The sequence below is a fragment of the Erpetoichthys calabaricus genome, chromosome 12 (assembly GCF_900747795.2).
Source record: "Erpetoichthys calabaricus chromosome 12, fErpCal1.3, whole genome shotgun sequence".
Taxonomy (NCBI): domain Eukaryota; kingdom Metazoa; phylum Chordata; class Cladistia; order Polypteriformes; family Polypteridae; genus Erpetoichthys; species Erpetoichthys calabaricus.
This window is the reverse complement of record NC_041405.2, coordinates 144,784,779-144,908,924: the sequence shown is the minus strand read 5'-3', so window position 1 is coordinate 144,908,924 and position 124,146 is coordinate 144,784,779. Positions and strand designations below refer to the sequence as shown.

Genomic DNA, 124,146 nt, shown 5'->3' with positions numbered 1-124,146 from the left:
GATTGAAACAGGTGTGGCAGTAATCAGGCCTGGGGGTGGCTACGGAAATTGAACTCAGGTGTGATACACCACAGTTAGGTTATTTTTTAACAAGGGGGCAATTACTTTTTCACACATTTTCACACATTTCACACATTTCTTATGTTTATTATTTCTCCCTAAATAATAAACACCATCATTGAAAAACTGCATTTTGTGTTTACTTGTGTTATATTTGACTAATGGTTAAATGTGTTTGATGATCAGACACATTTTGTGTGACAAACATGCAAAAGAATAAGAAATCAGGAAGGGGGCAAATAGTTTTTCACATCACTGTATACAGTATATATATATATATATATATATATATATATATATATATATATATATATATATATATATATATATAAATATATATATATATATATATATATATATTTTACCAGACTTAGTTTTCTAAATTCTATAGTGTTCCCAAAACACAGAACTTGGGAAATAACACATCACTTAATTAGCCCAGGAGTCCAATTAAAAACAGAAGCTGCTTGGAATAAAAACCTCCAGCCACAGGGGGTCCCCAGGACCGAGGCTGGGAATTACTGGTTTAAAGCAGGGGTGTCAAACTCCAGGCCTGGAGGGCCGCAGTGGCTACACGTTTTCATTCTAACCCTTTTCCTAATCAGTGATCGGTTTTCACTGCTAATTAACTCATTTTCCCTTCATTTTAGTAGTCTTGCTTTTAAGGTTTCAGTCCTCTGAATGTATTCCTTTCTTCATTAAATGACAGCCAAACAGAAATGAGATGTGAAACGAGCCGACAGATGACCAGCTAAACTGGGATTTCAAACTCCGATCACTTTCTTAATGAGAAGCTGATTCTTGCTGTTAATTAAACCCGTTATTTAATTCCATGGCTTGTTGCTGCTCTCATTCTGCCACAGGAGACATTTCCAAAATTGTTGATTTTTCTGTTTTTTTTCTAAGAACACCGTCACAATGTTTTCGTGACCTGAGAGATCAACCTTACTGAGACCTTCACCTTTCTTTATTTTCAGATACTGTGTGATGGGCACAGGGGAGCTGGTCATGTGGCGCCTCGTTTTGTGTCTCATTATTGTTTGGCTGCTAATTAAGGAAAAAGAGACGACTAAGGGACCTGAGTCAAGTTAATTAAAACTAAGGCAAAAGAAGTTAATTAGCAGAAAAAACAAATGAAGAAGAAAGTTAGAATGAAAACCTGCAGCCACTGTGGCCCTCCAGGACTGGAGTTCGACACCTGTGGTTTAAAGGATACATTTGGTATTTTTCAAGTTGAAGTTATTTTGTCAAGATTGTTCAAATACCAGTGGATTCCTGAGGCTACATACAATAACACAGACTGGGTTCAGGTCTTCTTCATCATTTCATATCATGCTAGATAGACTCCTTGGCATTTTGTTTTGTCCACATCTTAGGACCCTTTTCAGAGCCCACAGAACCAGTGTCATATGCAGAGAATTCTAACCCCAACTCCCAGAATGATGTGGTTCTTTGCTAAGCTATGGTTTAACAAGGAACCACACAACCCCATACAGTACCATTAAAGATCCATCATTAAGAGTGTAAGCCAAATAAGTGGAAATTGAAGCCGAATAAAAATAGGCAGCTGAATGGTGGATAATCAGAGGATGATGGTGTATTTTCCAGTTTGTATACTGATTTTTGTTATATTTCAATTCATTAATTCTGTTCAAGGTGACAGTTCCCCGAGGCTATGCCAACAGCACTGATGCAAAGCAGAAACCTACGCCAGATGTAGAATCAGTCCATCAAAGAGCACTCTCAAGCACATAAACAGACTGCCAATTTACAGTCACAAAACACTCAAAGCACAAGGAAATGGAAGGAAACATGAAGTAATTAAGAGAACAAAGGGAGAATTGCAAACTTCATCCTGCTGTATTCCTGCCATACAGCAAAGATGGCAAAAACCACAGATGACCACCTTACACTCCACCTCCAGCCACGCCTTATATTAAAATGAGCCTATGAATTATGAATTTATGAATTTCCCCTTGGGATTAATAAAGTATCTATCTATCTATCTATCTATCTATCTATCTATCTATCTATCTATCTATCTATCTATCTATCTATCTATCTATCTATCTATGAGTCCTACACAAATTTTCCAGTAGCCATTTGTCCATTTATAGTGAGTACACCATAATTTCACTTGTTTGGTCATTTCCAGATTTTTAAATAGCTAGAAATTCTGGTGTGGTGCCAAAGGCTAAAGGCCAAGTCATATTACACAGCTTTTCCAGTGATTCTTAGTTGCAGCACGCTCCTGTGACCACCATTCATTTTGTCTGACTCATTCCAATAAATCTACAACTCATCCCAGTAAAATTAAACAGGTTTGACAAGAGATGTGCTCTCAGCTAGAAGCAAAAACCATATAATGCAGCTACTTTGGACTTAGAAAACCGAAGAGAAGCTCATTTGTCTGATGCTGAATGGAAAAAAGGGGGCTGAGATTGCAGCCAAACCTACCTATGGAATGGCCACTGGCTTCATCAGGCAGCATGGTATTGGCCATTAGGAAAAGGGGTGAGTTTAGATGACTTTCTAGCAAAGTTTCACATTTCCAATGTATCTCAATTTGGCATACCCTGCTATTTCTAGTTGTGTAATCTAACATCATGAAGAGACAAGATCAGCAATTACACTCATCAAGTTTCACGTCACCTCTGACTAGCAGTCAAGTAATGTGACATCAACTTAAGTTACATGGACAATGACCAAACATGCTACAACTGGCAACGTTCCACATCTGGCCAAACATTGATGAAAGAAGGAAGTAGTCTGGGTGTCATCATAATCCTAGTGTGCTTCCATGTTGCAGCTTTTTAGAGTGAGGATGATGGTGGCCATCACTATTGTGACACTGCAGTTCTCATTATTCAGCTTACCTTTTATTTACTAAGAATTAGAAAAATGAGTTGTTTGGTTTGGCAGTGGACTTTTTGACAAAAAGTGTTCAAGTGAAAACAACAGCTGGTAAACCATTGGGCACTAAGGTGGACATCAGAGCCCAGCATGTCACACACGCTGAAGAAAAGACAACTTTAAGTTTTCTGGTATGTGAAGATTTTCTGAGCGGACATGGGAGGGTGGGAAATAAGGGAAAGTCACTGGGAAGGTGTGCTTCACATCCATCAGAAGGTGCTGCCGGGACTCCCCTTCTGAACGATTCTTCAACAAACTCTGAAATAGACAGGAGAGGGCAACCTCATTAATTAAGCTGAACCAGACCAGCTGTATACAGACTTTGACCTGCTGCAAGTGTAAAACAAGTCCACACATAGGCAGGCCAAAGAGATGCTTGCAGAGCAAGAGATCTGCGCTTAGGGTAGAGAACAGCTGTCAGAGTAAGAAATCTGCAGAATGATCAAACAGATGCTTCAAGATCAAGAGATCAACACACAGATCTTCTGCACAATCAAGAGGCCCACATAGGCCAGAGAGTTGCTGCCAGACCCATAGATCTGCAAACAAAAATACTAAGGAACTGCCTCATGAGTTAAAAGTTAACATATAAAAAACAGAGAGATCTACCAAAGTGTTTTATTTACAATTATTTCAAAATAAGAGATCAATCATAAGGTTATAGAAAAGTCACAGACCATATTGGCAAGGAGTCTAAGCAATCCTTTAGGAAAAATGATGAACAGAAAGCAAATATGGAAACCATTTGGTACTGGAGTTAATGGACAAGCCAGTCTTTTCACAAATAGTTAAGAATAGCTTCAGGCTTGAGGCTTGATATCAAAGTTATCTGATTAGTCAAAAGCTGGCTGGAGACCTGCACATAGAGATTCTTCATGATTTAGAGATTATTGTGCAACAACCACCAGGATGTTCCGGAGTATAAAACCTAGACTAAGACCAAAGAGTTGCAGTAAAAAGAAGTCTATTGCCAGAGCTAAAATCATGGAATTGCAAAGTAGTAGAAGAAGTAATAAGGGCTGTTCGGTCCTGTACAACCGGTGTCAGAGCTTGGTCCGCATTGCCGGCAGTAAGTCGAACCCGTTTCCGGTGAGAGTTGGACTTCACCAGGGCTGCCCTTTGTCACCGATTCTGTTCATAACTTTTATGGATAGAATTTCTAGGCGCAGCCAGGGTGTTGAGGGGGTCCGGTTTGGTGGACTCAGGATTGGGTCACTGCTTTTTGCAGATGATGTTGTCCTGTTTGCTTCATCAGGCCGTGATCTTCAGCTCTCTCTGGATCGGTTCGCAGCCGAGTGTGAAGCGGCTGGGATGGAAATCAGCACCTCCAAATCCGAGACCATGGTCCTCAGCCGGAAAAGGGTGGAGTGCCCTCTCAGGGTTGGGAGCGAAATCCTGTCCCAAGTGGAGGAGTTCAAGTATCTCGGGGTCTTGTTCACGAGTGAGGGAAGAATGGAGCGTGAGATCGACAGGCGGATCGGTGCGGCGTCCGCAGTGATGCAGGCTCTGCATCGGTCTGTCGTGGTGAAAAGGAGCTGAGCCGTAAGGCAAAGCTCTCAATTTACCGGTCGATCTATGTTTATACCCTCACCTATGGTCATGAGATATGGGTAGTGACCGAAAGAACGAGATCGCAAATACAAGCGGCTGAAATGAGTTTCCTCCGCAGGGTGTCTGGGCTTTCCCTTAAAGATAGGGTGAGAAGCTCAGTCATCCGGGAGGGGCTCAGAGTAGAGCCGCTGCTCCTCCGCATCGAGAGGAGTCAGATGAGGTGGCTCGGGCATCTGATCAGGATAATAATAATTCTTTGCATTTATATAGCACTTTTCTCACTACTCAAAGCGCTCAGCAATTGCAGGTTACGGGCCTTGCTCTAGGGCCCAACAGAGAAGAGTCCCTATTGGCATTTACGGGATTCAAACCGGCAACCTTCCGATTGCCAGTGCAGATCCCTAGCCTCAGTGCCACCACTCCGCCTCCTGGACGCCTCCCTGGTGTGGTGTTCTGGGCACGTCTAACCGGAGAAGACCCAGGACACGCTGGAGGGACTATGTTTCTCGGCTGGCCTGGGAACGCTTCGGAATTCCCCCTGAAGAGCTAGTAGAAGTGGCCAGGGAGAGGGAAGTCTGGGCATCTCTGCTCAAGCTGCTGCCCCTGCGACCCGATCTTGGATAAGCAGAAGAGGATGGATGGATGGATAGAAGAAGTAGCAGTAGTGGTAGTAGCAGTAAGAGTATTGTCAGATGTACAGAGAGACTTTTACTTGCAGGTCTGACTTTCATGCAGCAGACTGCCACTCACTGGTGACATGATAAGCACAGAATAGAGCTGTTTCATGAGATGAAGATTTAGTGACCTGAAACAGCTGTTTCCAGAGTAAGAGATCTGCAAGCAGGCCATTGAATTGCTGCCAATGTCAGAAATTCCAGACGAAAAAAGGAAAATGTTCTGAGATATTTCAGGTAAGGAAGACAGACGTTTTGAGGTAAGGTCATTATACTCAGTAAAACAACGCACAAAATGATTCAAACGAAGCTGAGTGCATAGCAAAACTGTCCTGGAGAATAAAATAATCATTTTTTGAACCTGCAGACTGCTTATATTAGTTTTGAAATGAACCATGATGAATATAAAGGAACTAATTTACAGAACCATTAAGGCAGTTTAACTAAATAATGTATAGAAGCAATTTACGTTGAAAGCATCCTCTGTTTTGGACAAATAATATATGACCCACATACATTTGTACATTTTTTCTGTATTGTACCGGTAATTTATAACTTTAATGCATCTGTTTTATTATCCAATGAATTGAATGTGCTTTTAATTTAAAATGGTCAGGCAAGTTTCTAACTTAATGGTAAAAAGAACAGAGGCAATAAGTGATTATACAGATAAGCTTTTGGGCAGAGCCATCCATCACTAGTACATTTAATCAATTATATATATGTAAGGTGACATGTTCAGGAGTCATCCATTGTTAATGTCATGGATAGTGAGTCACAATGTGGAGTACTAGGGAGTGATTGGCAGTGTAGCAAATCACTCACATGGTACTTATGTAGATGGGATCATATGTGGAGAGCATTGAAGTAAAGAAGTGCAGAGAAGCAGTGTAGAAATAACTCGTACTCTGCTTATGTGAATAGGATCTGTTTGTGTGTGTGTTAGACCAGGTTTATACTTCACGCGACACAAGGTATGCTCCAGCGGACGCTCCTGCTATCAGACAGCCTTGGTGTCACAATCCCTCCTAATCCACTAACAGCTGTGTTTGGTGGGCTTACAGAGGGGCTTAAAGTGGAGAAGGACAAACTGTAATTGCCTTTACTTCACTATTGGCACATAGACTTATCTTGCTCAATTGGAAGAATCCTAACTCTCCTCTTCTAAGTCAGTGGGTACCTCATGTGATATACTATTTGAAATTGGAAAAAATCAAACTCGCACTTAGAGGATCTGTGCAAAACGTTTTCAAAACCTGGCAGGATCTTATCTATAACATTTTAGAATAAGCATTTAAATTGAGGAAGCAGGTTCTCTCCCCTCTTTTACTCCATTCATCTTTATTCATTTATTAATTTATCTATTTACTTATTTTTACTACTCTGCTGGCCTAGCTCTCTTTCTCAGGGGTGAGGGTTGATTTGTTTCAAACCTTTTTTTATTAAACTTGAGTCATTTGTATGGAATGCTATTTGTTTTAAATAAAATAAAATAAAAAAAATAGATTCAGTGTTGGGCGGCATGGTGGCGCAGTGGGTAGCGCGGCTGCCTTGCAGTTGGGAGATCTGGGGACCTGGGTTCACTTCCCGGGTCCCCCCTGCGAGGAATTTGCATATTCTCCCCGTGTCTGCGTGGGTTTCCTCCGGGCGCTCCGGTTTCCTCCCACAGTCCAAAGACATGCAGGTTAGGTGGATTGGCGATTCTAAATTGGGCCTGGTGGGTTGACACCCTGCCCAGGATTGGTTTCTGCCCTGTGTTGGCTGGGATTGGCTCCAGCAGACCCCTGTGTTCGGATTCAGTGGGTTGGAAAATGGATGGATTCAGTGTTTGCCCTTTTTACTAGCCAGGCTTGAAGGTTCCCCCTCTACAGGGCACTTTTGGAACTCTTTAGCACTGGTACTCTCAGTTCATAACAAAATCTTTCCAAATTAATTCACTGCTTTTCCCTTAAATTGACATCAGGTAAGCCGATTTGGCTTTCTGTTTTATTAAGCTATAAACTTTAATACATCCTCATTCATTCTCTTGACACCAGACAGTGAAAATGGCCTGCATTTTGGTTGAACATGCAAGTAAGAATATCACTGTACTCTATACACATGACAATATGACAGACGCTCTCCCTTCATCTTTGTTTCTTTGAGTTTCCTGATTTGATTTGCGAATCTTGTGTTTCTTTGGTTTTACTGGTTTGTATTCCTGCCACATCTTAAGGTACTGTTAATTGGATCCTGTATTTGGACTTGTTTGCTTAAGGTTTTTGTCTATTTTTCTGGCCTTCACTTTGTGAACTTTCAAAGCCTTAGGCCAGGTTTATACTTCACGCGGCGCAACGTATGCTCCAGTGGACATTCCTGCTACGCAAACATTTTACTGCTTATACTTGCGCACATACTTTACGTAAATCTGGAAGAATCCACCAGGTGACAGTGCGAGATATTATCACGGTACGAACAGGTTCGGCTTCTCTGTGTTGTGAATTGCCTGGAACACCAATTAAATTCCGATGACACCTTACCACAATATATCTGAAAAGAATGTTTAATGATTAAATCCATCAATCCAGGGATGTGCCCATTCCAGCAAGCATTGGGCACGAGGCTGAAACAATCCCTGGACGGGGCAACAGCTCATTGCAAGGTGAGTACAAGCAGAAACATACACTGGCGTCATTTTAGTGTCACCAAATCTGCATATCATTGGAAGTAAACCAGAGCACAGTGTGGAAACCCAGCAGGAAAACGTAAACTCCAAGCAGAGAATACCAGCGACGTGACTCCCTGTGAGACAACAGTGCTACCGCTCTGCCACCGTGTCACCCCCATATTAACAGTATTTCTTTATTTAAACGAAATTAATGATTTATCTGTAAAATGTAACATACATACTTTAATGCATTTCATCATGAAAGTGATATCAAGTACAGTGGAACCTCGGTTTGCGAGTAACTTGGTTTACGAGTGTTTTGCAAGACGAGCAAAAATTTTTAATAAATTTTCACTTGATAAACGAGTGAGGTCTTGCAGTACGAGTAGTTTGTCTGCTGAGCGTCATGTGATCACAACTGAGCCAATAGTTCTTCTCTCTCTCTCACTGCGGGATTGTGGGCAATTGTCTCCTATTCTCCGTCTGAGTCGGCGTGCCTCACTCATATAGTCAACATCCGTACGAGCGTATAGTGTTTACTACAGCATTTGCATTGTGACTGTGTGCGCGCGTGTGTGTGTGCACGCGCAAGCTCGCGTGTGTGCTGTGAGATGCGAGTCCCCGTCTTGCAACCTAAAATGCGCGAGCACACACACACACACACGAGCGCGCGCGTGTGTGCTGTGACATGCGAGTCCCCGTCTTGCAACCTAAAACACGAAGCTGAGTCTCAGTACTTTAGCAACACAAGCTTAATTCAGCTTGAAACAGCAACAGCGCGGTTATTTATACACAGACACAGCAGTCAGGCAAGGCCCTGCACATTTATAATGATCCTTGTTCCTTATATCACCCATCGATGGCAGGCGCTTATAGCATGTCCGCGATATTTTCAGATTTGCTACAGTGCTGGGAGACTGTGATTGCTTTGGGACGCTCTTCCGCGTGTCGTCCCATTGGGTGGAATCCCACAAGAGTTTAGAAACTCACTCACACCAGCCATGATTCTTTTCAAAGGTAAAGTGCAAGTTAATTTGTTTTATGTATTTTTACTTTATATTTTGTATTAATCATTTTTATATGAATAGTTTTGGGTTGTGGAACAAATCATCTGAGTTTCCATTATTTCTTATGGGGAAATTCACTTTGATATACGAGTGCTTTGGACTACGAGCACGTTTCCGGAATGAATTATGCTCGCAAACCGAGGTTCCACTGTATATATCTAAGGATTCTAAATGTGCAGAGAGCTGGAATATCATACATGTAATGTGTTCTGTGTGGTGATCTATTGCTGTTTGCTGTCAGGTCAGGGGGAAGCCACAGAAAAAAAAAAGACGGCACAGAAGACGGTATGTGAGACTTGTATCATGTCATTACGATCAGGAATATGCAACGCTTGAATATAAAAGCACCACGAATGCATGTGTATGTCGGCATTTTGTTTCACCACATCGAACCATATATCAGACACTGAAGTGCACACATCGATCTCGTAGGATCCTCAAAGCGGCTTTCTGTCACATGTAGATAGTAACCAGAGACTCTGACGTCACATTCCGACTTTTAGCACACTGCGCCCCCCAACTTTTTGCTGGTACTGCAACTTGCGCACACATCGTTTTAATTTCTGAGGACCTGCTCAGAGGACACGTCAAATGAACACTGGGAATGCGCGGCAGGCATGATGCGTGCGCGTATGCGTTCTGAGCGGGAAGTATAAACGAGCCCTTAGGCAGCAGTGGGCAAAAACTCACCAAAACTGGACAGCTGAAAACTGAAAAAATGTAGCTTACTATGAAGAATCTCGATTTCTGCTGAGGCACACAGATGATAGGCTCAGAATTTGGTGCCAATGGCATGAATCCATACACCCAACCTGGCATGTGTCAATGGTCCAAGCTAGTGGTGCTGGTGGTGTACTTGTGTGAAGAATGCTTTCTTAAATCTTAAGGGGTAGAGCAGACCAATCTAGTAATGAACGTGGTAAGTCTGACTCATCCCCCAATAATACAGAAACTCTGTATTTCGCTTTGACAAAAAAAAATAATAAAAAATATATTTCAATTTGCTTAAGGCACAATTTGTGCCATTCACAACAAGAAGAAAGGCGTCTGGATTCTGTCTGGGAGAATTTTAATGAATTAATTCTCCTTAACTCTTTTTCTGACTTAGACTTTGACTACTAGTTACCATTTCTATTTCGATGAAACATAAAAATGTCCATCACCAACTAGTCTCTTGGCTTGGTTTATTGTCCTTTCGTCTCCCAGTCATCTCTGCTATGAAACGTTTGCCTTCCTCTTGGTAAGCATAACACATGATCAGGACAGAGAGCTGCTGTCAGAGCAAGAGATGAGCGCTGATAGTAAAATGCAAAGGTAAATCAGACTTGCCTGAACATTGTGGATGAATTTCAGGGTGACTCGCTCCTCGTAGTCATTGAGTGGAGAGTATAGACTTAGGATCTTAACAATCTGAAAAATGGAAAAGTGGCAAAGCAAGACATCACATCACTATGGCAGCTGTCATCTGTAAGAATGTAGTACCTAGATGATCCACCACACAAAACTTAAAAGAGGACTCACACAGTCAGCATAAATTTAGTAACTCATCCGCCATGGAAAAGGGTCAAAATGAACACGGGAAACCATTAGGCACTGGTTAAGACAATAAAAGCAGCATTTAGGAGCAGCTGTGAGTCAGACAGGACAGGTTAGGTGGTACATACCTGGTGAGCAGACAAGGCCGTGCAGGTCTGCACGATAGACTCAGCATCACTCTCTGACCGCTTGCTGACCTGCAGGAGCTGTGCCGCCTGGATCAAAGGCTCAAGAGTCTCTAAAGTTCCCCCTAGATGAAGTGACCGGCCTCGAAGCCAATCCTCGAGTTGACTAATGTTGTACCTGGCAGATACACAGACAGTATGTGAAAACCGGAATGAAGGCAACGTCAGGGAAAGCCTGGAAAAATATTTAATTTTAGGAATACTACACTAATACTAGTAAAGCCTCCCTTTGCTCTCAAAACAGCCTCAATTCTTTGTGGCACAGATTCCACAAGATATTGGAAAACATTCCTTTGAGATTGTGGTCCATGTTGACATGTTTACATCATGCAATATCTGCAGAGTTGTCAGCTGTACATCCATCCATCCATTTTCCAACCCGCTGAATCCAAACACAGGGTCACGGGGGTCTGCTGGAGCCAATCCCAGCCAACACAGGGCACAAGGCAGGAACCAATCCCGGGCAGGGTGCCAGCCCACCGCAGGACACACACAAACACACCCTCACACCAAGCACACACTAGGGCCAATTTAGAATCGCCAATCCACCTAACCTGCATGTCTTTGGACTGTGGGAGGAAACCGGAGCGCCCGGAGGAAACCCACGCGGACACGGGGAGAACATGCAAACTCCACGCAGGGAGGACCCGGGAAGCGAATCCAGGTCCCCAGGTCTCCCAACTGCGAGGCAGCAGCGCTACCCACTGCGCCACCATGCCACCCCAGCTGTACATTCATGTTGCAAATCTTCTGTTCTCCCACATCCCAGAGGGGTTCTAATGGATTCAGATCCAGTGACCAGGAAGGCCACTGAAGAACACTGGACTCATTGACATGTTCATCTGGTTTAGGATGACTTTTGCTTTGTGAAATGGTGCATTATCATGCAAAAAGTAGCAATCAGAAGATGGGTAAATTGTGGTCATGAATTAATACAGCAACTCAATAGGCACTGATATTCAAGCAGTGATTGATTGGTATTAATGAGTCCAAAGTGTACCAAGAGAGGTGCCAAATGAGAGAATGGGCATCAAATTAAAAGAAGTCGGAGTTCAGGGTGATGGTTTTAGATGGGTGCAGAATTGGCTCAGGCACAGGAAACAGAGGGTGATGTTGTGAGGAACCAAATCAGAATCGGCCGAAGTTAAGAGTGGTGACCAGCAGGAGTCAGTGCTGGGGCTGCTGCTATTTTTAATAAATAGAAATGATTTAGATACGAATATAAGTAACACGCTGGTTAAGTTTACAGATGATGCTACAATAGGTGGATTAGCAGATAATTTGGAATCTGTTATATCATTACAGAAGGACTTGGATAGCATAGAGGCTTGGGCAGATTTGTGGTAGATGAAATTAAATGTCAGTAAATGTAAAGAATTACACATAGGAAGTAAAAATGTTAGGTTTGAATACACAATGGGGGGTCTGAAAATCGAGAGTACACATTATGAGAAGGATTTAGGAGTCATAGTGGACTCTAAGCTATCGACTTCTTGACAGTGTTCAGATGCCATTAAGAAGGCTAACAGAATGTCAGGTTATATAGCGCCTTGATGTGTGGAGTTCAAGTCACAGGAGGTTCTGCTGAAGCTTTATAACACACTGGTGAGGCCTCATCTGGAGTCCTGTGTGCAGTTTGGGTCTCCAGGCTACAAAAAGGACATAGCAGCACTAGACAAGGTCCAGAGAAGAGCAACAGGGCTGAGTCCAGGGCTACAGGGGATGAGTTATGAGGAAAGATTAAAAGAGCTGAGCCTTTACAGTTTAAGAAAAAGAAGATTAAGAGGTGACATGATTGAAGTGTTTAGAATTATGAAGGGAATTAGTACAGTAGATCGAGACTGTTATTTTAAAATGAGTTCATCAAGAACACGGGGATACAGTTGGAAACTGGTTAAGGGTAAATTTCGCACAAACATTAGGAAGTTTTTCTTACACAAAGAATGATAGACACTTGGAATAAGCGACCAAGTAGTGTGGTAGACAGTAAGACGTCGTGGACTTTCAAAACTCGACTTGATGTTTTTTTGGAAGAAATAAGTGGATAGGACTGGCGAGCTTCATTGGGCTGAATGGCCAGTTCTCATCTGTTCTAATGTTCTAAGAAGCATTCTTCACACAAGTACACCACCAGCACCACTAGCTTGGACCATTGACACATGCCAGGTTGGGTGTATGGATTCATGCCATTGGCACCAAATTCTGAGCCTATCATCTGTGTGCCTCAGCAGAAATCGAGACTCTTCACAGTAAGCTACATTTTTTCAGTTTTCAGCTGTCCAGTTTTGGTGAGTTTTTGCCCACTGCTGCCTAAGGGCTCGTTTATACTTCACGCTCAGAATGCATACGCACACGCATCATGTCTGCTGCGCGTTCCCAGTGTTCATTTGACACGTCCTCTAAGCAGGTCCTTAGAAATTAACGCGACGCGTACACGAGCTGCAGTACCAGCAAAAAGTCGAGGGGCGCAGGGTGTTAAAAAAGTTGGAATGTGACGTCAGAGTCTCTGTTTACTATCCACATGTGACACAAAGCCGCTTTGAGGATCCTACGAGATCGATGTGTGCACTTCAATGTTTGATGAATGGTTCTATGTGGTGAAGCAAAATGCCGACATACAGATGCATTTGTGGTGCTTTTATATTCAAGCGTCGCATATTCCCAATCGTAAGGACACAATACAAGTCTCACATACCATCTTCTGTGCCATCTTTTTTTTTTCTGGGGCTTTCTCTGGACCTGACAGCAGCGGCAAACAGCAATAGATCACAGAACACATCACATTTCTGATTTTCCAACTCTCTGCACATTTAGAATTCTTAGATTTATACTTGATATCACTTTCATGAAGTAATAAAGTATGTATGTTACATTTTACAGATAAATTGTTAATTTTGTTTAAATAATGAATGCTGTTAATAATTACACACATGGGGGTGACATGGTGGCGGAGTGGTAGCACTGCTGTCCCGTGGGGAGTCACATTGCTGGTATTCTCTGCCTGGAGTTTACGTTTTCCTGCTGGGTTTGCACAGTGTGTGGAACGCCAGGGTGTTAGTGCTTGTATTCACCTTGCAGTGAGCTGATGCCCCGTCCAGGCATTGTTTCAGCCTCGTGCCCAATGGGCACATCCATGGATTAATGGATTTAATCATTAAACATCCTTTTCAGAGATATTGCGGTAAGGTGTCATCGGAATTTAATGGGTGTTCCAGGCAATTCACAACACAGCGAAGCTGAACCTGTTCTCATCGAGATGACATCTCACAATGCCACCTGGTGGATTCTTCCAGATTTACATAAAGTACGCGCACAAGTATGAACAGGAAAATGCTTGCGTAGTAGGAGCGTCCACTGCAGCATGCGTCGCGTGAAGTATAAACCTGGCCGAAGAGTTTTGTTCTTAGCTGGCAGAAGTGGAACCTGACATGGTCTTCTGCTGTTCTCGCCCATTTGCCTCAAGGTTCAAAGTGTTGTGCATTCTGAGAAGTTTTTCTGCTCACCTCAGTTGTACAGAGTGTTTATCTGAGTTACCGTACAGTTTTCCCCATTCTGGTGTTTGATGTATTTGACATGAACATGAAGTGAATCCCCTGACCTGACTTGATGCATTGCACTACTGCCACATGATTGGTGGATTAGATAACTGCATGTATAAGAAGGTGTACAGGTATGCCTAATAATTTTCTCAGTGACTATATACAGTATAGTGCCTTTCAATAGTGAAAACCATCCCAAGGTGCTTTACAACTACAGAGATAATGTATAATTACCTACATCTGCTCTTATAACTACAATGTAAGAGGGGTAAGTGACTTGCTCAAGAGAGATGGAAGTGGAGATTGAACCTGCAGCTTTGAAGTTTAAAGTCCAGTGCCTCGGCCAACTGGGCCACAACAGGCAATAAACAGACAGAAATAAGAAAAGAAAGAAAAAAGTACCTTTAAAAATGGCAGAGGTTCCTTTGCTAAGTAATGGAGGACAGATGAGCAAACAAAGGGCAAAGAAGCTGGACTGTCAAAGTGTGGTTACACTCACCGGATCTGAAGTCCCTTGCTCCAACTGCACATGTCCCGCCGGAGCAGCATGTTGTTAAGTGTCAAAGTTGCAATCATGTAGCTGAATTGCCGGAAGGCTTGGCGACAAATCTCTAAAGGTAGTGCCCAGGCACTCAGGTTGGCATGCAAGCTACTCAGCTCCTGAAGCATCAAATCCATGTTGTGGCTGGACGCCTCATCCACTGTGGTGCTACTTGACATCCGCCTGCGGAATCCAGAACCCTTGGAACTGCCTAATAAACCAGGGATGGCCTCACATTCCAGCATGGCTGGTACTGCAAAAGAGACACAAGAGCGAATGGTGAGTTGGCATCCACCTGTGTGGAAAAGCAAAGGGCTGGGCTGACCCTCACCAATCATGGGGTGCAGTCGGCTCTCTGAAATCCGGATCAGCTGCTGGTAGGCTTGGATAATCAGATCGGCCAAGGCTTTGCATTGGTCACTGAAGTCACCACTCAGGAGGCCTTCCTCATTGATGTTTCCACTGGCAGCCTAGAAGTTAGAGTTAAATGGTCAGGTGGAGCTCAACAGTCCAGCAGTAACCTTACCAGCCCTTCACTGACCACCTTGGAGCTGAAGTGTCGAAGAAGATTAAGCAGGAGGATGGCATTGGAGAGCCAGAAACTTGTTATCTCCACATCGTCAGGGTGTTTCTGAAGAACACACAACACAGGGGTTCAGGAGGAGGTGACAAGTGGCCAGACATTCAGGCAGCATCTCCCCTTGAGTACCTTAAGAGTGCCTTTAATGGCAGTCACAGCAGCAAAGCAAAAAGCTTGCGCCCGAACCTCTTCTCCACAAGCATCAGCATGTCTCATGCATAAGAACAGGATGTGTGCAGGCAATCCAGGAGTCTCAGCCCGTATCGTGTCCAGACACAAATCTGTGGAAACACAAGAAGGTAAGATGACCCTGAAAGAACTGGAGACTGGGGATCACAAGAAGGAGGAGGTCAAAATCCAGTGTGGAAATTGTGGTAACCACCAAGAAGGCAGGAACTGAAGAATTGTGTGGAGCGGCAGGTAATAAGTAGGATAAGTAGGTGAGGTAGTTCCTTAAAATTATTTGATGTTCGATCTTGGAAATCATAGGGTGGACGAGGTCAGGAAGGTAGGCCTTTACAGTTACAGAGGGGCGACCTGGAGGAGCGCAGGGAGACAGGAGTTCAATACCAAAGAGATATTTTTAGTAAGCAAATTAGTTTACTAAGGTTCATGTTACAGTACCTGCAATCTCAGCTGAGGAAACAATGTTAATATAATTAAGGTTAACACCAAGTGCATGCAAGGTTTATTAAAAGGCACTTCATCTAGCCATTGATTTGTCTCCTCTTACAACTTTGTGACACTACAAGCTGAATGATTAAACCTCATCAGATTGGTCACGTTTTTTCGCTTTCAAAGTATTCACAAATCTGTTTATGAACGAAGTCCATATTGTGATAAAAGAGGCAATACCAAAAGCCCCTGTGTGTGTGTTGTTTTGGCACTCACTGGAATTCTCCTGACTTTTGCTGCTTTTCTTTTCAGCATGTGATGCGGTACTGTATCTTTGCCCTCACCACTGCAAGCCATTTTTATATGCAGTTTTTACTAATGGTTTTCTCACGTGGCACAGTGGTAGCGCTGCTGCCTCACAGTAAGGAGACCTGGGTTCACTTCCCTGGTCCTCCCTGCGTGGAGTTTGCATGTTCTCCCCATGTATGCATGGGTTTCCTTTCGGGGGCTCTGGTTTCCTCCCACCATCCAAAGACATGCAGGTTAGGTGCATTGGCGATCCTAAATTGTGCTTGGTGTGTGGATGTGTGTGCCCTGTGGTGGGCTGGCACCCTTACCGGGATTTGTTCCTGCCTTGAACCCTGTGCTGGCTGGGATTGGCTCCAGCAGACCCCCGTGACCCTGTGTTAGGATATAGCGGGTTGGACAATGACTGACTGACTGACTTTTCTCACGTATTGTTACACTTTATGAAGTAACTTGTCTACTTCAGGGGTCTCCAGCTCCATTCCTGGAGCACTGCTGTGGCTGCAGATTTTCATTCCAACCCTATTCTTAATTAGTGACCCTTTTTTGCTGCTAATTAACTTGTTTTTCCCTTCATTTCAATTGTCTTTTATTTAAGACTCAGTCCTTCAGTTGCTTCTTGTTTTGTTAAAGGGCAGCCAAATAAAAATGAGATGTGCAAAGAGCCAACAGATGACCTCAAACCCCATCCAGTTTCTTCTCATTCTTTAATTCCATGGCTTTTTTGGTGCTCACATTCCACCACAGCAAACACTTCCAAAAAACTGATGATTTTCCTTTTTCTGAGAACACGATCAAAATGTTTTGTGTACCTGAGCAGATCAGCGTTACTGAGATATTCACCTTTCTCTGTATTCGGATACTGTATGCTGGACACTGGTTGCTGGTCATGTGTCGGTTCATCCATCCATCCGTTATCTAACCCGCTATATCATTACACAGGGTCACGGGGGTCTGCTGGAGCCAATTCATTTTACTGTATATCTCATTATTGTTTGGCTGCTAATTAAAAATAATAATAATAGAGGGGTATGAGTCTTAAAAGGCAAGTCAATTACAGTTACAAAAAGTGACTTAGCAGCAAAAACTGGTCACTAATTAAGAAAAGGGCTAGAATGAAAACCTGCAGCCACGGTAGCCTTCCTGGATCAGTGTTGGAGACCTGCTGGTCTACTTGCAGTCGCACATAAGCTCAGTACCGACTTTAAGTTGGTAGTATGGATATTGTAACAACAAGTCAGTACTATTTTGTTTTTGGAAGTTTGGTATTGGCTTGGTATTGAAGTATCAGTTCTTGTGACAGTCCTAGTTTCCAGTGTGTTTGCTTCTTCTAGTGATCTTTGGGTTTATTATAGCACTAGGGGGCTGTGCCCCCTGCTCACTTCGCTTACCAACCCCCAGGTTTGGTTATCCAGATATACAATTTAAAGAAATTGCTATTTTCATATCATTCATTTTTTTATTTCTTGATATTTGCCAGTAATAAAACTGTAGTGAATGAGTTATCCCCCCTCCCCGGAGCTGAAGAAAAAACCGAAATCTTAGTGATTGGCAATAATGGATACAATGAGGCTATTAGAAATAAACTGGATGCATTAGGATTAAAAGTCAAATCGGAGGTAAAAATCTTAGGAGTAACCGTTGATTGTAATCTGAATTTTAAATCACATATTAATAAGATCACTAGGACAGCATTTTTTCACCTAAGGAACATAGCAAAAGTTAGACCTCTTATATCATCGAAAGATGCAGAGAAATTAGTTCATGCGTTTGTCTTTAGTCGGCTAGATTACTGTAATGCACTCCTCTCAGGACTACCCAAAAAAGACATCAATCGTTTGCAATTAGTGCAGAATGCAGCTGCTAGAATCCTTACCAGGCAAAGAAAATCCGAACACATTTCTCCAGTTTTGATGTCACTACACTGGTTACCTGTGTCATTCAGAATTGACTTTAAAATTCTGCTTATGGTTTATAAAGCTTTAAATAATCTCGCCCCGTCTTATATATCGGAATGTCTGACACCTTATATTCCAAATCGCAACCTCAGATCCTCAACTGAGTGTCTCCTTAGAATTCCAAGAGCAAAACTTAAAAGAAGTGGTGAAGCGGCCTTCTGCTGTTATGCACCTAAAATCTGGAATAGCCTGCCAGTAGGAATTCGCCAGGCTAATACAGTGGAGCACTTTAAAAAACTACTGAAAACACATTACTTTAACATGGCCTTCTCATAACTTCACTGTAATTTAATCCTGATACTCTGTATATCCAATTCATTATAATAACTATTCATTCAAAATCTGTACTAACCCCTACTCTCTCTTCTGTTTCCTTTTCCGGTGTCCTATTGGTGGTGGCTTGTGCCACCACCATCTACCCAAAGCACCATGATGTTCCAACAATGATGGATGGATTAAAAGCCAGAAGTCTGTATAACCATCAGCATCAAGTGACTCCGTGAGAACCCTAACTACAAAGAGGACTATTTCATTTATGTTAGGTAGAATGCCCAAAGGGGACTGGGTGGTCTCGTGGCCTGGAACCCCTGCAGATTTTATTTTTTTCTCCAGCCTTCTGGAGTTTTTTTTTGTTTTTTCTGTCCACCCTGGCCATCGGACCTTACTCCTTTTTATGTTAAATAAGGTTGTCTTATTTTAATTTCTTATTTGTCTTTTATTCTTCTTTTCTTCATTATGTAAAGCACTTTGAGCTACTTTTTGTATGAAAATGTGCTATATAAATAAATGTTGTTGTTGTTGTTGTTGCTAGTGCCATGCTGCGTGATCTGCATGTTGCGCTGTCGACGATTATTTAAAAGCCTGTACAGCAGCTGTCCTTTTATCTCACTTCTTCGTCTCACAGGACGTTAAAGTGTCTCTGAGAATTTGTTTATAAGTAGGGCGTGTCGTGCAAGTAGTCTCGTTCAAAGTGTCTTCCGAGAAGATCACGTCTCATCTCCCTCGTCTCCCTTCCAAGATTTTTTTTATTACAGAGAGAAGTATTAGTTGACTATGAATTTTGCCTAGTGTTTCTGGTACTGGTGCCTGGTTATTTTAAATGTTTGCTTTCGATTTTTGTTACTTTTATTCTGATCCTTCTGATCCTGCAGGTGGGGTTTGGCTATGTTACAACCCAACTCAACTGCTAGCTCTTCTATCTGGCATTTATTATTTTTTTCTGTCTTTTTTCCTACATGGAAGTATACCTACAGTCTTGCAAAACTAACACTAAAATTTGTCTAATGGATGATTTTGCGATATGTAAACACGAAACTCAATATAAAGAGTTTTTGGAGGTTTTAAAGGTTTTATGGGATGGAAAACAATGACTGTAGCTCCCTACAGCCTCATTTACACTCCCTTGTTTACAAGTATTAACTTCTGTGGCTGTGTAACACAGGTACTCTATTGCACCCCAGTAAGATCAATTCTATTATTTTGTAAGTGAGATCAATAGTCATGTCCAGAATGATATTGGTGGATGCAGACTATGTTATTTAGATTATATTTGGTTGTCATTACAAAGAGGAGGTCAACAAGCATTTGGAGGCATGGAGTGAAGAAGCTCTTGCGTTATGTCAGTGAACTGACTAGACTTGAGAAGTGGCTGGGAGAAGGGATGAGTATCAGAAAACTGTCAAAACTGGAAGATCAGAAGCACAAGCGTCAAAAACTGTGGTCAAAAATATAGGGCAAAAAAGTCAGAACCAAGAAAGATACTGAACACTTTTATAAAGAGTGATTTGGGAAAATGATTTTGTATCTACAATTCACATTAGAAGTAGTTTACCATATATGACCTTATATTCTGTCACATTGTTACTCAAAAGTTGTGATCTCTGAAGATACGCCCCTAGCAACGCATGGAGAACTCCTCACGATGGGAACCAAACATAGTGGTGGGTAAAACAGTCCAAAAGATTGGACTTTTTTTGGGTTTCAAAGACATTTTAAGGGTTGGAAAGTGAGAGGAGTGGAGAAGAAGTGTACTGGTACCGATATTTAAGAATAAGGGGGATGGACAGGACTGTAATAACTATAGGGGGATAAAATATTCATGAGCCACAGCATGAAGTTATGGGAAAGAGCAGTGGAAGCTCAGTTAAGAAGGAAGGTGATGATTAGTGAGCAGCAGGATGGTTTCATGCCAAGAAAGAGCACCACAGAGGCAATGTTTGCTCTGAGGATGTTGATGGAGAAGTTTAGAGAAGGCCAGAAGAAGTTGCATTGCGTCTTTGTGGACCTGGAGAAAGCATATGACAGGGTGAGGAGAGGGAGCTGTGGTATTGTATGAGGAAGTCGGGAGTGGCAGAGAAGTACGTAAGAGTTGTACAGGATATGTATGAGGGAAGTGTGACAGTGGTGAGGTCCGCGGTAGGAGTGACGAAGGTGGGATTACATCAGGGATCGGCTCTGAGCCCTTTCTTATTTGCAATGGTGATGGACAGGTTGACAGACGAGATTAGACAGGAGTCCTCGTGGACTATGATGTTTGCTGATGACATTGAGATCTGTAGTGAGAGTAGGGAGCAGGTCGAGGAGACCCTGTAGAGGTGGAGATATGCTCTAGAGAGGAGAGGAATGAAGGTCAGTAGGAACAAGACAGAGTGCATGTGTGTGAATGAGAGGGAGGTCAGTGGAATGGTGAGGATGCAGGGAGTAGAGTTGGTGAAGGTGGATGAGTTTAAATACTTGGGATCAACAGTACAGAGTAGCAGGGATTGAGGAAGAGAGGTGAAAAAGAGAGTGCAGGCAGGGTGGAATGGGTGGAGAAGAGTGTCAGGAGTGATTTGTGACAGACGGGTATCAGCAAGAGTGAAAGGGAAGGTCTACAGGACAGTAGTGAGACCAGCTATGTTATATGGGCTGGAGACGGAGGCACTGAGCAGAAAGCAGGAGACTGAGCTGGAAGTGGCTAAAGATGCTAAGATTTGCATTGGGTGTGATGAGGATGGATAGGATTAGAAATGAGGACATTAGCGGGTCAGCTCAGGTTGGAAGACAAAGTCAGAAAGAAGAGATTGTGTTGGTTTGGAGATGTGCAGAGGAGAGATGCTGAGTATATTGGGAAAAGGATGCTAAGGATAGAGCTGCCAGGGAAGAGGAAAAGAGGAAGGCCTAAGCGAAGGTTTATGGATGTGGTGAGAGAGGACATGCAGGTGATGGGTGTAACAGAACAAGATGCAGAGGACAGAAAGATATGGAAGAAGATGGTCCGATGTGGCAACCCCTAACGGGAGCAGCCAAAAGAAGAAGAAGAAGAAGAGACATTTTAATGGTGTACCCAGTATACCCAGTGTGACAAAGTTTAAATAGGCAGAATCACAAAGTTCAGGAGAGTGGGTGCCTCACTTGTCACCAGGTTCTTGAGCAGCTGTGTCTCATCCTTCTTTTGACAGCTCAGCAGCCCTTGGAGCTCCACAGCTTTGTGAGGCATGATGCCCTCAGATTTCACCATACCTGGCAGTGGGAAGTGATGGAGATACAGTTAGCCTAATATGCTTTGTAAATCACCGCTCACGCTTCCTTTGACCAACCTGGTTTGAGGTCACGCCTCTGCACACTCCTCAACAGGTTCAGCTCCCTCCTCAGCTTACGGGCCACCTGCTCCTGACTCTCCAGCTGCTCTAGCAGATCTAGGTTGTCTGCAGTGAGCCATGTAAGTTGATCCTGTAGCCCTCGATGAAGCTGTTCACCAGGGGGCAGCTGGAGCAGACGTGCATGGGCCTGGCTCTGCCTGTCCATCTCCTCCCGAAGAACTTGAACTTGCAGTCGCCAGCTGTTTATCTCCGAGTCCCAGGTACTACGTTGGGAGGCAAGCTGAGCCTCTAGTATCCTGTTGGGACAATGGCAGTGAGAGCAAGAGGAACCAAGAAAGAATTGCTAACTGGAAAGACTGAGAGCTGAGCCTCAGCTGACCTGTTGGCCACACAGACCGCGTCGTAGGCATGTCTCAAGTCTTCCTCGCTTAATCCTTTCACTTCGTCCTTCTGCAGGCCCACTGCCTCCTTGAGAGAATCCTTTAATGCATACAGCAGATTTTCTATGTGAGTCTTTACCTCTAAAAGTCACTCAGAAAGTAGGCACATATTAGAATCCGTACCATTGCGGTGAAATGGAGCGATCCAACTCTGCTATCACGCCTGTCATTCACCTCAGATGCATTCACCATGCTAATCTTGCGCTTTGGCTCCTGTAGGCTACTACCAACTCCAGTGGTCTCAGGAATGTGGTCAAGATTCAGGCTCATTGAGGATGGGGTTCTACGATGTCCCAGGACACGCTGGTGGAAAAAGATACAGGGAAACACAATGATCAGGGCTTCCGTTGTCATGTTAGCTTATCACAGGCTACTTAAAAAACCCTAATTATGAACTTTTCACTCTTATTAATCTCCTGCATTACTTTTCTGATGTTTACTGTATTTATGCATTTTTGTTACTAGTATTATGTTTATTAATTTACTAATCTTGAGTACTGAGAAAAGCGCTATATAAATGTAATGATTATTATTATAATTTAATTATTATGTATTCTCCTTTGTTCTTTGAGTTTTGTTCGTGGACACCAAGAGGTGGAGCCAACATTACATCACTGCTAAAGGACCGCCCTCAGTCTATATATTGTGAGTCTAAGAAGCAGATTCTTCATTGTTTGTTATAAACCAATAGCCTTCTTTTTTATTAGGATCTTGTTTTTGGACTTGTCATTCAAACCTGAGGGTTTCTTTTATGGTTCCTCTCTCTTGGAGGGTATTTTGATACGTTTTGTATATCTGTCTATTATAAAAAAAATTTTGGGAGGGAGACAAGGGAGACGAGACGTGATCTTCTCAGAAGACACTTTGACGTCCCGTGAGACACAATGACAACTGCTGTACAGGCCTTTAAATGATCGACGTGCAACGCGACAAGCAGAACATGCAGCTCGCCAGCAGCAGCAAGTCAGCAGATGATCCGAACGCATCTCTTTAGAGTGCGATCAGCCCATACTTCACAACACGAGAGATGTGAAGTGGCAAAAGGACAGCTGCTGTACAGGCTTTTAAGTGATCGACACGCAGCTTCACAACGTGATCAGCGTTATACATCCCACGAGAAACAGATTTAATTACGCCAGGGGCCAGAAATAAAGGACAAAGAGAAGAAGAAAAAGTAGAACATCGTAAAGAATTCAAAAATGTTGGAGTGGTACACATGCAGAGCAGGTTAGCAATAATGGAAGTACGAAAATTCCAAAGTCTCAAAAAAAGGATAGGGAAGATCGCATTAGCACAAACAAACGGAGGTTATTACTCGGTGAAGTAACGGAACAGCAAATAGAGATCGAATATATTGTTTGGATTTAAACTTTAAGTCAGAGACTGGTAGGTCGTCTAATTCGTGTTGCCAGCGAGAATGAAAAGGTTCCAAAAACGTTATTGTGGTATGATTTCCCGTGAGATGGAGACTTTTAACATGAGACTCTTTCAAGTCACGCCCTACTTACAACTATTTTCAAACAATACCAGGGTCATCTAACCTCAGTCGTGTGAATGCTTTTGTCAGACACGTTTCCTGCGCTCTCAGGTCTTATAAATTTTATCAGGACAATAATTTTTTACGTTCTAGATGACATGTCAATGACAAACGAAGAAGAAAGAGCATGGACAAACATTCGAGGAAGTCGTTTTATTTATTAGAGTGAAAGAAACGATATTCACTCACGGGCAGCTATACGTTGCATTGTCACGATGTACGTCCAAACATGGAATCAAAATTCAATGCGATCTTGAAGAAAAGTTAATTCCAAATATTGTTTTTAAAAAAGTTTTAAAGTAAAAGTGAAAATAATGCATATGTAACAATTCCTGTTAAAATAACAATCTCTTTAAATTGTATATCCGGGAAACCAAACCCGCAGGTGGATGAACGAAGTGAGCAGGGGGCAGAGCCCCCTAGTTTCCATTATGTTTGAACAATGAAAGGCTGTTTCCCATTTCTGGGGCCTGGACAGGTCAAAGCCTGCCAATAAAGTTTAGGGTCAGGATGCCAGGGGTCTGCTTTATATGTCTTAATAGAGGTAACAAACCTTCTTGTCATTTTGAGTGTAATGAATCATAATAAGCAATGTATAAACAGAATAAGAAAGGGATAGATAGATAGATAGATAGATAGATAGATAGATAGATAGATAGATAGATAGATAGATAGATAGATAGATAGATAGATAGATAGATAGATAGATAGATAGATAGATAGATAGATAGATAGATAGATAGATAGATAGATACTTTATTAATCCCAAGGGGAAATTCACAATAGATATAATATATATAGATAATAATATATATAGATATAATAGATATGACTGTCCTCCAACTGACTAACGGTGACCTATATTCATCCATGTGTTCTATCTGCTCTAATCCCCCGTCTTGGGTTCAGATTTATGTTTTATGTCAATTTTAATAATTTTTGGTTCTTTTATTTATGTTAACATTACTTCTGTTAATTATGTGCATTATTCATTGTTTTTAATTTTGTTGTTGTACTGTATGCAAGCTGCCTGAGTTATGTTCCATGTGTTTTGTGAGTGGTCCCCCAGGATGTGGACCCATCTGCTAATCACTACCAGGAACTGTCCTCCACCCTATTAATCAAGAGGGTCTTCCACAGTTCCTGCTGGTTCATTCGATTGCACTAGAGAGTTGGTGAGTTTTCTTGTGTTTTCTACTGCGCTTTGTGATTTAGTGGATGTATTTTACCTTATTGCGGCCTTTTGACCACTCATTAGAAACTATATTGGGACTTTGTTTTTTAACAGGCATTGTATGCCTTTTGTGCTCTTTGGAGCATCTCAGTATTACAGGTGATTTTTCTTGTGAAGAATAAATCTTTTTTAAATATAAAGATTCTGCTTCACTCACTCAGAATATGGAACCAATGTAGGAAGTATTTTAAGATAGAGAAGCTTTTATCTGTGGCACCTCTGCATGAGAACTGTCACACACGTGTGCATAGGAGGCAGCTGAAGGGCTTAGAGATGAATGATAATACGTCTGCCCAGGGGGGAGCGGGGTGTACTGATGCTCTTTCTGAGTTCCCTGCAAGCCTTTCCCGGGAAATCCCACCAGGAGCCACTGCCTCGTCTCGGGACACATCACTTCCGGTCCCGACCCCGAGGACGACATCACTTCCCCCAAACTTCCTATAAAGCCTCACACCTTTTCCCTGGAAGTCACTTCTGTTTTGGACTCTGTCTTGTAAACTTGACTCAACAAAGAATCATTGACTTTTGCAGCCAGGATACTGAATTATACGGGTGGCTGCCCCAAATCTTGCCATGTCTCTTGTCTCTTCTTCACACAGAACCATCTTTTTTCAACCCTCTCAAACGTATACAGTTTTTAATATCTGAAAAACATTTGGGATTAAATCACTCAGAAATCTGTACATAGACAATATCTTTGCATCCTATGAACAATTACACTCCAAATTTAAGCAGCACCACATTTCTTTCACTAGCTTCAAATCAGAAACTTTGTTAAACAGAACATGCCCAATTTCCCTCACCTCCCACCTATCTCTATGCCGGAAAAAATATTGATCAGTCCTGAGGACTCAGACAGCATTTCCGTAATATATAAAACCTTTTTACAGTCCCTCCCTTTCAAAGATCCAAGAGGACAAGGGGAAAAGGATCTCTCACTCAACATGTCAGAAAAGGAGTGGAAGACAGCAATGCAGAGAATTCACTCGCGCTCCACATGCGCCATGCATACAATTATTCAACTTAAAATTATATATCGAGCACATCTGTCTAGTTTAAAACTGTCCAAAATGTTTCCTGAGCAAATCCAACCTGCGAACGTTGCAATCAAGTTCCAGCCTCACTGGGTCACATGTTCTGGGCCTGCACCAAACTAACATCATTCTAGACCAAAATCTTTAAATGCCTTTCAGACAGCCTTGGTGTCACAATCCCTCCTAATCCACTAACAGCTGTGTTTGGTGGGCTTACAGAGGGGCTTAAAGTGGAGAAGGACAAACAAACTGTAATGGCCTTTACTACACTATTGGCATGTAAACTTGTCTTGTTAACTGGAAGAATCCTAACTCTCCACTTTTCAGTCAGTGGGTAACTGATGTTACTTAGAGTATCTGTGCAGAAATTTTTCAAAACCTGGCAGGATCTCATCAATAACATTTTGGAATAAGCATTTAAATTGAGGAAATGGATTCTCTCCATTCTTTATAATAATAAATAATAAAACATTTTATTTATTCATAGGTGCCTTTCTAAACACTCAAAGACACAGAGCAATAGATAAAACACAGATTATAAACAAAACTAAAATACAAAAATTAAAATCAGACAGAGCAAATGTAATCAAAGAGAAATAGCAGTCTTAAACAAATGAGTTTTAAGTTTAGATTTGAAATGTGGGAATGAGTCAATATTTCTAAGCTCAGATGGTAGTGAGTTCCAAAGCTGGGCAGCAGAACAACTGACGCCCCGTTCCCCATAGTGGTAAGACGGACGAAAGGGTCAGTTAAGTGGATGGAGGAAGAGGAGCTAAGGGTCCAGGAGGGAATGGCAACATGGAGGAGATCGGAAAGATATGGAGGGGCAAGGTTGTGGAGAGCCTTAAAAGTTAACAGAACAATTTTGAAATCAATGCGGAACTTAACTAGAAGCCAGTGAAGCTGCTGCAAGACAGGAGTGATATGGTGAGTAGAGGGAGGTTCTAGTAATGATGAGTGCAGCTAAATTCTGGACCAGTTGAAGCTTATAAAGAGATTTGTGAGAAAGACCAAAGAAAAGGGAATTGCAATAATCCAGACGAGAGGTGACATGGCTATGAACAAGGAGAGCAGTGGTGTGGGGAGAATACGATTCGTGTTACGCAGGTGGAAATATGCAGACCGGGAGATGTTATTGATGTGGGACTGAAAAGATAAAGAGTACTGTCAAGGATGGCACCCAGACACTTAACCTGTGGGGAACGTGAGACAGAGGAATTATCAATAACAAATGAAAGATGATCAGTTTTGGATAATGTTGATTTTGTACCAATGAGGAGAGCCTCAGTTTTGTCACTGTTTAATTTAAGAAAATTTGAAGAAAACCAGGATTTGATTTCTGCTTTGCAATCAATAAGTGAGGAAGGTGGCAAGGAAACAGTAGGTTTGCTAGTGAGGTAGAGCTGGGTGTCATCAGCGTAACAGTGGAAGCTAATGTTATAGTTACGAAAGATATTGCCAAGGGGAAGGAGGAAAATAATGAAAAGGAGGGGCTCCAGGACAGAGCCCACCTGAAGTAACAGAGGTGGGTTGGGATGTGAAAGTTTTAAGCAGAAACAAACTGAGTGCGGCCTGAGAGATAGGATCTGAACCAATCTAGTGGAGTGTGGGTAATGCCAATCGAAGATAATCTATTGAGAAGAGTAGTGTGACAAATAGTGTCAAAGGCCACACTCAGATGAAGAAGGATGAGAATAGTAATTAAATCAGAGTCAGCAGACATAAAAAGGTTGTTAGTAATTTTGATAAGTGCCATTTCTGTACTGTGGAGAGGGTGAAAACCAGACTGGAACTGTACATACAGATTATTTTGAGATACATGAGAATGAAGTTGAATAGCTACTATTGTTTCAAGAATTTTGGAAATGAAGGGTAAATTAGAAATAGGACAAAAATTACTGAAATTAGTCAGATCGGCACCAGGATTTTTCAGTATTGGGGTTATTGCAGCAATTAACTCCATTTATCTTTAATCGCTTCTTAATGTATCTATTTACTTATTTTTACTAGTTTGAAGTTCTACTCTGCTGGCCTAGCTCTCTTTCTCAGGGGTGAGGGTTGATTTGTTTCAAACCTTTTTTTGTTAAACTTGAGTTATTTGTATGGAATGCTATTTGTTTTTAATAAAATCAATAAATTAAAATAAAAAATAGATTCAGTGTTTGCCCTTGTTACTAGCCAGGCTTGAAGGTTCCTCCTCTACAGGGCACTTTTGAAACTCTTTAGCACTGGTATTCTCAGTTCATAACAAAATATTTCCAAATTAATTCACTGCTTTTCCCTTAAATTGACATCAGGTAAGCCGATTTGGCTTTCTGTTTTATTAAGCTATAAACTTTAATACATTTGCATTCATTCTCATGGCACCAGACAGAGAAAATGGCCTGCATTTTGGTTGGGCATGCAAGTATGAATCTCACTGTACTCTATACACATGACAATATGACAGAAGCTCTCCCTTCATCTTTGTTTCTTTGTGTTTCCTGATTTGATTTGCGAATCTTGTGTTTCTTTGGTTTTACTGGTTTGTACTCCTGCCACATCTTAAGGTACTGTTAATTGGATCCTGTATTAGGACTTGTTTGCTTAAGGTTTTTGCCTATTTTTCTGGCCTTCACTTTGTGAACTTTCAAAGCCTTATACCCACTTTGGGTTTGCAAAGACAGGAAAGCCTACCTTTTGAGGTTTTGGGGTGAGGGCTAGGCCGTCTGGGGGCTGAGACCAGAACTAAGGGCAAGCTTGGACTTCTGAGTGTTTTTTTTTTGTTGAAAACCTGCTCCCTTTTTTGTGCTGTGTGTGATAGAAATTCACAATAGGCCTAAACTTTCTTCTAAAATGTTTTTATTTGTCATGACCTGGGAGAGTGGCAACGTGTTGAATGTTGGCCATTTGCTACTATTAGCAGACCATTCCAATCCAAACAATTTGATACAAATAAAGAGTGCATAAGAGTGCTATATGACAATTGACTATGATACACCTGAAGGTAACCAAAATTGTGGGGTAGCTAGAGTTGGAGGAGTACCTCACTAAAAGCCATCTCCTCCTTGAGGTTCTCATATCGCTGCTCCAACCGCGAAAACTCCTTCAGCAGACCCTGATAGCGTCTCCGCTCCTCCTCCAGTTCCAGGCTAAGGCTTGTCTTCTCCAGCGTCACCTGTTGATTGATCTTATCTGACGGTTGTAATAAAAGGCACAATCACATACACATAGAATGTCAACAGATACCAGACCTCTCACTCTGGACATTGAGTTGAGTTCACATACCTTCCATTTCCTGCTCCATTTTCACCAAATGACTATGCAGATCCTCCTTTTCTTGAATAAGTGCACATTTCTCCAGCTCAAGGGATTTCATGGCCTGAGGGAGAAGAAGGACTCAAAAAGTGAGATGGCACACAAATGCTGGTCAGACAGTGCTCTGGAACTTGACTCTGGTAACAAGGTTTATGTTGTACGAATCCACAAATCAGAAAAGTTGAGGCTAAACCCCGACACTAAGCCTGATACTACAACAAACGACAGTTCTAAAGAGGCCAAGCCAAACCTCTGACTGATACAAGAAACAACAAAGGATAACCCTGATTGCAGGACTGCTCATATTGAAAATTGCAAATCTAACCAACCAAATCAACCATGATGTCTAGACTGCAGCTAAAGAAAAGTACAGAGGCGGACAACCAAGGATAATCCTGACTAAAGGGCTGTTTCTGCAGACAAACATCAGGCTTATCCTGTTCCCTGGACTCCACAGATACATTAGGCCAATTACTGCTTCTGTTGAGCATCTATAGAAAAGTAATATGAACAGTGAAGTGATATCCCATAGTGATGTGCTTTCAGCATAAAAAAAAAAACACAAATCTGAACAACAACGGCTAACCCTTCCTGCTGGGCTGCACTCATACAAAATTAGTGATGTAACTAGCAGAGGCAGATCATGTCTGCTAGTAAGCAGCTATGGAAAATTACTAATTTCAACAAACAGGAATTTCTCTTAGTGATGTGTTTCTGGCATAAACTCTACAAAGCCAAGCAATAAAAGCTAACCCTGATTGCAGGATGGCACCTATTGAAAACGACAGATCTAACCAGCCAAAATCAAAAAGGCTAGTCTGAAGCTAAAGAAAGGTACAATTATGGACAAACAAGGAATACCTTGACTGAATGGCTGCTTCTACTGAATACCATGAAGTGAGCAATGGCTGATCCATTATACTGACCTCCATTCATACAAAATTAGAGATTCTTATAATATATAAAGGCTAACACTGAGTTATAGGATGCAACTATTGGAAACTGCAAATCTGACAAATCAAGGCCAAACTCGACCATTAACATTAAGGCAGTGGTGCAGTAAGAATTATGTTTCTGGACTTCTCTAGCGCCTTCAACACCATCCAACCTCTGCTCCTTAGGGTCAAGCTGACAGAGATGGGAGTAGATTCATACCTGGTAGCATGGATCGTGGACTGTCTTAAAGAGAGACCTCAGTATGTGCGTCTTGGGAACTGCAGGTCTGACATTGTGGTCAGCAACACAGGAGCGCCGCAGGGGACTGTACTGTACTTTCTCCGGTCCTGTTCTGCCTATATACATCGGACTTCCAATACAACTCTGAGTCCTGCCACGTGCAAAAGTTCGCTGACAACACTGCAATCGTGGGCTGCATCAGGAGTGGGCAGGAGGAGGAGTACAGGAACCTCATCAAGAACTTTGTTAAATGGTGCGACTCAAACCACCTACAACTGAACACCAGCAAAACCAAGGAGCTGGTGGTGGATTTTAGGAGGCTCAGGCCCCTCTTGGACCTCATGATCATCAGAGGTGACTGTGTGCAGATGGTGCAGACCTATAAATACCTGAGAGTGCGGCTGGATGACAAACTGAACTGGGCTGCCAATACTGATGCGCTGTGCAAGAGAGGACAGAGCCGGCTATACTTCCTTAGAAGGCTGGTGTCCTTCAACATCTGCAATAAAATGCTGCAGATGTTCTACCAGACGGTTGTGGCGAGCGCCCTCTTCTACATGGTGGTGTGCTGGGGAGGCAGCTTAAAGAAGAGGGACGCCTCACGCCTGGACAAACTGGTGAGGAAGGCAGGCTCTATTGTAGGCACGGAGCTGGACAGTTTGACATCCGTGGCAGAGCGACGGGCGCTGAGCAGACTCCTGTCAATCATGGAGAATCCACTGCATCCACTGAACAGGATCATCTCCAGACAGAGGAGCAGCTTCAGCGACAGACTGCTGTCACCGTCCTGCTCCACTGACAGACTGAGGAGATCGTTCCTCCCCCAAACTATACGACTCTTCAATTCCACCCGGGGGGGTAAACGTTAACATTATACAAAGTTACTGTCTGTCTGTATACCTGCATTGTTATCACTCTTTAATTTAATATTTTCTTTATCAGTATGCTGCTGCTGGAGTATGAGAATTTCCCCTTGGGATTAATAAAGTATCTATCTATCTATCTATCTATCTATCTATCTATCTATCTATCTATCTATCTATCTATCTATCTATCTATCTATCTATCTATCTATCTATCTATCTATCTATCTATCTATCTATCTATCTATCTATCTATCTATCTATCTGCCTGATAAGCAAAAATACAAATGCGGACAGCCTAGAATAATGCTGCTAATCGTAACACATCTTTCTTAAACTCACTAAATCTTCAGAGTGAGAAGCTATTACAATAAAAACTATAATAAAAAGAAATGTCACTTATCCTGACTGATGAGCAATGTAGAAAGTTACATATTTATTTGTTGATGTTAATCTGCTGCTAAAAATAATTATACAGTGAACATGTAACTATAACCATGTTTGCTTTAGCATCTCCACTTTAACAATAAAAGGCAGCCAAGGCTAACCCAGAAAGATGAGCTGAGCCAAAGCAATGCTACAAAGCAGCACATCATAGGATAACTCTAGAAACTTTAGAAAACTACACATCTGACTACAGTAGCTAAAGTCAATTTTACTTACTCGGCTGCTCCTATAGGAAGCTACACAGGTGTATAATGAAGGCTGACCCTAACTGATGGACTGCTCCTTTGGAAATTAATAAATGAAAACAGGTAAGAACGGAGACCTAACCCAGATGGATGTGCTTCTAAAGTGAAAAATCTAAAAAAAAAATTTGGTAACCCTGAAGGCTGGACTGATCCTAAACAAAACCAAACTGTTGTCATGAACTACGAGTCCCAAAGCACTGAAGAGCTCTAAAGCATGGAGTTCCAAACAGCTGAAGAAACCGTTTCTAGCACTGATCTTTATTTTTGAGTATAACATATTTGGCTGTTACCTTTTATCAACTTAACTTACAAGCTGCTGACTGTGTACACACAGACATACATACATATATACTAGGAGGTTCCCCCCTGCTCGCTTCGCCCTCCAATCCCCCCCGGCCTGTGCTACGCGCCAGCCACTTCACATCTCTGACGCTAGCGTTTTGAAGAGGGGGGGCTGAACGCTAAACGGTGATACAATGGGAAACAAATACAGTTTTATTTTTATTTTTTTACCTCCTCTTTGCTCGATCAGCTGCTGGCTTACTGCTGCTGCCGTGCCGCGTGATCTGCATCTCGCACGGTGCTTCAAATGTTTAAAAGCCTGTACAGCAGCTGTCCTACTCTTTGTCTTTTATTTCCGGCCCCATTTGTGGTTAAATCTCTTGGCACTCTTGGTTAAGTCTCGTTTCACGGGACGTGAGTTCTTGATATTTTTTAGTTTATAATTTAAAAACGGAATAAGAACATGAAAATCTAACAACATCACATTAAAGTTTGATAAATTCTGAAAAGAATGATACCAAACATATATTTGTACGTTTTAAAATAAGCATGATTTAAAGTGTGACAATAAACGTGACATAAAATCGTTGCACAAAATCATTGCACTTTTAGGCTTAGGATTTTATATATACAGTATTTATATATATATTTACAGCTGGAGCACAGACAGGTAAAGTGACTTAGGATTTGTCGCTGGTAAGAAATCTCTCAGGACTCAGACCCTGTCCATTTCACTTTCTCACAGTGTCATGATTTGGCTTTTGTTTTTCATTTTTTGCAGCTATTCCTTGGTCTGTAAAAATGATTGTTTTGGTGGTTTTGGAGGTGAAGGAATGCAATGGTAGTGTTGATTTTCACTTTCAAAGTATGTTTAACAATGTTTAATGTGAACTGACTTATTGTGCGGCTCCATGTTGGCATTGCTATTTTGGGACCTTTCTGTTGATGGTTGCTATACTGTTGCTAGGTAAGGTCAACTGCAAGTGGGTGGCGTAGGAGGAAGGTATAAAGATCAGCTTCATACACTTCCTGGGTGTACAAGTTTGTGGATACAATAAAGAAAACAGCATTTTCAATATTGTTTCAGTCTGACTTTTGGTAACAAAGTCTTATTAATTAACTATAACTTTCTAGATACAGTCATATGAAAAAGTTTGGGACCCCCTCTTAATTCTTTGGATTTCTGTTTATCATTGGCTGAGCTTTCAAAGTATCAACTTCCTTTTAATATATGACGTGCCTTATGGAAACAGTAGTATTTCAGCAGTGACATTAAGTTTATTGGATTAACAGAAAATATGCAATATGCATCATAACAAAATTAGACAGGTGCATAAATTTGGGCCCCCCAACAGAGATATGACATCAATACTTAGTTGAGCCTCCTTTTATAATATAACAGCCTCTAGACGCTGTCCTCCTATAGCCTTTGAGGAGTGTCTGGATTCAGGATGGAGGTATTTCTGACCTTCTTCATACAAAATCTCTCCAGTTCAGTTAAATGTGATGGCTGCTGAGCATGGACAGCCTGCTTCAAATCATCTCATAGATTTTCGATGATATACAAGTCAGGGGACTGTGACGGCCATTCCAGAACATTGTACTTCTCTCTCTGCATGAATGTCTTTGTAGATTTCGAACTGTGTTTTGGGTCATCGTCTTGTTGGAATATCCATCCCCTGCATAACGTCAACTTTGTGACTGATGCTTGAACATTATCCTGAAGAATTTGTTGATATTGGGTTAAGTTCATCTGACCCTCGACTTTAACAAGGACCCCAGTCCCTGAACTAGCCACACAGCCCCACAGCATGATGGAACCTCCACCAAATTTGACAGTAGGTAGCAGGAATTTTTCTTGTAATGTGGTGTTCTTCTTCCGCAAAGCGCTTTTTGTTAGGACCAAATAACTCCATTTTTGTCTCATCAGTCCAAAGCACTTTGTTCCCAAATTAATCTGGCTTGTCTAAATGAGCATTTGCATACAACAAGCGACTCTGTTTGTGGTGTGAGTGCAGAAAGGGCTTCTTTCTCATCACCCTGCCATACAGATGTTCTTTGTGCAAATTGCGCTGAATTGTAGAACAATGTACAGATACACCATCTGCAGCAAGATGTTCTTGCAGGTGTTTGGAGGTGATCTGTGGGTTGTCTGTAACCATTCTCACAATCCTGCTCATGTGCCGCTCCTGTATTTTTCTTGGCCTGCCAGACCTGCTGGTTTAACAGCAACTGTGCCTGTGGCCTTCCATTTCCTGATTCCATTCCTTCCAGTTGAAACTGACAGTTTAAACCTCTGAGATGGCTTTTTGTAGCCTTCCCCTAAACCATGAGACTGAACAATCTTTGTTTTCAGATCTTTTGAGAGTTGCTTTGAGGATCCCATGCTGTCCCTCTTCAGAGGAGAGTCAAAGGGAAGCACAGCTTGTAATTGATCACCTTAAATACCTTTATATCTCATGACTGGACACACCTGTCTATGAAGTTCAAGACTTAACAGGCTAATCCAACCAATTTGGTGTTTCAAGTAATCAGCATTGAGCAGTGACAGGCATTCAAATCAGCACAATTACAAGGGACCCACATTTGTGCACAGCTAGTTTTTCACATTTGATTTAATTTCATACAACTAAATACTGCTTCACTAAAAATCTTTGTTCGTAAAACACCGCAGTACTCAGATGGAAATGAAAGACATACCACTGTTATCTTTTTTGTTGAAATTAGAGTAAATTATTATGCAGGCTGAGAGGGGTTCCCAAACTTTTTCATATGACTGTAGGTGTCATATTTTTTTTTAAATTTTTGACTCTGCATTCCTTCAATTACAAATTAGATTTTATGTCCAGGGCTTGATTATTAGATTATTGTCTTCTTGGTGTCACACTTTGCCAATTAATAAAACCACAGCTCATCTTCCATTTTTATGTAAATACTGCTTCTGCCTGTTATGTCTGCAGGGCAGACGGGATTCAGAGTAACCAGGAGAAGGACGTGAATTCAAAACAGGTAAAAACCAGGAGATTAAAGAAAACTGTTCCTCAATGTCAAAATGAAAAACAAGAAGCAAAGTTAAGGATGTAAGCAAATTGTCAATACAGAGACAAACAAAGCACAGACATTTTTAGCAAGTGATATTCATTTTTTACTTTTTTTTTATATCCACTGCTCAGATAGTGAAAGGATGCCCCAGAAGGTCTTTTATACCCGTTACGTTGCAGTACTCCAGTTGCAACCTCCAAGGACATGCCCATAATAACCACTAACTCCTATCTCTGGCCAGTGGAATCAGTACACACACGGAGAGGCTAGCTACAAACCCAAGACCTCCAAGTCAGTAAACAGGGTCCTAAAATAAAATATCCTCAGCCCGACAGCCAATCAGATTTCACAATAGCATTCTCTCTCAGCTTCGCTACACTCCCCCCTTCCATTACCCCCCCTCACCTGCACTATTTGTTTCTAGTGAAGAGTTCACTCAGGGTGACACCAAAACTTAAAACCCTAAATGGGCCCAAAAGGTCAGAGGAGGCCTCAAATGAAAATGAAACCAATTCAGTCTTCAAAGCTGAACCCGTGATGTGCTGGTAAGGATGTTGGGTCACCTGAAAGGTCAGTTTTTAAATAATTTTTCAGAGCCCTTGTGAAATCTGTGCACCATGATCCATATATTGCTTTTCCTTCTTTTTAATAGTAATACTTTACTGAACTTCCTAGGGAAGTTTGTTGATTAATACAAGCTGTTTGTTGGGTTATTTTTATAAAGCATTCCCATGCTACACCACGTTGCACAGTCCTGTGTGTTTATATCTCTTTCTATTCCACTATGTCTGTTTCTTCCTCTCTTAGTCTTGTTGCCACCATTGATCTAACCTAAAAGAGTTACACAGCAAGTCAGAGGCATGAATTAAACCAGTAACCTTACTATTTAACATCCAGTGCCTTGGCTGCTACACCACACAGTCTACCTCCATAGAAGACTATCGCTGAAGGCATAAGGCTAGTTTTGGTGTGCTGATCCTATAAAAAGTTACAAGATGTACGTATGTATGGGAGGCAGCATTAAGAGGAAAGACGCCTCACGCCTGGACAAACTGGTGAGGAAGGCAGGCTCTATTGTTGGCATGGAGCTGGACAGTTTAACATCTGTGGCAGAGCGACGGGCGCTCAGCAGGCTCCTATCAATTATGGAGAATCCACTGCATCCACTTAATAGGATCATCTCCAGACAGAGGAGCAGCTTCAGCAACAGACTGCTGTCTCTGTCCTGCTCCACTGACAGACTGAGGAGATCGTTCCTCCCCCAAACTATGCGACTCTTCAATTCCACCCTGGAGGGTAAACATTAACATTTAACATTATATAAAGTTATTGTCTTTTTTTCACCTGCATTATCATCATTCTTTAACTTAATATTATTTATTGTATCAGTATGCTGCTGCTGGAAAATGTGAATTTCCCATTGGGATTAATAAAGTATCTATCTATCTATCTATCTATCTATCTATCTATCTATCTATCTATCTATCTATCTATCTATCTATCTATCTATCTATCTATCTATCTATCTATCTATCTATGGTATAACATTCAGGTGCATTTGAGGGCTGTGCTGGCATTGTAGCCCTCCATGAACTGAGCTCACTAGGGCGGTTCTAGAACTTTCTCAATCCATTTCAGTGTTACAGGTGCCAAAGGCAATCTCTCCAGGAGTGGGAAAAGGTGGAAAACAGTCCTGGACAGAGTTCTAGTCTATCATAAGGACCACTCTCACTCACATAAACACACACACACACTGTCATATTCACACATAGTGACAATTTGCAATTAACAATTAACTTAGGGCAGCATGCTGGCGCAGTGGGTAGCGCTGCTGCCTCGCAGTTTGGAGACCTGGGTTCGCTTCCCGAGTCCTCGCTGCGTGGAGTTTGCATGTTTCTCCCCGTGTCTGCGTGGGTTTCTTCCCACAGCCCAAAGACATGCAGGTTAGGTGCATTGGTGATTCTAAATTGTCCCTGGTGCGTGTGTGCCCTGCGGTGGGCTGGCACCCTGCCCGGGGTTTGTTTCCTGTGTTGGCTAGTATTGGCTCCAGCAGACCCCCATGACCCTGTAGTTAGGATATAGCAGGTTGGATAATGGATGGAAAATTAACCTAAAAAAAGACTTTTGTAATTAATTCCTTCTTTGCTTGAGCATGTCTGGCTGTTGTAATTTTCATAAAACGGGATCTGCAATGCAAACTTTATTACAGCGAGTGACCAGCATGTGTATGTTACACTCCGAGAGTAAATTACAGGGTAACCAGATTTTCAAAATCCCCAGTCAGGACATTTGTTTGGCATTGTCACACACGTGCGAATAGGAGGCAGCTGAAGGGCTTAAGTAGTGGTAATACCACATCCAACCAGGGGGCGGCGGGGTGCACTAACTGTCTTTCTCAGTTCCCTGCAGACCTTTCCCGTGAAATCCTGCCAGGTTCCGGTACCTCAGATGACGTCACTTCTGGGCCTGGGCCCTTCGATGACGTCACTTCTAGCCCAGATGATGTCACTTCCGGGTCTGGGGCCTTCAATTACGTCACTTCTGAGCCCGGGCCCTTCGATGAGGCCACTTCCGGTGCAGACGATGTCACTTCTGTGTCTGGGGCCTTTGATGACGTCACTTCCTATATGGGCCTTTAAAGCCGCCATCTTACTACCAAGGAATCAGCTCTGTTTTGGACTCAGTATTGTGAACATCTCTGTCAATCTCAAAACCTTTTGCAGCCAGGGATATTATACGGGTGGCTACCCCAAACCTTTTTATGATGTCTGGTCTGTGTTTTTATCGCAGTATATATGCCCACACATAAAGCCCATCTTCATTTGTCTAATATCTCATTTATCTCATCATCATCAGCAAAACCAGGACTTCACAAATGAACACAAAGAATTCTACACATTTCTTGAAATGTAAACAAATAAATGGCAGTTCTGTTTGTTTGTGTCTGCTTCTTACATGCTGATGCTGTGCAAATTTAACACATTCTTAGTGAAGCTTTCCCCAGTTTTGACCACGTTATTATTCGTATATTACATATGGTTGGTTTTATGCCCCTTGAAGTTCTAAATGTCTTCTTATATAATACGCTACCATGGCTGTCCGTTTGTCTGTCCAGGATTTTAAATCGCCTGTAGCTTGCAAACCGTTTGACGTATTGACCTGAAATTTGGTACACATCTACTATGTGACGTCTGCTATCCGCTTTGTGGTGATGATTGACTCCTAAGGTTATTCCTCTTTTTATTTTTATTTTATTTTATTGTAGAATCAGCTCTTGGCAGCGGCCAGCAGGATGGCCGTGTGGCGCATGTGTACGGGCGCCGTTCTCATCCATACCACCTTCACCATCACTTCCTCTACCGCTTCATATCTTAAGTCATTTTTGAGGCAGATTGAGGCAAACATACAAAGTCATTGCAACACAAACACCGACTTAATCAGTTTTAACGCGAAAAGATGCCAATGACAGAAGAGAAGAAGTGAGCCACTAGGGTGGAGAAAAGAAGAGCTGCTTAGGAAACAGCAAGTGCATCAACCTCTGAGCAAACGAATGTTAAACGTACAGAGAAAGAGGATGAAAACTAGAAGTCAAGTGTATAATGTGCAGTGCACCATTACTGGTATTGTGATAATGCTTGTGTCGGCAAAGCAACGTTTTATTAGATGGCAGTCTGTTTAAACATGGCCATTTTAATATTCTTCATTTATTTATCGGTACGCATTGCCTGAAATTGTAAATGCGCTGTCGCTGGGTTGTCTGGACACCTTAGTAAATTATAGTGTTAGTGAAACAGTGAATAATTATAAAATGCAGATAATGGCTGTTTGGTTAATTTAGTGTAAGGTAAATAGTGAGTACGGGTGGCATGGTGGCACAGTGGGTAGTGCTGCTGCCTCACAGTTAGGAGACCCGGGTTCGCTCCCTGGTCATCCCTGCATGGAGTTTGCATGTTCTCCCCGTGTCTGTGTGGGTTTCCTCCCACAGTCCAAAGACATGCAGGTTAGGTGCATTGGCAATCCAAAATTGTCCCCAGTGTGTGTGTGCTTGGTGTGTGTGCATGCACTGCGGTGGGCTGGCGCCCTGCTTGGGGTTTGTTTCCTGCCTTGTGCCCTGTGTTGGCTGGGATTGGCTCCAGCAGACCCCCATGACCCTGTAGTTGGGATATAGCGGGTTGGATAATGGATGGATGAATAAATAGTGAGTCTAACTGCATTCTCATACCATTGCTTGCGTACTAAAGTGTCAGCAGGCACTTTTCATGGAATTACTCATATTTTTTTAGCATGCTCGTGTCGATCAAACACAGGAATCTCTGTAGTCTACTTGTGACTTTACGCTGTAGGAAGTAAGTAAATAAATCAAGGTAAATAAGTAAATAACATTTGATCTGGCTTTTACGTAAGTAACATATAAATGTTAATGTTTTGGGCACTTACACCGTCCAGATCTAAACACTAGCGTGGAGAGTTGCTCGCATACTGAAGAGTCTATAGCAGAAGGTGGAAGCTGCCGTCTCTGTACTTTGTATGTAAGAGCCTGATCGAATGTTATTTACTTATTTACCTTTATTTATTTACTTACTTCCTACAACATAAAGTCACAAGTAGACTGCAGAGCTTCCCGCGTACATATACAAAGTACAGCGACGGCAAAAGTGCGACATGCATTCTTGCTCCGATGTAGAACCGTCATCATCATCTGAGTTCACCTCTGTTAAAGCGCGTCTTTATGTGAAAACAGCAGTGTCAAATTGGGGGGGGGGGGGGATCGTGAACGTGATTGAGAGAATAAAACTGAATAAAAAAAACAAAGCTAACCTTTACAAGTATCATAAATGTACACCAGCTGTTATAGACTGAAATCAAATGTATGTTTTTATTCTAAGATAGTAAGAATAAGAGCAGCTCACTTCTCAAAACGGACTCGAACCCGTGAAGTTTTGATTACCAGTCAACAGCTGATACCGTTGCGCCACTGAAGCAGTCATAGCAAATGTGTGTCAATGTTGCACCCTAACGCAGGTTCTTTTTCTGCGGTTATATTCTTGAATAGTAGCACACTTGTTCTGTTATATTTGTACCTTTTGTGAAAGTGTTTATTTGATATTTGCACTTCAGACTTCACACATTATACAATTCATGTCTACATTTTGTCAATTATTACTTAAACATGAAAAACGTTTCTGTTTTAACGATGTGTTTATATAGTTTGTGTTAGACATGGAACACACATGAAATGTATGTGTTCCAAATAATGATATAGTATTTATAAAAGGTGTCATTTTGCTCGACTTCTCACTCTATACAACTCTAAGCAACTGACCTACAGGTAAACAGACTTGAGCTGAGAAAACTGTGTGGCAGTGGGGGATATGATAGCAGGCTGCTTGCTGCTTATCGACACATTTACAGGACAAAACACGCTGATGGAGAGGTGCGAAGCGATTTATATGGTGGGACAGATCTACAAGTTTTTTCATAGGCTTTGGTAATTCTAGTGTTAATAAAGGAGAAACAACTTGCTGTTGTTTGTGTGTGACATTTCAACAAATTTGGTCCACTCAGGACCAAGTTGTTTTATGTGTACAGACAGACAGACAGATAGACTGACATGGGCTATCTTAATAACGCATTACACGCGAACACGTTGTCACACATGTGCGATTAGGAGGCAGTCAAAAAGCCTAAAGGTGAGTGAAACATTGCGAGACAAGGGGTTGTCACGTGGTACTTACTCAAATCTCTTAGTCTCCCAACAGGAAAACCAAAGAAAAATAAGTCCTTCCATTTCCGGGTTCCAAAATGGCAGCCAATAAGTCCTTTCAGGCGCCAGCCATGACGTCACTTCCGACCACTATGGATGACTTCACTTCCGGTTCCGTTCAAAATGACATCGCTTCCGGCTCCTGAATTCGACATCATTTCCTGCCAACCACTTCCTGTTTTCATTTCATTACTGTATATAAATGCCATTTTGTTTCATGTACTTTGTCAATTGCTACCATTACAGTACTTTTGATCATTTCAACCGTTTTTTCTGCTTTATTTTTGTCTGTTGGACAATATAAGGGGATGGTCCCCAAAACTTTGTTTTTGTGGAGCTTCTTTTTTCTAATATTTCCACAGGGTCTAAAAATGAAAAAGCCAAATAACCAAGGCTAACACTGACTGATGAATTGCTGGACTTTAAAATTTAATCAACTAGTTTACTAGATAGATAGATAGATAGATAGATAGATAGATAGTAGATAGATAGATAGATAGATGATAGATAGATAGATAGATAGATAGATAGATAGATAGATAGATAGATAGATAGATAGATAGATAGATAGATAGATAGATAGATAGATAGATAGATAGATTAAAAATAAAAAAATTGAGAAAGCACATGTACATAAGTATTCACAGCCTTTGCCATGAAGCTCAAAATTGAGCTCAGGTGCATCCTGTTTCACCTGATCATCCTTGAGATGTTTCTGCAGCTTCATTGGAGTCCACCTGTGGTAAATTCAGTTGACTGGACATGATTTGGAAAGGCACACACCTGTCTATAGAAGGTCCCACAGTTGACAGTTCATGTCAGAGCACAAACCAAGCATGAAGTCAAAAGAATTGTCTGTAGACCTCCGAGACAGGATTGTCTCAAGGCACAAATCTGGGGAAGGTTACAGAAAAATTTCTGCTGCTTTGAAGGTCCCAATGAGCACAGTGGCCTCTATCATCCGTAAGTGGAAGAAGTTCGAAACCACCAGGACTCTTCCTAGAGATGGCCGGCCATCTAAATTGAGCGATCGGGGAAGAAGGGTCTTAGTCAGGGAGGTGACCAAGAACCCGATAGTCACTCTGTCAGAGCTCCAGAGGTCCTCAGTGGAGAGAGGAGAACCTTCCAGAAGGACAACTATCTCTGCAGCAATCCACCAATCAGGCCTGTATGGTAGAGTGGCCAGACGGAAGCTACTCCTTAGTAAAAGGCACATGGCAGCCCGCCTGGAGTTTGCCAAAAGGCACCTGAAGGACTCTCAGACCATGAGAAAGAAAATTCTCTGGTCTGATGAGACAAAGATTGAACTCTTTGGTGTGAATGCCAGGCGTCACGTTTGGAGGAAACCAGGCACCGCTCATCATCAGGCCAATACCATCCCTACAGTGAAGCATGGTGGTGGCAGCATCATTCTATGGGGATGTTTTTCAGCGGCAGAGACAGGGAGACTAGTCAGGATAAAGGGAAAGATGACTGCAGCAATGTACAGAGACATCCTGGATGAAAACCTGCTCCAAAGCGCTCTTGACCTCAGACTTGGCGACGGTTCATCTTTCAGCAGGACAACGACCCTAAGCACACAGCCAAGATATCAAAGGAGTGGCTTCTGCTGTAGAAGAATATAAAGCTGAACATGCCTTTAGAAAAGTGCAGATGTAAACAGCCTAAAACACACCTTTGGCAGTGCTGCTCCAACACAACAGGAAAAACATGCACTGAAGGGTTAACCTTAAACAAGGTGCTACTACTACAGAAAACTAAAGGCTAACCCTGACTGCTGGTCTGCTAGCTCATTTGGTTTGCTTTAATGCTGATTCATTTTGTGATCCAGTGTCGCTCATGTGTTTAAGGGACAGCTTCAAGGCTCTTCAAAAGATAACAGTACAACCCCAATAGAGAGAGGGTCCTATCGCTTATCACAGTAATCCCTTTTACGCACTGTTCCAAGGCTTGAACAGCAGAGACCCCATTCCACTTCCTCTAAGAAGCCCTAAATGGGGTGACCAGCTGGTACCCCAACCCTTCTTATGTTTAACATGTCTTCCTTTACCTCATACCTGTTGTGAAATTAATACTCTCAAAATTTAGCCAAAAGTTTAGAAACATCTTGGCACAGCCAAACCCTTCATCTTCTTCTATCCAACCTTTCATATTGGTGGAAAGCCCATCTCTTTTCAGACATGGTATAGTCAAGGCATCAAGACACTCAGTGATATTTATGAGGGCCCTGGACATAGAATATTCAAATTAATTATGTCCTGGTTTTGTGTTCCTCCTTCTTCTTGCTTTTTCTATTCAGGCCAGTCCTTAAAGTAAAAGGGGTCCCATTATCCTCAGAATTTCTTTCTCATCCGTATTATAACTCTTTCTGCTTGTTATCTCTAAACTTTAACCCAGTGGCATCTCAATATGTAGGTTCTGCATAAGACATCTTCTGAACCTCTACCTTTATTTTCAGTCTGGGAGCAAGACCTCCCTTCTGGTCTCCCCCGTACTGAATGTAAAAAAGGGCAGTCATTCCACATAATTAAAGAGTGGAGGATCACGAGAAAGAGCCACGCCCAAGGGCTAAACAAGGGTCAAAACTTAAAATCAACAAAAGAGAAACATCAAGCCAAACTGTAAACCAAAATCATAGTCAAAGGGCAGAGCTTTGGCTCAAAATACCAGTAACACTGGTCTACAACAAAATATTTTTGATGCTTCTGGGAACTTCAGAGCATCTCTCTATTAAGTTTTTTACACTCATTTCATATGTGAAATCTGAATTAAGCTAGCTATCAGGTTTTTGAAATACACATCATTGACATTTTGACACTTTTGAATATCAATATAATATATCAACATGATATCTGGAGTTTGGACTCTGTCCCACCCAAATTCTTTTGATGTGCTTATTCTGAAAACAAACCAGAAGACGATACCAGAGACACATTAAAGCATATTTATGTCAATTTACCTCAATATAAAAGTGAGGTCAGCGTGCCCAAAAATGTTGGAGGCACTCGCTTTTGAGCTTGTACTGCACATCCATCTCTTTTTGCAAGAACCAACAGTAGTCACCCATAATGCTTGGAGTGAATTTTTCCCCGATATCAGTTTTCCAATACTGATGCTCTGTGTAAGAAAGGACAGAGCAGGTTATACTTCCTTAGAAGGCTGGCGTCCTTCAACATCTGCAATAAGATGCTGCAAATGTTCTATCAGACGGTTGCCTCACGCCTGGACAGACTGTTGAGGAAGGCAGGCTCTGTTGTTGGCATGGAGCTGGACAGTTTGACATCCGTGGCAGAGCGATGGGCGCTGAGCAGGTTCCTATCAATTATGGAGAATCCACTGCATCCACTGAACAGGATCATCTCCAGACAGAGGAGCAGCTTCAGCGACAGACTGCTGTCAATGTCCTGCTTCACTGACAGACTGAAAAGATCGTTCCTCCCCCAAACTATGCGACTCTTCAATTCCACCCAGGGGGGGTAAACATTAACATTATACAAAGATATTGTCTGTTTTTTACCTGCATTATTATCAATCTTTAATTTAATATTGTTTTTTGTATCAGTAAGGTGCTGCTGGAGTACGTGAATTTCCCCTTGGGATTAATAAAGTATCTATCTATCTATCTATCTATCTATCTATCTATCTATCTATCTATCTATTCTATCTATCTATCTATCTATCTATCTATCTATCTATCTATCTAACTATCTATCTATCTATCTATCTATCTATCTATCTATCTATCTATCTATCACCTATGTATCTTGATGAAATCTTTCCCCATGCTCATCTCTGACATCGCTTAGATTTGGTGGAAAAAAGTCGAGATGAGAATGAGATGAAATGAGAAAAAATGCGTCTTCAGTGACATTCCTGCTCCCATACGCTGATACGCTTTCAGCATATTCTCCACAAGCTCAGTATAATTCTCTGCTCTGTGACAGTCAAGAAAATTCTGGACAACCTGCACGAATGAGGGTGCTGATTCAGTTGGCTTCAGTTCCTTTTGAACTCATCGTCAAGCATCAGTTCACGGATTTCAGGGCCAACAAAAACACCTTCCTTAATTTTGGCTTCACTTTTCTCAAGACCAAACATATTTCTTAAATGCTGAAACACATCGCCTTTACTGTCCAGTCACCCTAGTAGTCCAAGACCTGGAACATCATAACGAAAAAAATGGGATGTGCTGGACGAAAACGATCTTCAGATTTGGAGTCAGCAAATAAATTTGTTAAAGTACAGATGAAAGAATCCCAGTAGCAAAATGCTTGTTGACCAGCGTAATCAATTATGAATGCTCAGAGTCCCAAAGCACACAAGTCCTGACAGTTCCAAAAATACCTAGCTAGACTCAGAAAAGGTGGCTTGAAAAATCTTTATAGAATAAAAGATTTATTTTTAATAAAATGCTCTGAAACAAAAGCAACTTCTATAGAGTAGAAAAGACAAAGGAATCGCCTGAAGCAATAACGCAATCCAAAGCAAACAAAACCCCCAAAACAGTATTTCCAAAGTGAAGTCAAAAAACAGAGCACAGGATCAAAACTCCAGTAATTAGAATAAACACAGAAGAATCACAGAAGTCACCAAACACCCCTAAGCACTTTCAAAATAAATTAAAAGGAACTATGGAAAACCCTTTGGATTTATAGGGCAGAAGGCAGTTCTGGATCGTGATTGGCAGGTGGGAGAAATCTCACAAAACACATGGAACATAGCACAGCCTCAGAGAACAAAGCACATAATAAATGAAAGTATCATTAACAAAGAATTACATAAAACAAGGATATGATCCCCAGCCGGGGAGAAACCCTAGCCGAAATACAACACAATCAACATTCAAAGCAAGAAGTACGCGGAATTTGGTCCAATCTTAGATACTCGTGACTACTTTAGAGTGCTCTGTATACCGGCGCATTGATGACGTCACAAGTGGCACGGCACTGCTATATGGAAAGTTATTTTAAAAATGTTATATTTTTATACATTTTTAAATACTATTCAAAATATTAAAGTCTAAACCATAGCTTGTTTTCTGGATTTGTGTCACATGGAGTCATGATTCACAATAGTATTCAAAGGCACTCTCCTGGTTGACAGTCAGTGGCAATGATTCAAGGACATATTTGGATGTAACGGCATCATCAGCATGACCCTTTAAATCTGGTACAAAGGTGCATTCCATAGCCGTGATTTTGGATAAAACATTATGAAACTTTTTCTGGTTTCTGATTTTACTGCTTTCTCTCTGACTTTGATTTCTGATTAGTGATTAGTCTTTGATACAAAAAGGTTTTGTCATTTAGATTTTGACTAATTTTTGGTTTTGACTGCTTTTCATCTCAAGGGGCCTCATGTATAACACCTTGCATAGAATTCACACTAAAACATGGCGTATGGACAAAACTAGAAATGTGCGTATGCACAAAAAAATTTAAATGCATAAAACTGTGCATTACCAAAGTTTTTTTCCTTTCCCTTTATAAAACCCATCAACGTGAATTTTAACACACATGCATGAGTCTACAACCCCACCCTGACTCCTCCTAGAATTTCACCGATTTGAATATGCAAATCAATATAACTAGCCCCTTCCATTTGGTGTTTTGTTAAAAGCAAAAGTACATGTAAAACAGAAGAATTTCAGCGAATGCGAAATGGAGGTCCTGCTCAGTGAATTGGAAGCCAGGAAAAACATAGCATTTGGTAGCTTAAGCAGCGGTATAAGCAACAAAAAGAAATTGATGGAGTGGCACAGTGCGGCAGAGGCACTCAAAATTTCAAGTTCAGAAAGTCACACAGTGCCTGAAATAAAAAAGAAGTGGTCAGATATTAATGTTGACATGAAAAGGCGAGTCACAGCCCACAGTCTGACTGTCAGTACCACTGGAGGTGGTGGAGGAATTCCAGGGCTCACGCCATTTGAGCAGCAAGCTGCTGCAGTTATTGGCAAGACATTTATATATCTCACCATAAAATTAATGAGACACATTTTCTCATCACAGATCATTTTCACATTAGTAGAGTGAAAATGCTTTCTGTATACATAAGCAGATTCATTCTCTGAAGGCGCCATTATAACAACGTGCGTGCAGTCGATATCTCCAATTAAATTTGGAAAACCTGGTGTTGCTGTGAACTGTGCTTTGATGTTTGCCCGTTCACCCACAGTGTAAGGAAATCTTGTTAGCCTGGATGACAAGCGGATAATACCATCCCATACAGCTGGCATGGAGTGTCTCAGTGATGACTGAGAAATACCTGATTGGCCTGCCAGCTCACACTGAAAAGCTCATGTGGCTAAAATCTCAAGAATGGACAGAACTTGCAGAGGAACAGGTAGAGCACAATTCCTCAAAGTCTGGTCTGAGGCTGCCATGAAAATGTGCATGACATTACGGCAAGTTTAGTTTTTATACATCTCGATGTAATCGTGGAAATGGGCATACGCAACATTTTTGTGTGTACACACCATTTATACATGAGGCTCCTCTTCTTGTCCTTGGGCAGAACAGGACCCCTCTACTCTTATCATGACTTCTATCTAGCAGAGGTTATTCTGATTAGCAATGTTGAGCTTACACTATGTTCACATTACATTCCTCATTGCTCAACTCCAATTTTTTGCCTTTCTTGAGAGTTCATTTTCACAAGTATAAGTGACCTGTATCAGACTGTAATGTGAAAGCTACTGTTCTTCAAAACGGCACAGATGCGTACATTGATACATGTGTGCATGAGCTATCCGCGTCACCACCAACAAAAAAATTTCATATTTGTGAGATGACTCATGGTAATAAAACTGACAAAATGGACATGCTGGTAGCTAGTACAGTATACTGTATGCATCAAATTTTGTTCTGGAGGAAGGCAAATAGTTCATCAGTGGTACAGTGGTCAAGAAAGCAAAGAAAAAGGTCAGATGACCAGCTTTTGCTGTTTTTGCAGCTATTGCCAGCACTTTTGCACCATGAGATTTGTGGGTATTAGAAAGGAGCCATCGATGGTGGGATCTTGGCTGTTGTCACAGCAGCAGCTCTCCTCCATTGCTGTTTTGCTGGCTGGGGATGGCAACACTCAGCCTGTGTGTATGGGCAAAAAAACACATCAAAACACATTCCGATTTGACCATTCTCATTCATGTCGCATGGCCACAAACGGAATATGTATCCAATCTGGGAGCACATGTGAAAGTGAATCAAATCTGGTCTGAAAAGATTGAATTGCTATGTCCACACAGCCCTGAAAACATTATATTTGTGTCACATTAAGGCAAAAAAATGGATTTGAGTCACTTCAGCCAGGTAATATGAGCATAGTCAAGCCCTCTCTCTTTCTGTCTGTTTCTCTCTCTCTATGGAAAGTTCTGGAAATCCTGTTTCTTTAACCTCGTCTTAAGCGAATGACATGTTAGATGACTTCTCCAGCGATTTTCAGTCATTGCCTTCGTTTACATAATTTTAGCCAGTCTGAGGTATTTGGCAGCACCTTCCCATGAAGCCGATCACTTAATGTGACATACACAGCATCTGAGACCAACTAGTCTGTGACTTGCTAAGGTAAAATCAAACAGAATTGGTTTTCTCTTAGGTCACAGGGGCAGGCTCTTTATGTGCAAGATTTTGAGAATCAATGAACACGTGTTCTATCAAACCACCCAACCTTTTGAAATGTGCTCCAAAGCTGTTCTGTGAATGCGCAGTATTACATTTCACCTCAAATGTCACTGTATCGAAAAAACGTTGGCTGTTGGTGAGTTATACCATAAAAATCTTATGTTCATTTCAACATTTTGACATTTAAGCATGAAAATATTTGCATGTGCACATTTGTTTTGCTGCAGAACGCAGACGTTATCTGAAATGGCATGCTAAGATCCAGTAACCTGGAGGGGAAAATGGGAAGAGTATTGTAAAATCTTAATGTCATTGAACTTTTTGCCATATGTACGGTACTGGTTTTGCTGCACAATGCATAAGTTAGCTAAAACGTATGTTACAGTGAAATGCGTATAAAAAGTCATACTCAACAGTATAAATCAGAAAAGACCTTATATTACATATTACATGTATTACATTTTTTTATAAGGCATACCTGTCAATGGAATTATGCTTCCTTTAGGTATGTGCTGAATAATGTAATCTTCTCTCTCTCTCTCTCTCTCTCTCTCTCTATATATATATATATATTTATATACTGTATATATATATATACAGTATATATATAAAATCCTAAGTGCAGCGATTTTGTGCAGCGATTTTATGTCACGCTTTTTGTCACGCTTTAAATCAGGCTTATTTTAAAACCTACATACAGTAATCCCTTGCTACTTCGCAGTTCACTTTTCGCGGATTCACGACTTCGCGGGTTTTTAAAAACAAGTGATTGCCCGCCTATCGCGGAAGTTATGTTCCAGACCCATCAGCAACAGGAGAAAATCCGCGATATAGAAAGACCATATAAATAAACATTTTTATAGTTTAAGCCTTAAAATACCCATCCCACATGCTTTAAACACATGTAAACTTATAAAACACACTTTGTTAACACATATGATATGTGGATGTCAGGCTAAGGATATGAGTAACATCTCACTATTATAAAAAATTTTAACTTCACACAAGACAAGACAGTGAGACAGGAAAATAGGTGATGTACAGGCTTTTAAATTATTGACAGGCAGAGCGACAAGCAGCACAAAGTCCACTTCTCCTTAGCGTTCATTCAGCTCCCCACCCCCTTGACAATGCGACTGCGCCTCCGGGGAGGAGGGTTTGAGCGAACGTGCGTTCAGCCCTCACACACCCCCACTCCTCCTCCTCCTTCAGAACGCGCAGAGCGACAAGCAGGCTTTTTGGCAGAAGCAGCACAAAGTCCATTTCTGCTCAGCGTGAGTTCAGCTGCCCCCCTTCACAAAGCGAGTGCAGACACATTGACGTCTGATCGCCGCGTGCAGTGTGTAGTGTTGGTCTGCGGTGTTTAAGAATGTAGAAAGTGTTTAAGAGCATAGGAAGTGTTTATAAGAGTGTGGGAAAGGTTAACAAGAGAGAAAGAAAGGTTTATAAGAGTGTGGGAAGGGTTTATAAAGCCTTAAAATATGTATAAATAATAAAATAAATAGAGGTCGCTACTTCGCGGATTTTCACCTAACGCGGGGGGCTCTGGAACGTAACCCCCGCGATAGGTGAGGGATGACTGTATATATGTTTGGTATCATTCTTTTCAGAATATATCAAAATTTAATGTGTTGTTAGATTTTTAGATTCTTATTCCGTTTTTAAATTATAAACTAAAAAATATCAAGAACTCATGACCCGCAAGAAGAGACTTTGTGCCAAGAGATTTAAGCACGGAAATAAAAGACAAAGAGTAGGACAGCTGCTGTGCAGGCTTTTAAATGTTCGAAACTCCACGCGACATGAAGATCACGCAGCATGGCGGCAGCAGTAAGCCAGCAGCTGATCGAGCAAAGAGGAGGTAAAAAATAAAACTGTACAGTAATCCCTTGCTATATTGCGCTTCGACTTTCGCGGCTTCACTCTATCGCGGATTTTATATGTAAGCATATCTAAATATATAACGCGGATTTTTCGCTGCTTCGCGGGTTTCTGCGGACAATGGGTCTTTTTACTTCTGGTACATGCTTCCTCAGTTGGTCTGCCCAGTTGATTTCATACAAGGGACGCTATTGGCAGATGACTGAGAAGCTACCTAATCAGAGCACACAGTTAAGTTCCTGTGTGCTGATTGGCTCAGCGACAGAGTGCTGCATTAACCAGGAAGTCTCATCTCACTCATTCAGCATTAACGTGCCCCTGCTACTGCTTCAGGGGCCGTGTCCAAGCACCAACAGAAGATGCAAATGATTGCAGAAAAGGTAAAAGTTTTGGATATGTTGAAGGAAGGGAACAGCTACACTGCTGCAGGACACCATTATGGTATCAATGAGTCCATGATTGTTTTTATTTAAAAAGGAGGAAAAGCATATAAGATCTACGGCCGCAGTGTCCTTTAACCAGGGCGCAAAACGAGTTGCAAGTGGACGTGATAAGGCAGTAGTCTGGATGGAATCTGCTTTAGGGATTTGGATTGAAGAGTGCTGGAAGAAGTACAACGGCGGTGCTACACAGTCGCCTGAAGAGGCTCCTTTAGAAGAGCTGTAACACTATCCTTTGTTGTGCAGTAAAATTAAACTCATCGTTATCGGACAAGTCGTCGTGTCATTGTTGGTGAGTAACCATAATTAATTATTTACGTACAGTACTTATTACATGTACATAGTTTAGTGTCACTGTACACACATTTTACTGTATACAATTTTTCTTGCATTGTACGTATTTATTGCTGGTGGCCTGTCTGTCGTAATGACTGTAACATATGTGATATCGGAGACGCTCGATATCTTTAAAATAATATTTAGGTTTTATTGTATATAAACTGTGTTTACATACATAATTTCAACGAATCTTACCTAATATCGAAGAGAATACAAAGGATTTATGCTGTATAATTGTGCGTGAAATGTTTATAATAGTGTGGGAGAGTTTATAAGGGATTAAAATATATAAAAATAACCATATAAACATATGGTTTCTACTTCGCGGATTTTCACCTTTCGCTGGGGGTTCTGGAACGCAACCCCCGCGATGGAGAAGGGATTACTGTATTTGTTTCCCATTGTATCACCGTTTAAGAGGGGGTTTCGGAGGAGCGACCGCGTCTCCTTGGGATGCGTTCAGCCCCCATCTTCACAACGCGAGCGTCAGAGATGCAAAGTGGCTGGCGAACGAAGCGAGCAGGGGGGGACCCCCTAGTTCATAATATAAATGTTGTGCAGTTGTTTAAAGAAGTTTGGTGAAGTTGACTGTTTGATTTATGTTTGTTAAAATTTAAATATTCATGTCAGAAAATAATAATAAATTATAAACAATAAATAAACAGCCAAATATGAATATCAAAAGAGGCGATCACATTATGATGACATCTCAGCAGTTTGTTCAGTTGCGTTTCTCAGCCATGCCACTCATGTACAGGAACAGAGCACTAACTCTAACTTCGGCACAAAGCTCAACGCTTATCATGTGAACGCAGCCAAAGGGAGCATTTTTGATGGGGTGGCTATTGGTTTACGTTACAGTGTTCTATCGAACCACCCAACCGTCAGTACAATGCACAGAACATAGCGACGGGGAGGCTGAACGCACCATACAAGGTACGGGTGCAGCGCCAACTCTGTAAGGCAGCATGGGAGCTGTAGATCTCACAAACAGAAGTCAAACTCGTCTGCCTGATGCTTTGCATTTTACATACCATAACAGAATGGAAAAAAGATACAAAAGGCAGAGATTGATGCTGATCCCACTGCAGCTGTTAACTCTTCGTAAAGCACCAGCTCCATCAGGCAGCATGCTATTGGCTCTCTGAAAACGCGGCGAGCGTGACTGTACTGGAAGATTGACACTCAGTCAGTAACTATAACATGGGCTGCAATTTCCAGTTGTGTAATTTGACATGGTGCAGCAATGAGATTGCAGTCAGCAAATCGGACCTAATCCACGACAAATACTCATGCAATGTGACATGGCTTTACTTGAGTGTTTAGCAACACAGAACTAGAAAGTTGTTCTGTCCTTGGTGGGACTGGTTAGTCGGGTTCCCTATTAAACTTTTAATCTTCTCTTTTTGGATTCTCTTATCTTCTCTTGGGCCCCCCTCACTGGTCTACATTAGTATCGGTAACTTTCAGTCCTATAAAGTCCCCATTTACAGGGTGACTTTGGGGGAGGAGGTGACTTACTGCTGCTGCCAATACTATTTTCTCTTTAATTGTTGATTGTTGTTTTTTCTAACTGAACTTAAAATTAGAAATCACAAAAATCACAAAAAAAGAACAATGTGAGTTACAGTAATCCCTCCTCCATCGCGGGGGGTTGCGTTCCAGAGCCACCCGTGAAATAAGAAAATCCGCAAAGTAGAAACCATATGTTTATATGGTTATTTTTATATTGTCATGCTTGGGTCACAGATTTGCGCAGAAACACAGGAGGTTGTAGAGAGACAGGAACGTTATTCAAACACTGCAAACAAACATTTGTCTCTTTTTCAAAAGTTTAAACTGTGCTCCATGACAAGACAGAGATGACAGTTCTGTCTCACAATTAAAAAAATGCAAACATATTTTCCTCTTGACAGAGAGGAAAGCAAACAAATCAATAGGGCTGTTTGGCTTTTAAGTATGCGAAGCATGCAAAGCTGTTGAAGGCAGCAGCTCACACCCCCTCTGTCAGGAGCAGAGAGAGAGAGAGAGAGAGAGAGAGAGAGAGAGAGAGAGACAGAGAAAAGCAAAACAGTGAAAAATCAATACGTGCCCTTTGAGCTTTTAAGTATGCGAAGCACCGTGCAGCATGTCGCTTCACGAAGCAGCTGCACACAGAAGGTAGCAACGTGAAGATAATCTTTCAGCATTTTTAGACGAGCATCCGTATCGTCTAGGTGTGCGAACAGCCCCCCTGCTCACACCCCCTACGTCAGGATCAGAGAAAGTCAGCGCAAGAGAGACAGAGAAAAGTAAGTTGGGTAGCTTCTCAGCCATTTGCCAATAGCGTCCCTTGTATGAAATCAACTGGGCAAACCAACTGAGGAAGCATGTACCAGAAATTAAAAGACCCATTGTCCTCAGAAATCCGCGAACCAGCAAAAAATCCGCGATATATATTTAAATATGCTTACATATAAAATCTGCGATGGAGTGAAGCCGCGAAAGGCGAAGCTCGATATAGCGAGGGATCACTGTAGTTGTGACCGTCTGGCTGATAGGACGTACCTCAGATAGTCTGGCGATGTCTGCACCGTGTCTTTCTTCTGTCGCCCGCCGCTCCTCCCGCTCTTGTGTCACCATACTTCTCAGTGCTGCCAGCTCCTCAGCCTGCCCCTCACTCACACCCTCCGCTTGCTGATCAACTTGGAGTCGTGAAAGCTCCCCCTGCAGGCGTTCCACCTCCTTGCAGTGAATTGTCTTTTCCATTTGCAGCTGATCCTTCAATGCCTTGTTCTCACGGGCCTACAAGAAGGGCCACAGAATGACTTCAATAACTGCAGAGTTTTTCTGTTCCTTTCCAGTTTGCCCCATGGCATAATATTACCTGTTCATCTGCCTTGAGTTGGAGTTGCATGAGCTTCACCTCCATGCCTCTGTTCAGCTCCCTGTATCTCTCCACAGAACGGGCTTCAATCCGAAGTTGCCGCAGTTCTCTGCGTGCCCACATCCGCCGGCAGCAGCACTGAAGGTAAATGACAGCACTACGGATGCGCTGGAACCATCGCCTTGCCAGCCAACCACGCACATAGGCTGTCAGGATGGTGGCCATTTTTTCCATTCGGAGCTGTTAGACAAGAAAGAAGAAGACATCAAGGCCTTACATGGCTGTGGACAGGTTCACTGTCACACAATGACGATGACCAGGACACCACTTACAGCACTTAGCATACCTGCCAAGCCATCCGTCGAGCCAGTGCCCCTCGAGTGTAGGCCTGCAGGGTTGTTGTGGCTGCTCGTATCAAAAGATAAGGTCTGCGCACTTGAACCATCCTACAGTTCTTCTGTATCACCAAAGCTGCCCGTGTCCATCGGAGAATTTGTGCTAGCCTGGAAAAGGAACACACAAACAAGTTACCACTACACAACACTACCACCACCCTGGCACCAAGTGCTGAAGTCTTCTTCTGTTCACCTTCTGGCCAAGAAACCCCGGCAGTACGTCTGCAGTGTCATGGCAGCCTTACGTGTCCTCTGGTACCTCTTTCTTACCAGCTGCCCACGCACCCACGCCTGGATCAGAATGCAGGCTGCACATAACCGCTCAGCCCTCAGCCTCTCCAGGTATGCCACCTGGCCTGCCCTGAAGAAAATTTTTGATTTTCCAAACTGATAAAGATCTGAATCTAGAATGAGTGCTCCCAAGAGGTTTCGACATGCAGACTGCGGGTCCTTCAGAGACAAGTCCTCCCGTCGGAACAGGGGCCAATATCTGCTGTAGAATTCTAGGTAGGTCCACCTGAAAACAGCAATCGACTATTAAAACCAAAAGGAGGCACTCTGTCCACTCCAAATACACATGAGGCTATCACTCAAGACCTTCGCTTACCTGGATGGGTACCCTGCAGCACTGATCCATATGGTCTCCAGAATTCCACAAGCTCGAAGCTGCTGGACCACACGTTTTGGGTCAAATCTGAAAACAGTATGGAAGGCCAGTGAGAAGGAAGATATACTGAAAAGGAAAGAGGAGGACATCTGAGGCCAGCTGGTCACTCACAAGAAGGACTTCTTCAGGTCATTGGGTTTAATGCAGCGGATATAATGTGGGGTTGTCAGATTCAGGGTGTTCATCAGCAGGTGCAGAGACTGGCGGAACTGCAGAAGGGAACAGACGGAAACAAAAGTGACATTGAGACCTTACAGACAGGAGGCCATATTTCTACTGGCAGTACCAATGATGTCACTGATCGCAACTACTGCAACAGTGTAAATGGGAACGTGACGAGGTACGGACAACATAGTATCAAATAAACAAAAATGCATACAAAATAAACCTAAACCAGACATAAACACATATAAAAGGGATTAAATATTTCAAATGACAAAATAAAATAACAATTAGTAACACTCAAAAACACAAACAGAATAGAAAATACAAACTAATGACGTCTGCCAAGCATCCAGACACTGGGCTTATGTACACTACCAGTCAAAAGTTATAGAACACCTCTGTTTTTTCCAGTTTTTCTTCAAATTTAGTCAGTCAAGATGCAATAAATGAACCAAAATAGTGAAAAGGTAAACAGTAAACTGCCAGAGGTTTACGTTTAGGTTAGCAAATACTGAAAAAAATTGAAATTTCAGAATATTACAAATGGGCCTTCTTCGGGGAACAACTAATAGGGTACTAGCCACAGATATCCTGCAGCAATTACAGTAAGGCAAGCTTTGCAAGTGGAAACAAACAATTTGCTCAGGTGTCCCAACTTCTGTTGATTACTTAAAAACTCAAGTTACTGTGTTACTACACCCTCTGAAGTACTACGTGGTCAATATTACACAGTAGAAAGTTGTAAATTCCAGTGATAATGGCAAGTAAATGGTAATTAACAAATGAAATGAGATGGAGGGTGGCACAGTGGCGCAGTGGGTAGCGCTGCTGCCTCACAGTTGGGAGACCTGGGGACCTGGGTTCACTTCCCGGGTCCTCCCTGTGTGGAGTTTGCATGTTCTTCCCGTGTCTGCGTGGGTTTCCTCCGGGTGCTCTGGTTTCCTCCCACAGTCCAAAGACATGCAGGTTAGGTGGATTGGTGATTCTAAATTGGCCCTAGTGTGTGCTTGGTGTGTGGGTGTGTTTGTGTGTGTCCTGCGGTGGGTTGGCACCCTGCCCGGGATTGGTTCCTGCCTTGTACCCCATGTTGGCTGGGATTGGCTCCAGCAGACCCCCGTGACCCTGGGTTCGGATTCAGCGGGTTGGAAAATGGATGGATGAATGAGATGGAACATTATTACCCTTAGAACTGTAGTGAAATTGCAAAAAAAAAAATCAAAGTGTCAGTGAGTCCAATGGTGTCCTACACAATCCAAAGGCAACTCTAATAGGAAGAGAACTGGCAAAGCCAAAGTCACCAGCCAATCAGAAGGCAAGTTTCTGAGGATCACCCGCCTGCGTGATAAGCGTCTCACAGCACAACAGCTTCAAGCACAGCTTAACAGTGGGCAGAGAAAGCAAGTCTCAGTTTCTACTGTGAAGAGGAGGTTTGACAGGGCGAGTGGCAGGAAGAAAGCCATTCCTTACAGGACAGAATAGGGCCTTGAAATACCAGCTGTGGATTACTGAAGACTGGGAGAAAGTCTTATGGACCAATGAGTCAAAATTTGAAATCTTCGGTTCATCATGCAGGGTGTTTGTACGTCGTCAAGTTGGTGACAGGAAGGTTTCTCAGTGTGTGACACCAACTGTCAAACATGGAGGCGGAAGTGTGATGATCTGGGGGTTCTTTTGCTGGAAATGGTGACTTGCACAGAGTGACTGGCATTCTGAATGGAAAGGGTTACCTCAGTTTGGCCGATATATCAGCAAAAAGGTGGCTACTTTGATGAATCAAAAATCTGAATAAAATTTCGTTCACTTAATGATTCCTTGTCTTATTTTTTTATTTGCCATTGTTTATTTGTTCTATGCTTTGATTTCATGAAACAGTAAGACATTAAACCCTGTGCATTTCCATAAAAACTGAAAAAAACGGAGGTGTTCTAAAACTTTTGAGCAAGTAGTGTAATATTTGGGGGAACAGTGTCAGCTATAAGAGGGTACCACTCTAGTAGTATCCCCTTACAGACAGAGGGCGACACTGCTTGACGCACTATAGACAGGTGCACTGTCACACATACAGTATGTGCGTGCCAGCACTATATCTCATTTCATAAATAGGAAATGGTACCCAAGTATTCACCTTGTGACCAAGCATTTATCATACAGATATAAAATAATATCATACATGCATGTGTAAAAAATAGGTTGCACTCTACAGATGGTGACCAACCTAATAGTCATTGAATCCCACCCAAAAATCCACTCATACTTTAGCTAAAGTATGCCCACCTATATTATTGGACATTGCACTACAAATAGGGGCACCATAACACCATTCGTGAAGATTCACCTCCCTGGACTTCACCTTAAATATATGGGGCACCATCCCACCATTCATTAAGATTCACATTCCTGAAATGTAGCACTGCCTAAGCAGACATTGTGTTCACCTGACAGAGAAGAAGTGCCATTGCCAATGCCCCTTAACTTCATCTTCCATTTAAAGGGTTCATGTCACACTAAAGGCCTTCCATGTTATAGGGAGGTTTCCTCAGCTCCGTTGCAGATGCAGTGTGCCACCCAACCCTTTACAATAATTCATCCTAGAGATGAGGTGTGGACTGACCTCCCTCAAGTCTGTGGGATTCTCCCCAGAATTTACTGGACCTGCTTATACAGATGAAGGACTGAGGATCACAGAGAAAGGAAAATGGTCCACCTGAAAGCTCACGGTGTGCTTGTGCTCTCGGACAGCCTTCCTAGAGGAGAGTTGGTTCCTTGTTGGCAGTATAGACTTGGCACTAGGAAGGAAGGAGAATTCTCTGGGAACCTCATCTGGAAACAGCTCTGCCACAAATTCTGACTGTGAAAAATCCAAGGGCAGGTGATTTATATATGAGATTCACACAAGACCCCAACATCCTTGTCCATAGCATTTCCCCCTGCCAGCGTTTCAGCACCTAAGTGATTAGAAGGCACCAGCCCTGCTGGGTGTTACTCACTTTGCTGGCACGGAGAATGTTGATGGGCTCTTCAAACATGGTGTCCCGATTCTTCTCTAAGAAACCTTCACACTGGTACTCCACCTACAGGGTTAGATTGTTAGATTACACTCATATAGGTCAGAGGATCAGCTGGCCTTTTCCCACCTACCATATCCGCAAAGTGGAGGATGAGGAAGGCAGAGTTGGACAGACGGGGCTTTTGGAAATGCTGGCTGTGGTTGACATGGTGCTCATACAGCTTTTGTGCCCAACTGGCATCAGAGCCCTTAGGCATCTGTAATGACAGAGTCAGCATCTCAGTTGGACCCTCATTTTCACACCCCTACCCACCCATTGCAAACCACCCCTACTTTGCACTCTTCATCCAAAAGCTCCAGAATTCCCAGTTTGCCCTCAATAAGTTCAATGCAGGGCTGGTTGTCCCGGAAGTCGATTCGGTTCCAAGTGATGCCCTCCCTTAGATATTCCTCCTGTTCCAGTTTGAACACATGCTGGATGGACAAGAAAATAAACTGGTCAGGTGGACATGTGGGGGACTGGTTCTTAGCCACACAGAGGCCCCAAACTCACCTGGGTGAACTGCTGCTGGAGCTTCTCATTGGCATAGTTGATGCAGAACTGTTCAAAGCTGTTTATCTGGAACATCTCAAAGCTACAGAACAAGAGGCGAGGACAGTCAGCATGCCATGTACCCCTCAGGCATGCACGGCGCCCATATGCCACACTCACCCATAGATGTCAAGGACCCCAATGAAGCTCTGGGTTTGCCTGTGCTGTGTCTGCAATGCTCTGTTGAGCCGCTCCACCGTCCAGGCAAACAACCGGTCATAGATGTGCTTGGCGAGAGCATCACGGGCCTCACAGGCTTGCTGGAACCCAATGGGCTTCACCAGGGTCTCTCCAGCTACCTGTAGCTTTCTGTGGCACAACCAGTGTGCCATCTGGGTTTGTTCCACCCCTAGAAGCTGGGAGAAGGCATGCAGGGAGTTGTCGGCAGGCTGTAAGAAACATAAAGTCATGGATTACGGTGGGCAGTGTGTATACTGATGAACAGGCAGGGCCTAAAGAGAGACTGATATGAAAGGCCAGACTAAACAGAAGCACATATCAAGAAGACCATAAAAGTCAAGGTTTTTTACGTTGATGGTGGATCGTTCGGCATCTCGACTGTTACTTCTGATGTCTACATTTCCAAGATACAAAATTCCTGCAAGAATCTGAAAGAGTGATGCCTGCTGGGCTGGACGCACTCCTGTGGAGAGGCAACAGAATAGTCCCATGTCTCACAATCTCACTGGTCAGCCATCCAGTGCTTGGACCCCCTTCGTACTTACCCAGCAGAGAGAGTGAATTCCTGACCAGCTCCAATTCTGAAGCATCGTCCACCCCTGGGATGTCCACTCTGCCACCCTGGTTGGTGTAGTGAAATTCATCTGCAGGCCCTGATGTCAGACAGTCACAGTCAGCAGATGATTCAAGCGACTCAGTCGGCAAGGACGACTACAGCAGTTAGGGTTACTCACGCAGTCCGAGCATGCTGAACTCTGGGAGGTGTCTGGCGGCACACATCTGGTAGAAGATGTGATAATTTCTTTCCTCAGGGGCCTACAGGAAGGCACAGAAGTCAGTTGTTGTGTCCGCAGGCCCATTTGAGGTTGAGACTGGACTTTATTCAGGTACCTGAAAGATGACTCTGGACTTCTCCAGCAGGTAGGTCCTCATGCTGGCTCCAACAATGTCACCCCGGGGCCCAAAGTCAATCTCAATGTACTTCCCAAAGCGGCTGCTGTTGTCATTGCGAGTTGTCTTGGCATTGCCAATTGCCTGGTAAAAGGTGGCATTCATTAATTGTAGGCACACCCTTTCTCTAAAACCATGCTGGCTGAGCTCTCCCTGCACTTCAAGACATCTCCTACCTCCATGATGGGACAGGTTGCCAGCACCCTGTCTTCTACACTCGACTCCTGTGCAGTTCCCCCAACCGTGGCAAAGTAGCGCATAGCGAATTTGGCTGTGACTGTCTTCCCAGCACCAGACTCACCACTCACAATAATGGACTGGTTTTGTTGTTCCCTGCCGAGTGATACAAGACTAAATTAGGGCACCTTAAACACTTGGCGGAGAAGTGTGGGAAAGCAAAATGTAAACCAGAGAGCACTGACCGTGTCATCTGTCGATAAGCCTCTTCAGCCACTGAGAAGATGTGTGGGTCCATGTCTGCCACATTCTGTCCACTGTAGGCATCAATGACCTCCTCACCATAGATGGGCAATGACTCATATGGATTGATTGCAACCAAAACGATACCTGCAAAGAAAAGCATACTGAGGCAGAGCCAAGCAAAGATGGGCAACTGGCAATGCCCTTAAAGTGCCAACACCCAACAAAAGAAACAGTAAAAGAGCAGTCAAGGAGGAGGTGAAGTGCATCACAAATAGTAAAGGGGAATTAAAAGATACAGACAATGAAACAGTGGATGCCGTAAACACAAGTGAGCAAGTGGATAACCTCCCAGTGATAACAGGGACGACTAATGAGGTACTGAGGGATTTGGAAATTGTAGAGGGAGAAGTGCTGCTCAGATTAAATAGGCTGAAATCAAACAAATCACCAGGACCAGATAACATTTACCCTCGAGTTCTTAAGGAGGCTAGCAAGTACTAGTATAAACCCTTGACATATATTTTTAGGAAGTCACTGCGTACTGGAGAGATTCTGAAGGACTGGAAAATGGCAAATATCATCTCATTATATAAAAAGGATGACTGGGCAGATCCAAGTACGGATAGGCCAGAAAGCTTAACATGCATCAGAGGAAAATTAATGGAAGGAATAATTAAGGAAAAGATTGAGCAACACCTGGCAAGGACAGGAGATTTACTGAACAGTTAGCTCAGGAGACGGAGGTCGTGTTTTACTAACATGCTGGAATTCTATGAGGAGGCAACAAAAGGATACGATCAAAGTGGAGCAGATGAGATTATTTACCTGGACTTTCAGAAAGCATTTGATAAGGTGCCATATGAGAGGGTGGGCATCAAACTAAAAGAAGTGGGAGTTCAGGGTGATGTTTTTAGATGGGTGCAGAATTGGCTCAGACACAGGAAGCAGAGGGTGATGATGTGAGGAACCAAATCAGAATCGACTGAAGTTAAGAGTGGTGACCAGCAAGGGGCAATGCAGGGGCTGCTGCTATTTTTAATAAATAGAAATGATTTAGATAGGAATATAAGTAACAAGCTGGTTAAGTTTGCAGATGACACCAAGATAGGTGGATTAGCAGATAATTTGGAATCCATTACATCATTACAGAAGGACTTGGATAGCAAACATGCTTGGGCAGATTTGTGGAAGATGAAATTTAATGTCAGTAAATGTAAAGTTTTACACATAGGAAGTAAAAATGTTAGGTTTGAATACACAATGGGCGGTCGGAAAATCGAGAGTCCACCTTATGAGAAGGTTTTAGGAGTCATAGTGGACTCAACACTATCGACTTCTAGACAGTGTTGAGAAGCCAATATCAGGTTATATAACGCCTTGACATGTGGTGTTCAAGTCACAGGAGGTTCTGCTCAAGCTTTATAACACACTAGTGAGGCCTCATCTGGAGTCCTGTGTGTAGTTTTGGTCTTCAGGCAACAAAAAGGACATACAGTAACAGCACTAGAAAAGGTCCAGAGAAGAGCGACTAGGCTGAGTCCAGGACTACAGGGGATGAATTATGAGGAAAGATTACAGTTTAAGCAAAAGAAGATTAAGAGGTGACCTGATTGAAGTGTTTAAAATTATGAAGTGAATTAGTCCAGTGGATCGAGACTGTTATTTTAAAATGAGTTCATCAAGAACACGAGGACACAGTTGGAAACTTGTTAAGGGTAAATTTTGCACAAACATTAGGAAGTTTTTCTTTACACAAAGAACGATAGACACTTGGAATAAGCTACCAAGTAGTGTGGCAGACAGTAAGACTTTAGGGACATTCAAAATTCGACTTGATGTTTTTTGGAAGAAATAAGTGGATAGGACTGGGGGGCTTTGTTGGGCTGAATGGCCTGTTCCCGTCTCGATTGTTCTAATGTTCTAAAATGCCAATTGCAGAGCAACAAGAAATATCACCAACTTGCCCTGACGTTGGCATAAAGGTACATTTGTAAAATCAAAATGAGAGAGGTATGTGCATGCAAATCAGTACTGAAGGCTCCACCCATACATGTAAATCTCCTTTCACCTCCAAAACATGAACTCTGTTGTCCCCGCTGACATCATCCTATCAAGGGAAATCTACTATATATAAGAGTCCCAGCCACAACTCCAGAGGGTCATGTGATGCACATGAGAAAGTTGGTCACAGCACATGGCCATTAATAACCCTTCTTCCTACTTCTGGTCCCATTCCATTCATTGTTTACAACTAACTAATTCCACTACAAAGTTACAAAAGCCAGAGTCTATTAAGGCAGGAACCAACACTGGACAGAATGCACCACTGCAATGGGCACACTCATACACCCACATTTATACTGGGCCACTTTAGGATCAACAGAACATACATGTATTAGGAATGTGGGAGGAAGCTCAGAAAAACGCAAACAGAAATGATAGAAAATGATCATCATAGCCATACCCATTTGATTCTCAAACTCCACTTCCACATCACTCAATGCATGTCATCTAGCGATATTATTTATCTTAACCAGTCAAGCTTGAAGAAGGATAATGATGTTGAGATGGATCTACTTAACTGTCGTCAACATGTTACAGTAGGCAAGAGCTATCACCATGTCATCTGTCGTCATCCTGCTAGATCTCTCCTCTACCTTCAATTGTTAACCACCAGATCCTCCTTGCCACCCTCTCTGACCTGGGCATCACTGTGACTCCTGTCAGGTGGGTTCGAGCCCCATCTGCTGGGCAGATCCCTCTGTGTGTCCTGGTGTGGAGAGATCTCAGGCAAGCACAGAAGTGTCCCAACGATCAGTGCTTGACCTTCTCCTCTTCTCTCTATTCACCACCATACTAAGCCCTATTATCGAGTCCCATGTTTTTTCTTATCAGTGCTATACTGATGATACACAGCTGTACCTCATTCTCTCCAGAGGACCACACAGAATCAGCTAGAATCTCTGCATGCCTCACTGATATTGTTACCTAGATGAAGAAACACCATTTCCAGCTAAATTTAGCAAAGACAACTTTCTTGTTACCCCAGATCAGCTGGCTATTCAGCAACCCATCTCTGTTCAGCTTGACTCATTATCGCTAACAGCCGCTAAGGCGGTACGCAACCTTGGAGTGGTAATAGATGACCAACTCTCATTCCAGGACCATGTTGCTACTGTCTCTATCAGCTATGCTGATGACACACAACTATATTTATCAATAGCGCCTGATGACCCCGACTCTCTTGATTCACTGACACAATGTCTTACTTGTGCTTCTGAATAGACGAGTAGTAATTTTCTCAAACAAAATGGGGAGAAAACAGAAATTTTAGTGATTGGCAAAAATGGATATAATGAGGGTATTAGAAATAAACTTGAAAAGTCAAGATGGAGGTAAAGAATGTAGGGGTAACTATTGACACTGACCTGAATTTTAAATCACATATTAATCAGAGTACTAGGACAGCATTTTTTCACTTAAGAAATATAGCAAAAGTTAGACCTCTTATAACATTGAGAAATGAGTTCACACTTTTGTTTTCAGTCGACTAGATTACTGTAACACACTCCTCTCAGGACCACCCAAGAAAGACATCAATCGATTGCAATGAGTGCAGAATGGAGCTGCTAGAATCTTAACTCGGAAAAGAAAATCCGAGCACATCACACCAGTTTTGATGTCACTACACTGGTTACCCGTGTCATTTAGAATTGACTTTAAAATCCTGCTTATGGTTTACAAAGCCTTCAATAATCTGCTCCATCTTGTATTTCAGAATGCCTTTCACCTTACACTCCAAATCGTAACCTCAGATCTTCAAATGAGTGTCTGCTTATTATTCCAATTCTATAATTGTAATAAGTAATAAGTACATTAATTATTATTAATAAGTAATTACAATTACAAATAAGTAATTCTATTTTCTTATTTATTTCGTCTTTGCACTTTGAGCTACATCACTTGTATGAAAATGTGCTATAGAAATAAATGTTGTTGTTGTTGTCTCTTAGTCTTGCAGATTCAGACTACACAATATCTGCAAGATCAGACTGTATCTGACCAAGTTTGCAGCACAATTCCTGGCACAGGCTTTGGTCTTGTCACATCTGGACTACTGTAACTTTCTGCTGGCAGGCATACCGACATGTGTCACCAAGCCACTTCAGCTGATTTAAAATGCCCACCTGGCATTCAACCAGCTGAGGCGGGCACATGTCATTCCTCTTTTCAGGTCACTACATTGGCTTCCTGTGGGTGGCACATATTAAGTTCAAATCCTTGATGCTAGTCTGCAGAGTACTGAACATGTCACCACTTAACTCTATATACAGTATATGGAGTCTCTCAATGTGACAATGACTCTCTTGTTTGGTGAACTGATGTTAACTGCAATTTACTTGTATTTTGTTCTTCGCTCTTTCCTTGTGATGATCAATTTTGCACCACTGTCTTGCACCATCATCTTGTAACACCCCAAACAGCCTCCAGACTAATGCTTACTTAATTATGTTGACCTCTTTTGTAAGCTGCTTTTGATAAAAGTGTTGGCTAAGCAAATACATGTAAATGAGAGAGAATTTAGACATAATGGGATTCACCTTATGGGAGTACAGACTACCCCTCCTGAATTGCCCATCCCAGTTCTTCCTGAACAGCTGACTCCAGCAGCCTCTTCGGACTCTTTGAATGAGACCAGCAGGCACCCAGACTCACCGCAGTACGTGTAGATGCTATTGCTTTCCAAGAAGCGGATGTGGAGGTTGTGCAGCACAGCTGGCTCATGTAGGTAGCTAAGGGCAGTAAGGTCATTCTCCCCTTCCAAGATGTCCGGATTCCGCAGTGGGGGCAAACCATTCCCAATGGAATAATGCAACTCCTGGTGTGAAAACAGAAAGCAAGGTGGCCATCAGACAGCTGGTCACATTCCAGAGGAGGACTCAACTGAGCCTGGATTACCATTCCGCTGCCCAGCTGGAGGAGAAGGCTGTTGTCTCCATCTTTGAAGTCCTGGCTTAGTTTTGCTGGAATCCACACCTCCTCTGGATCTGGGATCCACACCCGGGTGCCCTGTAAGCAAATGGAAAACCCAAGTTAAAAAAAGTGAGATTTCACAGCAGTGCCACCCAGTGAAACTGTAGGAGTAAAACAAAAGGGAAAAGCAAAAGCAGTACAGTAAGTCCAATGTGACCCCTGACCAGTGAAGCTTAACGATTAACTCCAGTCAGCAGATGCTGCCTTTGCTCAACTTGGAGCTGATTAGCTGAAGGAATGTGGGGGAATGGACTGTGCTGGCGGCGCTGGATGCCCAGATACTGAGCCATCACCCACATTTCACCTGACAGGCCTGGTGACCCACAAAAGTCAGCACAGCACCCACAGAAAGAACAGTATAAACCTTCATCATGATATTTTTCCAGCCTGCCACAGACCACCACACTCTCAGTCAAACGCAGACTGAGCCCACCAGCCCTCTGCTAGACAACCCCAGGGAGTCACTTACCTTAGTGTAGAGTGCTAATGCTGGCATATCAAGGAGTTAGGGCTGTCCACCGCAGGATGTGGAGCAGGACACCTTCTCACAGTCTGTGCGGCCAGAGAAAGAAATCTCAGCATTCAGGAAGAATGTCTTCCTGTCCTCCGAAGTTGTCGGCGGGTTAATGGTTAACCCAATGAGGCTAAGGAGCACATGGGGCAGCTCAGCTGGGGTTTGCTATGCTGATGACACTTTCCTGGCACACCCTGTAACACCCTCATTGGGTGACCTGAGGACAGGGGAGTCTGCTGGCATGTGGCGTTTGGCTGCTGTCAAAATGGGCTGGTGGGCTCAGTTAGGGCGGATTTCCCGACTGTATGTGTGAGCAATTAGAGCTGGCGGTGAGGGAGTCTGAAAATACGGCACACTTGTCAGCATGAGATACTGTATACTGTTACTGGCCCTCACCTATTCTGTTTCTCTTCTCGGTACTCAAAGGTGGCACTTGGTGCCACAGCCCACCTGCCAGGTTGTTTTACCTGCCTAAGCTATAGTCATCCCTGATGGAGGATCACAGGAATTGTGGGGTAGAGGAGTCCTTTCATCGGATTGGCTGGCCAAGCAATGTTTCAGCTGTGGAATGGCCAATAGGGGGAGGCAGCTTGATGGCTGAGGTCTCCAGGACTCTAAACAAATCCTAATCATGTTATGTGATATCATCTACTGTTAAATTCTGCTCTGTACTTGTAAAAGTTTTATTTTATATTGTATTGAGGATTATTTCTGTGTGTTGTATTGTACTGACCCCCTTCTTTTTGACACCCAATGCACGCTCATCCTACTTGGAAAGGGGTCGCTCTTTGAACTGCCTTTCCAAAGTTTTCTTTCCAAAGTTTTCTTCCAGTTTTTCCCTACAAGGTTTTTTTTTTTTGCGAGTTTTCCCTCATCTTCTTACAGAGTCAAGGCTGGGGGGCTGTCAAGAGGCAGGGCCTGTTAAAGCCCATTGCGGCACTTCTTGTGTGATTTTGGGCTTGTATTGTGTATATCTGCCAATGTGTCTGAGCAACAAAGCTGCATCATATTAGAAAGGACAGTCGGATTTGCATTAGTCGGTGACCACGTATCGTATTACCAATGCAGTTTGTTTGGCTAATGATCAAACACTGCAAGGACTGGGCAGCAGCGGCTCCCAGTGTTAGTTATTAGAGAGTTCCTAAGCACACAAAGTCCTTAAAATACTCAGAAAATGCCCACTAGAGGGGTAACCATCATCTCCAGCTAGTCATACAAAAAGAGCAATTTATAAAAGATTTATTTATAAAAAACTAGGGGGCTCCGCACCCTTCTCGCTTTGCTCGTCCAACCCCAGGTTTGGTTTATCTGGACTGGACACGGCGGCACGTATAAAAATAAAACAAATTTTTATTTTCTTCAACTGGAGGGCACATCTTCCCCATGTCCCACAACCACAACACAGTCCCAAACACAAGCTCAAGCACAAAACCCACACTCCTCTCTTCTACCACCACTCCTCCACAAACTTAGTCCTCCTCCTCTTGACTCTAGCTGTTGAGTGGTGGTTGCTGGCTCCTTTTATGGCCCACCTGGAAGTGCTCCAGGTGCTTGATCACCTGTTTCCAGTTGCACTCCCAGGTGGAGCTGAAGACTCGTCCACTTAGGCTCAGGAGCCCATGCAGTGCCCCCTGGCGGCCACCCCAGATCCCAACAGGGCTGTGGAAAACTCCATCTCCAATGGATCGCTGCGGGAGGCTGAGGCACCACTCCAACCCAGGGGAGCGGCCATCCAGCATCCAGGGGGAGGTATTGCACCATCCAGGGCTGCTACCCCTGAATATATATTGAAGGGGCGTCCCGGTCAGGCATGGGATGCGGCCGTCTGCCACAGTATACATATATATATATATATATATATATATATATATATATATATATATATATATATATATATATATATATATATATATATATATATATATATATATATACATATATATATATCCACCTGTTAAACCATTCCTGTTTTGGGGGTCATCTCATTGTTGCCCCTCTAGTGCACCAAAGCAGCTGAAACTGATTAACAAGCCCCTCTGCTACTTAACTGACCAGATCAATAGCCCACAAGTTTCATTGACTTGATGCTGTACTCTGATTAAAAAGTGTTCTTTTAATTTTTTGAGCAGTATATACAGGTGCTGGTCATAAAATTAGAATATCATGACAAAGTTGATTTATTTCAGTAATTCCATTCAAAAAGTGAAACTTGTATATTAGATTCATTCATTACACACAGACTGATGTTTAATCAAATGTTTATTTCTTTTAATGTTGATGATTATAACTGATGGTATATCTAGGGAGGCATATCCATGGGGGGATGCAGAGACCTCTACAGGCTAGACAACAGCAACTTGACTGCCATTAGGTATCGGGATGAAATCCTTGGACCCCATTGTCAGACCCTATGCTGGTGCAGTGGCTCCTGGGTTCCTCCTGGTGCACAACAATGCCCAGCCTCATGTGGCGAAAATATGCAGGCAGATCCTGGAGGATGAAGAAGTTGATACCATTGACTGGCCCCCACGCTCACTTGCCTGACCTCAATCCAATAGAACACCTCTGGGTGGGACATTATGTTTCGGTCCATCCGACACCTCAGACTGTCCAGGAACTCAATGATGCCCTGGTCCAGATCTGGGAGGAGATCCCCTAGGACACCACCCATCATCTCAGGATGTTGTCAGGCATTCAAACAAGCACGTGGGTTTATACAAACTACTGAGTACAATTTGGAGTTGCTGCAATGAAATTTTGGCAAAATGGACTCGCCTGGCACGTTACGTTTTCCCTTTGATTTTTGGGGTGTCTTTGAATTCAGCCCTCTGTAGGTTGATCAATTTCATTTCCATCAAATGATGTGCCTTCCCTTCATTCCTAACACATGACTCAGTCCATATCAGTAGGGATAGCCAGCAGGATTTTTTTCCCATTGATATCTGATGTGTTTATATAGTTTATATATACCTGTATATGTATACTAGAGGGGCAAGCTCCCCTGGCGTTTTTGGCACCCAACCCCCAGTTGTGGCCAGTCTGCCACTCGTGTTGTGAAGAGGGGGGCTGAACGCACCCCAAGGAGACACAGTCGCTCCTCCGAAATCCCCTCTTAAACAGTGATACAATGGGAAACAAATAGTTTTTTTTTTACCTCCTCTTTGCTCGATCAGCTGCTGCTGCTGCTGCTGTGTCACGTGATCTGCATCTCGCATGATGCTTTGAACATCTAAAAACCTGTACAGCAACTGTCCTACTCTTTGTCTTTTAAATCTCTTGGCACTCTTGGTTAAGTCTCGTCTCGTGGGACATGAGTTCTTGATATTTTTTACTTTCTGATTTAAACACAGAATAAGAATCTGAAAATCTAACAACATGTTCTCCCTGTGTCTGTGTGGGTTTCCTCCGGGCGCTCCGGTTTCCTCCCACAGTCCAAAGACATGCAGGTTAGGTGGATTGGTGATTCTAAATTGGCCCTAGTGTGTGCTTGGTGTGTGGGTGTGGTTGTGTGTGTTCTGTGGTGGGTTGGCACCCTGCCCGGGATTGGTTCCCTGCCTTGTGCCCTGTGTTGGCTGGGATTGGCTCCAGCAGACCCCCGTGACCCTGTGTTCGGATTCAGCGGGTTGGAAAATGGATGGATGGATGGAAATCTAACAAAATCACATTAAAGTTTGATAAATTCTGAAAAGAATAATACCAAACATATATACGTAGGTTTTAAAATAAACCTGATTTAAAGCGTGACAACAAACGTCGCATAAAAACATCACATAAAATTGTTGCACTTTTAGGCTTAGGATTTTATATATAGAGAGTAGATTCTAACACATTTATTTAATTAATTGATATTGGCAGTACAACACTGCATAAATGTAAGTAAACATGCACTTACAGGTTTTAATGATTAATTAATAAATCAATAATTACAGGTTTTTGGCAGTTGTCATACACATGAATTATATTTATACAGATTTTTTTCCAGTGTACCAGCTCGACAATCCCAATTCTTGAGGTGTAATTATAAATATGGATTAACGTTTCGATTATGCAGTACTTGTTTCTTACCATAACTTATACTGTATGACACACACAAACAAATAAGAAGCACAGTACAAACCTTTAAAAAGGCTGCAAATCTATCAAATGTTCATAAGATGTTTCTCAAGAAGATTCAAGGCTCAGAATTCTTTGTGCGTCTGCCATCTGCAGTTCCATCATCAAGTGAAGAGAAGTGTGCCAGGACCTGTGGCAGCCAGACATGCCCAAGCCATAACACCCCCAGCACCGTGTGTAACAGATGAGATGGTCTGCTTTAGCAGTTCCTTGTGGTCTCCACACTTTGCTCCTGCCATCACTCTGATCAGGTCCATCTTTGTCTCATCCATCCTCAAGAATTTTTCCCAGAATTCTGCAGGCTCTATGAAGTTCTTTTTCACAAACTGTAGTCTGGCCCTCCTGTTTTTGTGGTCTCCATTTTGCAGTGTGTCCTCTGTGTTTCCGTTCATGAAGTCTTCTGCTGATAGTCTTCTCTGACACACACACATCGGCCCCCTGAAGACTGTGTATGATCTGTCAGACAGACATTGGGGGCTTTTTATTTACCACAATGAGGATTCTTCTGTCATTAGCAGTGGTGGTCTTCCTTAGCCTACCAGTCCCTTTGTGATTACTGTGTCCACCAGTGTGTTCTTTCTTCTTGCTGATATTCCAGACAGTTGATTTTGTTCATCCTAAGGTTTCACTGATGTCTCAAATGGTTTTATTCTTTGACTTTCATTGGCACAGCTCCAGTCCTCATGTTGAACAATGGCAACGACAGACTCCAAAGAGTAGACGCAAGCCAAGGTGTCTTATGAAGCCATGAAACCCACCTGAGGAATCACAAACACCTGTGACGCCAATTGGCCCAAACATTATGGCACCCTGAAATGTAGAAGAAGTGTTGTCATTTCTACAATGTGTGACCGAGATGTCTTCAAATCCCCTTAAATGAACGACTGCAATGTGCACTTTAATCGCGATGTCTGAATTGTTAGATTTACAATTTTAAACTGTGGAGTAGAGGGGGAAAATCAAGGAAAAATGTGTCTTTGTCCCATACATTATCAATGGCACTTTATAGTTATTTATCTGTCTATTTATGTATTTAAAGAGCTTCTGTAAAAAGTCAGATTAACCCCTGGGGACAAATAAAGTTAAATAAAGAACAAAATGTGTAATCAACATAAAATAAAACATATGAACAAATGGGATCGCAGAACTCAATTATCTCATAAATATCCCAAGGTGTAGACACATAAGACACCACATTGAATGGCACAAGCCTCGCACCCGCATGTGGGATATCACCATCAACACCCAAGGGGTGCCAATGGCTTCTTCTCTCTTACTGTGGGTGTAGTGTTCCCAACACCAGTGACTTTAGCATGACATCCCGGGGCAGGCACTTAGATATACAAATACAATATAAGCTAAATCTTTATCTTTACTGATGTTTCCATTAGTTGTGTGGATGTTCCTTTGAGTGGCCATGTCCCTGATCAGCTCCCTTTCTTACTTTAACGGGTGCAGGTCAATCCACCATCTCTCTGTACAGACATGTCTGATGACTCTCTGAACTCATGTAAATGCCTTCCTTTAGAGTCCAGAAGTGCGACTTGTGTGCTCAATACGCTTTGATCTGCATGGTTAACTGGGAGCAGCTCAGTGGCACAGCACTTAGCACAGCTTCGTCTTCGCTCCAGAGAGCCAACTTCAATCCTTAGCTCACTTTGCTTATTCCGGCTTTGAGTTTTTCTCCTACATTCCAAAAATATTCTTGACCGGAGACTAGAGGTTCCCAAATTCGGCCCTGGAGGGTTTGCGGTGCTTTCTGTTACAACTTAATTGTTTAATTAGAAGTCGATTATTTGAAGCAACAATTTGGTGTTTTGTTTTTGGGAACTCAAATGTCAAGATTCCCAACCTTTAATTGCTACCTGTGTCCTTAGCTGGCTGCTGGTTAACAATTAAATGGAAATATTAGAGGAGCCAGAGGGTCACTGTCTGACTTGGTCCCATATACATCAGGTAGGTTGTGCATCACAAAATCCATCCATCCATTTTCCAACCCGCTGACTCCAAACACAGGGTTACGGGGGTCTACTGGAGCCAATCCCAGCCAACACAGGGCACAAGGCAGGAACCAATCCCGGGCAGGGTGCCAACCCACTGCAGCACAAAATCATCTGTTTGAATAAAATATTTAGAATAAATTAGAAGAGAAAAAAGTGAAGGACTGAGAATTACAAATTATTTAGATGGCATCCTAAATTGGCTCTAGTGTGTGGGCGCATTTGAGCCTTATTGTGGTCACCCTGCACTGGACTGGCACAATGTCCTGCCTTGAGGTTGATGATTGCTGGGAAAGGCTCTGTCTGCCCTGTGGCCCTGTTCTGGGTAAGCGGGTTAGGAAAATGGATGGAATGGAGGACATCCATGGAAAACAAATATATATACAGACCAAGAATAACCTGACATGGCAGAATAAATGGCATTGTCTTAGAATTTAATTCTTCATGTAAAACAGTTTTAGACTCAATTGCTCCGCTCAAGATACGCTGTAATAAGGGAAGACCTGCTCCCTTGCTAAATGAAACTACTCGACCATGCCTGTCGAACTGCGGAACGGCGTTGGAAAAAAGATGGACTGATTGTTTCTAAACGGATTTTTAGGACTTCTCAATTCAAGTTCCAGGTCGCAGTTAAGAAAGCTAAACATGATTTCTTTGCTGATTTAGTATCCCATCATTCTAAGAATTCGAGGGTCTTATTTAATTTAATTAATGCAGCCATTCACCCTCTCTTTGTCCATCCATCCATTTTCCAACCCGCTGAATCCGAACACAGGGTCACGGGGGTCTGCTGGAGCCAATCCCAGCCAACACAGGGCACAAGGCAGGAACCAATGCCCGGCAGGGTGCCAACCCACCGCAGGACACACACAAACACACCCACACACCAAGCACACACTAGGGGCCAATTTAGAATCGCCAATCCACCTAACCAGCATGTCTTTGGACTGTGGGAGGAAACCGGAGCGCCCGGAGGAAACCCACGCAGACACGGGGAGAACATGCAAACTCCACGCAGGGAGGACCCGGGAAGTGAACCCAGGTCCCCAGGTCTCCTAACTGCGAGGCAGCAGCGCTACCCACTGCGCCACCGTGCCGCCCACCCTCTCTTTGTGATGGGATTAAATAGCACTGTTCTTTCATGTGAGCAGTTTCTTTCATTCTTTGTCAGTAAAATTGATACAATCTGCTGTGGTATTGTTCCAACTGGCTATCAACTTCCTACTGTTAATCATGGCATTGTCTTGGAATCTTCTGATCTTGTCTCACTTTCACAGTTAAAAAGTCCTATTGACACCCTTAAACCAGCTCTCAGCCCCCTCGATGTTGTACCACCACGCCTCGTAGTGGAAGCCTTTGATGTTTTGGGTCCATCTTTACTCGCCATTATCAATGGTTCTATTAGTGAGGGATCTCTGCCCTCATTTTTAAAACATGCTGTGGTGTGTCCCCATCTAAAAAAGGCAGAATTAGATCCTGGAGTTTTAGCCAATTTTTGCCCGATTTCCCAATTGCCATTTCTGGCTAAAATATTAGAAAGAATTATTTATAATCAATTGGTTGATCACCTTAACTCCAATAATTTATTTGAGATCTACCAATCTGGCTTTAGGTGTTATCATGGTGTTGAGACGGCATTCCTGAAAGTATTCATTGACATCTCTGTTATTACTGACTCGGGTGGCATTGCAGTCCTTGTCCTCCTTGACCTGTCCTTTGCCTTTGACTCGATTGACCAGGAGACATGAACATCTTGTTGGGCTTAAAAGGGCTGCTCTTAACTGGTTCAGGTCATATCTAACTGGTAGACACTTTTCAGTGACTTTAAATTCCTCTTTTTCGTCTATTGCTCTTCTTAAATGTGGTGTTCCTCAGGGATCCATTTTGGATCCTATTTTGTTCTCTATATACCTTCACCCTCTTGGAGCGATTTTTTAGGAAATGTAACATTTCTTTTCACTGCTATGCTGATGATACACAGGTTTAAATTTCCGTCTGCAACTCTGCAATGAATGAACTGCACAACTGTCTTTTTGAACTAAGATCCTGGATGGCTAATAATTTTCTTGATCTGAATCAAAATAAAACGGAGGTGCTGATAGTGGGTCCATCGGCTAAAGCCCAAATTGGTCTTGGACTTTTCGGCTCTTTCTCTGTCTTTTGCAAACCTCAAGTACACAATCTTGGTGTTATCTTTGACAGTAACCTCTCTTTTGAGAAACAAGTTAATTCTGTAGTCAAGAGTTGCTTTTTCCAGCTTCGTCTTTTAGGTAAGATCAAGCCTTTTTTATCTTCTAGGGATCTGGAGAAAGCTACTCACTCTTTTATCTTTTCTCGCCTCGATTACTGCAACTCGCTGTATTCTGGGATTAGAAAATCCCCGATACGTAGGTTACAGTTGGTCCAAAATGCTGACGCTTGCTTTCTGCTTGGGGCAAGAAAGTATGACTGTGTTTCTCCAATATTAGCTTCTTTATACTGGCTGCCTGTCAGTTTTCAAATTGATTTTCAAATCTTGTTGCTAGTTTTTAAATCTTTACAAGGGTTTGCTCCTGCCTGTTTATCTGAATTGTGTTCTTTACACCAGCCATCCAGAGTGCTTCGATCTTCTGGTCAGTTGTCTCTAGTTGTCCCCAAGTGTAAAACTAAGGGGGACAGTCAGGGCTTGTGCAGCTGCTGCTCCTCGATTGTGGAATTCTTTACCTCATCATATAAAGGAGTCGTCTACAGGGGTGTCGAACTACGGGCCTGGAGGGCTGCAGTGGCTGCAGGTTTTCATTCTCACCCTTTTCCTAATCAATGACCAGTTTTCACTGCTAATTAACTCCTTTTCCCTTCATTTCAGTAGCCCTGTTTTTAAGGATTCAGTCCTCTGAATTGATTCTTTTCTTCATTAAATGGCAGCCAAACAGAAGTGAGACGTGAAACGAGCCAACAGTTGACCAGCTAAACTGGGATTTCAAACTCCAACCAACTTCACTCCAAACAGTCTCTTAATGAGAAGCTGATTCTTGCTGTTAATTAAGCCGATTATTTAATTCCATGGCTTGTTGCTGCTCTCATTCTGCCATAGCAGACATTTCCAAATTTGTTGGTTTTTCTGTTTTTTCTAAGAACACCGTCAAAATTGACATTGTGGTCAGCAACACAGGAGCGCCGCAGGGGACTGTACTTTCTCCAGTCCTGTTCAGCCTATATACATCGGACTTCCAACACTACTCGGAGTCCTGCCACGTGCAAAAGTTCGCTGACGACACTGCTATAGTGGGCTGCATCAGGAGTGGGCAGGAGGAGGAGTATAGGGACCTCATCAAGGACTTTGTTAAATGGTGCGACTCAAACCATCTACACCTGAACACCAGCAAAACCAAGGAGCTGGTGGTCGATTTCAGGAGGCCCAGACCCCTCATGGACCCCATGATTATCAGAGGTGACTGTGTGCAGATGGTGCAGACCTATAAATACCTGGGAGTGCAGCTGGATGATAAATTGGACTGGACTGCCAATACTGATGCTCTCTGCAAGAGAGGACAGAGCCGACTATACTTCCTTAGAAAGCTGGCGTCCTTCAACATCTGCAATAAGATGCTGCAGATGTTCTATCAGACGGTTGTGGCGAGCGCCCTCTTCTATGCGGTGGTGTGCTGGGGAGCCAGCATAAAGAAGAGGGACGCCTCACGCCTGGACAAACTGGTGAGGAAGGCAGGCTCTATTGTTGGCATGGAGCTGGACAGTTTGACATCTGTGGCGGAGCGACGGGCGCTGAGCAGACTCCTGTCAATCATGGAAAATCCACTGCATCCACTAAACAGTGTCATCCCCAGACAGAAGAGCAGCTTCAGCGACAGACTGATGTCACTGTCCTGCTCCACTGACAGACTGAGGAGATCGTTCCTCCCCAAAACTATGCGACTCTTCAATTCCACCCGGGGGGGTAAACGTTAACATTATACAAAGTTACTGTCTGTTTTTTACCTGCATTTTAATCAATCTTTAATTTAATATTGTTTTTTGTATCAGTAAGGTGCTGCTGGAGTATGAGAATTTCCCCTTGGGATTAATAAAGTATCTATCTATCTATCTATCTATCTATCTATCTATCTATCTATCTATCTATCTATCTATCTATCTATCTATCTATCTATCTATCTATCTATCTACCTAAAATGTTTTGGTGACCTGAGAGACCAGCCTTACTGAGACAGATATTGTGTGATGGGCACAAGTGAGCTGCTCATGTGGCGGTTTGTTTGTCTCATTATTGTTTGGCTACTAATTAAGGAAAAAAAGAGACAACTAAGGGGCCTGAGTCACGTTCATTAAAACTAAAGCAAAAGAAGTTAATTAGCAGTAAAAACGGCTCACTAATGAAGAAGATGGTTAGAATGAAAACCTGCAGCCACTGCAGCCCTCCAGGCCCGGAGTTCGACACTCGTGGTCTACAATTCAAAATGAGATTAAAGACTCATTTCTATTCACTTGCCTTCCGTGACCTTCAGTAATACTGATGGTTTTCTCATTGTGATTATGTAATCTGACTTCTATTTATTATTTATTGTATTTATGTTCATTTATTTAATTTCTATTCATGTTATTTATGTTAATTGTATGCTTTTTTTCTTCTTTTATTGTAAAGCACTTTGTCCACAGCATTCCTATGTTGTTTTAAATTTGCTATATAAATAAATGGACATTAACAATTAAATCTGACATAAGCAAAGGGTGGATTCTAAATAAGAACCTTGAGTTGGAACAAAAACCTGTAGCCATTGTGGGCCCCCCAGAACTGAACCTGAGGACCCCCTGTTGTAGACTTCTGTAGAGATTCTGCAGGTCCGTAGTGGCTTTAGATTTTTATTCCAGACACTTTTTAAATTAATAATCAATCTCTGCTATCAGCATGACCTGCTAAGTTCATCCCACTGGAACATCCATCCATCCATTCTCCAACCCGCTGAATCCGAACACAGGGTCACGGGGGTCTGCTGGAGCCAATCCCAGCCAACACAGGGCACAAGGCAGGAACCAATCCCGGGCAGGGTGCCAACCCACCACAGCCCACTGGAACACTTGTGTCATTAAAATATTTACATTCGAAAAATTTAGACAGGAACAGGCCATTCAGCCCAACGCAGCTCACTAGTCCTATCTACTTAATTCTTCCAAAATATCCTCAAATCAAGTTTTGAAAATCCCTAAAGTCCTACTGTGTACCACACTACTTATTCCATGTGTCTGTGGTTCTTTGCTTAAAGACAAGCTTCCTATCATTTCTGTGAAATTATAAACAAATGCCTCCATGTTTTTGATGAACTGATGGTGGACTTCCGGCATGTCAAGAAGCTCTCCATAAACAGTCGCCATTCAGGGAGAGGATGTGGAGGGTGGTACAAGTACCTGGGGGTTCACATAAACAGCAAACTGGACTAGTCTGGACAATAAGGGTGGGAGCAGACTGGACTTGTTAAAGAGACTCGGGTCTTGTGATGTGTGCCGCAAGTTGCTGGAAATGTCTTACCAGTCCATAGTAGCCAGTGTGGTGTTTACACTGCAGTCTCCTGGGGAAGCAACCTGAGCTCAGAAGAATAAACTTATCAGGAGGGCCTGCTCCATAACAGGGAGAACCCTGGACACACTTGAAGCTGTTGTGGAAATGAGGATGGTGGCAACATTGGAGAAATCTTCTCCATCCCCTTCAGGAGCGCTTCTAGCCACAGGTTTATTCCTACACGGTGTGCTAAGAAGTGCCTCTGGGGGTCTTTAATGCTCACTGCTATCAGGCAATTCAATGCTAATATACTTGTTAAGTTTATTTTTATGTAATTGTCAATTGATTGACTGAATTATCTGTCCTGTGAGTCTGTCTGCTTGTTTTTTTATGTTTCTCCTGCTGTCTGCATCTCAATCTCCTCATGGGATTAGAAAATGAATCTAATCGAATCTAAAAAGTGGTAAGAAATCTTGGGATGGTCAATTTAGAGAGAGACTGTCTTCCAGGTAGGTTGGATGTGCAATGGAAGTCAAAGATGGGTTAAATACAACACATAAACCAGAATACAAGTAGTCCTCTCGTTAGAAAAAATTGTGACAAGAACGGGCCATTCAGCCCAACAAGCTCGTTCATCCTATTTACTGAGATTGTCCAAAATAAACTCAAGTGAAGATCTGAAGGTCCTTGAAGATTCTCTCCACCATCTAATTTGTCTAAAATAAAATCAAGTCAAGATTTGAAGGTGAATGAAGTCCTCGCTCCACCGCACTATTTGGTCATTTATTCCGTGTGTCTGTGGTTCTTTGAATGAAGAAATCCTTTCAAACATTTGTGCAGAATCTGCCAGTTCCCAACTGTGTCCCCGAGTTCCTGTTGAATTCATTTTAAAGTCACCGTCTCGATCCAGTGGACTAATCCCACTCATAATTATAAACACTTCAGTCAGGTCACCTCCTGATCTCCATCTGCTTAACTGTAAAGGTTCAACTCCTGAAATCTCACCTCATACTGTTGCTCAGGGGTCTCAAACTCCTGTCCTGGAGGGCCACAGTGGTTTTCATTCCAACCCTTTTCTTAATTGGTGACCAGTTTTTGCTACTACCGTATATACTCGTGTTTAAGTTCTCCCATGGATAAGTCAGGGCTTGATTTTAATGTATAATTTCTGGTATTTTATAATGTGGGTCGTATAAGTCGAATGTGGAAAACTCACACTATATGTTAATGCCCGCCTGGGAGCGTAACCACGGGGCACACTGCCTATTTTTCTATGTATTGTGCCCACACGGTAATACCTGAACTATTCCAAAATGACGTTTGCACTGTTTTGTGTTTTTTGTGTCTCACGCCCTCATACACTTTTATCGTAAGAACATCCCTTATCTGCGTTGGAACATTAAATCAGAGGAAAATATGAAGCTGGTATTAAATTAAAAGTCGTTGAAGTGGCAAAAGAAATTAGTAACTGAACTGCTGCAACAAAATTCGATGTGTCTGAGAAACTGGTGTGAGATTGGAGGAGGCACGAAGATGTAAAAGATAAAAAAAAAATGTAAGTGTCGTATTTTTGAACAGGCGTATAAATCGGGGTCTGATTTTATGATCGATTTTTTAGGTTTCAAGACCCGACTTATATGCCAGTATATACGGTAATTAACTCCTTTTCCTTTCATTTCAATTGACTTGTTTTTTAAAATTTGTTCCCCTGAATTTCTCCATCGTTCCTCTGAATTGCTTCACATCTTTCCTTAAATGGTACCTGACCAGAAATGAAATGTGAAGCAAGTGAGGCAGCAGAAGATCAGCTAAGTCAGGTCCTCAAACTCCAACCAATTTCACTCCAACCAGTTGCTTAATTAGGCGCCGAGTCTTGTTGTTCTTTAATTCCGTGGCTTGTTGCTGCTCTCATTATGTAATGGCAGACATTTCCGACATGATTGATTTTCTCTTTTCTAAGAGTTCAGTTATAATGTCTTGTGGACCTGAGAAGATCAGCATTCCTGAGACCTTCATCCTTTTTTTATTTTCAGATATTGTATGATGGACACCAGTTGTTTTGGCTCAGTTTATATCTCATTTATTTGGCTGCTAATTAAGAATAAAGAAACAATTGAGGGGTCTGAGTCTTCAAGAGCAATTCAATTGAAATTAATTCAAAAGAAGTTAATTAACAGCCAAAACAGATCACTAATTAAGAAAAGAGTTAGAATGAAAACCTGCAGCCACTGCGGCCCTCCAGGACCAGAGTTTGAGACCCCTGCTGTAGTTCATACCTTTCAGGCCCAATCAGCCTAGTCGCTCTTCTCTGGGCTTCCTCCAGCACTATTGTGCCTTTTTTGTAATGGGGGGACCAAAACTACACACAGTATTCTCCCCTTGTCTATCAGCGGCTAAGCGAGTTTCTCTCTCCTCGGAGGTTTCATTTAACCGATGTGCTCGCTTCGCTTGTGTATCAGCGGCTGAGCGAGTTTGTCTTTCCTCGCCAGTTTCACTTTGGCGATGGAGTCGCTTTCTTTCAGGATCCCAGATTAGGACCCAAGTGCAGCCATGTGATGGGTGACACCTCAGCACCACACCAGTTCAGATGGAGTGGAACACTGGGAGGTTTTTTTTTTATGGTGGCTGGAGTGCCAGTTCTGCCACCAATCCCCAGGTTTTTCCCTGCAGGTTGGAAGGCCTACATGCAGATTAACGTCATACCCAGGACGGAGCAATTGCAGGTTAAGGGCCTTGCTCCATTGCCCAATGAAACAGAGACACTTTTGGCTGTTATGGGATTCGAACCGACAACCTTCTGATTACCAGTGCAAATCCCTACCTCAGAGCCACCACTCCGCCGGTAGTCAGAGTTCTGTTAAATGGTACTTAGGATGAGGCACACCCTATTAGTGCAGCTCTGTCCCGGCCCTGACATTTATAATTGCACCCTTGGTTAAGGAAAAAAAAAAAAAAAATGTTCTGAATCTTTAAAAGGGTAAAATAAAATTAAGGTAACATATGACTGTCCCATTTGCAGCAGTAACTGGTTGCTAAAATGAAATCCCGCAGACTCTGCAGCGCCCAGGATTGATTTCTTTTCTTGCCATCTCTGCTCTAAACTGACCACATGTGGCCAGCTACATTTTTGGGCCCTGCAACACAACTGGCGTTTTGCCTGCAATTGGTCCTAAGAGAATAGGCTCCGCCTTCCTGTGAACTTGTGTTGGATTAGGTCATTTTTTTAAAAAAGGATTTTTTTTTTCAATGTCGTTTTAGTTTGCCACGGCCCGATTGCCACATTTTAATGCGCCCAAATACAACGCTCATGAGAGGAGCTTCAGTAACAGGTACAGAAACAGCGGGTTATAATTAGATACTGGGCAGGCTGATTACCAATTCAGTTTATTTTTATACAGAGCTCTTCACCGACAGCAGGCTCGGTGCCACTTGCCACCAATGTGCCTGCCAATAAGGATTAATGACAACGTTTTCTTGTTTGCATGGATATTGAGTGAATGCTGTATTGTATTGGCAGGACTGTTGTGCTTATTTAGTATAATGTAATGCTTTAATTAGTATGAGAGGGTCTTACGGTGGGCTGGCATGCTGTCCAGGGATGGTTCCTGCCTTGCACCCAGTGCTTTCAGGGGAGGCTCCAGTAAACCTTGCTCAGCTGTATCATGGAGGTTTCAGAATGAGTGTGTGCTACTAACACTGCCACAGGTTTCTTTATTCTTAGACAATAAAGGCAGGGGGCGGCGGGGGGCACCGGTCTAAAAAAAACAGAGCCTGTTAAAGCTTGTTGAGCAGGGGTCCTCAATCACGGTCCTGGAGGGCCGCAGTGGCTGCAGGTTTTTGTTCCAACCCAGTTACTTAATATGAAGCCCTTACTGCTCAAGTGACACTTCTGCTTTACTTTAATGGTCTCGCTCGTGACCCTTATTGCTTATTTTAGTCTTAAACAGCTGTATTCTCAGTTTTTATATAACATGCAAATGACAAAAGAGACCAGCAGTTCTCCATTTAGCTTGTTACCATTCACACCAGTGTGTATTTATCATTGAAAAGGACAGCCGGGTTCCATGCCCGGCAGGGACGCCCCTGCTGCATCTGTTCCGGGGGAGCTACCATGGACAGCTCAATACCTCCTCCGGGACACTTGGTGGCAGCCTCCCTGGCAGACGATGATTCCTCAATCGGGCCCATGGCTCCATGGGAGATGGAGTCCTCCACAGCCTGGTTGGGGGCTCGGATGGCCGCCAGGGGGAGCTGCATGGACTTTCCAGCCCGGCTGGTCAATTCCTCAGCCCCACCCGGAAATGCAATTAGGCCCAGGTGACCAAGCACCTGGACTACGTCCGGGTGGGGTATAAAAAGGCCAGCCACCACCACTCAAGAGAGCCAGAGTCGGGAGGAGGAGGAGGACTAAGCCTGAGGAGGAGTGGTGGTAAAGGGAGAAGATAGAGAGAGTGTTGGTTGCGATATATTGAAGTGCTTTTGGGACTGTGTTGGGCCCGTGGGACACGGGGAAGGCATGCCCCACGGCTGAAGAAATAATAAAGTGTGTTTTATTTAAGTACGTGCCTCTGTCTCAGTCTGTGCCGGGTCGGGCGCTATATAGCGCCTTTTTACATCATGCACTGTTTGATTTAATTAAATATTTGGAAGGAAAGTGAAGAAAAAAAGGTGAAGGACTGAGAATTACTCCTCCATTTTAGCCTTCAAATCATTTGGATGATATCCTTAGAAAGGGGAAGAAAATCTAGGATACGAGAACAACCTGACATGGCAGAGTTAAAGCACCAACAAGCCATGAAACTAAATTATTGGCAAGAATTGCTTTCTAAATAAGCAACCGGGTTAGTACAAAAACCTGCAGCCACTGTGGCCCTCCAGGACTGTGATTAGAACATTCTAGACGAGAACAGGCCATTCAGTCCAACAAAGCTCGCCAGTCCTATCCACTTATTTCTTCCAAAACAACATCAAGTCGAGTTTTGAAAGTCCCTAAAGTCCTACTGTCTACCACACTACTTGGTCGCTTATTCCAAGTGTCTGTCACTCTTTATGTAAAGAAAAACTCCCTAATGTTGGTGTGAAATTTCCCCTTCACAAGTTTCCAACTGTGTCCTGATGTTCTTGATGAACTCATCTTATAATAAATTGAGGACCCCTGCCGTTGAGGCATTCCTTGTGTGATTTGGGGCTATGAAAGAAATAAGAAGCTCCACCATATCTTAAGGAACTCCTTATATTACAATCCACTAAAAGAAACCTCCAATTTACAAATACCTACCGCCTTCGCCCCCCTGTGACCAGACTTCAAACAATGGGTGACTGAGCCTTTGCAGTGACTGCTCCACGGCTCTGGAATGTCCTACCAGAGAGCCTAAGAACACAGCAGATTGTGGGCTGTTTTAAAAAACAGCTAAAGACTTTTGTATTTAGGAAAGCATATTAACAAGAATGCTATCTCTTATATATGTTTCTCTTCTGGTTCGTCCTGCTTCCACTTCAAAACCGGTCCCGCCCACACGCAGCTGACACGGCATTTCTCGATTCCTATTCGTCCTCCTCCAAACCCTTTCCCATGCTGACTGTGGCTTCTGTGTCTTTACAACAGCTTCTTACACAGCAAACATCAGAAGCTAAAAATTATCGTGAACACATTCGAGAATACAACTCTTCTCTAGTGTTTGCTTCCACGGGTGCACAGATAACTCAACCTCCTGGCCACGGACCATACTGTTTCAAAAAATACACGGGCAAATTTATCACCAAATCTCTCCACTATATGCTAACACTCCTACCTCTCCAGGATATGGACAGTTGTATGTTTTTGACACAGCGCAAGCTACTAAAGTACGCTTACAAAATAAAGCAAACTCTGCATGCAGCGAAAATGTACTTCTCCATGCTCAGAACCATCAACCCCTTCGCTAAATCCTACAAACACGTGCATGAAATCGCTCAGTCCAATCCAACAGCATCTGTACGAATGGTTTTCAAGGAAAACCTTAGGCAGGATTTACGACAATACAATGCCCCAACATGTCAAACCGATATTGCAGCGATTTTCGTGGGAGAAGATGGGAACCGCCTGCCGAAAGGGACATTTGCATCTATCCCATAGGCAACTCCTGTAAACAGATTTCCACGCTCAATATGAATTGTGATCCTATGGTTTACCCACTTTTATTCCCTTACGAAGACATTGGCCGGCGCAAAGATTTACAACATGTTCCCGATAAAAGAACTGCCAAGCGAGTAAGGCTTACTCAATGCCAATTTTACGCGTACAGATTAGCAATGAGGAATACATTTAGTGTTTTGCACTCCAGCGGCAAACTATTCCAACAGTACGTCGTAGATGCGTATGTTTAAACAGAGGGCACGCGTCTCAACTATCTCAGATTACATCAACAAGATCTGCGCATGGAACTATCAGACGCACTGCAAGCAAACGCTGAAAATAACGACGTACGTGTAGGCAAAATGATCATATTACCGTCCACATTTCCAGGAAGTCCAAGATACATGCAACAAAACTACCAGGATGCCATGGCCATAGTACGTAAATTCGGAAAGTCTGATTTATTTATCACTTTCACATGTAATGCTGCTTGGCCGGAAATTCTACATGCACTGTCGGATACCCAAAGACCAGAGCACAGACCTGATACCAGTCTTCAGCCACGGTCAGTTGTATGTGGCTTTTTCTAGGGTTAGATCTTTTGACTCGTTATCTGTCTTCTCCACCAAAACACCTACAGTATGCACAACTGTGTCTTTCAAGAAGTATTTATTTTTTCTTGATTTCTGAATTCCTTTCTCAACGTTTTCAGTTCCTATTCTTACACCTCCGTATGCTACGGTGGGCGTCGGGTAGTAATTATTGTTGTTTTATTTCTGTTTTTATCTTGCTTTGCCTTTGTTTAAACTTTTTATGTTGCACTTTGAGATTTACTGCTAATGTAAAGTGTCCCTATAAATAAAATGCATTATTATTATTATTATTTTTATAAGAAGTTGTTGTTGTTGTCATTTCTGTTAATGACATTCCGCTCGTGTGGCCGTTTCGTTCACTTTGTTAGGCTGGGTTTTCATTTGAAGCTTTTTGGAATCTGATACAATGCTTTTCATATGGAGTAGTTACAAATGAATGTTATATGGTAACGCATTCATGCTTAAAACGATCTGCTGTCAAGTACTGTACTTAACCCTTTAAAACTGGGCAATGTGATCAGGGGCCTCATGTATAATGCCGTGCGTAGAATTCACACTATAACATGGCGTAAGCACAAAAGCGGGAATGTGCGTACGCACAGAAAAATCCAGATGCAGGAATCTGTACGTACGCAAACTTTCACGTTCTTCCACTACATAAATCCCGATCAGCGTGAAAAGTAACGCACGTGCATGCGCCTTCTGTCCCGCCCCAACTCCTCCCAGAATTACGCCTCTTTGAATATGCAAATCGATATAAATAGTCTGAGAAAAGACAATGGGAAAAGCTCGGGGGAAAATATAAGAATTTCAGCAAATACCAAGTGGAGGCAAAGGAAAAACGTACTATTTGTTGGTTTAAACAGTGTTATAATCAACAAAAGGAAATTGATCGAGTGACAGAGTGTCGGAGATACTCGAAAGCTCAAGTTCACAAAGTCGCACAGTGCCCGAAATAAAAAAGAAATCACATATCAAAGTCGCCGTGACAAGGCAAGTCGTAGCCTTCATATGAAAGCTTATTAGGGTACAGACAAAAAAATAGGCACACAGTGGGAAAAAAGCATGAAATGTCAACTTTAATCTCGAAATTTCCACTTTAATCACATAGTTTATTTTGCCATTAAAGTAGAACATCATAAACTTCATCTTAAAATCGTTTAAAAAAAATGGTTTCTCAAATCCCATTGTAACTAAAGTAGCACGTTAAATGCTTTGTTCTGTATTTGATCTTCTTTGTGCTGTGTGTGTGAATCACTACGTGCTTCTTAAACGGGCTTTCTCTTTCTCCGACAGGACACAGAATCCATTACATTCGTGATATTACAGCTCTCTGAATAATTAAAATACTGAGATGTATACGTGATATCTTTTTCATGATGATAGGAATGAAAGCATGTTATTAAACATGGGAACACGGTGGCGCAGTGATTGTTCATATCTCACTCAAGAGGCTTGCTGCGCCATGCGCGACCTTCAATGACGTAATTTATCACAGCAGTACTGTCTCTTTCAAGCGTACTAACCTCCAATTCCTGTCCTTACTTTTCTTTCTCCAAATACCCAATTGCCACACAATCAGCTCTGTAATAGACGTGAAGCCATTTGTAAGCTTAGAACGCCGATTCTTCAAAAACTTTTAAGGAACACTGAAATATCTCCGTAGTACGTGTTTAATTATTCTATCCGTCTAGCATTCCAGTGTCGCGTCAGCACCAGCAAGAATACAACGCAATGCAGGAACAATCCCTGAACTAGCTAGCGCTGCGGCACCGTGTCCTCACATGTTTAATTATTACCAATACAGATTATTTAAATGAAGTTAAAGTTTTATCTGTATAATATAATCAACATATTTTGCTGCATTTCATTTTAAAAATGAATACCGTCATCATATGTAAATACGCGCTTTATAAAGTAGCGCAGGTTGTGTAATATTATAACTGTAGTGCAAGTTTACAGTGAGGTAATTGTACTTACAAGTCCAAACAGTTCTACAAGGAGCACTTGATGGACTGATTGAGTGCGTTTAAAGTTCTTGGGATGAAACTTTTTCTAAACCGCAAAGTCCGTACTGGGAAGTCTCTGAAGCGTTTTGCCGTGGCTGAGGCAGCGTCTGCTTCATGCTGTATCCTGATAATTCTCTTTCCGATCAGCTGCTGCTGTGATTCCACACTCAGATACAGTGATATAAATACTCCGAGTGGTGCAGTGAGAGTAATATGGAAAAAGATGATCTGCTGTGGCAACCCTTAACTGGAGCAGCTGAAAGAAGAAGAAGATGCAGTGAGAGTTACAACGCTAAAGCAGTTCTGGTATTTGGAATACTATGGCTATTCCCTGGACCAGGGGTGGGCAAATTCATTCCTGGAGGGCCGCAGTGGCTGTGGGTTTTTGTTCCAACCCAGTTGCTTAATTAGAAAACAATCCTTGCCAATAATTACATTTCATGTCTTGTTAGTGCTTTAACTCTGCTATGTCAAGTCATTCTCATATCCTAGATTTTTTTTTTTCCATTCTAAGGATATCATCCAAATACTTTGAAGTGTATAAACGGATGGGTAATTCTCAATCCTTCACTTTTTTCTCTTCTCTTTCCTTCCAAGTATTTCATTAAACCAAATAGTGCACGATAAATACACTCAGGTGTAAAGGGTAACAAGCAAAATGGATAACTGCTGGTTTCTTTTGTCATTTGCATCTTATTGATAATAAGGAGCAATTACAAACCAAGAATGCAGCTGTTTAAGACTTAAATAAGCAATAAGGGTTCATAATCTTAACGAGGGAGATAACTAAAATGAAGCAGAAGATGTTTCTAGAGCAATAAGTGCTTTTCATTAAGCAATTGGGTTGGAACAAAAACCTGCAGCCACTGCGGCCCTACAGGAATGAATTTGCCCACCCCTGCCCTGGACCATTATATTGCTGCAGGTTAATTACAATCAGATGCATTACACTAATAAACAATATGCAGTTAGTTTCAGTGTATTTATAAAGCCGTGTCAGGAATGTGGGTCTAAGAAAGAAAGGGTAACCACACAGGAACAGTAGCACTGCTTTGATGCTGGGTGCCGCCAGTCTGCAAAACCGAGCGGAGAAATTGTGTACGCCAAGGTATGAGGTACCGTGGAAATGTGCATGGCTTTACACCAAGTGTAGGTTTTATACATCGCGATTTGAGTGTGGAAACGTTTGTACGCAACATTTCTATGCGTACGCACCGTTTATACATGAGGCCCCAGGTGATTTGAAATAACCGGAGGACTGAAAAGCTGCAAATGAGACTCCAGTCTTCCAAGGAGGGAAACAAAATGGATTCTGCTCATTACAGACAAACAAGTCTCATTTCTGTAGCATGTGAAACTATAATAATTAGAAAAGTGTGCAAATGAAAATAATATACTAAATAGCAGCCAGTAGGACTTTATGAGAGGCTCTTGCCAAACCAATCCTTTAAACAGGCAACTGAATTAGTTGAGAAAAGCAAAGCATGCGACAGAATTTACTTCAACTTTCAAAAAGACTTTGACTCGGTTGTCCCACATTGAAGAATAATTCAGAAACTACAAGCTGAAGGCATCAGAGGTCAACCAGCAGGAGACAGAGTAGAGATAAGAGGAGAAGGGGGTCATTAGTGGAGTCCCTTAGGGGTCTGTCCTGCGACCATTACCTTTTCAGAATTGTATTATTGACAAGGTTTTGGTATCCTTACTAAATCTGTGGAATTCTCAGATGATGTTAAAGCTGAAGGAATGGCAGAAAATGAAAAGGCAACAAAAGCAATTGAAGAAGATTTGGACACTTAGGGAAACAAATCGGGAGTGCGCTCCCCTCAAGTCTCTCGTATACTCAGAGAGAGGAAAGGAGATCAGAACCACTTCCAGGGGCGCGATATTTCTCAAATATCACATCTCTTTGTTTCTCATCATAACTAATTGAGAACATCAATACACAGTCGTTTATCTCTATTCATAATCAGACTTTATATTAAAATTATATTATTAGACTTAGGGAGGTCGAAAAAGGTGGTGGAATTTTTTCATGATTACATATGCACTACCGTACAAAGTAAAAAGAGTTATAGTTATCAAAAGACACAGAAAAAGTGTTAGAATTATATATTTGTTGCAATAAATTGTTATAGGTAAAACTGCACTTAGCTACATTTAATTATGATAATGAAGGTGGAAAAAATATCATAAAATTAAATATATTACCAGGAACACGACGGGGACGTAGCAGCTTATTGTTCCCATTACATCTTTATATTTACAGGTCAGGTTCATGGACTGGGTGTTGGGCAGGGTCGTGGGGTACCAGTGGCTGTGGGGCATCTGTTGGTGAAGAGAGATTCACGGATCTTGACTTTGCTGACGATGTTGTGATCTCACAGAGTCAATGGAGGCTCTGATTGGGGCTCTCGAGAGACTGAGTGTCGGGGCTTGTGAGTGTCCTGATAAAAACCAACATCCAGGCCTTTAATGATCTCTTGGGCACGGCCATCAGCAGTGTGTCTGTCTGCAGTGAGAGTGTCGACCTCATCGAGAGGTTTACCGACCTCGGCAGTGAAATTCACGTCTCTGGTGACTCTTCCTATGAAGTCAGTAGACGGATTGGGAAAGCATGGGGGGACATGAGGTCACTGGAAAGGGGTGTGTGGCGCTCCTGATATCTTCAAAAGGACAAAGGTCCAAGTCTTTAGAGTCCTGGTGCTTCCTGTCTTGCTACAGCGCATCACTTTTTCCACATTTTGTTATGTTACAGTCTTATTCCAAAATGGATTCAATTCATTTTTTTCCTCAGAATTCTACACACAACACCCCATAATGACAACGTGAAAAAAGTTTACTTGAGATTTTTGCAAATTTATTAAAAATAAAAAAACTGAGAAATCCCATGTCCATAAGTATTCACAGCCTTTGCTCAATACTTTGCCGATGCACCTTTGGCAGCAGCTTTTGGGGTGGAGTGGTGGCTCTGAGGCTAAGGATCTGCGCTGGTATCCAGAAGGTTGCCGGTTCGAATCCCCGTCACTGCCAAAAGAGATCCTACTCTGCTGGGCCCTTGAGCAAGACCCTTAACCTGTAATTGCTCCAGGGGCGCTGTACAATGGCTGACCCTGCGCTCTGACCCCAAGGGGTATGCGAAAACTAACAAATTTCTAATACGAGAAATCGTATAAGACGAAATAAAGAACAAAAAAAAAAAAAAAAAGTCTTTTTGAATATGATGCCACAAGCTTGGCACACCTATCCTTGGCCAGTTTCTCCCATTCCCCTTTGCAGCACCTCTCAAGCTCCATCAGGTTGGATGGGAAGCGTCGGTGCACAGCCATTTTAAAATCTCTCCAGAGATGTTCAATCAGATTCAAGTCTGGGCTCTGGCTGGGCCACTCAAGGACATTCACAGAGTTGTCCTGAAGCCACTCCTTTGATATCTTGGCTGTGTGCTTAGGGTCGTTGTCCTGCTGAAAGATGAACCGTCGCCCCAGTCTGAGGTCAAGAGCGCTCTGGAGCAGGTTTTCATCCAAGATGTCTCTGTACATTGCTGCAGTGATCTTTCCCTTTATCCCGACTAGTCTCCCAGTCTCTGCCGCTGAAAAACATCCCCACAGCATGATGCTGCCACCACCATGCTTCACTGTAGGGATGGTATTGGCCTGGTGATGAGCGGTGCCTGGTTTCCTCCAAACGTGATGCCTAGCATTCACACCAAAGAGTTCAATCTTTGTCTCATCAGACCAGAGAATTTTCTTTCTCATGGTCTGAGAGTCCTTCAGGTGCCTTTTGGCAAACTCCAGGTGGGCTGCCATGTGCCTTTTACTAAGGAGTGGCTTCCGTCTGGCCACTCTACCATACAGGCCTGATTGGTGGATTGCTGCAGAGATGGTTGTCCTTCTGGAAGGTTCTCCTCTCTCCACAGAGGACCTCTGGAGCTCTGACAGAGTGACCATTGGGTTCTTGGTCACCCCCCTGACTAAGGCCCTTCTCCCCTGATCGCGCAGTTTAGATGGCCGGCCAGCTCTAGGAAGAGTCCTGGTGGTTTTGAACTTCTTCCACTTACGGATGATGGAGGCTACTGTGCTCATTGGGACCTTCAAAGCAGCAGAAATTTTTCTGTAACCTTCCCCAGATTTATGCCTTGAGACAATCCTGTCTCGGAGGTCTACAGACAATTCCTTTGACTTCATGCTTGGTTTGTGCTCTGACATGAACTGTCAACTGTGGGACCTTCTATAGACAGGTGTGTGCCTTTCCAAATCATGTCCAGTCAACTGAATTTACCACAGGTGGACTCCAATTAAGCTGCAGAAACATCTCAAGGATGATCAGGGGAAACTTTTTTTCACGGTGTCATTATGGGGTGTTGTGTGTAGAATTCTGAGGAAAAAATGAATTTAATCCATTTTGGAATAAGGCTGTAACATAACAAAATGTGGAAAAAGTGATGCGCTGTGAATACTTTCAAGATGCACTGTATATGGTTGCAAGAGATGGACGCTATCCAGTGACCCGAGACAAAGACTGGACTCCTTCAGTACTGTCTCTCTCTTCGGAAAATCCTTGGGTACTGCTGGTTTGACTTTGTGTTGCTCATGGAGTCCCGATTGAGAAACATTACCTGCACTGTGAGGGAGCGTCAGTTATGGCGCTACGGCCATGTGGTGCGTTTCCCTGAGGGTGATCCGGCTCTTAAGATCCTCACTGTTGAGGACCCGAGTGGCTGGACCAGGCCAAGGGGTCACCCATGTAACACCTGGCTGCAGCAGATAGAGGGTCATTCCTGGAGGGTGGGAATGGATGGCGTGTCTGCCTGGGGGTTTGCCAACCAGGATCCCGAGTTGTTTCGTGGTGTAGTGGGTGCGGCAACGTGCTGTACCAGTGCATGCTCCCCAACTAGACTTGACTTGTTCAATGTTAACACGTTATTGTTAAACTGATGATGTATTAATTAACTTAAAATTAATAATGGTTATTGAAAGAATGTTTTTTAATATCGTGTACACATTTATATTTCCATGATACAAAAAATTTGGATGGTTGTTTAAATAAAATACTACTTCAGGTTGAGTGATTTTTCTCAAATTTCGTATCTTTTTCATCACTATAAACATCTACACAAAATTTGAATCATTTATCTGTAATTATAACCACAGTTTACTCGGAAATTCGCAAAAAGTATTCATTTCAAGTACCACTTCCGGTTGCTGGAAGGATAGGATTCCTTATTTTTGATATAAAGCAGGTGTATAAAATCTCACTGACCTGCAGCAAACCATTTTCGAGTTATCGTGTTTACACACACAGAGTCATAATTTCAAAAACGGTTATTTTCAGACTCCGGAAGGTCTAAAATGTGAAGATTCATCAAAATCTTGAGGTCAAATTTTTTTCACGATTACTACACTTTCTCTATACTATGTGTATGAGAAAGTTAAAAAAAAATGCTGTTTAATGTGGAAAAAGGTAAAATACTACACGTGGGCAAAAGTAATGTCAATTATAAATACACTGTCACTGTCGTAAAGGAAAGAACCTCTGAAAAGGATTAAGAGGTTTGTGTTAACACAACATGTTTATTATCTAAGCAATGTGCAGAAGCAATTAAAAAGGCAAATAAAAGGTTATGTTATAATTGTAAAAACTACTGAATGGAAATCAAGGAACATCACGCTCAGACTATAAAGTGTGCTAATGAGACTGTATCCGGAGTACAGTGTGCAAAAAGACATAACAGCACTTGAAGCTGTGCAGAGAAGACCACCACCCAGGTGCATTCCAGGACTCAAGGACACGTCTTACCGTGACAGACTCGGAGAATTAGACCTGTTTAGTCGCAAGCAGAGGAGACTGCATGGGACCTAAAACACATCTTCAAAACTCTCAGAGGCATTGGTAAACTACATCCAGCAGAATTCTTAATGTTGAATCACATAGCAGTGATACCACTGGAAATTAAGAAGTGCATTTAGGACTGAAATCAGGAAGTACTTCTTTGCACAAAGAGTTGTGGGAATCTGGAACAAACCACCGAGACACAGAGAGAGAGAGAGAGAGAGAGAGAAAGAGGTCGGGAGCATTTGCTGACAGCACGTTGTCACACTACCCTCACAACAATCATGGACCAGAGTTCAGCGGTGACACCTCAGCATCACACTGAAACACTGTGACTGGCCAATTCCTGCCACCAAACCCCAAGATTTCCCTGTAAGTTGGAGGACCCGCTTGCAGGACTTGACACAGTTGAAGCAGAAATCTTGACAACTTTAAGAAGCATCTGGACGAGATACTGGGTCAACTTAGTTATTAGCTAAACAAACAAGCTTGACGGACAGAATGGTCTCCTCTAGTTTATCAAATATCTTACGTTTTCTTAAAACTAGAGAATAAAACGAACCCAAGATAAAACATTTTTCGGTAGTCCAGGACTGAAGGTGCATTAAAGGATAAGTTCAGCATTTTTCAAGTCTAAGTTAATTTCTTCACAAACATGCTACATATGTATTTGTCACACAAAATTGTGTTCCAAAGTTAAGTGCTTTCTATAAATTTAAAAAAATACATTGGCTGCTGGCTGGCGCCCTGCCCGGGGTTTGTTTCCTGCCTTGCGCCCTGAGTTGGCTGGGATTGGCTCCAGCAGACCCCCGTGACCCTGTAATTGGGATATAGCGGGTTGGATAATGGAATGGAAATTGGCTGCTCTAGGGCTTTACAATGGAGGGTTATGGGGCATGGAGGAAAAGCTTAAAAACTCACCAAACACGATCATTAATCAAGCCAAGAAAGTTATTAAGTATTGATCTGCACCTTCTGTGTTTCCAAAGAATGTCTGTGAGAAGAAAACGGATCTGAAAATAATGAGTTTATCGCATATTCCTGGTACTATTTTTCTCGTGGTAAGGGTTAGGTTTTCTATTTGCTTGAAGACATTCTCGTATAACTACACATGGCTGGTCTTTTTTAAATACGGCTGAATTTCATAATACGGGTGCTTTTTTGTTAAAAAAAAAAAAATGACACATATAAACTGTTTCACAATGTTTGTGTGTAAACACAAGACGCAGATCAAACTCAACAACTTTCTTGGGCTTGAAAATGAGCGTATTTGGTTACGTTTTTAAGCTTTTCCTCCGTGCCCCATAACCCTCCATTGTAAAGCCCCAGAGCCAATAAAATATATATTTTTTTACATTTATAGAAAGCAATGTCTTTTTTTGAAAAATTTATATATTTGGTAAGTTTTTAATCTTTCCCTCCATGTCCCATAGACTATAATGTAAACTGAAAATGTGGGAAAGACATTTTTTTTAATTTATAGGAAGCAATAAACTTTAAAACACAATTTTGCATGGCAGATGCATAGATAACATAATTTTGACTTGTAAAAATAAACTTATCCTTTGAGGGTATCTCTGGCAAATTATTGATATTGTAAGTGCTCCAGACGAACACCGAGTACACTAGGAATATTTCTAGAAAGACAAATGCCTACAGGTAGGTACATTTAGTGTTGGATTACCTGTATTGCATGGAAGAAAGAAGCAAATTCTGAAACACATTGGCCGAAGACGACAAACCAATTTGAATACTTGACTATTGATCACATCAAACTTCAAATATTGAATATATTTGGAAGATTGACTTACATTGTGTGAGCAAAAGCCCAATAATAATCTGAAGGGCTTAACGTTGGAAGCTATGCATCTAACAGATTGTTCTGGTGGTTATTTTCAAACATAGTCAGATTTTCTATTCGTAAAAATACTCTGCAGCTCTTTAGAAATGATTTGTGTTAAAAGCACTTATTTGGAGTTAAGGCTCTTACACTTTTTGGAAGCACACACATGGAGTAGAGCTTTTCTCCTGGACATGAGAGTCCTTAACGGACCGTGGCCAGCAGCAAAAACTGTCCATTACAAGACCCATCAAAATGACAACGGACCACTCCAATAACAGTCAGCAGCACATTCAAGCCTCCGCCACCGCCCTAGCACAACTTGAAGCAAGAGTCAAAAATTAATTAAAAAAAAAAAATTTTATTAAGAAGCGTAAAAAATAAAACTCTTAATACAATTTATCATAACCATTAAGTCACTTCAAATATATATATATATATATTTATGTATATATGTATATTTATCTTGATACTTCAGCTGTGCCAAAGGAGTAAAGGTCCGTAATTTAAAATAAAATATATTTAATTCTTAAAATTTCTTCAATAAAGTTAATTCTGCTATAAATCACCTACACAAGTAAAAGAATGAGTATGCATCTGTGTTTCTGCAAGGCCAACACGGCACCTAGGGGCGCTGCAACCACAAAATGAGTGGTTGGGGTGGGGGGGGGCATTGTGTTGGGATGGCAGGCGTAACTGGCAGGACTCTGCCCAGCAGTCTAAGACTCAAGATCAAGATGAATAAATAAAATAAATAATAACTGAGTAGATGGGAAAGTCAGCGGTGACCCCACCCCCTGTCTCTAAGCTTGACCCCGCCACACGTTTGACAACTGGAAGCGGCCAACTGTTCAAACTGTCTGTACAAGTTAATAAAAAGATGATACATCTTATAATTAAAAAGCACCTGCCATTTGTTTGATCCAAAAATGCCAAAATTAATGCCCCCTCACCCTTGGAGTTTTGGTCTTATTCCGCTTATTTAAAAAAAAAAAAAAAAAGAGCATAAAGAGCTGACTTGAGAGTGGCCGCCCCTCACAGCCAGACCTTTCCTGATTGGTCAAATGGCTGCTTGGCAGTAGAGAAGGAGAGGGAGTCCCCTCCATCCCCCTCTGCCATTAAAAGTGCACCCACCTCGCTCACACATTAAGAGAATATGCGGATGGCTTGGGTCGCTGGAGTGTGACAAACTGGGCACTCGCGCTGTGCCGACTCGCAGATCTGTCCGGCACACTCCATACAGAAGAGATTATGGCCACAGGGCACCAGAGCAGCAGTCACCTCACTCTCAAAGCACACCGAGCACTCCCGCACAGTCTTTAAGTGACCAAGCCCACTGCCTTCGGAATCTGGAGGGGAGCCCCCGGAGGCTGCTGAAGAGAAGCTACCTGGCAGCGAAGAAGACGAAGAGGAGTAGCCGGGGGTGCTGCTGGAAAAGGAAGACGGGGCAGAGCTACTGCTTTGCAGCCAAGAAAGGGTGCTCAGTGGGTGTTCCGTTAGCAGAGACTCCGGAAGTGTTGGGGAGAGACGAGGGGTGAGAGCACCCCCACTCAGCCCACTGTTGCGCCGCTGCTGGACGCCTCCATTGAGAAAAGGTGCCCAGATGTTTCCAGTGCCACCGCTAAACTCAAAACTCACATCGTCAGCTGTCGGCAAAGTAGGGCCGGGATCCGGTCCAAAGGTAAAGCCGCCACTGCCCGTGCTGAAAGGGCTAGTGGGGCTTGTGTCTGCTAGCCGTCCCCCAGCATTACTGTAGTGAGACTCAGTAGACCCTGAGCCCAAGGAGCTCAAACTACCATTACGGAATGCAGATGCAGCCACCTTCCTGGCACTAGCCGCCACATGGGTACCACTTGGTGCTCTTGTCCACAAGGCAGCACCCATGGACAAGCTTGAAGCCTCTAAACTCACATCAGTCCCATTACTGTGGAAGTCATTCTCCCCTTGCAAGTCCACAAAAGCCCCCGTCCTCAGGGTGATATGGGTCTCTATCTCTTCACGTGCCCGATCCACATTCTCAGGCATGCCTGTCACTTCAAACACAGGGTCCTTATCTCGACTGGGTGTCACAATGTATGTGTGAGTTTGTTGCTGGATCCTCTTAATGGTGGCCCCCTTGGGACCCACCACCAGACCCACCACCCGGTAAGGCACTCGCACCTGAATGGTGGTCTGGCCGGGCAGATTGGGAGGTGCCGAAAGGGAAGTAGTGCCCATCAACCCCCCAGCATTGGCTTTGTTCCTGGAAGCTCGGATCATAGAGAAATGCTCTGCGGCAGACAGGATCTCCCGCTTGGCCATGTCCACATCTTCCTTGCGGCCCGTCACAATGAACACGGGCTCTTCTCCACGCACTGGGGTTTTAATATAGGTGTTGGTCTTCGCTCGCAGTGCTTTGATCTTGCAGCCTGGGGAAGACAGTACAAAAATGTAATTAGCACTCCGACTATAAAAAAATAAATAAAACTTGAATGGAATACATACAGCTTTAAAAGTAAAGTGCAACAAAATTCAAAGTTAGGCTAAATGATACTAAAGCTCAGCTTAAAAGAAAAAAAAAAAAAAGAGTGATGATGTTATCAGACCTTCTTTTTCTACTAAGAATCTTAGCTTTGTTTTTGGTTCCTCCCTTTCTTATTCTAACCACATAAATCAAATTAAACTTTCTTTCTTTCACAACCTCAACATATTCCACGCTTGCTCATCTCTCTCCTTTTCCAAAGCCGAGAAAGTCATCCACGGTTTTACTGCATCCTGTATCACCCACTGTAACCCCCTACTGGCAGGTGCCCCTTTGAATCTTTTATCACAGCTCCATTTGGTTCAAAACACTGCTGCAAGAGTCCTTACACAGACCTGCAACATCAAGCATGTTAAAACACAACCTGCTCCACCACTTTCACTGGCTCCCCGTCTCTTAAAGAATTTCATACTAACTTGTATTATTAAACTACCAGTAACGACACACTGCAGGAATACACTTGACTAATAGTTATCATTCTCTTTCTCCGTACATTTATCATTCGTTTGCTCAGAGGTTGATGTGCTTGCTGCTTCCTGAGCAGCTCTACTTTTCTATACCCTAGCGGCCCGCTTCTTCTCTTCTTTCGCCGGCATCTTTTCGCGTTAAAACTGATTAAGTCAGTGTTTGTGTTGCAATTACTTAGTACGTTTCCCTTAATTTTTCACTTAAGCCTTCAATCTGCCTCAAGAATGATTTAAGATATGAAGAGGTAGGAGAAATGACGGCGAAGGTGGTAGGAATGAGAACGGCGCCCGTGCACATGCGCCACATGGCCACCCTGCTGGCCACTGCAGAGAGTTGATTCTACAATAAAATAAAATAAAATAAAATAAAATAAAAAGAGGAATAACCTTGGAGGTCAATCATCATCCCGAAAGCAGAAAAATAGACGTCACGTAGTATATCCATCCATCCATTATCCAACCCGCTGAATCCGAACACAGGGCCATGGGGGTCTGCCGGAGCCAATCCCAGCCAACACAGGGCACAAGGCAGGAACCAATCCCGGGCAGGGTGCCAACCCACCGTAGGACACACACAAACACACCCACACACCAAGCACATACTAGGGCCAATTTAGAATCGCCAATCCACCTAACCTGCATGTCTTTGGACTGTGGGAGGAAACCGGAGCCCCCGGAGGAAACCCACGCAGACACGGGGAGAACATGCAAACTCCACGCAGGGAGGACCCAGGAAGCGAACCCAGGTCCCCAGATCTCCCAACTGCGAGGCAGCAGCGCTACCCACTGCGCCACCGTGCCGCCCACGTAGTATATGTGTACCAAATTTCAAGTCAATAGGTGAAACGGTTTGCGAGCTACGGGCGATTTAAAATCCTGGACAGACAAACAGACAGCCACGGAAGCTTATTATATATAAAGACTAGGGAGCTTCGCCCTCTGCTCGCTTCGCTCGCCAACCCCCATATTTATTTTTCCGGATACACACTTTGAAGATTTTTTTTTCTTTGAATTGTTGCTATTTCATTAGTTTCACTTTTATTTCAGAACTTCTGTAAAAACAATATTTGTAATCTTGCGAGTCCCAATATGCTGAATCTTTTTAATGAGGTCAGGATAGGTTTCTCTGTTTGGAATTTCAGCACAGACAAAACGATCTACATCATCAGCAGTTAATCATTTTTTTTTACAAAGTAAAAAAGTAAGTAGAGTTCTGCATTGGACTCCTGTCTGTAAAGTCGTGCTATTTTCCTCTCACAGTTCCAAAAGTACATGGGGTTACCAAGGTGATACCCCAGCTTTTGTCTAGGTTTTTGTACAAGGGCTAGACAGAACGTTTTTGACTCCTGGTGTAAATTCAGCTTTTTAAATAAGCAGACAGATCAATATATATACATTAACAAAGTAGCCAATAAATGCATGTGCGGTAAACTCTGTTTTTGAAATTCTCAAGATTCTCTATTTGTCACATGCATAGTTATAAAGGACAACACGCAGTGAAATGCATCCTGATCCGCTTATCAAAAACTGTGCAAAGTTAGAAGAATATCAGTTAGATTAACAAAAAGTCATAGATCAAAAGATAACAGTATAGTAGAACATAATCAATAAGTAAAATTATGTGAATAAAATAGAATTAAGTGTTAAGGTGCAATAGTGTAGTAATTATTGTGCAAAACCAAAGTTAGACTGGTGCATAGTTAAATGAGGCAGTTTGTTTGTTTGCGTTACTGCGATCTTTATTTTTTATATTTTCTAATTTTTCTACTTTCATATCCTTTAACTTTCTCCACATGTGTATAGTGTCAAGGTTTTTTTTATTTTTTTTTGGAGCCTTTCTAATTTCACTGGTTTCATAGTCTCTAACCTGCTCTGCATGTGTTTAGCGTCAACGTTTGTAAACGTCTCTATGAAGTTCTACTTTGTCTTTTACTCACTGTCATTTAATTCTGAGCCGGATTGGACGTGATTTTTTTTCAATTCCACTTGTTCCGGGCTGATAACTACTTTCCTTATTTTCTGAATTTGCACCTCAATTATTCTTTTTTGCTCTTTTTTCTGTCCAACGCATTTGAGTCTCTTTTCTCTGCGCTTCTTCGTTTAATCGTCGATGTTTCATTTCTACCGTATTGACCTTATACACTTTACATGCACTGAGAGCCCTGGAGCTGTGTGTGCTGCGTGACTGCCTTTACACTACTGATTTGGTTTCTTTTTGATATTGCTTGCAAGTAGGGTGTGTATTTGCAAGACTCTCGTTTTATGTTCCTGTGAGACGCACCGTGGCAGGTCTCTTTCGTCTCGCAGGTCTTTAAATTATCTTCCGAGAAAAATCACGTATCATAGACTATCAGGACAGGGGACAGGATTTCTTTTTATAATAGAGAGATAAGGCTTTGTATGGCTTTGCACCAAACTACATCAATAAGATGCTCCACTAAGGTCCATGGATTCTGGCAATCTTGTGGTGCACAAAACTAATCTGCACACTAAATGTGACAAAGCCTTTGGCTCTACTGCACCCAGACTTTGAGATGACCTCCTCAAATTAATGAAATCAACTCACACAATTAATTCTTTCAAAAACAAACAAACAAAAAAAAAAAAGCTTAAAACACAATTATTCATAAAGGCATTTTCAGTTTAGCCTACTTATACAGACGCTCAGGAAGATTTGCATTTGTATCATAAATTATGTCATTTGTTCAGGGTCTTCTTGTCATGTTTGTATTTCTGCATTTTGTTCTGGTTTATTGTCTTTTGATTTATTTCAAAACTCTGTATACCCTGTATTTATATGTATTTGCTTCCCAGACGCTTTTTATACAAAGCGACTTACAAAACAAGGCAACATAACGGAGTAAACATCAGTCCGGGGAATGTTTGGGAACAAGTGTTACCGGAAAAGGGTGCAAAATTGAACATCACAAGTGAAGAGCTCAGAATACAATACAAGCTAGTTACAATTATCAGTCAGTCAGCAAGTCATCTTCTGACCCGCTATACCCTAACACAGGGTCACGGGGGTCTGCTGGAGCCAATCCTAGCCAACACAGGGCGCAAGGCAGGAACAAATCCCTGGGCAGGACGCCAGCCCATCGCAGGGCACACACACACACCCACACACCATGCACACACTAGGGACAATTTAGGATCACCAATGCACCTAACCTGCATGTCTTTGGACCGTGGGAGGAAATCGAAACACCCAGAGGAAAACCACGCAGACACGGGGAGAACATGCAAACTCCTAGTTACAATTGCTAGGTTACAAAACCGAACAGTTAATATAAGACAGAAATTCATCAAACATGAGTCTTCAAATTCTTCTTAAACACATCAAGGGAGTCTGAGTTTCATGTGGAGGTGGGGAGCTCGTTCAACCAAATAGGAGGTGCACATGAAAAGTATGGGCTGAGATCTGGTAGCACACATAGGTGACATCACCAGACAGTGTTAATGTGTGTATACAGTATTTAATTTACCTACCTACCTATTTATATAGGTATTTATTTAAAGAGCTTCTGTAAAATAATCAATTATCTTCCTGGAGACAAATAACGTTCTATCTAAATCTAATCAGCAGTCTTGAAAGGTCGAAGGAGCATTAAGACTTCAAAGTGTCTCCATATACACTGCCGGTCAAAAGTTTTAGAACACCTCAATTTTTCCAGTTTTTCTTCAAATTTAATCAAATGAAATGCAATGAATGACCTACATTGTACAAATGTAAGCACAAAACTGCCATAGGTTTTAAATTTAAAGGTTTAGGTTAGCAAAAACTGAGAAGGACATTTCTGGGTATTATAAATGGGCCTTCATCAGGGAACAACTAATACTTTAAACCCTACAGATGTTCTGCAGCAATTAAAATAAATGAAACCTTGCAATTTGCACAGGTGTAACAACTTGTGTTGATTACTTAAAAACCCTCTGTCTGTCTGTCTTAATGCAGAGTTGGAGCAGACTGTGTTACTACACCCTCTGAAGTATTACTTGGGACAATATTACACTCTAGAAAGTTGTAAATTCCAGTGACAACGGCAAGAAAATTGCAATTATCAAATGAAATGAGACAGAGTATTATTACCCTTAAAATTATAGGCCTTCCATTTAGTGAAACTGCACAAAAATAAAGTGTCAATGAGTCCAGTGGTGTCCTACACAGTCCAAAGGCAATTGTAAAGTGGAAGAACCTCCGATACGAAGTGACCTGGCAGACCCAAAGACATAAGCCAAGTTTCTGAGGGTGTCACCCGCTTGTGTGATCACAGGTGCCTCACAGCATGACAGCTTTAAGCACAGCTTAACTGTGGGCAGAGAAAGCAAGTCTCTGTTTCTACTATGAAGAGGAGACTTTATGCTGCAGGTCTGACAGGGTGAGTGGCAATAAGAAAGCCATTCCTTAAAGAACAAAATAGGGTCTTGAAATACCAGCTGTGGACTAGTGAAGACAGGAAGAAAGTCTTCTGAAAAGGTTGGGAGCATGTGCCGATTTTACAGCATGTTGCCACACCCACCACAAGACAGTCCACTCAGATTGGGACCTGAGTGCATGGCCTCAGGATCACAATGGAACAGTGTGAGGTTTTTATGGTGGCTGAAGTGGCAATCCTGCCACCAACCTCCATATTTTCCATGCAAGTTGGAACCGATGTATCAAAACTTGAAATCTTTGGTTCATGACACAGGGTGTCGAATTGATGAAAGGATGGTCCCTCAGTGTGTGACGCCAACAATCAAACATGAAGGAGGAAATGTGATAGTCTGGGGTTCTTTTTCTGGAGGCGGAGTTGGTGACATGCACAGGGTGACTGACAGTCTGAATTAAAAGGATTACCGCAGTTTGGCTGTTACACAAGCAAAAGGTGGCTACTTTGAGGAATGAAAATTTTCAAGAAGAAAAAAAAAAGTGTAAACTTAATGATTCCTTGACTATTTTTTTTTATATTTGCCATTGTTTATTTGTTCTATGCCTTGATTTCATGAAACAGTAAAACATTACAGCAGAAAAACTGAGGTGTTCTAAACTTTTGACCAGTAGTGTATATAGGCGCTGACCCACTACTCTTTAGGTGAGCATCAAGGATTGGAACTTAATACATGCCACTACAGGAAGCCAAGGTGGTGATCTGAAAAGAGGATTGATGTGAGCCTTCAGCCAAAGCATTCTGAATCAACTGCATCGGCTTGGGGATACATGCTGGTACTCCTTCCAGCAGATGGCTTCAGATGGGAAGACCAAAGACTGGACCAAAGAGTTGCATATTCTGCCAGATACAGTTCTGTGAATGAGTGAGTCTGCAAGACCAAGAGACCACAGCAACGTGGTCCCAGAAGGACAACTGGTCACCGATCACCATCCTGAGGTTGTGTACCAACTTAGATATTAGACATAATGAGCCAAGCTGAACATAGATGGGGTGCTGAATAGACAAATAAGATGGGATAACAAAAAGGAACCAGTCTTTCCCAGGATGAGGTGGAGATGGTGTTCCTTTATCCAGGTTGCAACATCAGTGAAACATGTAGATATTTTCATTGATACCTTATGGTCCTCTTTATTTAGTGTTTTATCTGGATATTAGGTGTATCCAATGTTGTATATGCCCTATTGTCCATTCTGAATTTCTGCGAAAAGCACTGAGCAAGGGAAAGGTGCTATATAAACAAAATGAATATTATTAACTTCAACCAAGTGAAAGTAATTAAAGAATAAATACATCAAAACTGTGAACTGGACAAATTCAATCCTCAAAGTTTTAGTATCCTCGGTGCAGACAACACCCGCACTTATCGATCACAAACCCCAGACTCGAATTCTTTGTGTGCCTGCAGCCTCCTCCCACCCTCCACTTGACACCTGCACGGGCCCTTTAAAAGAGGCGAGGCTAAACGCTCAGCCAATGGGAAGCTGAAGTTGTGATGTCACTGCGCAGGCAGCGTGGTTTTCAGACAAAGAGAACAGCAAAGACCGGCGACTGCTGCAACACACACAAAAAAAGGAGCTATAAACGCGGTGTAAGGGAGTGCTTAATCCGAAACATAGGAACTATGGACTGGGTGGAGAGCTAGCAACCGAATTTAATGGTTGGACCAAACAGGAAAAAAAAAAAGTAGCGCAGACACTTGTGACCTCAACACTCCATCCTCCTCAGGAATACCGTCACCCCAGACTAGACAAAGCGGCCCAGCCCACACATCCACCACCCTGGGCCATTTGGAGTGGCAGGGGGGAGGGAGCCTCACACACAAGTGGGTCAGCAGTTCGGCGGGGAGGGAGGAGTGCTGGTGGTGGCAAGTAACGGTATTCGAGTTAGCAGGGCACGAGGGAGTTCAAAGGTGAGCGACTTCAAGACTAAAGGAACAGCCACCCATCCCCGCCCCACTGACTCTAGCTAACAAACCGTACGAGCCCAGCTACCTTCATTCCCTTTCAATGGGACAGCTTCCCTGGGTGGTCAGTGAAGAAAAAGTGCGGACAAGAAGGTGTGAGTCAACAAAGACCGCGCGTCAGTCAGCCCACCTCCCTTTGTATCCTACCTTGTCTGCCCACAATCTCGGCGACATGCTCCGAGCTCGGCACCGGTACACACTCCGTCATGTTGACACTCCTTTTGCGGCTACCCGTTTCAAGCAGCACCGAATGGTGAGACGGGGCAGCCATGTGGAAGCCAGGGCCGAAGATGTCCGGGGCGGCAGCAACTGGCATTGGCGGGGAGGAGCAAGAAGTCGGTGAGGCTGGGTGCTCCAGCATGGCAAGTCCAACAAAGCCGGCCCCATCGCCGGCCACCGCGAGGTCCAATTCTCTTTCTCCCGGCCGCTCCTCCAGACCGATAAGCGAGAGTTGGTCCAGGGTTAAGCACAGCTGCTCGTCCTGAGGGTCCGGGTCCGACTCGGGCTCCGCTTCGGGCATGTCGGGATGGTAGAGAGTGCTCGGCATGGCGTGCACCCTCGCGGTGCACACTGGAGGTAGGGAGTGACTGCCACTCGCAGTTCGTCTCGGGTAAGTGCTGCTCCCTCTTCGGCTTGACTCAGGCCGCTCCGCTCCTGCTCTCGCGCTCAGGTCGCAGAATTCAATGCTGCCCTCCTTTGTCTCACCGCGCCGCGCACTGTCACTCACCCGCTACGTCATCGCCGCGCAACAATGGGCTCACGAGCCACGCTCCACGGTGGCGGCGGTACGCATGCGTCACGTATAGGGCGGAGGCGGGGCTAAAGGTGGTGTTGACGATCTGCCACAGTGCAGCGGCGCTGCCGCCAATTCCACCGCATTTGCAAAGAAATCGAAAAGGAACGTACCAGCGAAAGACCAGTAAATTTATAAGTAAGTTGATTGACGGAAAAACAAGAAAGCAAATGAAAGGAAACGGCACGTTTGGCTAAGTAAGTGAGAAAATGAACTCAAGGATATTTTGTTTACCTTGTAGCTATTTTATGCAGAACCCTGTCTGTGCATTTCAACGGGGCTACTAGGCATATAAGCTGCATTGTGTCCGCCACCAACCGTTAAACTCTAAAAACTCAAGTGCATTCAAGCTTACTGTCATGCATACACAGTACAATGAAATTCTTACTTGCATGCCTCCCACATCCTAGTGACAGTAATCCAGTACCAACAAAGACCGCGAATAAAGCATCATATATTAAATACAGCCAGTGGCATTTTTCTGCTTTATGACCGCTAGATGTGCAAAATAAGTACTAAGCTTCCCTTAGTCCAATTAACTTTGGTAATGCAATTAATTATCTTGAAAAATGTTGTTTCTTGAAGCCCGTGAAGATGTCTTTGTATTGGGTGCTGCAAGCCTGTCTCCTGGTGAGACGGGAAGGACTAATTGGCCCTGCAGTGTTCTCCGTGACTTTGGGTGTGTGTGATGATGCACAACCTTAACTTTCTAGTTTAGCAATGGAGCTTAAAGTTCATCATCTGTATTGAAAGGGGTGCCACCTATTGTTGTTTTTGATTTTTTTTTTATATTTTATTGTAGAAAGCCAGAACATTACATTGGCATGCTACTCTGTAATATACACTGCCTGGCCAAAAAAAAAGTCGCCACCGAAAAAAAAGGTCACACACTCTAATATTTTGTTGGACCGCCTTTAGCTTTGATTACGGCACGCATTCGCTGTGGCATTGTTTCGATAAGCTTCTGCAATGTCACAAGATTTAGTTCCATCCAGTGTTGCATTAATTTTTCACCAAGATCTTGCATTGATGATGGTAGAGTCTGACCGCTGCGCAAAGCCTTCTCCAGCACATCCCAAAGATTCTGTGTGAAAATGATGTCTCATGCTCCCTGAACCACACTTTCACAATTTGAGCCCGATGAATCCTGGTACTGTGGTGGGTTGGCACCCTGCCCAGGATTGGTTCCTGCCTTGTGCCCTGTGTTGGCTGGGATTGGCTCCAGCAGACCCCCGTGACCCTGTGTTCGGATTCAGCGGGTTGGAAAATGGATGGATGGATGAATCCTGGTATTGTCATCATGGAATATGCCCGTGTTATCAGGGAAGAAAAAATCCATTGATGGAATAACCTGGTCATTCAGTATATTCAGGTGGAAATGCTCTTACTTTCAGTATTAAACATAGACCTGAGTTCTACTGTTGTTTTTCTTCGATTTGATTTCACCAAACGTTTAAGTGATCGCTGATCACGATCATTCAGGATTTTTTTCCGGCCACATTTCTTCCTCGAAGACGATGGGTCCCCACTATCCTTCCAGTTTTTAATAATGCGTTGGACAGTTCTTAACCCATTTTTAGTAGTTTCTGCAATCTCCTTAGATGTTTTCTCTGCTTGATGCATGCCAATGATTTGACCCTTCTCAAACAGACGAACATCTTTTCCACGACCACAAGATGTGTCTTTCGACATGGTTGTTTAAGAAATGAGAAGCAACTCATTGCACCAGCTGGGGTTAAATAACTTGTTGCCAGCTGAAAGGTAATCGCCCATGCAGTAATTACCCAATAGGAGGCTCGTACCTATTTGCTTAGTTAAATCCAGGTGGCGACTTCTTTTTTGGCCAGGCAGTGTATAATAACATAACAGATATTACTGTTTACATTGAAATGAGTGCACAGATAACAAAGGAATAAAATAAATACAAAGCAATAAAACAAAAAAAGAGAAAAAGAAGATTCCGTTTTCACCTAAGAGCAAAAGATGGGAGACACAGACAAAAACAAATATATTTTTAATTATGGTAAAACAATAAATAACATAAATGACAGGCCCAGCATGCTTTTCTAAAAGAATATTAATAAATTCTTGCCATGTATTAAGAAAGTGTTGGACATATCCTCTAAGAGAGAATTTTTTTTTTCAAATTTGTGATAATATAGAATATCATTTACCCACTGAGTTGTAGAAGGTGTGTTGGGATTCTTCTGGTTAAGAAAGGTAAGTCTGTAGGGTAGTATGATATGGGCTATTACACTTGATTTATCCCTGTAATCTTTAACGTCATCTGGAAGTACATCAGATACTGCCATTAATGGATTTGGAGTGATTGCAACACCAAGGATCATTGAAAAGTATGTAAAGATTTTGATCCAAAGTAATGTTCATTTAGTGCACTACCTCAACATGTGGCCTAGTGATGCTGGAGATAGATGGCAGCGCTTGCAGGTTAAATATTGTCATGATTACAGTTTGGACAATTCTAAATGAGATGAACAAGATTTAGGTGAATTATGTAATACTTGCCACATATACAACTGGAGTCTGTGCTATATATGTCTGAGTTTCATGGTTTTCCTAGAGCATATCCCATTTGGGGCTATGCAGCACACACCAGCAAATAGGTGCCAAACGTTCTGTACCATTTGCTCCCTTAAAGGTAGTTACAGTTACAGTATTGGGAAAAAAAGAAATACTAATCAATATCAGGAATGTATTGTTCACAAGATATTACACTGATCATTGATCTTCAACTACCTCGGAGGAAGACTGCACGTTAGTAGAACATTCCTCCTGTTTGAAAGAAGCACAAAATCCTGTTGCAGAAAGCACTGATCTATGTGTAGAAAATCTTTTTTTTCCAGTTGTTTGCTGGCTTTACATAATCCACAAACCCTAGCAGCATGGTACTTAGTCCTGGTACTGGACAAGCAGTGTGCAGTTCAAAATGTGCAGTATATTTTTTTTTTCAGAATTTACTGTCTTAATCTTCTTTGTTTATTTATCTGGTTTGTACAATGCTATATACTGTATATTCTGCCATTCTTTATTTATTCTGTAAGTGCCTTGAGCATGGGAAAGGCGCTATATAAATAAAATGTATTATTATTATTATTATTATTATGTGTCGTCTTGGTGTTCTGTCAGTGTTATCATGGCTTGTCTTTTTTCATGTCACAGTCATTCAGTTCTAAACATGAAGTATTGTTATTTTAATATAGGCAGGTCTTAGCCAGAAGATTTGTTGGGGAGTGGGAGTTTGCAAGGCTCTCACTTTTTCTTAGCATTTAAATCTATAGTGGATTCGGAAACTATTCAGACCCCTTCACCTTCTACACTTTATTGTGTTGTAGATTCTATTTTAATTTTAAAAAAAAACATCAATTTTTGCCTATCATTCTACTCACAAAGTGAAAATGTGTTTTCAGAAAGTTCAGTCAATTTTTTTTTAATTCAAAACTAAAATCTCTCATTCTTATCAGTATTCAGATCCTTTTGTGTGAATCTCCAAATGGCGGTCAGCTGCTTCCTCTTTGCTTTTATCGTCCTCGCGATGTGTCTAGAACCAAGCCGTGAAGACTAAGGAACTCTGTAGACCTCTACAACCAAACTGTGGTGAAGCATAGATCACGGCAAAGACAATTTGTAAAGCTTTGAGAGTTCTCTGGAGCAGGGGTCTCCAACTCCGGTCCTAGAGGACCACTGTGGCTGTGGGTTTACATTATAACCCTTTTCTTAATCAGTGACCTGTTTTTGCTGCTAATTAACTTCTGTTGAATTCATTTCAATTGACTTGCTCTTGAAGATCCCGACCCCGTAATTGTTTCTTTTTCCTTAATTAGCAGCCAAACAATAATGAGATACAAAATGAGCCAAAACAAGTGGTGTCCATCACACAATATCTGAAAATAAAGAAAGATGAAGGTTTCAGAAATGCTGATCTGCTCAGGTCCCCAAAGCATTTTACCAGAGCTCTTAGAAAAGAGAATATCAACAATTTCAGAAATGTCTGCTATTACACAATGAGAACAGCAACAAGCCATGGAATGAAAGAACGGGTTTAATTAACGACAAGAATTGGTACCTCATTTAGCAGCAGGTTGGAGTGAAATTGGTTGGAGTTTGAGGCCCTGGTCTTCTGTTGGCTCACTCACTTCAAATTTCATTTCTGTTTGGGTGCCGTTTAAGGAAAGAAATGAAGCAAATCAGGGGAACGATGAAGAAATTCAGGGGAACAAATCTTAAACAAGTCAATTAAAATGAAAGGAAAAGGACTTAATTAGTAGCAAAAACTGGTCACAAACTAAGAAAAGGGTTCGACTGAAAACCTGCAACCACAGTGGTCCCCCAGTACTGGACTTGGTGACCCCTGCTCTGGAGCACAGTGGCCTCAATAATTTTTGGAACCACCATGACTCTGCAAACTGAGTAGCCAGGCAAGAATAGCATCGATCAAGAAGGTGAGCAAAAACCCAATGGTCACTCTAATAGAGCTTTAGAAGTCCTTTTCTGAGATGGAAGAACTTGTTGAAAGGAGGCCATCTCAGGAGCACTTCATTAGTCAGGTGTTTATGGTTAAGTGGCTAGATGGAAGCTACTCTTGAGTAAAAGGTATGTGACAGTTTAAAGGTCACTGAGAGTATGAGCACAAAGATTCTCTGGTTTGAAGAGACAAATTTTGAACTCTTTGCACTTTGTTTGATGAAGACCAGGCACTGTTTGTTACCTGCCTAATACCATCTCTATGGTGAAGCTGGGCAGCATCATGCTTTGGGGATGCTTCTCAGCAGCAGGGACAGGAAAACTGATCAGTCTTGAGGGAAGGATGAATGCAGCTAAATACAGAAGGGTCCTTGAGAAAAATCTTGATTCACATTTTACCATGACAATGACCTAAAATAAGAGCCGAGACAATGATAGAGTGGCTTTGGGACAGGTCTCTGAGTGCCCTTGAGTCGCCCAGGCAGAGCCCATACTTAAATGTGATAGAACATATATGGAGAGATCCTGAAAGTGGCAGTTTTTAGACTCTTCTTATCTGATCTAATGGAGTTTGAGAGAATCTGCCAGGAAAAATGGGATCAACTGCTGAAATCCAGGCATGCACAGCTTGTACAGACTTACCAAGAAGTCTCAAAGCTGAAATTACTGCTAAAGGGGCTTCTACAAAGTACTGGTCTGAATATTTATATGAATTATAGATTTCAGTTTTTGATTTTTACTAAATTTGCAAACCTTCTGAAAGCCTGTTTTCATTTTGTTATTAATAGGTTATTTAGTGTAGATGAGGGCAGAGTAGTGACTCTGAGGTAGGGATCTCCACTGGTAATCGGACGTTTGCAGGTTCAAATCCCATTAATGCCTCTGTTGGGCCCCTGAGCAAAGCCCTTAACCTGCAATTGCTCCGTCCTGGGTATGACATTAATCTGCATCCATCCCTTCAAGTAGGCCCTCCAACATGCAAGGAAAAACCTGCGGGTTGGTGGCAGAATTGGCACTCCAGCCACCATAAAAAAACCTCCCACTCTTCCATTCCATCTGAACTGGTGTGGTGCCGAGTCGTCAACCCGCTGCATGGCTGCACTCGGGTTCTAATCTGGGATCCTGCGTTGGTTTGTCATGTGGTGGGTGCAGCAATGTTCTGTATTAGTGCATCCTCCTAACTGCTCTCCTCTCTCTTAGTGTAGATTGATGGGCAAAATGGAAAGTTTATCCATTTAAATCTATAACTCAGTAAAGTTTGTAGAAAGTGAAGGGATCTGAGTACTTTCTGAATTCACTGTATGTGTATTTTGAGAGATGATGATGATGTCAGAGGATATCACAATGATCTGATGCCAGTCAAGACGGGCCAGACACCAGTGTCTCATTGTTTGATTTTTTTTGTTATGGAAAAGGTGAGTGAATTTGCTAGTGACTGGCAAAAGAGGGCAGATATTATTAAATAGATAGGTTGTACTTTATTTTTCCCAAGGGGAAATTTGGATTTTACAGAAGTTCAAGCAAAATGACACCTTTTATTGGCTAACTAAAATCAATTGAATACATCTTGCCTGAAGAAGGGGCCTGAGTTGCCTTGAAAGCTTGCATATTGTAATCTTTTTAGTTAGCCAATAATGTGAAAAGAAACAAAAATTGCATTATTTCGCAAATGAAAAAATAAATCCTGCTGCTATTGGTGCAAAATCATTCAAGCACATGATCCTGTCATCTAATAACAACTAGTGGGGAAGGGATTGTCATATACAGCGGTAATCAACTCAAAAAAGTACAAATATGTTGTTTTCATATCTACAGGGGGTCCTTGGGTTACGACACAGTTCTGTTCATCCAACAGTAATGTAACCAGAATTTTGGTGTAAGTTGAAACACACCCTAGCCTAAGTCACTTACCTATCCTAACACATTTGCAAAATCGTAATCTAGAACATTAAAACACAACTAAGCCACAGAAAAAGGTAAAGGACATAAATATACTGTACTGTACACTGTACTGTAGTAACAGAAAAAATGAGTGTAAAAAAATTCCTTACCTTTATTCCTTCTGATCTCTTTACAATGTCTAATTTCACTTCCATCGTGATGGCTTTCCTCTTCTTCAAAGCACTGCCATCTGAAGACTCTGACTTTCGTTTAGGAGCCATGATAAGGGCCAAAAAGTCACCAAACAAAGCAACACAAATGGAGCACTTCCTCCGCGCGCAACCAAATTACTTCGCAAACTCCCTCACTCATATTCCGCGTTACTGTGTATTCTTCCGCTGCAAGCAACCAAACTAGTTTGCCCACGTAGTCTGTAAGTACGACGCTAACGGTGTAAGCCCAAACACTCACGTCTCAATTTTTATGGGAGTGAGCGTTGTAAACTCGAAACGTTGTATGTCGAGACATCGTAACCTGAGGACCCCCTGTATTTAATTCTTCATATGCTGAGGTTTATTTTAACTACCCCCACTTACCCCCCCAAAAGTTTACACAGGGTCTCAGGCAGCCAATGATTATTGTGTAAGGCAAGAAGTACACATGGTGGACGGAGCGCCGATCTAATCCTTTTCAGGGCTCCATTGCACATCCAAGCAGATAAGAGTACACAGCATGCAATCCAGCAACAGGAACATACGTATTAAAATGTCTGTTTATTTTTAATTCAGTTATTTGCTAAAGATATTTTGAAACAGTGTGATATGACGGTATAGTGGCCAGTATTCACCCAGGGGCTTGGATTGAGGATAGAAAAGGGGGAAGTATGTTACTTACTTTACGAAAGACTTCAGTGTTAAAACAGGTAATAATACTCAGTTAAACACACTCAGCAATACCAATCAGTCCAGAAATGCATGGGCAGAACTTGCAAACGCCATACAGTTGGAAGGAATGCCATCTCTACGCTACCACTCTGCCTATTATGTTAAAACATCTGTACTAAACTTTAACCTGATAAAAATGAATGTATACCTATAACTTTTGTTGAGTTGCAAAGATTGCAAAGTATATGCATAGTTGACGTCAATGGCCGTCAGTAAATGACCGATGCGCAACGACACTGTCATTTTTTTTTTAGTTTCAATGAACTGCTCATATGGGAAGAGGCAGTGACTTCCTATAAAAACGCGTCCAAAACATTGTTTTCTTTTACCAGCTTTTGATTTCAGTGGAACAAGCATTTGGCTGATAACACTTGAAAACTGCTATAGGAGTATTCTAAACCATTTAGGAGCGTTATGGTCTAGCGCTAAAACGGTGTGAATGAACCCTTCTTACTAGCACCCACCCAGTCATACCCAACACACACACACACACACATAGCAAATCCATATTTTTTGACCCTAGAAAGCCAGCAGTTCCGTTGTGTGCCAGTAGATGCTGTTGTATAAGTTTCTACTCGGTTGAAGTCAGACAGCTATAAGCTGCTTGTCTGCACTGACTAAACTATCACATTTGTAAACAAATAACGAAGTGGAAGAGATAGTTAACGACTAAACTATTCCCTGGTCAAATTCTGTTTTCCTCCAAGGGAGTGAGAAGTCAAGCACAATGACACCTTTTATTGGCTAACTTGAAAGATTACAATATGCAAGCTTTCGAGGCAACTCAGGCCCCTTCTTCAGGCAGAGACTGGAATGCCCTGTGCTTATTTACAGTGACCTCTATTATTGGCACCCCTTGTAAAAATTAGTAAGAAGGGTTAGAAAGAAATCACTGCTGAAAAAATAAGAAACGTCTGACTTTTAATTGAAACAAGTTCATTCAAAGAAAAACAATGCCCTCAACAAGAAATAAAATTTTTTAACAAAAACACATGTGCCACAATTGTTGGCACCCTTGAAAATGAATGTGTCACAATGTAACTGAAACATGTTTCTCATATGAACTGGAAATTGTTAAGTTGGATTGGAGTGTTTAGGAACTTTCCAGCTGAAATCAATGACTTCTTGATGAACTGGGTTACAAATGTGAGGAGACACGTGGCCAAATTTCCTTAGCCAACGATCATCATGGCAAAGAAAAGAGAGCACTCAATCCAAATGAGGGAGAAGTGTGTTGCGCTTCATAACTCAGGGAATGGTTATAAAAAAAATAGCCACTCGCCTGAAAATGCCCATTTCTACAGTTAGAGCAATAATAAAAAAGTGATCATCAACTGGAACTGTGACAAACTTACCTGGAAGAGGACCCAAGTTTATTTTACCCCCACGTACAGTGAGAAGGATGGTAAGAGAGGCAATAATATCTCCAAGGGTCACTGTTGGGGAGTTGCAAGAAAAAGTAAAATCCTGGAGTTATCAAGTCTCCAGAGCCACCGTCAGATGGCATCTCCATGCCAACAGATTACAGTGGTACCTCTGGTCACGACTGTAATTTGTTCCAAAACTCTGGTCGCAACCCAAATGTAATTTCCCCATAAGATTGTATGTAAATACAATTAATCCGTTCCAGACCATAGGAACTGTATGTAAATATATATACTGTATTTTTTAAGCACAAAAATAGTTAATTATACCATAGAATACACAGTGTAATAGTAAACTAAATGTAAAAAAACATTGAATAACACTGAGAAAACCTTGAGAAAACAACACAGAAAACTAACATAGTAAGACTTCACGCTAGACCTTTACGAACCGCATGCTGTAAACACTTTTTTTATGAGTTTTAAGCACAGGGAAAAAAAAATTAAATGCCACTTCTCTTGCGAAACTTTTCACACCATCCTCTACTGGCTTTAAATTCCTCACCTTCGCCACTCAAAGAAGGAATTTGTTTTCAGCAAATCGCCATGAATCTTCCTAGCTTTCGCGCATATAATCGGCTCGCTTACGCTATCCCCTGCAAGTTGCTTCTCGTTCAACTACATTAGCAACAGTTCTTCCACCTCCTCCAGCACTTGAGGCCTCTGCTTGGTTAACATTGTAACTCATTTTGCAACATCAGCTGCTTTGTTAGGCCCTGTATACGCAAACAAAAGAAAATGGGAGACGTAGAATGGGAAATCATTGGCGCATACGAACGCGCGTAGGGAAACTGGCCGCCGGTGTTTTTGTTCGCCACCAGAGCGTGTGGTCGTGAACAGATGCAAAATTTTGGCAAACTTTTTGATTGTGACCCAATTTGTACGTATTCGGAAACGTTCGTGACCAGAGGATCTACTGTATTTGGAAGGTATGCCAGAAAGAAGCCAAATCTGTCAGTTATCCACAAATGTAAGCGCCTGGAGTCTGTAAAACGTTACTACAACTTTGACTGGAACCGTGTTCTATGGTCTGAAGAAAAATAAATTGAACTTTTTGGCAATAAACACGCAAAGTGGGTTTGATGTAAAAGAAGGCTGGCGATATTGAAAAGAGCCTTGTCCCAAATGTGAAATATGCTGGAGGCTCTGTGATGTTGTGGGGCTGTTTTTCTTCCAAAGGGCCTGGAAACATTGTTAGGGTACATGGCATCATGGATTCCATGGAAATATCAGGAGATTTTAAATCAAAACCAGGCTGCCTCCGCCAGAAAACTAAAACTGGGTCGTCATTGGATCTTCCAGCAGGATAATGATCCTAAACACATGTCTAAATCAACCCTGCAATGGTTAACTGACCACAAAATCAAAGTTCTGCCATGGCCATCTCAGTCCCCTGACCTGAACCCTGCAGTGGAGAGTACACGGAAGAGGGCTGAGGATCCTGGATGATCTGGAGAGATTATATAAAGAATGGTGGTCTCAGATGCCATGCTCTGTATTCTCCAATCTTCGAAAAGTCTTATTAGAGAAGACTCCATGCTGTTATATTGGCAAAGGGAGGTTATACAAGGTATTAAATACAGGGGTGCCAACAGTTGTTAAAAGTATTTATTTCTTGATGAGGACTTTGTTTTTTCTTTGAATGAACTTTTTTCAATTAAAAGTGAGATGTGTCTCCTTTTTGAGTGCGAGATGATGGTTCTTCAGCAAACAGCGATTTTTTTCTAACTCCTCTTACTAATTTTTACAAGGGGTCCCAATAATATTGGAGGGCTCTGTAGACACCAGGACAAATACAGCATTGGAAAACGTTTAAGTGAGACCTCTTGGACATTGTAATCTTTCTAGTTAGCCAATAAAAGGTGTCATTTTGCTTGACTTCTCACTACATTCATTATGGCTAACACAGTACAACACCTTAGTACTTTCTCCAGGGGATAAAAGCATGCAGATGTGTAGTTAATCAGACCTTCTGTATATATATATAATTATAAACAAAGAGCTGAGTTCCGTTTCACGTCATGTTGCTCTTTACTACTGCACTGTCATAGCAGTGAAGCTCACCATCTTTCGACTGTAGTACAAAATATCAGAGGACAAACTCATAGATTACTAGGGTTGTCAGCTTTAATGGAGTAGCGGGGTGGAGATGTGATTGACCAGAATTCTCTTCTCCACAAGTGAATGCTCATGGTTTCCTTGGAAGATGTAATTCAAGTGGAATTGTGTAAGAGCTGGAGGGAATGTGAGGTCGAGGTCCACTACTTGCAAGTCATAAAGTTTGTGTGATTCATTTTTAAGGCATGGCTTTAAAATCATAAGGTGATTGTCAAAAGAAAACCTGACTCCTCATGCATTGATGCCACACTGAATGGTTTTAAAAACTGGTGTCCCAGCAAAAGCAGACTAATAAAAAGAAGGATGGCAGTGATCTGATCTCCTGACGACTTTTTGTGGCGTTTCCAATGCATCACATAACATTCTCAAACCAGCTTCATTCAATTGAGTTTTCCTTGGTGGTAAGAGCCTATCCTCAGGCCAGGCAGGTTGGACAGGAGCCATTCCATTACTGGATACAGTGGCACACAGACACAGACCTGTTTGAGTTGCCAGTTAACCCTAAGCTAGGCTTCTTTGGGATTGTGGGATGATAATCCATCTGTACATAGGAATAAACATGCAAATTCTACAAAGGAAATGGCTAGACATGGATTTGAACCCTGTGCTCTGAAGCTGTAAGACAGCATCACTACCCACATAGCATTCTTAGATCTGCTTAATCCATCTTGGGGGTGTGGGAGCCTGGAGCGTAGCCCTGCAGTACTGTGCATAAGGCAGGAAACAGCCCAGACAGAGCCTTTGTGAAGGAAATCATATTTTTTAATATATATTCTTATAAGTTTTTATATTTGAATACATATGTATTCTATATGCTATATATATTTCTATTATAGAACAAAGGACCACTGCCAGCCACGCCTAAAAAAAGGTGAAGGTTTCATCATGTGCTAAGCTGTTTACCACAGTGTATAGGATGATTAACTACTCTTTAGATCACGGGTGTCGAACTCCAGACCTCGAGGGCCGCAGTGGCTGCAGGTTTTCATGCTAACCATCTTCTTCATTAGTGACCGGTTTTTACTGCTAATTAACTGGACTCATGCCCCTTAGTTGTTTATTTTTCCTTAATTAGCAGCCAAACAGTAATGAGACGCAAAACAAGCTGCCACATGACCATCTTACCTGTGCCCATCACACATTATCTAAAATTAAAGAAAGGTGATGGTCTTGGTAAGGTTGATTGCTCAGATCACCAAAACATTTTGACGGTGTTCTTAAAGAAAAAACAGAAAAATCAACAGTTTTGGAAATGTCTGCTGTGGCAGAAAGAGAGCAGCAACAAGCCATTCAATTAAATAAGGGGCTTAATTAACAGCAAGAATCGGCTTCTCATTAAGAGATCGGTTGGAGTGAAATTGGTTTACTGGTCAGTTGTTAGCTCGTTACATATTTCATTTAATTTCGGCTGCTATTTAATGAAGAAAGGAATAAATTCAAGGGACTGAATCCTTAAAATCAGGGCTACTAAAATGAAGGGAAAAGAAGTTAATTAGCAGTGAAAACTGGTCATTGATTAGGAAAAGGGTGAGAATGAAAACCTGATAGATAGATAGATAGATGTGAAATGAGGTATATGATAGATAGATAGATAGATAGATAGATAGATAGATAGATAGATAGATAGATAGATACTTTATTAATCCCAGGGGGAAATTCACATACTCCAGCAGCAAAAAATATTAAATTAAAGAGTAATAAAAAATGCAGGTAAAAAACAGACAATAACTTGAATAATGTTCAACGTTTACCCCCTCTGGTGGAATTGAAGAGTCGCATAGTTTGGGGGAGGAATGATCTTCTCAGTCTGTCAGTGGAGCAGGACAGTGACAGCAGTCTGTCGCTGAAACTGCTCCTCTGTCTGGAGATGACACTGTTTAATGGATGCAGTGGATTCTCCATAATTGATAGGAGCCTGCTGAGTGCCCGTTGCTCTGCTACGGATGTCAAACCGTCCAGCTCTATGCCAACAATAGAGCCTGCCTTCCTCACCAGTTTGTCCAGGCGTGAGGCATCCTTCTTCTTAATGCTGCCTCCCCAGCACACCACTGCGTAGAAGAGGGCACTCGCCACAACCATCTGATAGAACATCTGCAGCATCTTACTGCAGATAACCTGCAGCCACTGCGGCCCTCCAGGCCCGGAGTTCGACACCCCTGCTTTAGATGGTGTTTTTATCTTTGCTTATATAAGCTTAGGAAAGGCTTTGTCTAGTCAGAGTGGCTCAAGACAAAGATCTGTTGAATTCAAATATACATACATGCAGAACGTTTTGCAGATTGAAATCTTAACATGACTTATCAAGTGCTAATGCTACTTAGATAGATAGATAGATAGATAGATAGATAGATAGATAGATAGATAGATAGATAGATAGATAGATAGATAGATAGATAGATAGATAGATAGATAGATAGATACTTTATTAATCCCAATGGGAAATTCACTTTAAAATATGGTTCATCTACTGGTCAATTATTGCTACGGTGCCAATAAAATGTATTCACCACCTTGTAAGTTTTCACATTTTATTGGTTTAAAACACTGTATCACAGTGGATTTACTGTATATACTCGCGTTTAAGTTCTCCCGAGGATAAGTCGGGGCTTGATTTTACCATGTAATTTCCAGTGATTTATAATGTCGGTCATATAAGTCGAATGCGGAAAACTCACGCTATTGGTCCAAGAGATTACGATATGCTAACGCCCACCTGGGAGAGTAACCACGGAGCACACGGACTTTTTATTTCTGTGTTTTGTGCCCACGTGACCACACGGTAATACCCAAACTATTCCAAAGCGACGTTTGCACTGTTTTGAGTTTTTTGTATCTCACACCCTCATACACCTTTATCGTAAGAGCATCCCTTATCTACGTTGGAGCGTTCAATCAGAAGAAAATATGAAGCTGGTTTTAAATTAAAAGTCATTGAAGTGGCGAAAGAAATTGGTAACTGCGCTGCTGCCAGTGGTGTAGCTCAAGTTCGTGCCGCTCGGGGCGGTGCGGTGCTTCACTTTACCCCCCTCCAACATATCTGAATATCTTTACCTATTTAAATAGAAAAGTAAAATGACATATAGAGAAAAATTAAGATACATTTTGCATAGATTTATTCATATATAGAGAAACAGTAATAATTTGTCACATATAATTATTTATAAGTATCAACTAGACAAGAATATAGTATAGACGCACTGATAAGCCGTGTTCTAATTATTAGTTTCATATAATTACGCTCCGTAAACCAGAACCAGTGTAGTGTACATGTGATAGGTCGAGATGTTTTCTGCGCAGTGCAAGAATGCATTCGGATTGATAACGAAACAAAGTTATTAATTGTAAATTAGTTTATCTTGCAAGAAATTATTATCGGTGTTATGTTTATGCTTATTTTTGTTATTGCCTCATATATTTCAACTGCCGTGTCTGATGCCATCACAGAAGGACAGTCTGAAAATTATATTTGAAGCATTTGTGGATAAAAATCAGAGAATTTTACTTTTTTCATTCATGAGTGATATTTTTCCGAACCCTGCTGCTTACACATGAATTGTACTGAGCCTTTTGGCCAATAATGACGCACCCAAAAATGTGCCGCCTGGGGCAGACCGCCCCCTCTGCCCGCCCCTAGCTATGCCACTGGCTGCTGCAACAAAATTCGATGTGTCTGAGAAACTGGTGCGAGACTGGAGGAAGCAAGAAGATGCAAAATAAATAAAGAAATAAATAAAATTTAAGTGTCATATTTTTGAACGGGGGTATGAGTCAGGTCTGATTTTATGATCGATTTTTCGGGTTTCAAGACCTGACTTATACGCAAGTATATACGGTAATTTGGCTTTTTTGACACTATCAACAGAAAAAGACTCCGTAATGTCAAAGTAAAAACAGATCTGTCTAAACTGATGTAAATTAATTACACATATAAAACACAAAATAATGGATCTCCTAAGCATACACTCTCTTCATGTGATTATTCCGTAGATGCACCTTTGGTAGCCATGACAGCCTTGAATCTGCATGCTCAGTTCTTTCTCGTTCGTTCTCTATCAGCTTTGCACATCTCCCTTCTTCTTTGTAAAATGGCTCAAGCTCTGTCAGGTGTCATGTTGATCTTAAGTGACCTGCCATTTTCAAGTCCATTCACAAATTCTCAATTGGGTTGAGATCTGGACTGTGACATTAACACTGTAGCTTTGCATTCTGCTTGGGGTCGTTGCCTTACTGGAAAACGTATCTTCTCCTAAGGTGCACATTTCTTGCAGACTCTTATCAGCTTTTCCTCCAAGATTTCTTTGTATTTTGCCGCGTCCATTTTACTCTCTATTGACGTCCAGGGCCTGCTCCAGAGAAGCATCCCTACAGTCTGATGGTGTCACCACCATGCTTCATGGTGTGGATAGTTTGGACAATAAGCTGAGTTTGGGTCTCGTGTCATCAGACCATAGAATCTTCTTCCAGCTGACTTTAGAGTCTGCCATGTGCTTCAAATTTTTCCTTCTCCTTGAATGTTATCCAGATGATTTTTGGCACAGAGCTGATTAGCAATTTTGAGTCCTTCATTCCTGTTCCCTTCCATTTCTTTTCCAATACTTTGTTCAAACGGGTACTTCTTTATTTTTCCTTTTCTTAAGTCATTTTTAGGGCATGTGGAGTAATTTTATCCTGCTTTCTGTAGTGGTAACGCTGCACAGAAAAGGTAGAAAGAGATCAGTTGATGGCATCAGGAAGCATTTCGCTTACAGTTATCAGAAGTGTTCTCTGTGCAGCTGACTAAAGAAGCTCTCCAGTTAGCTCGAGCTACAAAGAGATCTCTTCTGATCCAGATGTTGCCAGATTTTGACTGACCACTAGCAGTTCACCGCAGTGCAGATCTTCAAACTGAGATGCTTTGTGGTGTGAGTTCACTTGGCGATGAGGATGGGATTTGCAGTATTGACGGGTGGAGGTATAGTGGTGATGCTGTGCTGACAAGGTAGGGGGCTGATAGAGAGAAAGAGAGAGTTCAGCTGACATCACAAGGAAGTGCACCACACATAGTATTCAGAAACGGTCTCTGTTCGACTGAGTAAATGAGCTCTTCTGTTAACTCACTCTGCAAGGAGCCTGATGTTGCTGGTTCATGGCTCACCGCTGCACAATTCTGCAAAACTGAAATGCCTCGTGATGTGATTCCTTAGCAATTCACCTTCTGTCATTTCACTTTCTTATAGTTTTTTGCTCGTTCTGTCTCACCTATTAAAAGATCTCCTGTAGGCCCATTGCCTCAAATTGAATATGGCAATGAGTTCTGCCCACACTATATTGGAGTAACATTTTCTTCAAATACCAACAGCGTTTCCTACCTTTTGGCTGGGTTTTATTTTAAAGCATCACTTAAATTTAACTTGTGCTAGCTGTCCCCCGCGGCTCCGCCCACATAGTAGTGAAACAGGACAAACTTTTAAAATCAATAAAAAAATTTTATAAAATGTAATTCTGGTCAAGCGGAAGGTAGACATGCTCCAATGTCAAATGTTGGCACTGTATCTGATCGTGTTCAGCTCTGATGGGAGAGCGTCCCCCGTGTGGGGAGAAAAGCGCATGGCCGTGGTACAATATCTCTGGCAATCAACAGCTACCCTCTAAATCACATGTAGCTCTGATCTCTCTCTCAAAAATGTCACACCTTACTCCTTTAACAATCTCTAGATGATAATGTCTGTTGAACAAACAGGTATCGCTAGCTAAGAGGAGGCAACATGTGGCGAGAGGTAGAGCGACTCAAATGGAGGCTGGCACATGAGTGAGGAGGGTCATGTCCCCCTCCCCTTGGCCCGCAGCTGCTCTTTCGGATTCATGCTTTTAAATCGGTACTGCAAGTGAATTATGATAATCCATATTACTAACCAAGAATGGTAAACCGGATGGCATGGACGCAGGTACACGGCGATGGGACCATGAGACGTACTGCGCAGGCGCGTACAGCGCACGTCTCATAAACCACAAGCGAAGTCGTATCCACCGTGCACGAAGGAGTCACGGCCCAAACACGAAAGAGCTCAACCGACGTGAATGAAAAATGAAGCAACAACGCGCCCATAGCTAACGCCTAATGACACAGCCACACACAAAAGAGGATTCTGCACTGCAGCCCAGATTCAAACGGAAGAGGCTACGGAGGCCCCACAGGTCCACAAAGATAGTGCGCCATATTGTGAATGGCACTACTACGGACGGCGCAGGCGTCACCGCCATATTGTGAGTGGCACTACTGCGGAGTGAAGTTAGGAATAATGTGCTGCTTGGGATTGTACAAACCGCTGAACGCTTTACACCACATTCAAACACAATACAGCTCAACGATACAAACACGAGGCCACCTGGATAAGATCAATGAACACAGGCACCTACAACGCGCGTCTGAAACTGCGGAAGCAAAGCAGGCACGGGTTCAAAACGAACAAGCTCGACTAACGGATATACAAACAAGAGCCCGCCTGGATAAAATCAATGAACGCGGGCGCCTACAACACGCGTCTGAAATGCCGCAAGCAAAGCGGGCACAGCTCCAAGACGAACAAGCTCGACTAATGTATTTCAGGATACCCAACGCTGGGGGCAGGCGAGCGAAGTGAGCAGGGGGTGGACCCCCCCTTGTTAGTGCAATGAGAGAAGTCGCAAAATCCACCGGAATGTTCAAACAAATTCTAGAAAAAAAAACCAATCTTAATCTGTTTAGTAGTTCTCTCGTTCGATAGGCAGGCGTGTGAGTGAGGAGACCCACCCCAAAGACCCGCTGCGTGTCTCTCGGATTTGCATAAATAAATCGGTACCGCTGCTGAAATTCCAATACAAGTGTGCTGCACCTAGCGTGGACAACAGAACAATTTAATTTATCTACATGAAATACTTATTTATGCATGCATACACATATCAGTACTGATTTCATGCATATCTTTAATTTAATATTATTTATTGTATCAGTATGCTGCTGCTGAAGAATGTGAATTTCCCATTGGGATTAATAAAGTATCTATCTATCTATCTATCTATCTATCTATCTATCTATCTATCTATCTATCTATCTATCTATCTATCTATCTATCTATCTATCTATCTATCTATCTATCTATCTATCTATCTATCTATCTATCTATCTATATTAGGCTGATGACATCATTCATCATTAAGAGTGCTGCACTCTGGGGGCCCAAATTGCCTTCGTCAGCATGCCCCTATTCTTCCCCCAGGCAGTCGCTACAAACTCTGACACTTCCTGACTTACACACTAAACTCTGAGCACATATTATTTTTTGTGACGTGTATAAGTACTGTATGTTCAATCCCTTTCAATGTGCTTATGTTCATTATTCTTTGTGGGTGGAGCCCCAGGAGGTGGCACGACTCTGACATCACCACTCCTGAGCCCTCCCATTGGTTATATACTGTAACTCTGCTGAGAAGACTCAGTTCTTTAGTTTCCAGTTGAATTTCGTGACTAATACTGGTTGTGATGGATTTTGTTGGTTTTTCTGTTACCTTCTTGCACTCTTCTAAGAATTTAGATTTTTTGGACTTTTTTGCTCTAGATTGCCTTTTCTGCAAATTCTTTTTGGCAATTATTTGCTGTTTCTGCTAATAAATCCTTGATTCAAAATCCTTTGTTTGACCCTTTTTATACAAGCTGAAGGTTTGCAGTCAGAAGTTGTCTTTCTTTTTAGTTTTCATTTATTTTAGTCATTTTGGTGTGTATTTGAGACAGGTTTGTGAAATGTTGGGAAACCAGCTGAGTCGCCCTTTTTAAGAAGTTCATAAAACAAAATCAAAATAGTGCTGTGGGTACAACAGAAAAACTCTTTGCTACAGCTTCTTGCTACCTGAAAATAAGGCTTTGTTGCCGATTTTTGGTTATGTTATGGTGCCATTTTTTTCATTGCAACTGTTTTTATGGCAGCTCTGCCGAAAAGTAGTGAGGTAATCTGGGCAATGCATGGAGTTCGCTAGGCAACCTCCTCGGGCTTCTGATCTGGACTGAGGCAAATGAGTAGACATTGTTAGCAACAGCGCCCCTCTCATCCTGGGGTGGTATTACCTACCTTGTCTGAGCTTGGGAGGTAGTCCCCTGATGCATGTGTGACATCTGTCACAGTATAATAATTATTTATTTATTTGAGCTTCTGCAAAATGCCTAGTTTCCCCTGGGGATAAACAAAGTCCATCCATCCTAGATTGCTAGATCTCTCCTCTGCCTTCATCACAGTCGACCTGCAGCCCTCTCTGCCCTCGCCCTCAAGTGATATGAGTCCTGCCTTACTGGCAGATCCTACCATGTGTCCTGGCAAGGAGAGATGTCAAGGATACACCAGACAAAATTGTGGGTACAGTAATCCCTCGCTACTTCGCGGTTCACTTTTCGCGGATTCACGACTTCGCAGATTTTATATGTAAGCATATCTAAATATATAACGCGGATTTTTACTTCTGGTACTTGCTTCCTCAGTTGGTTTGCCCAGTTGATTTCATACAAGGTACGCTATTGGCGGATGACTGAGAAGCTACCCAATCAGAGCACGCAGTTAAGTTCCTGTGTGCTGCTGATTGGCTCAGCGACGGAGTGTTGCATTAACCAGGAAGTCTCATCTCACTCATTCAGCATTAACGTGCTACTGGTTCAGGGGCCATGCCCAAGCGCCAACAGAAGATGCAAATGATTGCAGAAAAGGTAAAAGTTTCAATGAGTCCACGATTCTTTTTATTTAAAAAGTAGGAAAAGCATCAATCAATCAATCAATCAATTCAATTTTGTTTGTCATTCAGCAGAACATCCAAGATGTGCTGCAGAACGAAAATACGATGCACAAGACATTAATAAAAATACATAGTTAAAATCAGCCTACAATAAAATACTAAAATGTTTCATTTAAAAGACGAACGGCAGTAGGAAAAAAACTGTTTTTAAAC

General features: G+C 42.3%; 2 protein-coding genes across 2 annotated transcripts; both read right to left on the bottom strand.

The window, feature by feature from the left end:
- Positions 1–2,699: 2,699 nt before the first annotated feature.
- On the bottom strand, positions 2,700–66,273 carry si:dkey-110c1.10 (unconventional myosin-Va). The gene is made up of 34 exons (XM_051935235.1): positions 66,143–66,273; positions 65,599–65,709; positions 65,356–65,518; positions 60,639–60,783; positions 60,393–60,549; positions 60,157–60,300; positions 60,000–60,081; positions 59,811–59,918; positions 59,616–59,728; positions 59,206–59,474; positions 59,047–59,128; positions 58,827–58,967; positions 58,625–58,750; positions 58,474–58,557; positions 58,191–58,334; positions 55,433–55,530; positions 55,262–55,348; positions 54,848–55,171; positions 54,606–54,762; positions 54,260–54,499; positions 53,941–54,177; positions 29,266–29,359; positions 29,024–29,172; positions 22,317–22,496; positions 22,133–22,233; positions 21,751–22,049; positions 21,566–21,673; positions 15,423–15,574; positions 15,255–15,344; positions 15,045–15,183; positions 14,672–14,966; positions 10,577–10,751; positions 10,242–10,322; positions 2,700–3,231 (listed from the first exon to the last, which is right to left on the bottom strand). The coding sequence occupies exons 1-34, from the start codon at positions 66,167–66,169 to the stop codon at positions 3,067–3,069; spliced, it is 5,067 nt and encodes a 1,688-aa protein (XP_051791195.1). The 5' UTR covers positions 66,170–66,273; the 3' UTR covers positions 2,700–3,066.
- A 28,251-nt stretch (positions 66,274–94,524) lies between these two features.
- Positions 94,525–104,348, bottom strand: LOC114662797 (RNA-binding protein MEX3B-like). The gene is made up of 2 exons (XM_028816468.2): positions 103,706–104,348; positions 94,525–96,582 (listed from the first exon to the last, which is right to left on the bottom strand). Exons 1-2 carry the CDS (start codon positions 104,103–104,105, stop codon positions 95,321–95,323), a joined length of 1,662 nt encoding a protein of 553 aa, XP_028672301.1. The 5' UTR covers positions 104,106–104,348; the 3' UTR covers positions 94,525–95,320.
- Between the last annotated feature and the right edge of the window lie 19,798 nt (positions 104,349–124,146).

Excerpts from the sequence above, each read along its gene's own strand:
- LOC114662797 (XM_028816468.2), bottom strand. The coding sequence starts at position 104,105 with ATGCCGAGCACTCTCTACCATCCCGACATGCCCGAAGCGGAGCCCGAG. Across the intron at positions 96,583-103,705 it reads CGAGATTGTGGGCAGACAAG|GCTGCAAGATCAAAGCACTG; the intron begins GTAGGATACAAA and ends TGTCTTCCCCAG.
- si:dkey-110c1.10 (XM_051935235.1), bottom strand. The coding sequence starts at position 66,169 with ATGCCAGCATTAGCACTCTACACTAAG. Across the intron at positions 29,360-53,940 it reads ACATCGCCAGACTATCTGAG|GCCATGAAATCCCTTGAGCT; the intron begins GTACGTCCTATC and ends CTTCTCCCTCAG. Across the intron at positions 22,234-22,316 it reads CGCTCCATTTCACCGCAATG|GATTCTCTCAAGGAGGCAGT; the intron begins GTACGGATTCTA and ends TATGCATTAAAG.